The sequence below is a fragment of the Corvus hawaiiensis genome, chromosome 14, assembly GCF_020740725.1.
Source record: "Corvus hawaiiensis isolate bCorHaw1 chromosome 14, bCorHaw1.pri.cur, whole genome shotgun sequence".
Taxonomy (NCBI): Eukaryota; Metazoa; Chordata; class Aves; order Passeriformes; family Corvidae; genus Corvus; species Corvus hawaiiensis.
The window spans coordinates 317,745-450,642 of NC_063226.1; the positions used below are offsets into that span (position 1 = coordinate 317,745).

General features: G+C 45.6%; 1 protein-coding gene and 2 long non-coding RNA genes across 4 annotated transcripts; 2 read left to right on the plus strand and 1 right to left on the minus strand.

The window, feature by feature from the left end:
• Positions 1-35,102: 35,102 nt before the first annotated feature.
• On the minus strand, positions 35,103-42,679 carry LOC125333487. The gene is made up of 2 exons (XR_007206879.1): positions 42,571-42,679; positions 35,103-35,568 (listed from the first exon to the last, which is right to left on the minus strand). It is a non-coding gene; the product is annotated as an uncharacterized LOC125333487 (long non-coding RNA).
• Positions 42,680-44,462: 1,783 nt separating this feature from the next.
• Positions 44,463-47,921, plus strand: ZIC3 (Zic family member 3). Of its 2 annotated transcripts, none has more exons than XM_048319122.1 (3): positions 44,463-45,530; positions 46,174-46,337; positions 46,853-47,921. In XM_048319122.1, the coding sequence occupies exons 1-3, from the start codon at positions 44,489-44,491 to the stop codon at positions 47,033-47,035; spliced, it is 1,389 nt and encodes a 462-aa protein (XP_048175079.1). In that variant the 5' UTR covers positions 44,463-44,488; the 3' UTR covers positions 47,036-47,921. The 2 variants fall into 2 exon arrangements, with proteins under 2 accessions (XP_048175079.1, XP_048175080.1); XM_048319123.1 differs by having other exon boundaries at positions 46,174-46,286.
• Positions 47,922-48,218: 297 nt separating this feature from the next.
• On the plus strand, positions 48,219-120,208 carry LOC125333285. The gene is made up of 7 exons (XR_007206825.1): positions 48,219-49,311; positions 97,460-97,537; positions 106,177-108,039; positions 112,733-112,866; positions 116,664-116,797; positions 119,230-119,332; positions 120,027-120,208. It is a non-coding gene; the product is annotated as an uncharacterized LOC125333285 (long non-coding RNA).
• Positions 120,209-132,898: the final 12,690 nt, after the last annotated feature.

Here is a 132,898-nt window from a genome sequence, read left to right on the forward strand (position 1 = left end):
CCTTTCCCTGATCAATTGTTACATCCAAATGAACCGAGACTTCTCTCCTGTTTCAAAACACATCACGTATTACAACTCCCAGATTACCTCTTGGTAGTGTTCCCATCATGCTTAATGTTGGAAGTCAAAAAACAGGCATAAAGAAAATAAAATTCAAACTACAGAGCCTATTTGGAGAGTTAGAAGGGCTAATGGAAGGATTTCCCATCACCTGAAATATGTTGCCCCAACACACATACATGTGTGGTGGCAGGCAGGAGGCTTGGCTCTCTCCCTCTTTTCCTGTTGCTTGTTTCTGCCTGATGTTTTGCAGCTCATCCTTGGGTTAGACCTCATCATTCTATTGGAGAAGAAAACTGAAATTGTAAAAGGTCCTGGGCAACAGTTTTCTAAAATATTTTGTCTCCCACAGCTATCTCAACACATATGAACTGAATTATTCTCAATACTGGTGCTGATCAAAAATCTTTCTTTCAAGTCACTTTTGTGGGGAGGTTAACACTATGCACATTTGAAACCTAACAACTATATTAGGGGATTTTTTAAAAAAAACAAACACATTTTTTAAGATGTTGTGAATATTTTAATGCCTGCACCCACAAATTCGCTGCTCTAGCCCTATTGGGAAGCCAGAGATGATGTTGGCCCCAGCTTTATGAAAAAAATAATAATATCCAAGTTAATGTTTGAAAATGAAATCCTTATTCCAGTCAAGCTGTAGCTGAAGTCAAGGTTTTGACTCATCCATGATCCTTGTTTTAGGCTATGAGCATGCATGTAAGTAATTTCTGATCATTCCAAGAAATTTTCTTCCTTTTTTCTCTCTTTCCCCATTTTCTCTTGTTTTCCATCAGTCTTTTTCTCACAGGGATGGGGAGGCTCAAACAAGGAGAGCTGGAGATGTCAGCATTCACTTTCAGTTTCTTTCAGCCAGGTTTTGTTCATCTCAGATATTTTGTTTGCTCTGGAGAACTGTGGCCCAAGGAGGACCACTCCAGTTCTGGCTCATGTTTGAACCATGTGGGTTGAGGAGTCATGTGCTGCAGCAACCAGAGCACAGAGATTAGAAATGGGCCTTTCTTTGACATCAGCTCTCATGGTGGTTTTGGTAACCAGCAAAAATGTAGCCAAAAGTGTGGCAGTGGCTTTAGAGAGAAAAGTGGTAACATTTTTTGTTTTAGCAGGTGAATGCCACAGGGCTGGTACTCTGGAAAAAGAAAGATATAAAACTACAAAAATCCTAATAAAAATCACATCGTCTTGAAAATGAATATAAAAGAGGTAGTCTTGAAAATAATATTGAATTGGGGAGGGAGATGGGAGAAGTGCTGGCTGCTGTGCTGTGTGAGTTCAAAGGTGAAGCTGCCAGAACTGCCAGCCTGAGACACGTTAGCCACCAGTGTTAGTTTTCATTCCTGAAGATAAAGATACTTTTTCAATCAGAAAAATGCATTTTTATTGAATTCCCTGCAAGTTCATACTTTTAAAATGTGTTTTCCGTTTCTGACTTTCTTGTTTTATGAAACACTGGAAAAATGAGAGCTTTTCAAATATCCTTGAGAATGATGGGAGCTTTACATTTGTTCTGTCATTTACTCTGTCATTTATAGAGGCCTTATCAGGAAACAAAAGCTGATGTGTGTTTTAGCTCTGCAACATCTTGTGATGTGGACCTTTCCCCTCTTCGGAGTTTTGTGGTTATTCAGCCACCCTGTCCCTAAAATACTGGTGAGGCTGCTGGGGCTGCTTGGCTGCAGGAAGGAGGGAAGTGCCCCTGGGACTCCCAGGTTGGAGGGGTGCTTGTAAAGGAGAAACATGCCAAGCAGAGGAGTGAGGCTGGGTGAGCCATCAGCATCTTATGTTCCCTGAGTTCAAGAGTAGTCATTTTCACTTGTTTACCTCAGCTGATCCATGCCTGTCCCTAACCTGGCATTAACTAGGACAAGCTTTTGGTTTTGCAGGCAGGTGCTGGTGACTGTGGCATCATCCAAGGTGCATTTTTTGGAATAGGAATGAGGAATATGGCTGTTGGTGAGAAACTCACCCAGTTACTCCAGGTCCCCTTGCAGATCTCCTGATCGCAGCAACAATGCAAAACCTGGATGAAAATCCTCTTGGATATGGGCGTTCAACCCAAAGCTCTGATGCTCTGCATGTCCTTGCACAGGGCAAGCAGAGTGAGAGGAGCAGCGTGGAGGGAGAGCGGACCAGGTGAGGAACGCCCTCCCCCATGTGGTCTCTTCCCCCCTTGTTATCCCCTTGTCTTTCCCTTTCTCTGATTTGTGTGTGTGTGTGCGTGTCTCCCTCCCCTCCTTCTTGTCCGCGCAGCTCCTCTCCCATTCTTGTCTCGCTCCACCCTCCGTTTCTCTTGTCTGGCTGCCCCCCACCTCTTTTGTCCTGCTCGGCTTCTCGGCATCGCTTTTGTGTGTTAATAGCAGCGGCTGCCTCCGGCTCAAAGGATCCCAACGCGGCTGCCATCGCCCCCCGGCTTTTAATTCAGCTGTTCGGGACTAAGGAGGGTCCCGGCCCCCTGGCAGTCCGGTGTGGCTGATGCCCACGCCCGGGATGTGTTCGTGGGTCCCCTCTCGCTGGTTACAGCCATGACTGCCGTGGCCTGAGGGGACAGTCCTGGCGGCCAGTGCACCGATCCTCCCTCATTAGCATGGTCAGCACATGGACAGGGTGGTGCTGAGGCAAACTGGAGCTGCAGTAAGATCTTTCAGGTTGCTTTGGGCCATGCTGAGCTGCTTTCCCGAAGGTGCTGGCACCCACGTGGCCGGAGCCAGGGAAAGAGACTTGCACCTCCATGGGGACGTAGGGGCCCCTTGTGTTTCCATCCCCACCTGAAGTGTTTCTCGTTTTGTGTTGCGTTCAATTTAAAACAGTCAGGAAAGAAGTTTCTGTGGGAACTTTTCATTTGAACATATGGAATTTGCTGTTTATTGCAAGGCAGTAGGTGGTGGCTCAGAGCAGGCTCTGGGAATTAGCCTTTCCGGTCTCCGAGCACATCCTCATGAGGTGTGCAGGGCTCGTCTATGAGTTCCCTGCCGCAGGAGCGTTCCCGTCCATTCGGGAATTGGGTGGGGTGGGGCATCAGGTGACAGACAACGTACATCCGTGGCTCATTCCCACCGCACACTTCGCCCCCCCACATTTCCAGCACTCGCCTGGCAGCAGCTTTGCCGGGTGCTCCTCCCTGAATCCCACGAACTGTAATTCTCACAGGAGCCATAGTTGCCCCTTCTGCCCCACAGTGACAGCTTGCCACATGCTTTATTGCTCCTCTCCCTCCTGGGAAGCCTCTGATTGCTCTCGGGAGCCGCCACGCTCGGCCGAGCGCATCCCACAGCCATTCCGGTGCGCGGGCGGGCGGGTTCCCCCTCCTGGAGCAGGGACAGGGGCATGGGGCTCTGCTTTGCACGGCAGAATTTTCATGACTGGATAATGTTTGCTGCAGGTCCGTATCACATCTGTTTTTCTGAGAGCCACATCCCCTGCGCTGGTCCCGGGGAGCTCCAGGCTGTGGCCGTGTGTCTGTACTGAGGCTGGCAGGAACGTGCCCCGTCCTCCCAGCCCCGGCAATGCTAGGATGCCGTGTGGGGATGTTGCATGTCAGCCAGGGGATGCTGAGATCTTTACTACTGGCTGCGAGGAAGGCAGCAAGGGGTGATGGAACCTGCCGCTGGTATATGCAAAAGAGTGGCAGAAAATGCTAAGGAGGCTGAAAAAAAGCAGCCAGTTATCAGAAAAATTCTTTCTAAAGAACTAAACTATTTTCCTCTGAAACTGTGTAGGGTCATTTGTAAGTAGTCTGTGCACTGCAGCTACACTTATATTTAAAGGTGGAAACAATCAGAGTGAATGCGTTTTTCCTAAACTCATCCTTTCAAGACTTGTTTGAAATATGTTTTCCCTGACACTGTGCTTTCTTTCCACTGAAGAGAACAAGTAAAAAAAAAAAAAAAAAGGCAGAGATAGAAGGAATAAATGCTAATGGGCTGTTAAATGAAGTATTTATGTTACATGCTGAGAGGTCTCATTTGTACACCTGAGGTTACATTCCCATTGTAAGAATAAAAATATATATGTTTATAAATGTATGTATATATATATATAGATTGAGATGTAGGTTGCTTGAGAACTTGTGGATGTGCAGATAGGCGTTTGCGTGTGGTAAGTAGAGAGAAACAGAAATCCACTTGTGCTGCTGTAGTTTTGGTTTGCAGAGTGGTGGGCTGGAGTGAGCAAGTCTCTGATACACCCCACAAGTTGCTCTTTATTTAAAAAATAAATCTCCCTTAAAACCCATCATAGGTTGAGATGAAACAAGGCAGATTCTAATGAACATCAAGAGGTTTGAGCCCCCCGAGGAGGAGCTGTGTGCGGGTTTCCACAGCATGCTGACCTTTTGTATGAGTGCTTCAGTCTGCCACAGAGTCAGCCTGCGTGACCTTCCGGAGTGTGCAGGAGTTGCAATGTCCTGGAGACAAATCCTGTCCCTGCCGAATCCGCTGCAGCATCCCGATGCTAGCCAGAGCCAGCATCAGTAGCACTCAATTTTCTGGAGATCACACACCATCACTGCTGTCAGAAAGGAATATAAAAGGCTGTTTTTATTAATCTAGTACAGCCTTCTACATATTAAAAAATAGTTGTGCTATTAATAATGAATTTGTCACATTTCTCTGTCAGTTCCAATTTGTGTTATTTTCCAGCTGGCAGCAGCTTTGTCAGAAGTGCAGTGGGAGCTGGCAGAGCTCTTACCTGGCACCTTGGCTTCTCCTCTCTGCCCTGTGTGCAGCCCCTGGGTGTTGCTTGCCAGGGGCTCCATCCCTCCCACCTTCCAGAAAAGTGCCCTGGTTCTTAATGCCATAAGGAAGGGGAGGCTGGCTTAGCTGGCAAATGTGGTCTGAAAAGTGTTTTCTGTTCCTTGGAGTACTAAAAAGAATCAGAATGGTAAATAAACAGTTTTTAAATGAAATTACCTAGTCAGGTTTTTTCACTCTGAGAAGTTAAGTGGTTGAGCGTAGTTGTAACTGGGTAACTGGTAAGGCAGTAGCTTAAACATTCCCAAATAAATCTGCTTTTCCTCCACTGAGACCAGATTTGACTTTGAAGTAATGGAGCACAGGGGATTGCATCAAATACCTGTTCTGGCCATCAGCATCTCCTGGGAGCAGCCATTCTGGCTGTGGGAATGGTGAGCTGCAGCCTATGACTGAATCCTCCCATCATGTTGCCTTTCATGGAGCAGGATGGACTGATGTGTTGTGGGACACTGTCCAGAGTCCCAGGGAGCCCAGAGAGATGTGTGACTGCTGCTTGTCTCTCTCTGTTTCAGTATCACTGTAGGGAATGGCATTTACCTCTAACTTTGTCACTTCCAATGAACAGTCCATTAAGTCTGGAATTGTCTCTTTGGTTATTTCTTGCTGTGGGATTTTTCAGTCTGGTTTCAGAAGCAGATGAGGCTCTCAGTTCTCAGTTGCTGATCTGTCCCCGTTCTGCTCCTTTTCTAACTCTGAACCCATAAATTATAGGCATTGTGTTTCAGAAGCTGTGCTGAGCCCACAACTGATTGGTATTGCCCTTGAAATCACAAGTCAGGCTGTTCAGCATTGTGGGAATGGCTTAAAAGCTTGAAACAGAAATAAATTAATAGCAATACTACTACTACTACTACTACTACTACTACTACTACCACCACCACCAATAATAATAATAATAATAATAATGATGGACTGAGATTTGATTTTCTCTGGATCCTTTGAACCCAAGGGGATGCAGTGCAAGAGGATTATAATAAAGGGGTGATGAGATGGCATGTTCCCTGGTCACTGCTGTGATACATCCTGGAAAGCTGGGATGTGGAGCCAGTGGGAGCCTCGGTGGCCAGTGTGGCTGTGCTCTGCTCCCGGCATTCTGGCTGTGTCCATCACTGCACCCATCAATGCACTCCAGCGCCAGTCCCTTGGCACAGCGAGGGTGCAGCGGTGTACAAGGTACCATTAAGCACCCACTGTAGACCCCAGCTCAGCACAAGATGGGGAAAACACTTGAAAGTGACAGTGTAAATACACGCAGATGGCATTTAGCACGATGGAGCAGCAAGGGTTTTGAAGGAAACTTCTATTATTGGGAGTGTTTGTTTATTTTCTCAACTCTCATTGTGTGCTTGCTTGTCAAAGTCCCTAATCAAAATATTGGCTTATCCAGAGAACAGGCTCATGAACGCCTCAATGGGGAGCACAGTAGCGGGTGATGCTGGCACGGTCCTTTGCCCCTTGGTGCAGGGAGCTCAGGGGACACCAGTGGGTGTTGCTGGGACTGGCATCGCCACAATCATCCTGGAGCCCTGGCAAGAAATCCTGCAGTGAACCTGATGGGTTATTGTTTATCTAGACAGCTTCAGCCCTTCTCCACTGCTCTTTGCAGTTCAGCTTGGTGAGAGGCTGTGGCTCCTCCCGCAGCGAGGGGAGACATGGCCTGGGGGCTCCACGTGAAGCCATAAGTGGGGGGAATTGTTCCTTTCCCTGAGCCTCCCTAGGGCTGGCAGCACCTGGAAAGCTCACACTGTTGCTGTTCCCCACCCTGGTGGGGTGGGGATGGAGGACCTCCCCTCTGGCAGAAAGGAGAGGGGTGACATCTCAGACCTGCCATTACCATGTTTTTCAAGGCCCTGAATTCTTTTTGCAATGCTATTCTGCGTATGAGGTTTATTTCTCCTTCTTAGCCGTGAACTTTCTGAGATTTGCTGCTGTTGCCTGTGCCACATGCTTTTAAATTATTGCTCATGCCCCAGTGTTTATAGCCTTTGCTCTCACTCTGTGCTGTTATAAAATCTTCTTTTGTTTAAGACCCCAAATTCTACTTGACAGCAAGCACAGGTACCAAGGCATCACTGCACCACCAAACCTCTGCCCCACAAATTCAGCCCCCAGAGGGCACAACGAGCAGAGGCAATATTTTCCCTTGTTTTTAGAGAAAAGTTACTGAAAAAGAAAGGGGGGACAAATAAGCTCTAATTGTAAAGTGTTTGTTGGCGTACCTGTGCCTGGGTGCTGAACTGTGGGTGCAGCCAAAAACTGCTCTCACTAAGTTCAGCAAGAGACAGGTAAATTTGGAGCTACTTGAAACTGGCTTCATTAAAAAACTGTGGGACTGAGTTTAAGGATCTGGTAAGAAAATATTCAAACTGTTAGCCTGAGACCAAGATGGAAATGTGGTATAGTTGTCTCCAGGCTGTACCTTGCACCATGTGCTCTCAACATCTTTGTTTAACTCTTGTAATGGTACGAGAGTTATGGGATCCTGGCAGTGACACTGCTGCTGCACCTCTGGGCTCACAGGATATAAAGAAGAAAAAGTTAGAGAATTATTTTTATTAGATCAACTGTTAAGTGAGACCTAGGTGCTTTTAGCGAGATCTCTGTGACAAACATCTTTGCAAAGATCTACATGATTGACAAAAGATTCTCCTTGAATGTTGGTTTCAAAGTTACCTTTGTAGGAAAAAAATCTATAAAATACATGTGTGTCTGTGTACACATACCCATTCACAAAAAGCCCGAAGCTTGTCTATAATTTGCTGGAGAAATACAAATGTGGTGGTTGATCTTTGTTTTCAACTGAATTGAATATTAGCATTCTAGGCTTGACTTTTCCATCTATGTCCTGCAAAAAATTATACAGGAATTTTCTCTATGATATGAGCCTTATGAATGTGTGTGTTCAGCCTAATAAATTAATGACATTTTATTTTTATAAACAGATGTTTTTCAAGAGTTTGGACAGAAGCAATCAGAAATTCTTATTAATCTATCACAGTTAACTTTCTAATTGGTATATGATTGCTGTTCTATAGAAAATGCCAGATAAATATTTTGGATTTTTCCCCAAGAATGTCTCCTGAGTACCCACAGAAGCTTAAACAGAATGTATAGGATTAAACAGGGGAAGAATTTGTCCCCAAAACACCAATTTTCTGAAAGAAAAAACAAAGAAGCTTCTGAGAAGCAATGCAAGATACTACTTTAAAATTCAGTTATTGTCTCCATGATTGACTGCACTAACTGTATCCTGCCAGAAATGACTGGCTTTTAAAATATATATTTGTGATTAGTTTAATTCATGGAGCCTTTTTCCTCTGAATTGATTTGATGAAATGAACTAGGCAAATAATAAATTTTTCACTGGAATGAATCCGCTTAATCAATTTAGACAATCAGTTTGTTCTTTGCTTAATAACATTTGCAAAAAGGAAACAAAGTCTTTCATTAACAAGGAAGGCCAGCCATTTATAATCTAACATCAGGTTATGCCTTCGGTAGAAGCAGAAAACAGGATTAAACATCTGGTAAAAGTACGGGGCTCTGAAAAGCTTCTCCTGCTAGTCAATATGGGATTCAACAGTAAGTAGCAGGGAAGAAAACCCTGGCATGAGTCCCATTTTCATCCCTGGTCATTTTACCAGGGCAGGAGTTAATGACAGGTACATGGGTGCAGATCTGAACCTGCCTCAAAACCCGTGGAGGCTTCCAGTCTGCGTTCAATGGAAGCTCAGGGAGTAATGCAGAGACCAAATGCAGTGTCAAAATCCTGCATTCAATAAAGTTCTCTCATTTGCTATTTAGAGAAGGAGTTTATTATGGAGAGTCATTAAATATCTGCTTCTTACAATGGGCTGCAAAGTAACAGCTCGGCTGGGAAGCCTGGGAGTTCAAAGCATCCCTGTACAGGGAAAACAAACACTGCTAGCCAGAGAGTGATTATGCTTGTACTGCAGTGCAGAGGACTAGTAATTTTAAAGACATTATCTCCTAATGTTTTATTTTCACTGTGTTCTGAATTTTATGTTGATTTTAATTATACCTCTTAGGAGTAATATCTGGTAAACTAATTTTGGTGAATGGCGATGAAAAAGCATTATCCACCTACGGTAATTACACATATTTCTTAGTCCCTAGATTAAATAGTTTTACTTAAACTGCACTACAGAATTTATAAACACCTTTTTGCAAAGTCTGACAGTGGATTTTCAGATAATAGAAATCTAAAATACTAATCTCAGCATCCCAGATGGCTGCCTCTAGGAACAACATAAACTGTTACCCCTGACAAATTTCCTTTTGCAGCTTTCTCAGAAAAACACAGCAAGCCAAAGCAAAGACATTCTATATTTTCCCTCATGGTTGCTATTAATTTAATAACTTGGGTGTTAATCCTTCTGTCTTTGAAATCAGAAGGGTGGGATTTTTTGCCACTGAGTTTTGATGCTGAGTTTTGCCTGTCCAATTGCTCTCCCAGGGGGTGGTAGAAATGCTCAGATGCCCAATGATGAGCATTTTCTGGTGCTGCTCAGTATATAGGAGAATTTTAATTATTGCACCTTACATCCACTATAATGATAGACTGACACTTTGGGTTCTTTTGATTAAGCAAATATCCTATTTACTCAACCGAATGCTCAAACCCATTATTTCTAATACTTTATTGTGGAAAACATTAACAAATCCCTTCCCCATGTTTTCATCACTTTTGGAAACAAAAGCTGAGGATGAGCAGTTGATTTCACTTGTGGGTGATGTCTAATGACTGACAGTCTCCTCCTGGGACGCTCTCCAATACTCTCCACCATTGCCTTCTTCTTCAAGCCTCTCCTCAAAGCACATCTTTCCCCCAGCACTTTGCAGGTAAATGCGTATGGAAGTTCTAGACTAAAATGAATAATAAAATGGAAGTAAGTCCAGGTGCCTGCAGGATGAGACAACTTTTCCTGCTCCTGAATGACTGCTGTGTCTCTTTCAGCACTCACTTGCTCCCAAAAGCATTATGTGTGTCCCTGGGGTGAGAGGTAAGGGTTTTGAGACAATGACCCAACTGTGTGGTGTTTTCTGCAGAAGGGTTGCTTGGTGCCAGAGCTTCCTTTTGTTTGTTTGGGTTTGGTTTTTTTTTCTTTTCTTCCCCTGTAATCCTTAAGTAAGGCTGGGTCAGGAAGCTTGAGTAAAGAGTCTGGCAGACCAATGTAAGAATGTTAAAGAAATGACATAAAAGATACATAGCAAAAATTAGGGGGAACCAAAGTCAGCAGCACATAGAAAAAAAAAGAGGGGTTTTGTGCTAGCATGGATATTCCAATCAGTGTGGCTGTGTTAAGCCCAGCTTCGGGGAGATCCTGCTGGCTCTTTAGCTGGACCCAGATCTCCACAGCCTCTGCTGCAGATTAAGGTGCAGTTACATGTTGTCTATCCTGGCATCCTGTAGCTGATCACCTCTCTACTGGGGATTTTCCCTTATCAATGATTAATGCTAAAACCAAAATTCCATTAGTGTCCTTGAATTGTTCTGTACAAATGCACTTTACAGTTGGATTCTACCCCACTCTTGCAAGCTGTGGCAAATATCTGCAAGCCAATCTCCTACCCGGGCATGAGCTGTTGAAATCTGCTGTTTTATTTGGGATTTCTGTGCGTCAGAAAAGTGAAAAGCAGGGATACAATACATCAGAACCAGCTTCCCTATTTAGCGCTGTAGAGACATCATTTATATTTGAGGCTAAACTTGTGCTATTATGCAGTGGCAACACCTGCTCTTTCACAAGACTGGACTTTGTAGTCTAGGAGATCAAGCAATGAAAAAGCACCGCTCCTAATTCTTGCCTCTGAAAAGTCCCCATCAGCTCACATTGTACCTTTTCCAGAGAGGAGAATGCTGTGAAGTTCAACTTGAATCATTCCCCCTGGTTTTAAGCTCCTCTCTGCCCTAAAAGTAACAATGCTGGCAATGGAAGCTCCCCTTCTTTGCCTATTCTGATGGTGTTGGGGCTGGGCACGTGAGGGTTTTGGGAAAGGTGGAGAAGTCTGTTTGTACCTGTTTCTGGGACATCCAAAGAGTGTCTTTAAAGCCTGATTTTTACCTTACTGAACTTGGGAAAAAAGGCTGCGCTTTATTAAAATGGGGGAAAGACCGAGCCTGTGCTTTTAATGGGCATTTTGTATAATGATTTCTACTAGATAGGAAACTGAAAAGATGTAAGATTTACATACTTGTTACCAGTGAGCTGCAGTACTTGATAGTGTGAAATAAAATACTGGACTGAGTGCAGTGACTCCCTACAGGATGGATGCTTCACTGGTCAGCCAAGGATTTCCACTAAAGAAAAGTATGGTGGGATTTTAGGTTTGGGGGTTTTTTCTGTCCATTCCTGTTAGTCTCTTCTTGAACTGTTTCTACAGGCTCTGGGTTTGGTTTTTTGTTTTTTTTTTTTAATAATAGGAGAACTATCAGATGTAAAAATATATGTGAGATAAAGAAAGACTAAGAAATCTCTCAGACATTTAACAGATGTCTTACAAATGAATGAAATTATTTTTTTATCATTTCAGTGATTCATTTGGCAACATTTGATTAATAGGATTAATGTAGAAATAAAGGCAGCAAATAATTGTTAAACAGAAAATAACAGCAAATGTGTTCCATTTACTGAGTTAAGTGTTCTTAGAAGAGCAGAATGCAGGAAACTTACAGCCTGTAGATTCAAACTGGTTAAAAAGTGTAAGCCAAGAAATATTTTGTTCCAGTTGTTGACTGTGAAAGAAATAAATAAGGAATTTTAAGTGTGTTCTGTATTATAAAGAGATTGTATGAGATTTAATTTTGAAGTAAATCTGTGCTGTTGGAAAGATCTGCTGTTAGGTGTTACACTGCTTCGTTTTGGTTGGAAAACTAACTTGTTTGTAATAATCCATTCCTTGTATAGTATATTGAAAATTTTATTTAAACTCAAAACTAAATACAGGGCAGGATTCTCCACAGAGAGAAATTAATTTAATTTTGTGGCTGGTCTCTCATTAAGCTTGAGTAACCATTGTCTGTCCCAGTCCCAGGGACCTGTGACTTGTTCTGGTGCTCAGGCTTGGCTTTAGAGTAGCTTTACTCCGTGTGTGAGCAGAAGAAATGTGCAAATAAGAAACAAAAAAACCAGCAAACTCTGTTCTGCCTGATCTGCAGTAACTGTCCTCCCTGGAAACCTATGCCAGACTATTTTCCTTCCATCCTCCAGGAACGCTTTCTGATAAGTATTTAAGCAGCAATTTGGTGTTACATGGGGAAGGGGCTGTTTAACAGCAGCTAATTGAACACTTCTGACTTTCTCAGCCACTATAACATTTCCCAAAAGGTACTAGATACTAGAAAAAATACTGAGTCTTTTTATGTTGAACATGCGTCAAGCTACCTGTTCTTGGTGGCTTTGGGTCCACCAGTCGTGAAAAAACACCAGGGCTGTGGACTTGCCATTTTGTGGGGGAAATGTAAATTCTGACATCGATAGTTTGCATCTTGGTACTTTGTGGCTACAACCTTAAACATCTGTTATGGCCTTATACTCTTTTTCTGAGGCGTTAGGGTTTTTGTGGTGATTTATTTTTGATGTTTGTTTAAGCACCCAGAAATCAAATATTAACCTGATTAAGAATTCAGTGTTACATGTAAGGCAGTGAAGAGCTGCAGGTGGTGACAGCCAACTGGATTGTGTTTGATCTGGCAGTTTTCATCTATGCCACCATTTTGTTCCTGCTGTGGGACTGCAGCAAAATGGTGGTTCCCTTGTTCTGTACCTTGGTGATGAATAGGGTGTGTGAAATCCCAGCTCCTGCATGCCAGGGCTGGCGCTCGCTCTGGAAAAAGAGCTCACTGAGAGGGATACCCTTGCTAGTGTGTGATGCACAATAGGATCTCCTACTGGGAAGCTCCTGGGATTGGTGCAGGGAAAGAGCTACATTAAATCTTCTCATGGGATGAGAATTTAGGAATTTCATTGTCCAGTGAGTTTTTTCCTCTTGCTCTTGTGTTTTCTTAGGGCAGGGGAGGGAGATAATCTCCTTGAGCATACGTACAGGGATGCCTTATCACCATGTCCCTAAGAGAGCCAAGTGCCATGGTTGGCTCCACACTTTCAAGGAGCCCCAATCTTTCCTCCTATAGGCTCTGGGATGAGTTTTACTCGAGGATTGAGCTTGGAAGAGGCTAGGTGTGGAGGCAGATGGCAGGTTGTTCAGAGCTTGGCTCACCCAAGGGGTATCATTGGCCATGGTCCAGGCGGGAGAGCAGGGACACCCTGCAGCTAACTGGAACCCCAGTTTGGAAAATCTTTTCCAAGCAGAGACTTTTGCAGCTCTCTGCTGACCCAGGAGTGTGTCAGCCCTTTCTTGGCCATTCCTGACTTCCCCTGAGAAGGTGGCAGCAAAGTTTTTTGTTTCACAGAATGGGTCAGGTTGAAAGGGACCGCAGTGGCTCATCTCCCTGCTCTCATCCCAGAGCACATGGCACACGACTGCATCTGGATGGTTATTGAATCTCTCTGTTGAGGGAGACTTCACACCTCCCTGGGCAATCTATTCCAGTGCTCAGTCACTGCAGAAGAAAGAAGTTCTTCCTCGTGTTCAAGTGGAACTTCCTGTGCATCGGTTTCTGCCTGTTGTCTCCTGTCTTATTGCTTGGCACCACTGAGCAGAGCCTGGTCCATCCCCCCTACACCAAAGAGCTGTACTCAGTGCTGGTTTCTTTGGCTGACCACAGCCGTCTCCATCTGCCAGGGATCTCCAAGAGCTATCACCAAATCATCAACCAGTCATCTCTCCAATGAACTCCCAGACAGAAGTGGGGTGCTTTGGGCCCCTTCGGGGAGTTAGGATGGTCTGTGGGGTCACATAGCCTGAAGGTTCCTGCTATTCTTGAAGCCAAAAGCTCAAGCTGGAACTGGCATCTTCTCTGCTGTAAGAAACCTTTCTCCTGGGTGGTGACTGCTCATGGTAACCCCCATGTAGAGGGAGGACCACCTATGGCATCTCACGGCCATCACTGGCTAAAAAGGGACCTTCTGGTCCATCTGAGGTGTCTCCTGGGAAGAGATCATCCTGATCCTTGTTGTGCCCTGAGATAAGTACAACTGTGGGCCAACAGTGTTCACATCCCACTGTGCCCTGCCCAAGCACATCTGAAGGAGTTGCTGGGGACGTGTGTGTGTGTTCATTTACCCAGTGAGCCAAATGGATTGGGGCATGAATTTGCTGCCTTCCAGTCTTAGAAAGTAACTTGCACAACTCTGGGCTGACAGACATAATAGTAATCCATTGGGATTGCTTGTTCACTAGTAACTTAAAAAGGGAATTTTGTGCTGGGATGAACCACAGAAGAGAAGCTATTTCAGCAAGGATTTTTTTTTACTTCAAGTTTTCTGCATACTTCAGCCTCACAGTTGTGCTTAAAACTGTTGTGTATCGATAAGAGTTTCCTTCCACCCATAATCTCTTCTCTCCTTCTGTTCCCTGCTGTAAACAAGCCATTAAAAATGTGTTTATGACATCACAGTTGGTGACCATGGAAATGACTTTGATGTTAGAAAGACAAATATAGCATCATGATTTCACGGCAAGATCAAGGCAGGAGAAGACTCTTGTTCAAATGGTGGGTAATTAACAGAAGTGGTGGAGGGGAAGTTTGAAAATAAAAAAGGGAAGACCCAATTGATTGAATATGATACACTTTAAAGTTTTTTTTCACAGTGTAAAAAAATAAAATAAATTTCAAAAATCTCTTTCAAATGAAAAAATTGCAATGCTCTGACTGTACTCTTTTAAATAAAAGCCCATAAGGTAAACAGAGAAGTGGAGGGAGGAAGCTTTGGAATAAGAATTATACATATGCCAAAAACTCCAGAAGGCATCTTTCAAGCTGGAGTGATCTGTGCTTAAATCAGGCTTGGAGCATTGGGGCCAAATGAGACCATGGGGCCAGTCTTCCTCCAGTTTACACCAGTAACAGAGTCCTGCAGGTTTTGAGTACAAATGGATGCAGCTGGGATCTTCATCTTGGAAAATCATCATCCCTTGCTGTATTATCCTCATGGTCGTACCTGCCTGCAGCCAGATGCCTCAAAGGAGTCAGGGGAGCCAAGTCTGGCAGCCAAGCAAAAGTCTTTGGCTCCTGATTTTGCTGCAATTCCAACTCCTCCTCAGTCCATTAGGCCAGCGCTCCTGACATGGCTGCATCCATCATTTACACAAGCTGTTGAAAATAAGCCCTTGTTTTCACATACATTTTATTAAATCATTAGCATCACAGGCTTCAGAGGTAGCAGGACCAAGCCTGCTAGGAAAGTATTGTCAGAATCCTTCCTGGGCTCACTTTCTGAGCAGTTGTTCCAACATATGTAATTATGAATAAAACAGCCTCTGAAAAGACCTCCTTGGATTCAGAGAGAAATGAGAACAATAGTGTAGAGATTAAAAAAGATGGTTTTTCTCAGCTAATTGTTTTTAATAAAATGGTAAAAGTGAAGAAAATAGCAGGAAACTATAATTAGGATGAGAATGCTTTGTTCTGCAGAAATATGTGTCCTGTTGCCTCTCTTATTACAGAGCAACAAAGGGAATGAAATGTAAGGGAAGGGGAAAGTGGGGATGAATGGAGGTTGTTAAACACTGCACTGGAAAGGTCAATAATCTTGTCTGGAAGGTAAAGCTGATATAAAAAAGCCCTGCAGCAAGGCTGCCCTGAGTGCTGCCTAGCCTGTTTAAAGGGTTACTCAAGTGTTGGGGCTGGTGGGTCTCCTTGGCTGCCCCATTCCCTTTGGCCTAGCTGGGAGCACAGCTTGGAAACGTTGCCCAGGATTTTCAGGTCCTGCTGCTGAAGTCCATGCTCCCTCCTGTGCAAGGAAAGCCCTAAGGTTTGGGGGATTTTTATATTCTTCACATCCAGCTTCTCTCACAGCTGAAGGCTCAGCCCAACAGAGAGAAGGACGCAGCCCCTTCATCTCGGGTCTCAGTACTGCCACCTCTCTCAGCTCTGCCTGGCTCTATGTGCCCTCTCCACTCCCCAAAACATTCCTGATCCCATTGCCACAGAGCAAATAGCACATACACCCAAATTAGCCCCTATCTTGGCTTTGAGTGATGTGCAGGCAGACTCGGCTTGTCCAGTGACATCCTGTGACAGTCCTGAGCTGCCATCAGCCTCTCCCTGTATCTTTAGGGATTCAGTGTGTTATTGTGAGCAGGTTTGGTGTGTGATTCTCTCTCCAAGCCACTTGAAAATGGTTTTGCTTATGAAACAAGTTATGCTGCTTTGTTCTTCCTGATTGTGGAGATTTTATGGTGGCCAGCACAAGGCTGTTGGGGCGGATGCTTGTGCCTGTGCCCTTTTGGCTGAATTTGCTTGTGAATGAAAACTGACTCGTGTGCAGCTGTTAGACAGGTTTTTTCACACTAGTGTTTTGCTGGTTTAACTCTGTACCCCTATGAACTGCCACAAAGACCAGGGATTCCAATAGTCTGGGCGTGTGTCTGTAGTCCTCACCTGTGGGATGAAAGCTGGGTCTGTGGTCTTTAATTGAGCTTCCCAGGGGAGGCTGTTATGCCCCTAATTAACCCCTTGCATAATTACCCATGGAAATAAGCAGCCTGGTCCTGGGATGGGAGAAAGGCACTGATGGCCAGTAGCTGCCCTTCGCTTTAGATGGGTGGGTTGTGTCTCTTTTTGGGGACAGCCACTGTGATTGGGGTGGCAGGAGAGCTAGAACACCTCTGCTGTGGAGTGGCAAAGAGGGCACAAGGGCAGGGGATCCCCAGAGAGCTTTGTATGCAAATATAGAGAAATTCCGTTCTCCTTGGGCTAAGAACTCTGTGGTACCTGGGTGGCAGAAATTCATACAGGAGGAAAAACTGTGTTACTGAAGGGTAAAGGAAACCTTTGGACATGTTGGCATTTCTTTTTGTTATGCTCATGTCTGGTATCTACCACTTTGGAGAAGGAAAACATTTCTCATCCAACAATCTGCTTCATCCCTCTCTTCACCTCATCACTCTGCTTCACCTCCTCTAGTCAGACCAAATTTTACATCTATGAAATCAGCACAAGAAATCAGAAAACAGTGTCTTTCTCTAAAGAAGAAAGAGCAAATCCATTCAGCCTTATACCAAGCAGCAAGAAAGAACATAAAATTGAAACAATCTAAAATACTCCTGGTTCACATTTAGCAGCTGTCACAGAGCAGCAGGGAAGTGCAAAGTGTAGTTATTGCTTATTTTAGGTACTTTATTTTGTTGTTTTATTTCTTCCATACTCTGGATAGAAAATTATACAAGTTTACCTTGTGAGAAAGGAAGAAAATTTATTTCGATGGGTTGCTGAGGTGCACCTGAGAAGCCAAGCTGATGGAGGAGAGCTAAAGCCTTTTCCTGTGCTGGCAGACTTTCTTGACTGAGTCATGTAAGAGTATGAAACCCCCAGTCCTCTGCCAGCAAAGTGCTGGTGACAAAATGAAATTTTGTTTGAACACATCTGTCGGAAGATGGGCAGAGACCACCAATGCTCTTGCCCCAAACAGCCTTTTTCAAAGGGAAAAATGTTGGTGGATTCTCACCACGGTGATTATAGGGGATTATTCTAGGATTCTCAGAAGAATCTGAAAACCAATCTTTCTAAGTTATTTCTGAATGGCTATTGAATGGATAATTTCCATACCCATTATCAAAATGATGTGCTGGCAGTGAAATTTAGCTGTATTGTATCAGTAATTGGTGAAATGTTTTCCTAGGTTTAAAAGTAGCATTGGCAACACCTCTGTGTAGGGATTTACAAGGTGTTTAGATACATTTTTATGTATTCAATTGCTTTATGCTATCCAAATGCTTTGATGGTGCGGAGAAAGCTAACGGGATTTATCCAAGTATTTAAAGACAAATTGAAAAGACTTTTACCTCCTGAGACCCAAGTCCAGAGTTGCACTGCTTCTGCGAGCTGTTGGTGACACAACTAACATTTTAAACAACATGCAGTGTTAAAGTCTTGATCATTAGTGACTTGCAGATCTGGAGAATAGAGCAGCCTCAAAAGCAATCAATGCAAATGCACCAGAGTAAATAGTAAAAAAAAAATCAATGATAAAAGAGTGAAAACTTTCCTTAGCTTAGATTTTCTTTCAGTTCATGGTAGTAATAACTAAGATTATGCTATATCTTTGATTTTATCTTGGATTGTGTGAAATAGGAATTAGGTAAAATGTGCTCCAGTTTTTCAATTGAAACAAAGAGAATAGATTAAGACTAGGAGATAGAAAAGAAAATAAATACATAAGGAAAGAAAAGCAGCCTAGTTTCCAGTGAAAGGTGAACTGAAAAGCAGAGCTTTCACTTAAGTCTGGTTTTCCATTTCAGTAATGTGACAAGCACATGGTGGATACAAATACATTGAGGCAGGGACAGGCAGGAGACAGGCAGCGCTGCAGCCTGAGCTTTAAAAACGTCTCTGTACTGCCGTAGGTAGCTGGGGTCAAAAGCAATTTTCTGGAATTACATCTGCCCTGTGAGGTGCTGGCAAAAGGACAGAGCTGAGCTGCTTCAGGCCTGAGGAGGGCAACCAGAAAACGTCAACATATCCGTCACAGCACAGAGATCCCTGCACACACTCAGTGGAAGTGAAATATCTTTCCTGTAGTCTCTGCATGGCCAGTGTGTGTTGGGTCACTGCTCTTCTCCCCTGCATTTTGGATCCAACCCTGCTGGCTCATGGTGGTGTCTAAAGCCATAACACATCACTGTGGGGATGGAAGGTCAAGGTGCTGGCAATGTCAGAGCACCCCAAGTTCCTCTCCTCGGGCATGTCTATGGCTCTCCATCTGGAAAGAGCTGATTGTTAGATGAATATTTCAATATTCCAAATTGTCACTACCATCTGACACAAAAAAACCCCCAAACCCTCTTACTGTTAAATCTGATACACACTAGACAAATATTTAAGTGATGTTTGATTTTAGGGCAGTCTGTCTGTTCTGGGGTTCTGTGGGCTTCAGCAAGCTCTGGAAGGCTGAGTCTTTTTACAGCTAGGAGGGGATCATGCATGAGGAGACTACATGGCTTGCCTGAAGCCAGCCAATCAGTAGCTGAGGAAAGAATTGGAACCAGTTCTTGATCTGGCAAGCTGGATCTGGAATTGTCTCTCCTCTTTGAGCAATAAGACAATCCATTTTTAAATAACCAAATAAAAAGGAAGAAAAATATTATTTTAATATTTCTTGTTATAATATACGGTTCTTGGAGCCAGTGTAAGCAATGAAGTCAGATATGATAGATTAATGGAAGCTTACCTAATTTACCACCAGGTCAGGTAATGTAAAACAAAGCTTTGCAGTGACTACATAGTGTTTTTAAAAATGCTTCAGACTGATATCAGCACTTCACTATTGCATTTTTGAAGTGAACTCCCTTAAATTCAAAACACTGTATCCACAGATTATTAATTCTCTTATTTTAAGGTGTGTTTAGTGATTACATTTCCTGTGACAACCCTCCCTGGCTTCATCTTTGGTGGCTCTCTCTCATACTGCTCTGCTGGTGACCCCTGTAGGCATCCCCATGCCGGGGCTGCGAAGATCTGGCAGGAAACAGTCGGAAAGGAGAGAGGGAAAAAAAAATGCAGCCCATCTGTCTTGGATACCTTGAAACACATACAGCTGAGGGGACCTGCCGAGGGGAAGCATTTCCATACACTCTCCTTGTCAGAAGAGTAAGCAGGCTGAAAAAGTTGGATGTGCACAGTAAGTGGAAGCTGACCCGGGCAGCCTTGATTTACATAGTGCACACTTGGGATCTGCTCATTACCAGAACATCCCCCTAATCATCACCTCCGCATGATGGGCACATGGATGTGAATCTGCCCCCGGATCCCCAGTGCTTCATTTTCCAAGCAGCACCCAGCCCTTTGCAGTTATTGTGATATGACAGATGCACATATCATCGAAAGCAGGTCTTGCATGGCATTACACAATGTAAATCAATAATGTGAAAATACAGCCGTTAACACAATGTACAGTTTTGCCTATTACTACAATGGCCTGCTTGTTCCAAAGGAAAAGCAATTTTATGCTCCACTGAAGCATGGTTTGCTTAGCCTTCAACTAGCGGCAAATGCCAGATACTGCAAAATGTTATTGTTGCGCAAGCAGTGTCCTGGATTTATTTATAAGTATCCATGCAAAGACTAATTTCAACAAGGACTAGGACTGGACCCCCTCTGAAAATGGGGCTGAACTGCTCTGACCCTGCATTTCCAGCTCTGCTGCCTCTTCCCTGCACCCAGGTCCTGATCCAGCAAAACTGCACAGTCCCGTGCACCTCACTGTGGCTGTCCTGGTTTTGGGCTGGGATGAAATTCTCCCAGGTTTTAGGCAATCCTTGCACACAGTGGCACCCCACAATCCAAAAATCAGATGCACCCCAAATATTCGGGTCTAGGTGCCTGGTTGCTTGCCCCTTACCTCTGCCATCATACTTCTTTCCTTGGATACGGGGCTTGGTTGCCCCCCTGCATGGCACGAAAGTCAGCACTTCTTGGGCACTTTTCATCTTTGTTGGCAGAGATGTAGGGAAACAGTAGCGTGAAGCCTCTGAACCCTAATTATTGATGTGTGCCTCATCGGCTGCTCCCAGTAGAAGTTAATTCCTTTTAGTTGAGGACACAAAAGGAAAAGCTGCAACAACAAAAGGAAAGATCTGCTTGGATCACTGGGGTAGCAGGGAAGAGGAGCAATGCTGCTGTATGAAGGTAACCCCTCCTGACCCTCTCTCAAGGCAGAAGTTGCTCCACATTCTCTTCTGAGCAAGGAAGCCTTGATGTGTTTAACCTGCAGTAGAAACAAAGATCCCAGAAAAACGTGTTGTTGAGGTAGAAAAGCCATAATTCCTGAGCCTATCAGCTTGGCACAGTGGGTCATGAAAGGGCACTACCACTTACTCACTGTCTGTGCAGACATCCTTGGGTATGAAAGCTGCCCTGTGCTCAGCTGGGATAGGATTTGGATCGTCCCATCATGCTTGAGCGTGGCCTGCAGGAGTGGGGGAGCAGGGAGAGCATTGCTGTACCTCACAGCTCGCAGCTCACCTTCCACTTTTCCTGGCTGAATTGGTTTTCACTGGAAAAAGTCAGATTTGTCAGACAGGATGTTTAGTGGAGTCAGATTCAGTACCCTGAGAGTGTGAACAGGAAAATGTGGAAAATGAAAACAGGTGGGAATCCTCACAGGCTCCTGTTCTACCAGCTCTTTACACTCTAGGTCTCCTGTGTGGAAGCAGTTGGGCAGCTCTGAGAGAAATTTTCGTGTTCCTGTTTGGAGTAATTTCTGGGTCTTGACTTATCCCTGAGTTGGACGGGAAGCATGTTTCAAAATGTTTCATTATTTCGCAGAATAGAAATTCTGGCATTGCTCAGTTGTGTTTCCTGCCTATGGGGTGAAGCTGGGGAAGGATTAAAAGCTCCTGCCAGTTACACTGTGCTGGCATCCAGCCACGGCAGGTATGGTTCTTAATGAGAGCTTAATTAGGAATCGAGGGGTTTGCTGGTGACGGAAGGGTGCAAATGCCAGCTTCTTTCAATAAAGGGGAATTGTGCGCAGAGGAAGGGAAAACCACAGCCCCATTCCTCCTCTCAGCATCCTGGTGTGGGAATAACTTGAAAATTAGGGTTTTTTTCTCTGGGGTCTTGCATGGGGCATGGCCCACTGATGGGCAGCTTGTCCTGACCTGCTCAAAGGTTGTCTGGCAAACTCAAGCGGGTTTCACCCAGGACAAACCAAGCATTGGGGTTCATCTCTCAGTTCTTCTAAACCTTTTTCTTTTTCTCACTTGTGCTGATGTCAACTTGAAATGCAAATGCAGCCTTGAAGTGGGAAGTGGGAGCGTTTTGTCTTTGAAATGTCCATACAGAATATCTCTTTTATTAATATACACCCTCTTTTTTTTTTTTTTTTTTTTAATCTCCAGAAACATCTGCCATGTTTGGCCCAATTTCAGGAGTGTTTTGGTGCCTGTCCCACTCCCTTTGCCATTGCAAATTGTTTGCTAGGGGGGAAAAACCTTTCCTTTCTGTTGTGTCTCCTTAGCAATCCCCTTCCACCATGCCCCCACTTGCTCTTGCCCTCCCCTGCCTGCACCTCTGCCCGCTCCAGCACCTCCAGGTGGGCCTTGCCTGACCAAAACACAAGATACGGACCATTGTTACTGATCTTGGAATTTGGTCCAGGCCATGGTATGGCTTCTGGTGAGCCACAGCTTTGCATGCAGAGGGGAGAGGGCATCCTCCTTCCCCTGATGCTGAAGCTGCCCCTCCACGCCTGGGCGCTCTTGCTCATAGAGAAGAAGGAAACAGATCCCCTTGGCTTTAATATTTCTATTATACAGCCTAGATTAATTTTGATTTTATCTTTTGACTTCTTTGTTGTGTTTATTTCAAGGGATTTCTGTCACCTCCCTTCTGCACTTCAATGTGCCCGAAAAATTTCTGTCCGGAGTGATTGTGTGTGATTTGAAGAAAGTGCAATTTTTAAGACTTGAATTCACTTTAAAATCCCCACTGCTTTCTATTCTTTTTTTCCTCCAAATTAGCACATCTCTGCACTGAAGCTTCCCCACCTGACAACACTGTGTATGTTATTACTGCCACAAGACCTTTCCGCCACTGGATTTCTCTCTTTTCCATTTCTTGCTATGAATATGAGATTTGAAGGGAATAGCTGTGTGCTGAATATTTGCATCATGGCCTGGGATGCTTTGAGTAAGACTTCAGGGAGCTGAGAGAGCCTTGAGATCAAACCAAAAGACTCCAGAAAAAATTCCCCAAAGCCGTAGACAAATATTTCCAAACATGAATATTTCCATCCTGGCAATTTTGTTTAAATATATTATTGCTACAGACAGCTAAACAGACAGGCAGACACCTACGGATGGCTGACATTAGCATGTAGCTTCTGCTGTCACCCACAGATGGGCTGCGTGGCTGGAATGATGATTTTTCAGTCCTGACTTTGGGGAGTTTCACATATTAGACAGTACTAAAAGAATTTTTAATTGGACTCATTTTACTTTTTTTTTTTTTTATCAGAAATGAGACAATGTGTGTGAACCCCTGTGGTTCCTGTAGTCTCAATCAGCTGCCAAATAATATCATAGAAGTTGTGATTGGATTAATGAAAAGCTTGTAACAAAATTATGGTTATGAGGAAATTATCCTGTTGGGGGTTTTAATTTAAACTGGTGGGAAAAAATCAGTCTTAAATTAAAGAAAACTACTAATTGTCTAGATATCGCTTGGTTGATAAATGCACCAGTAGGATCCTGTTCCCAGGATGTCACTCTGCTGTTTATAGGGTTTTTGAGGGAAAATGCACTTGGCAGCCTTGTTCCACTCCTTTATCTGCTTCTTCCATGGGTATCCCGGGCTGCTGTGGGCTGTGAGCTCCTTCTCAGCCCCATTTCTGAGGTCACTGAGCCCTGGAGGTCCCAAAGAAGAGGGATGGTTTGGGCTAGCCCAGGAGTACCCTCTGCTTCCTTGGGGATCCCAATCCCTCACCTGGGATGAAAAAGCACCCACATGGGTGGGACATATAGACAGCACTGGGACATATGGATGAGGTGAGGACCGTTCGTTGTGTCTCCTCCTGTGCTTCTCTTTGGTGCCTGTGATGGAGTCATCTAAGCCATGTTCTCCATTAGCTGCTGATTCCTTCCCCACACCACGGGTTTGGGAAGTTGCCTACAGGGCGCTGGTCCCATTCCTTGGTGCTGCATTCTGCCAGCAGCCCCGACAAAGCGGGATCCCCAGCTCATGGCTATTCCTCATTTTAGGGCAGAAAAGAGTATTGAAACCCTGTTCCAGTGTCAAACCCTGTTGGGGAGACTGTTCTATAGAAAGAGCGTTTTTCTTCTGCTGGACTCAAAAACCGCCACAGATCTGTAAATGCAGAGCCACAGCTGCACCTTGTGCTGGGAAAGGGATATATTGGTGGGTAACTGTCTGTATTTCAATCAGGAGCAGAGCTCAGTTTTCCCCATAGCTAAGAAACTCCGGGTTTTCCTTTAAGTAACCACAGAGGTGCTGGAGGCAGTGAAGCCCATGTGACACCCCCACAGGAGAACCTGGGATGGCTTTCATTGCACTTTGTACTGCTGACTGAGACCTGGTAAAAAGATTTTGTGGGCCACAGCATTAACCTGTTGTGTGCAGCTCCCTTGCTGTAATATTACTAGGGAATGATATAGTGGGACGTGGTAGGGTTTTGGGGCACCAATTTCATCCTATTAGAAAAATCCCATAAGGGAGGAGACCCCCATCAGGGCTGAGAGCAGATCCCCCTCTTGATGCAGATGACCTGCAAAATCTGAATCACTTTGAGACAGGACTCCTGGTGCCAGTAAAGGGTGTTGTTAAGAAAATATTAACTTGGGGGCTGTTTAGACTAAGTTTTCCCTCTATTTCTGAGCCCTTGTTAGATCCCAGTGTTTTGCCTTGGGTCAGACTGCATTGCTGGATCAGTTGTCTAAGAAAAAAAAAATCTCCATTTCCTTTGGAAATTTTTTCTCTCCCTTAGGAAAATGTTTCTGCCACTTGCCTCTGTCATTGGCCTTCAAGTGGTAAATCCCAAGCAAATAAGTCTGTATTTAAAGCAATAAATTCAGTGCCTTTCCTCCAGAGGCTTTATTTTCTCATTTAGTGACCTCTTGTTCCCCATGTCTTTGACACTTCTCCGATGTGCATTAAGCAAATATGCAATCATCCTTTCATTCTCTATCTTTGCTTTCATTATGATTTTTTACACTTCATTACATTTCTCTCTATAATTGCAACTCTTTGTTGTCCCAAAGTTTTATGGCTCTTTCCTCTCTTCTCTCACTTCTTGTGTTTCTTTGTTATTCACGTTAGCTTTTCTTGACACTGTGTTCCTAGTACATTTTCTAGATGTCAAGCAAGCTCTTAGGCCTAAACTCATTTATCTTTGAACACTTTCCATTTCCACTTCAGTGCTCTACCCCAATGAATTCCATCCAGAACTTCCTTTTCTTCTAAAATTGGCTGTGCTGCTTTTATTCAGTGTTCTTCCCTTTTTAGGCCTAATTATAAATCCAATTGTTCGGTCCTGAATGCTTCCACAAGTTCCATTCATTTCTGAGCAGGGTTCTGCCATAACTGCCAGGGGATGTTGCGTGACTGCCCTTTCAAAATCCTAATATGATCTAGATGAGAAAGAGATGTTATTGCTAACTTAAATTAAACCCTAGCGCAAGATCAGGCTGTTAAGTCTCTCCTCTCCGCTCTCCCATCACTGCATTTGCCCACCCTGGAGAGTTTGGGGGACGCTCTGTGGTGGATTTATGGAGTCTTCCCAGCCCCTCGCAGTGCCCAGCAGAGCTGCCAGGAGAGCCGGTGCGCACGGCCGTGCTTCCCACTGGCATCGAGAGCAGAGGCCTTCTAAAATCCATCAAAAGCAGATCAAAGTGGCAAATGGCAGATTCCCACAAATATACACCACAGCTTTCCTTTGGAATTTTTACTGGCTGCTGGAATAATCGGATGTTAATTTCTAAGCAGAAGGTGCCAACATTACTGATGTAATTTTGAACATCTTTGATAAAAGTGGTCAATGGGAAACAGGGTTTTGCTGCAGGTCTCTACTTGAGGATCAATTAGCTGTTTGGGCTGAATTTTCCTCTGCAGCTGGGCAGGAGTTGGCACAGGGCATGTGGGGCCTGTGTGGGGACAAGCCACCCGTGGTTTGTGAAGCTCATGCTGCTGCCAGGCTCTACTTGAAGCTCAGCTGCTTAATCTCAAGGCAAACCATGCCCACTGCTCCACTGCCTGACTCCAGTCCAGTCTTACACAGGCAGATTTCAGGAGCAGCTAAATGACATGATGGGGTTGCTGTATCTCCAGATACCCTCTGGCAATATTTGTCTTCAGGTACATTCAGGTGTTCAGGCTGCTTAGGTAACTTCCTCTGGGTTAAATGTTCACAGGAGGGGAGCACACAGGACTGGGAGCACAGTCTAAAATAGAGGAAAAACGGGAACATGATGTTCTTTCAGTGGAATTGCTGGCAGGATTTGCTAAGATTTCATATGGGCAAGGCAGCACTCTTCTTCCTCCTACAAAATTGCCCTTGGAGGAAGGTGATACAAAGAGAATTTCTCTTGTCCACTTACTTACTGATTTAACCTGATTTCTTCCTGTTCTTTGAGCATCTGGAAAAAACATGAGTAACGTGATGACAAAGTTCATCCTTTGTTCTGAGGCGGGGAATGTCAGTGACTTTGCAGACCTGAGGCACTCTGTCATCCCCAGCCAGCATGTGGAGAAGGGGCTGCTCCGCTCTCTAGGCATTGTTTTCTCTCGAAAGCCTGAGAAAAAACAACCACTGCTGCCTGACCTGTCTTCTTGTGACCTTTCAGGTGGGTGCTGTGGCAGTGTCAGCAGACCCAGATGATGCATGGTGATGGTCCTACAGGAATGGGGGCGAGAGCAGTGCAAACTGCAGTGTGTATACTGGTATGGTTGTGCACATCCTTGAGTGTCAGGAATGTGGAGATCTGTCCATGCTGCAGGATCACTGGTGTGGCTGCAAGTCGGTAAACTGGGCTCTACATCCCACCTGTAAAGCAGGATGAGTTTTGCTGGCTGCAGAGGATGCATGGTGATACTGCCATATGATGCTTAATCTGCTGAAGGTTTTAAGATGCCTCACAAGCTGCTCTGTGTTGAGCTCAGTGGTTCCAGGAGGGCTTACCTGCGTCCAGCTTTGCTGGTGCAGAGCAGAACTGTCGTGGTTGGAGAGGAGACAGACATTATCAGGATGCACCAGCACCCACATCAGGGTTTGCCACACATCACCATGTCAGTGCCATGCACACAGTGAAGGAGGGCTTGGGAATAAAAGCATTTTTTTTCTCACCTTAAAATATCTGATAGAGGGAGATATAAAGACCTCTTGCAGCAACTTCTCTGTATCAGACCAGTCACAGCAGATGACCTGAAAAAACTAGCTATCATAGACCATATCATGCAAATAAATACATCTTGCAGTTTTTCTAAGCCTCTATAGTCAGCTGTGTGTGCGGGATAGATATGACTGGAGTATTATAGTCTGTCATTTCAGCATGAATTCAGACACTCTGTTAAGTGAGTATTATTTAATAGTCTGGAAGAAGCCTTTGGAGCTGTTATTATCTCTCATGTAAATGCACGTTAAAGCAATTTGAACAGGCGAATCCTCTTGCTGAGGGACTGTATCCCTCCAGTGGGAAGGCTGAGGGGTTTATACTCTGCCACATCAGAGCTACCTGTCCTCTGGAATGGCAAAAGGGAGGTGTGTGGACCCCCAGGATGTTAGGCTGCTGTGAGGACTGCCCAAGCTGCTGCTCGGGCTGTGGTCATGTGCTTAGGGATGCAGAGGAAACAGCCTTGCTTGGGAGGACCAAGGTAAATAAGTTTAGCTCAAACTTTAGAGCGGCTACCAGCAAATCTGCGTGGGCTGACTGCATCAATCGCCTCATTGCAGTGTGACACAGCTGTGCTGCCTGCAGGCTCCAAGTGTGTTGGGAACCGGGAGCCCACTGGGGAGGGAAAATTTTCAAGGTCCAAAGAGGAGCCTTTGGGAAACCACTGGGTTTGGAGGGTTGGGAGCTGTGGGGAGGGACTGCACAGCCTCACTGTTAACAGAGAGTAGCAAGACACAGAGAGAGAGTGGGGAGGAGTGATAAAATCCAACACAGCACAAAGCTGCTTGGTGGGGATGCTGCTCTAAGAGACCTCCATGGCAGGGCAAAACAGGTTTTCAAATTGCTGTAGGAGTAGGTTACATTTGTGCTTGTTTTCCATCCCTGCAACCTGCGCTGTGCCCACATCTGATCGCAGCCGACAGGCCGCCCTCCGAAGCAGGCAGCAGCCCCCAGCTGCCTCATGATATTATTATTTTTTTATTTGCCTCAATAAAAATCTGTGAGTCATTAAGTGCTTGTCATGTTTTGACACGTGGATCAGGAACTGATCAATAGCCAGCTAAATTTAATAAAAAGGAGCTCTATTCTTGGGGAATGAGCTTGTTACCATGCCAACTATCGATCTTTCCTGACAGGCTCTGTAAGTCGCAAAATGGGGTCCTGATGGTAGGTTGGTTTCCCTGCCTGACAGGAAGGGTGTTGGTTGCAACCTCTGTGTCTAAAAGACTTCAGAGAAAACCCTGTTTTTTGATACTCCCTCTATGTAATTCTTTGGCAAAGGTTCTAGACTGCCTGGAGCTAGTGGAAATCATCTAAAGGCTTTATTTTTCTTACTGGCTCTAAGGTGGTGGAAATTTATAAGACAGAAGGTAGCAGAGCTGTGGTTCTGTGCCAGAGCCTCACAGGACAAGGAGGGATGGAGGCCAGTGCCAGTCTACACCCCTGCCTTGCTGATGCATGATGTGCCAACCACCACCTGGTTCCTGCAACCAACATCCCAGAATTTCTCCTTGCAATGTTACTAACTTAACATGAGCCAAATGGTGTTAAATGTCACTGAAACAGTCCCCTGACAGGTGGATTTCTCTAGCTGAGCATGGTAAGCAAGACAGATTTACATCCTGAGGAAGAGGGATGTTCTGCAGAGTCCTTCAGGTCCCAGAATTGCTCCACTGAGCTTCCCACACTGATCCTAAGTCCTTACATTCGAAGCTTTGGCATTGCAGCTGTTCTCTGGCATGGAAGACACTGAGAGATTTGGGGGAAGAGCTGGATACAGACAAGGAGGAAGGGGTTTGTCAAATGGAATTAACTAATCCCCAGGGTTTTGATTTGCCTGATGTGTTTGCCATGTTCCTAGATTTTTATTTCCACTTTTTTCTCCTTTTATTTCTCAGAAGGAGGGTGGGCAGGGTCCCTAGCCATGTCCTTATGCCTGCCAGAGGCTGTGTGACAGCTTGGCACAAAGAGGTAGCATGCTTCAAGTACAAAACATACCATTGGTTTTGTCCCCTCCTTCAGGTCTTGGTCCAAAACACACTGGGATCAGTGGAGGTGGATTTTAGTACAATCTGGCCCATTCCCAGTCCAAACCATTTAAACACAGTGGCTCATGTCCTTCTCCAGGACAGCCACTTAGGTCAGTGTTTGAGGTTTTAAGAATGGATGGTGAATTTACTTGTAGCAGAAAAAGCTTTACTGGCTTAGAAAATCTAATTCTGTGCTCAGTACAGTCTCTGAGACTTTCCTAAAACAGTTTAGCCAGCCTAAAGTGAGACAAAGAGAGAATTTGATGTTGAAGATCTTGCCGAAGTGACCTGGGGAGAGGTAGATCAATGCAATTCCTTCATGGCTATTCCAGATTTTGAACTGTAAAAAGCTTATTATGATTTGACCTTGACATTAGCCCTGTCTTTGGTGGAGGCTGAACTCAAGACCTCAAGAGGTCCCTTCCAGCCAATGTTTTTCCTTTATTTCATCTCAGAGATGCAATGTAAGGTCTAACCCCAAAATGAATGTGCGGCTTTTTGGGTATTCAGACTTGGAGGGCAGTTAGAATGGACATCAAACCCTGAGTATTTATCTGAACTATTTGTGTATCTGAGGTGCCAGAACAGTCCTGGTCACTGGGCTATGTGAAACAGGTTATTGAGCAGAGCAATTATTGGAAAGGTCGCCAGCAGCAAGTGCCTGACCTTGTGTCTGCTCTTGGCATTCCTTTTCCTTGAGTTTAGCTCATCTCAAACTTCCTTTTTCAAGTTTCCTTCTTTCAAAGATTTTTCTCTAGTAAAAATCATCCGACTTCTCCATGGGGTTTGTTAACATGAGTTGTTTAACGGAAATGTCTTTTCAATATATGACAAAAGTGAAAGACTTCAGGTTTAACAGAACCATAGAATTATTTAGGTTGGAAAATCTCCCTAAAATCATCAAATTCAGCAGTTAACCCAGCGCTGCCAAGTCCACCACTAAACCATGTCTCCAAGTGCCACATCTAGGTCTTTTAAATACCTCCAGGAATGGTGACTCCACCACTGCTATAGGCAGCCTATGATAGGGGTTGAGGACTCTTGCAGTGAAGAAATTTTTTCTAATACCTAGTCTAAAACTCTTCTGGCACAACTTGAGGCATTTCCTCTCATCCTGTCACTTGATACCTGGGAGAAGAGATCGACCCCCATCCAGCTACAGCCTCCTGTCAGGTAGTTCTAGAGAATAAGGTCCCTGCTGAGCCTCTTTTTGCCCAGGTTGAACATCCCCAGCTCCCTCAGCTGCTTCTCACCGGACCTGTGCTCCAGACCCTTCACCAGCTCCGCTGCCCTCCTCTGGACCTTCTTCTGCAGTCAAGCCCCAGCCTCTCTCTGTCCCTGCAATGCCGTGGTACCACAGCGAGTGCAGAGCAGAGGGTGGAGCAGCCCTTTCAGTAAAACGTGTACATGCCAGATTGAGCCTGTAATAAAAGTCTTAATATTGAGTGAAAGTTGTTTTGGGGATTGCATTGTGAGATTCGACCCTGGCTGCCTGGGCAGAGCCTGGTATGGTTTTAACTCCGTACTGACTGAATGTTCTGTTCCTCTTGCAGTTTGCCACTGGAGCCTTGAAGACAGATGAGACACCAAGACAGAGAAGGGACAGAGACACTGAAGACAGATGGCACCAGTTGGGTGCCAAGAGCAGTGCAAGGCGGACAAGAGAAGGGGCCCTCGGAAGCCGCGGGAGGAGGAAGGCCGGCAGCGCTGTTCACGGGAGCACAGACGCGATTCCTGCAGCCCCTGCCCCGCTCCAGCAGACAGACACACCCCGGCAGGCTCAGAAGGAATGCAAACAACGGGATAACCAACTCGTAAAATACCTTTTACTTAGGAGAGAAAGCTGCCAAAGGCAAAGCCGGGCTGGCCAGGGTTAGCTCTGCAGCCAGCTGCCTTCGCTGCCTGCCGGGCTCCGCGTCGGCACGAACCCCAGCGAGCGGAGAGAGACCGAGCTCAGGGCTGCCACAGGGTTTGTGTTTCCCCATATTTGAGGAGTCTGCTCTGCAGTTTTTAAGATGTATCAACAGCCTCACATCACATCGTGATTTGGCTGCAAGTTGAGCTGAGTGTATATTACCTCGGCAGACTCATGGTGTGCATCTCCTCCCCATCTAATATATCCGAACGTACAGTGAGAGTTTTACCGACAAGATAATGTGTTTTGGCTGCATGAAATAGTTGTGTTATTCCTATAGGAGAAAAATTTAATTTTGCTCTGAATTCCTCTATAACCAGACAGCTCCCCATTTATATCCTGGGTAATAAATCAAAGCAACATGAAGTCTTTTGCACAGAACTGAAGTGGTTTCTCAAAGCAAATTCGGCAGGAAATAAGTCATCATCTTAAAAAGCCAGTTCACTCCTCATATACAATACACCACCAACTCTTTGCTAAAATCTCTAACCAGGCGCATCATTTTGTGAAAGATAGAGAGAAATCCACAAGCCCTAGCAATGCTGTATGAGAAAGGCCATATTATTCTCTTATCAAAATCACAAGTATCTTTGTCAGAGAAATCACCCTGTGAGCTCCCTGACTCAAGGGTTTGCAGTGCCCAGGTACTCAAATATCACAAGGGCCATTAGTTTGACTTCATATAAAAATAAGGTCATGCTGGTATCACATCTTCCCTCAGTGTTTTTCCTCTTTCTTCTTGCCTCCTCAACTGATGTTATTTTTCTCTCAATTTTTTTTACCGACTTTCCTTTCTAGTTTCTATTTCTATCGTGCAAACATGCCATGGCAAAGAGATGTTAGCAATGCATAATATATTTTCAGTAATGTATGATTCATTTACTAGCTTTCATAATTAATGTGGCTGTGTTTTACATACACAGTACTTCCTGCATGCATTTTATGATGTGAACGCTCTTCAAAAATCTAATAAAATATAATCCGTTAAGAACAATAGCGCTAGTCCTGTGGAGAGATTTGTGTGCTGTTTTGCAGCAGCTGCAGAAAGAGCTTGGTGCCAAGTTTCTATTCTAAACACCAATTTTATGCTGCTGTTTTATGCAGCTCCTAATTCTCAAGGTGGAAATTATTATAATTATATATATTATTATAGTGATACCACAGTTAGTCTGGGTATCATTTGCTTCCATACCCTGAAAACTTTCCAACCCAAATAATCTTTCTGTCTGCTCTCTGGAGTTCAGTAAAAAATACAAAATGACACGGAATTCATGAAGAAATGTATCAGAACTATACAACAGCATCTGTAAAATATCAGCTAAATAATGCCAACATCTGCACCTCCAAAAAATTCATTCTTGCCTGGGATTTAGTGAGGCTGAAAGCACACACAGCTTCATCCTCAGGGGCCCAGAACCCTGTTTCCAGAGGGTCCATCTAATTGCTGTCAATACCAGCAAAAGTTGGGAACTGCTGGAGAGCTCAGGCCATCCACTTTATTTAAACATTATTATCTTCCTGGTGAGGATTTGAGGACCCCAAATTAATTTTCACCCCATGAAGAAGAAAGCCAACATAGCCATTCGTGTGCTGTTCCTTGACACACTGTCACAGGCAGATGGATTTGGAAGATTTTGATTTCCTATCTTCACTCTAAAAGTGTGTGTAAAATGATGTCCACCAACAAAATCTACACTTCTGAAGGAGGCAATCTAACAGTAATACATTGTAAATTCAAAATGGATATAATTTCCAGTGTAAAGCTAGAAATCCTGTTTACGTCTCTCCAGATACCAATCCAATGTTTAGCCTGCTTTCCTCCAACTGAATCCTCATTAAGGTCAACGGGCACAAATCTGCCAACTCGGTGGCAGTGTGGGGTTGGGGGATTTACTTTTGTTTAGGCTGGGACCCCCAGATTGGGTGAGAGCAGCCTAATCAGGCCCATGCTGCCCCTATGTTAGCGCTTCACACCTGCAGAGCACCTCAGCGCTGCCTTAGCTGCCAGCAGGGGAGGGGCATCACTGGTTTGAGTAAGTTAAACCTCAGCTTGGGACTTATGGGATGAGTTTTGCAGGGGATGGTTGTGTATAGTAGGAAAATGCAGTATTTTCTGAATGCTGCTGGTTGGAACAGCAAAGGGACAGCTGCACTTCCAGCATGACTCCAGGCCACTGGTTTTGCTGGACTTGCATCTTTAGGCTTCCTCTGAAGAATTTGTCATAGAGATTTTTTCAAAATTTTTAAGCTTTGCTTTGCTTTTTGGGCTTTTCTGCGTCCCTCCTGGTGAATGTTTCCCTGCTGGAGCAGCTGCCTGTGCTGTATGGGGAACTTCGGGATTTGTGCAAACCTGCAGGTAACTCATCCAGCGGCTGATGCTGCTTCAAGATGGGGAGTGTGCATTCCCGGCAGCAGCGCTTGGCAGGGAAACCTGCCATGATGTGAGCTGCTTCTCTTCCCAAATCTGGCACTAGGGGAAAGGTGGAAAACTTTTCATGTGGAAAAATGAGCTAAAGACCTTAAGGCCCAAATCCTACCTTTTAGAGGGATCAATACTTCTGCTACTGTTGGGAAGTGAAATCCTGCGCTGCAGCGGCACAGATGTGGTGTGCTGTGTCCCTGTCTAGGGTGAGCATCCTGCACTTTGCACAGCCTCTCGGGCTGGGGGGACACACAGGGGACACCCACCCCCGTGCACTCTGCCTCCCACCTGGCCACCTCTCACCTTGAATGCTGCAGGAAGGGGGTCATAGCAGTGGTGAGCGACACTCGTACAGTGCCTTCCTGGCAACTTGGGAGGAAGCTGATAAAACTGGTCATTTCTAAGGTTCTCTAGTTCTTACTGTGGAGCTGGATTTTTTACCCCCTGCATTTGAGGAGGTTCATTTTAGTGTTGTGTGTACTGTCTGGATCTTTGGGCTGGAGGATATCTTGTATTTTTTTTTTTTTTTACCTTTGGGTTTTACGTGGTTTTTTGGGTAGTTGGTTTTTTTTTTTTTTTTTTTTTTTTAACATTTGCTAAACTAATTATTTAGAGAAGAAAAGCCATGTAAAGCCAAGTAAATGTATCTCTGCCCTGTGAAGGTTCAGGAAATGCAAAGCTATGGAGGTGGAAAGGATCAAGCATTTTGAAACAGCAATATTTGAAAACTGTTTTAAAGAGAATCTTTTCAGTGTTGGAGACCTGATAACAACTTCTTCGGCAGGCTTGTGCAGGTGATGTTAAAGCTTTCCTGGCACCTGCATCTGTATCTGTTTTATTGCAATTCCATCAGGTGCTTCTGCCACAGGGTGCCTTCTTCTGCCAACAAAGCTGTGGGAGGGCTCCTCCCCTGAGCAGGCAAAGCACCCATGTCCCATGTTCTATGTGCAGAGTCCCTGGGAGTGGCAGTAGTTGCAGTATTTCTGATCCAAGGCATGAGACAACAGGGTCTGTGCTGTGACTTATGCTGGCACACGAGTGCTGGTCCTCAGTGTGGGAAGCTGCCCCTCAGCCCCAGCCTGCCAAGTGTCACATCAGCACACTGCTCCTCAGTTTCAGGGCCTTTGGTGTCCTAAACGGGTGAGAATGCCCTGAGACCAGTGACTATGCAGGTGGCCTCCTGTCCCCAGAAAATGGCCTCCAGCTGGGAAGTCTCTGCCCCTACAGCCCCCTCCTCTCAGCATGGTTCCTACCAAGCCCCCAGAGAGCACCGGCTCCAATTCTGCCCTCTGAAAGTTGGATAAAGGGGCAGAAAGTCCTCTTTGGGGTAGATTTAGGGCGGGAGGAACAGTGCGAATCTCCCAGAAATGCAACAGCAGCTCTGGCACGTGTGGAGCTCTGCATGGTCCCATTGCATGACCCGACAAGGTGGCCAGAAGGGCTGAGACCTGCTCAAAGCATCGATTTGGAGGAGGGTCAAAGAGACAAGTTTTTGGGGGAAGGGGGGAAATGCAGGACAAAAGGAGGACCTTTCCTCTGCCTGATGCAGAGGAAATTCAAAGAAAAAGGCTCATTACTGTTCGTATGGAGGGGGGAACACGACACAACAGGTGAGGCTGGAAGCCACACACCCCTTTGCGGGGTGAGGAGGGGCTGTGGCATTGCGGCAGCATTCCCTGCTCGCCCCCCGCTTTCACCAAGCGCCGTTCCGAGGGTCCTGGGATGGTGTGACTCTGGGGCTGTGGGGTTCTCCAGTCCTGCGGGGGAGCGAGATGGGCGCAGGTGTTTTCCACGGATGCGGAGCAACAGCGCGGATGCCCGAGAGCTTCTTCCTGCAGGGCAAATGGGGAGGGCATGGGGCGGGTCCCGGCATCCGAAGTGCCAGGTATTGAAAGAATATATTTTTTTTTTTTTAATTTTTCCCCCCTCCACCACTAAGCCACGGGTCCATTTGCAATTCTCGTTTCAGGGTGGATGGGATGCAGCAGCCACTGCTGCCTCTGAGTTAAACGAGAAATAAAATAGAAATAAATGCCCGCATCTGCCCCGTTTTTAAGGCAAACGACAAAATAATTTCGTGTCTCCCGGTACAACCGAATCCGCACAAGGACCGTGGGGAGACCCCAAATTCTGGGGAAAATGTGCAGCCTTTTCCCGCAAACGAGCGGTGCGAAATCTTGTGAGATAAAATGATGGAGCAACGTGGAGGATCTCTGTAAATAGGTTGAGCATCGGCAGTCTTTATGCTCAGGTCGTCTTGGAAGGCGGAGGGGAGTCGGGGGTGCCCGTCTCTCCCGACTCCCTTTTCTGTGGTCTCTGACAGAGTCATATCAAAGGACCCGCCGGGGGATCTGTGCACAACCGAGTCCCTGAAATTTGCGCCTGGAAAGAGATACAAAACCAGATGATATCGATATATTATTGAACAGAGAAATATTGGATGTGTCTGTACGTGAACGATGCCAGAGGTTTGCACAGTTTGTCTGGAAACGCCCGGAATTGGAGGCGGGTTTTAATAAAAACCATTTGCCACTTGTCTTCAATTAGGGTCTAGAAATTCAGCAAAAAGAATAAATGTCTATTTTTTTTCTCACTTGCTGTCGGGATCAAGAGGTAAACGCGGCGTCCCTGCAACGATTTCGGGGCTCCGCGTTAAAGGGGAAAGGAAATACTGGCGGTATTGTCGCGCCCCGTATCGGTGTGGCTCATGTCCCGGCACACACCTCGTCGTGCTCTGCCGTTTCTCCGCCCGGAGCCGGACCCCGGCGGGCCGCGGAACCCCCGTGGGGGCTCAGGAGCGGCGGGACGGGGAAATCCGGCTGCAGGGGCCCAGGGACTTCGCACCGGGGCTCTCCTCAGCCGGGAGTGGAATGGGCGAGCACGTTACAAGGTGGGTGTCCTCATTTTTTTTCGCGGTGCTATCGGGAGAGCTCCGAGCCGCGGGGCTTCTCCCTCCCCGTGTCTGGGCAGCCACGAAACATCCTGTCACCCCTTCCCGGGCAGGTGATGGGCACCTCGGAAGCCAACCCCCCCTCCCCCCCCCCCGCCCAGGCCCAATATTCCCTGCATCTTCGTGTCCATGACAAATAGAGGCAACGTGAGACAGGAAAAAGGGAGGAGGGAGAGAAAGACACGCACACAATAGCCAGGCAAATTGTTAATAACTCCGGCGTTTGGGGAAGCCGGTACTGTAACTGCGCTCTCATCAGTCACCGCTCCTGAAGTGATAGTAAAAACGCATCTAAACATGCTGCGGTGTGATATATAAAAGCACAGCGGGATGAGCTGCTTTCCAAAAAGGGACTTGGTGATTGGTTATGCCTTGGCATGATTGACAACAGCTTAGTTTGGTAAAGAGAAGACACGCAAGCTTTCACAGCGGGATTTCTTTTCTAAAATATATCACACTAGCCTTTGAAAAGCGCCGCACACTATAAGGGAAATAAGGTTGCTTTATAGTGCACTGACATTTCTTTAAAACACAACTAAGATCAAAAAAAGAAATAAAATGTGTTCCAAACACAATGTTTTAATTAGTTTATTCTGTGCATTTGCTTTTATCTGGTGTATATATCACGGATCCCCACCCTTTAATTAAAACAACTAGCTGCCTATACAACAGCAGAGACAAATGGTTAACTTTCTCCTTTGTAGCTACAAGCAAACTCAATTTACTACGGCTCTCAGAAGAGTTTTTAAAATAAACGTGGACGCCTTGAAAGCTATTGGGGAACGGGGTAAGGTAGCGGGAAATGGCTGTTTCCTGGCTTTGAAAACTTGAGAGGATGTGGAGTCTCGCGGGCAGCCCTGCCCGCAGCCTGCCCGCAGCGCTCACCCGCCGGCTCCGCGAGCTCGCAGCCCCGCCGAGAGAATTGAAACGCAACGAGGGCACAGAACTGCCTTAATCTGGGAGCCGCAGCTGAAGGGCTGTGATGGGGCTTTCCGTTTGCTTGGTTGCTTTTTGGATTTATCTTTGTTTCTCTCTCTTGATCTCTATCACTTTCTTTTTTTAAAATTTTTTTTCTTTTATAAAAATTTATTTTATTTTAATTTTGGTGCGGACCTCATCGAAGCCCAGATTGTCGCAAGCCCTCCCTCCCCCCGGCACTGCCCGCTCCGGGCTTGATCACTTGACGCACCTTTTCTACCGCCGTCTCCCCCGCCTCTGCCCAAGGTTCTCGTTATGGAACTGATTCTCCGGGTAGGGGAATAAAAGTCCTTTAAAAGGCATAGACTCCCTCACCTCGTGGCAAACACATCGTTTACAGGCGGGTTAATCGTACCGCGGGGGCCCGTCTCTGCCCCCAGGGGCCCGGGTGCGATCCCTGCACGCCCACGTCCCTCAGAGCGGGTCCTGGGGGTATTCCATAGCAAAAATACAGAAGAGATGGGGTCAGACCCGCGACGGGACGTCTGTGTGGGGATATCGGCAGCAGGAATGGAGCTGGCTCTCCCCGAAGCCCCGCGGACACAGGCAGGGGATGAACCACCGCGGTGCAACCCGAACCCAGGCAGAGGGGGACGTTCGGACAGAAACCCCCGCCCCACTCCGCACCGCTGTGATTCACTCGCCTTGGCCCCAAAGCTTCGAGCGGGTTTTACCGGTGAAAGCGTCTCCTATTTGCAGGACTATTTAACCCAGGGAAGCGTGCGAGGGTTGAGCCCGGTTCCCCCCGGGCTCCGCGGCCGCCCAGCCCCCGCCGACCCATGGTGCCCGGGACTGCTGGAGCCCGTCGGGGCTGCGGGCTGGATGCGCCACCGGAGCGCTGCCCTCGTTGGCGAAAGGAGTGGGGCGGGGGCGAAAGGAGAGGGAGCGGGTCAGACCCCGCAGCTGTGCGGCGGCACCGCCTGTCCCGGGGAGGAAAAGAACACAGGAGAAAAAGGGGTGGGCAGATCACCCAGGGGGACCGTCGGGGATGTGTCCCGGGCCGGAGAGAGAAGGGGAGCTTGGTTCTCTCCCCGACACCTTGGGGAAAAGCCCCGGGCGTTGAGGGGAGAGTCGCTGGGCGATGCGGCCGGAGAGAGGATGGAGAAAGGCGAGCAGTGCAAAGTCGTCGTTTAATTGTTTAAAATACTTTAAATCGTTCAACGCCTTGTTCCAACACATCCTCGGGGCTGGCGAAGTCGTGTCCCCGTCTTCATGGAATGCTGGCTGCGGGAAACACCCTCGGTGCCCGCTATCGGTGTGCCCGCCGATGCGCAGGAGCCGACACTTGAGCCTGTGACCCGACCGCCGGACTCGGGCCCACCTGCAGCCCCCCTCAGATCTCTGCTCCGCCTGGGCACTAAACGGCTTCGCTCCGGGGAGTCCCGGTCGGTCTCAGGTCCCAGCCCGGGGCCACGGGGAGCGGTGACTCCCTTGCTGGCCCTCCAGCTTCGGGCCGCCGCTGTGCCCCGCGCTGGGGGAGAAGAGCTGGAAGCGAGAGGAACCCCCACGTTCTCTCCTGGGGCTCCCGGCAACGGGAAGAGCGCTCGAGCCCCGGCACACCCCGGGGTGTCTCCGCAGCCGCCTCGGGGACGTGCTGCAGGCTGCGGAGGGTCCCCAGGATGGGCCTGAGTCTGCCCTCCCGGAGCTCGGCAGCTTCCCGGGGCTGACCCTCGGCGGCTAGAGACCGCTGTTTAGAGCCAGTAGAGGTGCCGGTTCAAGCGGGGCGATTTGCCCCCGGGGAGCGGGTTTGTTGCCCGGGTTTACACTTGCTGTGAGGCTGCGAGGACAGACGGGCGGGCCCGGGAACGAGCGGGAGCCGGGTTGATACGGGGACAGAGCCCCATGGGTGCCTGTCCCATATCCTCCGCCTAACGGGCCGGGTTCGGGGGACCCGTCCGTGCGCGGGCAGGGGCGCGGGGCAGTGCCCAGAGCCGGGAGAGTCTCGGCGGCCGTCGGGGCCGGACCGGGCCGCTCCGCAGCGCCGCCTCGTGCCTGGCCCGGCCGCCGCCGCCGGGCGGGCAGGGGCGGCTCCCGCAGCTCCGCTCACGGGGCCGACAGGCTGAAGAATTGGGGCGAGGGCTCCTCCCGGGACAACCCTTCCTTGTTCTTCCTCTCGTTTTATCCCCATCGTCTCCTCGGAGAATCTCTGCAGGTCAAACCCCAACTCAGCACGACTAGGGTCACCCGTTGGGGCCTCTCCGTCCACCGGTGCTCGCCACTGGGTGGGGAGGGTCTGCTCAACCCCGCCTGGCTCCCGGAGAAAGACTCAGGGCACGAGGGGGCCGCGTATTCCGTGTGCGAGTTCGGAAAGAAGCCGGGGCGAGAAGGCAGCGGCCTGGGCACGCTGGGGAAGGGCGCGGCTCTGCCCCGGCTGCTGATGCCGTCCTGGCGACTCCCGAGGCCGGGATGCCTCCCCGGAGCCCTGGGCTTGCGGTTGCCCCTCAGGGCTCAGTCACGCAGAAAGGCTGACTAAAGTCTGTGTCCCCCGCAACAGCGGGACAATAGAGCCACCCTCCGGGTCACAGGTCACCTCCTCGCTGATTGAGATATTCGCCACTTCCCCCCACTCTCTCTGCTCCTCAAAGGCGTGGGGGGGTTTTCAAGGGGGCGGCCGGAGAGTGCGAATGCTCTCGGCCGGTCCGGGGTGCCTAGGCCCCGGCTTCCCCGACTGCCCGCTCCCGGGCGTGCACCGTTCCTCCTTCTAATGGCTTAGCGAGGGGTAGAGGGTGGGGGAGATGACGAGTGAGTGTTTCCCCCTTCCAGAGGGTGGCCTTCCCTGGGGTCACTCCGGTGCGCGGGCACCTCAAGGTGCAGGGAGCGGCCTCAGCTCCCCGCAGGGCTGCGACACCCGTTGTCCCCTGTCCCTAGGTTTGCCTCGGCCCCGTTACAGTGGTAGGACACAATTTATTCTGCAGCACTTGAACTGGTCCTCGTGGTTTCCCCACTCGCTCCCGAGCCCGATGCATATTTCCCGCGTAGCTGATCTTCATTTTGGGAGGGAAACTTCTCCCCACCACCACAGAACGAGCAACAAACCCTGGTCCGCGGGGGAGGTTGCCGGTGCCGGTCCGGCCCTGCTCCCCGGGCTGCAGGATGGAGCTCGCTGGCACCTACGCTTCCTCCCCACTCAAGTCTTTCTGCCTGCCTCCGTCTGGCCTTTGATATTCCTCGCTCCCTCCCCTTGCCGAAGTTCAGACCTGTTTACTCCAGTCCGGATCTCTGAAGTTCAAATGTACATGCGCTTCCCCCTCCGCTGAGTGACAGCTACAATGGAAACGTCTCGTTCGCTCCTGGTTTGCATATAATTACACCGGAGATGCAATATGTTTATGGCAGGAGAAAAACTACTTGTCTTTACGCTTGTTAAGGATATTCATTTAACCGCGATACAGCGCGGTTTAAAAGCTCTTTAGGGTGGATGGATATTCCCCTCGCCGCCGGCTCGCAGCTCAGTGTGAGGGGACTTTTGTTGCTGTTATCCCGGGTTTGTTTTGCCTTTTCCTCGCACCCTCGGTGTAAGGGACGAGGGAAATCCACGGAGCCACCGACCTGCCACACCTGGAGCCGTTGTTGAAACTTCACCTGCCCCTGCCCTGCTGCGAAATCTGCCATAACGAGTGGGCATCCAGTGGGGACAGTGTTTCCCTCCTGCGCCGGAGGGCCCAGACCTTGCGGTCTTCTCCCTGGCAAGGCTCTCCGGACCGTGCCGGGGTGGGACCCGGCAGCGTTAAGCCCCGGGAGTCCTCCGGCCAGGGCAGCACCGAGGGGAGCCCGGCAGGGAGGTCCCGGTCCGCCGTGCTGGGCACGCACGGGAGCCGGGCACCGGCTGGCTCTGGGCACGGAGGGATCCGCATCGCTTTCCAGGGGTCTTAACATTTTTGTAGCTCTTAAGTTCCAAAATCACTCAAAGGAAAAAAAAAAAAAAAAAAAAGAAAAAAAGGGAAAAAAAAAAAGGTGGTGGAGAATTGCACAATATTTGTTCTTGACGTAAAGCACGGGATCTTTCTCTGCCTTCCCCCCGCATTGGGAACACAGGGGGAGAAGGGAGCCTGCGAGACTACTTTTCCGGTAGCTGTTGTTTGCACGTTTGCAATTGAGATAGATTTTAAAACGGAAGAGATGCGAGGTTCCCTGACTTCTGGAAAATAAATTGGATTTGGCCAGAAATACGGCTGAATAAAAATGGAATTTACTAAAGTGATAAAGTACAAAATATGTTATATATACATATATATTCCGAAAGCTCAGCAAGGGAAAAAATCAGACAATGCCTTAAGAAAAAAACCCCTCGTTTTATACAATTTTTGTCCCGGAATTGGCAAATTCCAGTCAGGAAGGGATGGGGTGTAAATAGTGCCAGTATGCCAGTGTGAATGCTGCCGGGTGCACACACCCAGGCAAAGTTGGTAGAGCAGAAGTGGGAAACGTATAAAAAGATATTTATAGGTTAATTGATGTAGCCCGGTCCGCAAGCTGCAAGGCAGGGCTGTGGCCACCAAATCCTCCCGAAACGAGGAGTCCTCGTCTGAAGCTACGATCTCTTCGTTTTACTTCCCAGTCTCAAATCCTCGGGATATTTTTCCCGAAGCCCCGTGGTCCCGCCGTTGCCGACGCGGCGAGATTTTCTTTAGGAGAAACTTAATTTTTATTTATTTATTTTTTAAGCTTCTGCCGCCGTGGAGCCACACTCGCTCTTTCTCTCCGAGCCGGAGGGTTTCCCAGCCTACACCCGTGCCTCCCTTCCCACGCCGCCCGGTCGGAGCAGCCGCAGCCCCGCGAGGCGTGGGCACCTGGGCGGGCAGGGCAGCTCCGCCACCGGTCTGGCCCGGCCCGGCCCCGGCGCGTCCCACCCATTGGAGACACAATGCCACACGTGAGGCCTCTGCACAAGCAGGGGTCAGTCGCCCTCCGTCGCCCCAGGTCGGCGACTTCAGAGGCGCTGCCCTCCCCGGCGCTCAGCTGACGGGAACAATTGAATCCCCCCCCACCCCCTTTTTTTTTTTTTTTTTTTTTTTTTCTTTCTTTCTTTCTTTCTTATTATTTTTTTTTTATTGGGGGTCGGTTGCTGTCGAGAAAACCCGACACGTGCGGGAGGTAATTAATGACCCCGCCGCAGCCCTCCGGAGATAGGGAGGTAGAGCCTCAGCGGAGCAGCAAGGTGGGTGCGCGATCTCGCCCCGCCACCCCCGGGGGCCGTAGGTTTGTGACCGGGTATCCCTGGCCCTGTCCCGGCTTCCCCGCGCCCGGGCTCCCGGACGAGCCGCGGGAAGGAAGGGCTACGATCCTGCCAGGTCTCACGCCTCCCGCGGAACAGCCGCGGGGTGTAGCGGGAGAGCAAGAAGGCGGCCCCGACCCCCCCGGTAGGTCCCCCCCGGTGGGTCCCCCCCAGGGCGGGTCCCCGCGCTCCCGCCTCCTGCTCTGCTGCGATCGTGCACTAACGGCAGTGAGGGACTCACCTTCCAACTTTAGAACTGTTCTTGGCGACTGTGGCCTGGGAAATTTGAGTGTTTGACGGGCACCGGTGTTATCTCTTGGGGAGATTTTATATCGGTGGCTTTTTTCCTTTCTTTTTCTTTTCTTTTCTTTTCTTTTTTCTTTTCTTTTCTTTTCTTTTCTTTTCTTTTCTTTTCTTTTCTTTTCTTTTCTTTTCTTTTCTTTTCTTTTCTTTTCTTTTCTTTTCTTTTCTTTTCTTTTCCTTTCTTTTGCTCTCTCTAATTTTTTTTTTCCCCTCACTCCCTGCAAACCTTAAAAAAAAGAAGATGAAGCCTTTCCCGGGGCTGACTGGGGGGAAGAATGTGAAAGGGCCGCGGTTATAAAGCGCTGCTTGAAGCGGGCTCTCAATGCGTCTCTGAACTTGATCAGATTTTACGTTTCCTGCAGAGAGCCGGCGGCGAGCCTGAGACCTGCCCAATAGCCAGACTTGGGGGCTCAGCAAACCTCAGGATATTACAATTACAGCCATCTTTCTTTCTGCCTTTTATTTCCACTGTTGCTCCCCATAGTTCTTTGCAAATGCTTTCCAGAACAGAAAATGAGTGGATTTATAGCGCTGTCTGCCACTGATAATTATTCCAAGGCAGAACATTGCCCTTGCAAAATAAAATTAAAAAAAAAAAAAAAAAAAAGACAGGAGAAAGAAAGAGAGAAAGAGCGAAAGAAAGAATAAACAAGAGTAGGAAAAAACCAGCTCAGGAGCCGCCGTGCCGGGCGCTGCTCGGCCGCGCTCCGCGGGTGAGCAGGGGGTGAGGGACGGAGCGAGGGGGGGGAAAAGGGGGCTGGACTCGGCCGGCGGGGTGAACCCCGGGTCGGTCGCGCTGAGCCCCGAGGCTGAGGGGCAGGATCGGGCTCTCCACGCACGGTGCGGGCCTTTCTGCTCTCATGTTTAGTCAGTAAGGATAAAAAATGAACAGAAAAATAAAATAAATATATAAAGTATATACATATATATGTGTATGTATGTATGTATATATAAATAAACTGTAAATACGCACGGCTTTAGCCATTTTTTTAAAATTAAATTTTATTTTTGAATCAACGCGGCGGCTTTGCAGCGGCTTTACGCCTCCCCGCCGCGCCGCCTAGGGCGAGCATCCCGCGCGACGTGGGGCGGCGCTGGGAGGGCACGGGCTGCGGGACACAGCGGGACGCGGGGAGGGGGCGGCGGCGGCGGCAGCGCGCACAGAGCCGGGGGGACACGCACGGCCGGGGTCGGGGCCGGGGCCGGGGCCGGGGCCGCTCCGCGGGGCTTCGGGGGGCTCCCGCCGCCCCCGGGCCGGTCCCGGGCCCCCCCCCCGCTGCCCCCGCTCTACCTGCGAGGCGCGCGCGCCCAATCAGCGACCGCGGCGGCGCGGGGCGCGTGCCAATCAAGCGCGGCGCCGCCAATGGGGCGGCGGGCGGTGGGTCAGGTGATCGGCGGCGCGCGGCTCCCCATTGGCGCGGCGCGGCCTGGCCCCGGAGTTGGTTTTATGTGCGAGGCGCGGACGGGCGCCCCGTCAGTGCCCCGACGGCGCCGAGCGGGAGCGGGGCCGTGCTGCGCCTCCTCGCCCTGCTGCGCCGCCCGGCCCGGCGCGGGGGGCGGGCGCCTCGGGGGGCGGGTGGCTGTTTTGGGGCTGGTTGTTTTGAGTTTTTTGGTTTGGTTTTTTTTGGTTTTTGTTTTTTTTTTTTTTTTTTTTTTTTGTGGGTTGTTGTTTTGGGGTTTTTTTTTGTGTCGGCCGGGGAGTGCTCGCCTCGCTGCCCGCCTGCGGCCGGGGCCGCGCCTGCCCGCAGCGGGAGGCGGGGTAGGGGTGCGTTTTGAGGTGGTTTTGTACTCTTTTGGGGGCGGGCGGGAGGAGGGGGGAGCGGGCAGGTTGCTGCCGCGCCGACGGCCCCGCGCCCATGACGATGCTGCTGGACGGAGGGCCGCAGTTCCCAGCGCTGGGGGTGGGCGGCTTCGCGGCGCCCCGCCACCACGAGATGCCGGGTCGCGATGCCGCCGGCGGCGGTATGGGGCTGGGCCCCTTCGGGGACTCCTCGCACGCCGCCGCCTTCAAGCTGAACGCGGCCCCGCACGACCTCGCCGCCGGGCAGAGCTCGGCGTTCACGCCGCAGGCGCCGGGCTACGCCAGCGCCCTGGGCCACCACCACCATCACCACCACCACGCCGGCCAGGTGCCCTCCTACGGCGGGGCCGCCGCCTTCAACTCCACCCGCGACTTTCTGTTCCGCAACCGCGGCTCCGGCATCGCGGACGCCGCCTCCGGCACAGCGCAGCACGGGCTCTTCGGCGGCTCCCCCGGCGGCTTGCACGGCCCCGGCGGCATCCCGGACACCCCGGGGTACCTGCTCTTCCCGGGGCTGCACGAGCAGAGCCCGAGCCACACATCCCCCAACGGGCATGTGGACAACGGGCAGATGCATCTGGGGCTGCGCGGGGACCTCTTCGGGCGGCCGGATCCCTACCGGGCCGTCTCCAGCCCCCGCACGGACCCTTACGCCGGCGCCCAGTTCCACAACTACAACCACATGAATATGAATATGGGCATGAATGTGGCTGCCCACCACCACCACCATCACCACCATGGCCCCGGCGCTTTCTTTCGGTATATGCGCCAACCCATCAAGCAAGAATTGTCCTGCAAGTGGCTCGACGAGAGCCAGCTCAGCCGGCCCAAGAAGAGCTGCGACAGGACTTTCAGCACCATGCACGAGCTGGTGACCCACGTCACCATGGAGCACGTCGGGGGGCCCGAGCAGAACAACCACATCTGCTACTGGGACGAGTGTCCGCGGGAAGGCAAGTCCTTCAAGGCGAAATACAAACTGGTGAACCACATTCGGGTGCACACGGGGGAGAAGCCCTTTCCCTGCCCCTTCCCGGGCTGTGGCAAGATCTTTGCCCGCTCCGAGAACCTCAAGATTCACAAGCGGACGCACACAGGTAAGGCCCGTGTCCGTGTGTTCCCCCACCCGGGACGCGGGGCTGCGGGGACGGGCCGGCAGCCGCCGGCGCGTGAGGTGCGCGGCGCTGCCTCCGCTCTCGGCCTCCTGAGCGCTTGTGCGGAGAGAACCGTAGAAATGCGGATGAATCTCATTTTCGGTGACTTCCGCTCCTTTTTTATTTTTAGGCCTGATTGGCGTCTCTCCTAATTAAATCGGCGATACTTTTGTCAAAGTATTTTTATTTGCAGCCCCGACTTTTCTTCAGCCCTCCTGCATTGGTGGAGGGAAGAGAGGGGGAAGGTTGGAAGCAAACGTACTTTGGCTTGTATCCTCGAGTAGGTCCTGTAAAGCTGTCCGAGCCGCTGAATTTATCTTTGGTTTTCTCCCTCCCCAAGCTCACCCAGCCGCCTTCCCTGCTGGAGCCCAGCGTGGGCCTGGCGGGAGGTGAGTTAGAAGTAATAAAGGCTGATCCAAATTTATCCGACACGTAACAAACCTTGCTGTCCATCTTCCCCTTCTTCATTTGTTGTGGTGCTTGTGCATCCCTAAGGTGGGGCGAGCACGGCAGATGTTGTCCTGGGAGGAGGCGGGTGGGGATGGAGAGGGGAATGGCCCTCCTTCACCCTCTCTAAATTTCACAGGTGAGAAGCCTTTCAAGTGCGAGTTTGAGGGCTGCGACAGGCGCTTCGCCAACAGCAGTGACAGGAAGAAACACATGCACGTCCACACCTCGGACAAGCCCTACATCTGCAAGGTGTGCGACAAATCCTACACCCACCCCAGCTCACTTAGGAAACACATGAAGGTAAATCACCCCAGTGCTCCAGCCCTTTCTTCCCTGAGCAGTGATGCTCAGTCGCTGGTGTGCTCAGGGCTCATTCCCCCAGAGCAGGGCAGAGCTGAGCTCCATGTTCCCAGCACGGCCTGAGCAGTCCCCGGTGTCTAGGCTGTGGCTGGAGCACAGCCCGGGGAAATGGCGTAGTTTCTTTTTGTGCTCCCACTGGTGCAAGTGCTGCCCGGTTTGCAGAATGTGGCTCAGCGCTGGAAGGCTGTGCAGGTGCAACCTGGCCTGTGGCTGCAGCCCCTCATGCTGGGATGCTGCAGCCCCCCTGACCAGGACGCTGCAGCGGAGTGGCCAGGGGCCGAGACAGGCGTTTGTCACCGGTGTTCAGTGGCCGGCCAGGCATGAACGGCCTGATGGCCGGGCAAGGCTGAGCCGGGGCTCCACAGTGACCCTCCTGCACGGAGGAATGGCCCAGCCTGGTGCAGTGGGGTGGTGGAGGCCCCGAGCTCGCTCCCATCTCTGCCTCTTGGTTTTAGGTACACGAATCCCAGGGGTCGGACTCTTCCCCTGCAGCCAGTTCGGGGTACGAGTCTTCCACCCCCCCTGCGGTGGGCTCCACCGGCAGTAAGGACTCCACTAAAACGCCGCCGGCTGCCCTTCAGAGTAACCCCGGCCACAACCCTGGACTGCCCCCCAATTTTAATGAGTGGTATGTGTGAAGGCAGCTGCTGCCCGGCCACAGACTGGACCAAATGCATTGGGAACGAGGAAAAAAAAAAAAAAGGACAAACCAAGCCAACTGCAGCTCGCTCCCACGGAAATGGAGTTTCCACACCGATGACCACATAGGGCTACACCTAGTTAACTGCCAGGATCTGGAGGGGGGTCTTTTATTACTATATTATAATTATTACTATTTTTTTTTTTTTTTGCAAGCCCAGACGCTGGACTACCCATGTCCTTTTCTCAGGATTAGATTTCTTTTTTTTGTTTTCATTTTTTTCAGTCACAGTCGTTTCTTTGATTTTTCCCCCCCTCTCCTTGCCTGAGTCTCTCTTCCTCCAATTCCCCACTATTTTATTATTCTTAATTTGTTTTGTTTTTCTTTCTTTTGGTGGGATGTTGACATGAGGATGAAAATTCTCCTTCGCCTTAGTGGTGATTGTTTAAACTTACAGTCTTAAACCGTGCCAAAGTCCTGTTATGTCTTGAACTTTCTTTTCTAGCTCTCCTGCTGCTTCTTTCTCTGCTCTCCTCTTTCTCCTTCTCTCTCTCCAAGCATTACACTTGTGAATGTATTCTCGTCTGATGGGGTCGGTCAGTATTTTTCAGGATGAGGATGTGGTGTTTATTATGCCCAGATTGTGACGTTTAGTATAACAGTTGCCTTTTTGTAATAACTTTTTTTGTAAATACATACCCATGATGCCATATTTATCATTCGTAATTTAATTATTGATACAAAGTGCCGGGAACTGAACAATATTTATGGGGGAGAAAAAATTGTTTTCTAACAAAAAATACAAACAAACAAACAAAAAAATCCAACTCTGTACAGCTTTTGGTTATAACTGCTTTAGCATTAAAAGTTTATTGTTTTGGAAAGAGCCGTTTTTGACCTTCTCCGGGGCACGGGGCAGCCGCGGGTCCTGTCGCGGGCCCGGTTGGCGCTGCCACCGGGGCCAGGCCGTTGTTTTCGAGCTGGCGATGCCGGGTGAAGCCTCCTCCTCGCAGCCGCTCTTTCTCCTGTCCCTTTGTCCCCGCCCTCCACCGCCCAGCGGCTTCGCTCCCTCGCCACCTTCCCGAGCGGGCCGAGCTCGGGGCACGGCGCTGGCGAGGTAGAGGAGCGCCGGGGGCAGCGGGGCCGCCTCGACGGGGAGGTCCTCGACGGTGAGTACCGGGCGGGGGCAGCGCCGCGCCCGCCGCCCCTTGGGTGCAGCGCCGGGGTGTGGGGGCCGGGCAGCCGTGCCGGACCGGCCCGTCGACACCGGGCTGGGGGGCCCGGGGCGACCTCGCGGCGGGCAGGACTGTCTCCGTTATCGTCTGGTTTGTTTTGTTTTGTTTTTATTTCTGACTAGAATGCGGAAAAGCCTTCCCGTCCTCAGGAGAGAAAAGGGATCGAGATGTTTCATCTCACCCGAGAAACTTCTCCAGCGTCACACAGGAGCCCAAACCAACCAGAGCGGTAGTGGAAACGGCCCATCCCCGGCAAATCTTGGTGCACCCGGCGGCCGGAAGGCACCGGTTGCTCGGCGGGCCGGCCGGAGCTGCGGCGGGGATGCTGACGGCCTGCTGCCCCGGCGGAGCGCGGCCAGTCCGGGCGCACGGCTCCGCATCCTCCTCCGGCAGCAGGGACTTGCCGCGGGCTAACTCCAGCGCCGGGGGCAGGCAGGGACCTGCACTACGGGCGCCGCACCTTCGCTGACCGGGGGAGACCCCAGACAGGCCCCTCTTGAACTTGACTGGGGGCGCAGTGGAAGGACGGGGGTGGCCCATCCCCTCCTGTTGCCGCAGGGGCCGCTCGGGCGAGCAACCCGCGGAACCTTGCATGCTTTAAAATTTACATTTGAACAAATTTACCCTCTCCTTCCTCCAAAGGTAGGGGGGGAAAAAAAAAGGAAAAAAGGTTTCTCGGGCAGAAAAGGACGGGAGAAAGGTGGATTGCAGCCTCTGCGGCTGCACATCTAAAACAAACAAAACCCCCCGAGCTCCCCACTGGCCCGTTAAAATAGTTCCCTTCGAGGTGCCCCGGCTAGGCATGGATCTCTGCTTCTCTTTTGCTGTGAAGTCTTTCTCTCGCTGTGCGCAGAGCCGAGCCCGGGGCTGGACGCGGAGCGCTGCTGGCCCGGGTCCTTCCGGGGGGCGAGCGGGACCGCGCTGCACCGCGGCGGGCGAGGAGCAGCGGAGCCACCGAGGGCCGTCGGGTTTTCCTCCGACACGCACCTGGGTCGTGTCTGCGTTGCTCCGGACCGCGCCAGGCTTGGAAAACGTGCCGGTAGGCTCGGTTTCGTTACTGCTTTGCTCGGACCTGGGGAGAGGCGCGGGGTGTGCAGGGCTCTGGGGAGCACAGGGCTGGCGGTGGAGCATCTCGGGACGGGTCCTGCTGCTGTCGGGCCCCGAAACGCTGTCGCAGCGTGGGGGGCTCTGCTGTGGCTGGGGTTGTCCTGTTTGGGGAGCTGTGGCCGGGAGGATGTAGCATCTTCAACCCTGGAGTAGTGGCCCCACTGGAGGTTCAGTGCAGGGGCCCTTTTTGGCCCCACAGTGGCTCTGGCTGGTCCCCGGGGCCTTTGGGCCATGCTGGCAAAGTTGCCCTCCTACCTGCCCCCCTAGGTGTTTCCTTCAACTGGCAGCAGTGCCCCTGCCGTTTTTATAGCCAGGACTTAAAACCAGCATCCTGGCTCATTTGGTGTCCCTGGGGTCAGTCCCCCACCCTGGGACCTCCCCATCCAGACAGAGCTTGCAGCCAGTTTGGGGAAGAGCGGAGCAAACTGTTGACTGCACCCCACTGAGGTCCCGGGTCCCCCTTGGTCATTCTGCAGCCCTCCAAAAATGGGGCATGAATTGGGCAGGTGCAGCTCTGTGTCTCTGTGTGTATGGTATGGGATGGAGCAATGGATTCGGGATGGGTTTGAAAAGGGCTGGGGACCTGCTTGGCTTTGAAATACTTGCAAAGCATTGGGTTCAGCACCATGAGGTGGGGCAGGAGGGCCATGCCCTGCCCTGAGCATGGTATGGTGTGCTGGTGGGTGCTGCTGTCAGTACCTCTGCCTCACCAGAGGCTGCTGACAGTACCTCTGCCAGCTGCTGCTGGCTCTGAGATTTAGGAGTGAAGGCCAGAGAAGAGCTGTCTCACCCTGCACCAAGTCCTTGGCTTTAATGGACAAATAAGAAGGGTTTTTCTGTAAAAAGAGGTAAAAAGTCTCTATTCCTCACCCTTGCCAGTTGCAGGGAGATATGGAGAGTTCTGGAATGGGAAAGATCCTCTCTCCTGGATTTCTTAGGCTGGTTTGTAAGTTGGGGAGAGACAGCTCATGATTTTCAAAGCCAGGGCCTGGCAGTGGGGACCTGTGCTCGCAGCTTGGACAAAAGCATTACAGAGCTGACCAGGGCAGGACAGTACTGTTAGGGCAGGTGTCATGTTAGCTCAGCTCCTAGTGTGTCATGATAAATGGGACTTGTGTCACACCCCAGAAGAAGAAGTCCCTAACAGGACTGTTCACAAACAGGGGACATATTCTGCTGTCCTCTCCCAGACTGGCAGCTCTCTTGAAGTTGCTGTGCTTGCTTGTATGAGCGGGATTAGGTGGATTTGTCCCCAGATAAACACAACTCGGGATAGTTTTCTTAAAGGGGTAATGTTGATTCATTGTGCTATAACGAATCTAAGCAGAGGCAGGGGATGGACTGGAGTCATTCCATCTCTACCATGCTTTATGAGCCATGAATATTTTGATTCCTTTGGTGTTATTGTTTTTGCGTATCTGTCGCTGTGTCTGGTGTAATCCTCTGAAAAAAAATTTTTTTTCAAGCTTTGTGTGTGCCATTAGCATACAGTGGTTGCACACTGAGTGAAGGCAGAGTCCTGAAGGCATTTTGATCAGGTTGTGTTCAAGTGTCTCGGCCTTACAGCACCAGGAATTAAGTTTCTATAATAAATCTATTAGCTGTAAAGCTCCAAAGCAGTGGATAGGGTGTAGTAGTGTAGTGTATTGTGTGTTTGCATTTTATTTTTTTAATATAATGTTCCCAGATTAAAAGCATTACGTACTAACACCAGCTTTTTCAGCTGAGTATAACTTTCACGACTGTTTGCTAAACTCTCCCTGTTATTTATGCTGTTACTATGATCAGCTATAAGGACAATATTTCTGCAGAGATGCACTCCTGATTTGGAGAGGTAAAACTCCAGAGAAAGCCTGTATTCTTTGAGAAATCTAATTTTATAATGGAACATGCAGAAGGAAATAGTTTGTATTGTAGTGACTAATCTGTACATCCCCTGAACTAAGACATTTAGTTAACCTTTCTATGCTATTTGTATGGGATAAAAATATAATCTGTCTTGCTAGGGCCTGTTCACCTGAACATAACTGCAGGGAGTAAAAATGCTTTTGTAAGAGCTTGCAGTGGTGAGTGAGAATGGCAAAGCAAGGATCTGCCCTGCAGACCTGATAGGAGACAGTTTAGGATGGCTTTACAGGCATCTGCTCTGTTCTAGTCGTGGAAAAGCCCCCTGCAGAATCCGGGGGAGGCAGTTGTCAAAAGAGGCACAGATATATTTTAATATTAAGATGCTAATTTTATTCTCAATAAAGAAGGTTGTGTGCTGCGTAGGTTTTCTTTTAGCTGATACTTTGGTAATGTTTCTCCATTTCAAATGTTTGTGTGAAAAGAAACTTTAATAAAAAGAGCTGGGAAAAAACCAAAGTGTTTAGCTGAATGATTTTGTTTTGGCAACTTGTTCAATAGTGGCAGCTTTGAAATTGTCAAGGCTCGACTTTGAAATGGGTGATATGTGGAGTTTCTTTTGAGGGCGATCCAGCCTGCGTGTTGGGGATTCATTCCTGTGCATGCTGGGCAAGGTATCCCGACCTGCGATGGCTGGGAGACTCAGAGAGGGACCAGTCACTGGTGGTCCTGCTGGCTGGGAAGAGGCTGGGGAAGCTGGAGAGCTTAATAGCCAAGGATCATAAAGGATATGCGCAGACTAGGGCTATTTTCTTGTTTTCATTGATTTTCAGAGCATTGTATAATCCCAGTCTAGGCCTGTGGTGGTTCTACAGCTACAAAATGGCTCCGAGCAGGTTTTTGGGCACTGGGCATGGCAGAGCAAGGGGCTGAGCAGAGGTCCCGAAGCCTTCCTGGGGCTGTGCCTCACCTGGCTTCCAGCACCTCTGTCTCTGTTCTGCCAGAAACTGGTCTGTGGGCAGGAAAAACGTGGAACCTCGGTAGGGTTTGGTAAGGGGGGAAAGAGTGTTTTTCTCTGCAGCCTGCGTGGAGGCTGTGCCTGGCAGGTGCGGGATGTCACCGCTCCCTGTGCTCCAGAGGGAGCAGAGTGGGGCTTTGGAGCAGAAAAGGGTGATGTGCTTTATTCACAGCCTGACATGCAGCCTTTAGCTGGCAGGGTCACAGCAGGGTAGAAAATGGCAGGATTTTGGTTTCTGCTGGCCATGGGCTTGCTGCATTTGTGTGCCACAGAGAACAACCACTTCAGAAAATATAGTTGCATCCGGACAGGCTCGAGAGGTTAGCATACAGTCTTTTCCTGACATAAAATTACTTACTAATCTCTGCCTTCTTTAAATTTGTCCCAGCTTCAGTAAGACATTATTGCAGTGCAAAATCTGGTGTTGGTTATTTTTTTAAGTATTTTTGCTGCTTTCTGTAGTTTATGTAGCATAGTTCTTGTTCTGAGAAAGAAGATGTTATTTTTGATCGCTTTTGTCCTTATTTTAATTTTTTTTCTGTTTGTTTTTTTTACCTGTGTTAGTAGAATGCTGTTGGATTTAGGGTTTCCATTACTTCAGTGTGCTCTTATGGAAAATAAACTTTTTTTTGGTTTACATTTATTAAATCCATGGATTTGAGCTTTTCAGGGATTATTAGTAAACTCAAGAAAAAAAGTAAAGCTTATGTTGAGATTGGTGAAACTCAGTCTTAAGTATAGGAAAAATCTTAATTTAGACTCAAATATTATCTTTAATTAAGAGAAAAAGCTTCATGCAGCAGGTGATGTGACTAAAGTTTCTCTGACTCATGCAGAGGGCAGAGTTTGCAAGGACTCCTGGTGAGGAAGGCAGATGTTCCCCCAGAATACTCATTTACCTACAGTATTTTTATTTTCACTAGAAAGAAGATGCTGCAAGAACTTTCTGAAACTGTGAATCATAAATATTTAAAAATCATATTTCAGGGCCACTTGAAATGGACTTGCTCAATTTTACAAGATTATAAAAGAAAAAAAAAAAGGACAATTTTTTTTCCGTTTTCTCCTATTTTTAAGAGCCTCACTGGCCAGATTTTATTTTGCTGCCTTTTTATTTTTCCTTTTTTTTTTTTTTTTTTTTCTTTCCAGTGACAACTGCAAATGGGCACTTAACTTGCTTTAAAAAATATGTTTTAAGTGTTTTAAAGTGGGCTTGAGTTTTTGTGTAATTTCATGATCCTAGAGCTTATCTTTTTTAAAATGAGGCTATTGCCAACATTGTAAAAATTGGCAAAACTGCAGCAGTAAAGTACATATTTAATTTTTAATCTTGACCCACAGGAGTATTTTAAAATAATACAGTAAGTGGAGTGTTTTACTTTAATGGCTTTACAGAACTCATTTTGTTTTTAAAATGAGATACCAATGTGTCATTGCAATCTGCTACTTTTTTTCTGTTTCCTTTCTGTTCTTTGCTGATGCAGAAGAACGCAGGCAAAGGACCAAAGGAGTTGAAAATATGCCTTGAAGACACTCCCTGTACCTTCAGGAGGATGCTGGGCTGAGATTAAAAAAAAACCCCTTTCCCTTGGTGCTCACTGTGTGTTGCTGAGAACTTGATTTCAGAGGAGTTCCCCAACCCTTTAAAAAATCTCCAGTTGGAAATATTTTTTTAAAAAAGGAGAAGAAAATTTAGTAAAAATTTTAAACATTAGCTCCTTTTTTAAACTATGAGATTACATGGAGCATTTTAAGATTTATGATTTGATAAAGAACTCACTGGGTCCTGCACTGGGCCGTGCTGTGGGGCTGAGCTCTGCCGCCTCGTCTCACAGCCGTAGTCTCTGTATGTTTGACGTGAAACCAGAATGGACCTTGTAAGCTACATCATGATGTCTGCAGTCAGAGGACAGAGAAGAAGAGTACAGTGGGCTCTTCTAATACTCCCGGTTTCAGACTATGTCCACTTGATCAGCTTTATAAAAATTTATAACTGAAAACTCCAGAAATCTGTAACACAAACTTGAGCCAACTGTAGTATTAAAGCAAAGTTCTTTGTTGTTATTTAATTTTCATCCAAGCCAGGGAAAAAAAATTATAGAACAATAGTTTATATCAGCACCTTAGTTTTATCGCACTTATATTTCAAGATTTTGTAATTTTGCTGTAGATTAAGAAGTAGTTCCCTCCAGATTGACAATAAATTGAGAATTAAACTGGCATAAATGCCCCCTACAAAGTATAAAATCATATATGTATTAGTGAAACATTAATGCCCTGAAAATATGTTTTCTTCTTTTTGTTAGTTTTCTGTTCTTAATCTTGGCCCATCTTTTACAAAAAAGCTGTCAGTACAGAACGGGACTAAATCACGCTTTGTGGAGAGGCTGACGCAAGGAAGGGGCATTGGAGAAATACTGCATTTCATAAACAAAATCACTAGAGCATTAGGAGAGCAAACATGTGGTTTTATGAACATAGTTATAAATATTTAAACATGCAAAATGAAAATGTTACTAAATATCTGGTTTTCATTATCTTCCGATGAACATTTTCATTCTTGGAAGCGTTGCTGGCTGGCTGCACAGAGCCATCACCACCCCCTCCCCAGGATGAATGATGTGTAATGTGAAAACGTGTTAAAATGCACAGTTGTTTGTAATATCTTCTACCAAAGTGGAAGACATTCTACCAAATTTGGTATTCTACTGAATCTCAAAGTATTCTTGCCCGACAAACAGGCAGCCATCCTGATCTGTCAGCAACTTGCTTGCTGGATGTTATGAAAAATCTGAGGATGGTTTAGAAAATATAAGATGTCACTCCGTGAGCTTGGAGTCATGCCCTGCCATCCTTTCTCTGGCAAAATTCCTACAGAAGTCAGCAAAAGAGGCGGCTGCTGATTTTATCACTAGCAACGTATTATTTTGAAGTGTCAACAAGCGTGGAAGTTGTGTGTGCCTCTGTGGAAGGGGTAGAAGGCTGCAGCAGGAAGTTTGGGGTGGGAAGGCTGGGTTTTGCCCCTTGGCAGAGCTCTGACTGCAGAGGTGAGGCTGCACCTTTCAATAGGATGGAGGCAGGCAGTGGTGGACACAGGTTGTGCAGTTTAGCTTGCACGAGTGCAGGCCTGTGAGCAAGTAGAGGCCACGCTGTGCATCACTGTTCATAATAATGAAGGTGTCTGATTCCTCAGATCCAGCGTAGGCAGCCGTCTCTTGGCTTCGGTTCTCCTCCATCCCTGCCTCCCCACCAAGCTCTGACTGGGCTGTGGATGTCATGAAATCAGGTGCCAAATGAGATATTTTTTATTTTTTTTAATGTGCCAGAAAACTCATTTTATATTAATCCCATACTTAATGTTGGCTGTGGTGAGTTTCTGGTAGAGGCATGGCCGTGGTGTGCTGGCACATCCACACGCACGCGCACGCTGTTTACTATTCCTCCTGCAGTTGCTCCCACCAATAAATCTGTACTTGCTGTAGCCAGGATGGAAATCTTTAAGACAAAGGACTTGAATGGGCAGTTTTTTATTGCTGTTATAGAGTAGAAGGCCCCAAGCTGGGGGCTACTGCATGCATGAATGCTGCCCCCCTTGGCTTGGTACTGTCTCCTGTGAGCTCTATACCAGTACCAGAGACTGTAAAGGGGAGAGGGCCCCAAGGCTGGTATTTCCCCATTTCAATTCCTGCTCCTCTGACTGCAGCAAATCCCAAAGAAATGATGGCTGAGAAGTAAACTTGGAGAAGAGTGTAGAAGGGCAGGCTGTTGGGTAGCACAGGGGATGTCTGGGAGGGCAGCACAAAAACGTGGGAATGAGGAAAGGAGGAACAAAAGAGATGTGGGTTGGCGAAGGAGGAATAGTGGAGTGAAAGGCGGCCAGGCTGGTGCAGCAGTGAGGAGCTGCTCCTTGTCCCTGTGTGTGAATACTTCCAGCTGAGCCTTTTGCATTTGCAGGCTGTTCAGGCAGAGCCCCCACAAAAGTGTGTGTCTCTGGAGACGTGCGCAGGATTTGCCCTGCGGGAAGCAGCGTGTGGTGCTTGGGGTGAGGTACCCTCCACGCTACACAATCTTGGCTCCCACGGTGCAGCCGTGCGGGGCTGTTGGCGGGGGCAGTGCGTGCGCACCAGCGGCGCCGTTCCCATGCCGGGGCTTTGGGATGGGGATGGCGACGGAGCCTGTTGGTGAGCAGGGCCTGAGCTACAAGGAGGAAAGAATGGGTTGCCTTCCTGCAGGCAGCTTCATCCCCACCAGGCTCGGGACCAGAGGGATCCTCGGGGAGCTGTTGTTATCCTTCTGCTCCCCCAGGGCTCCCACTGCCCTCCATTCTTGCAGGCCACAAGTGAGTCCTTCCCTGGCAGAGGGACTGGGTTGGTTTGTCAGCAGCAGGAGCTGTGCTCCATCCGCTTACGTCAATGCAGACCTTTACATGGACTCCAGTCTGGGTTGGATCAAGCCTTGCATGATTGTGGCCCTTGTGCATTTCAAAACTGTGTTAATCTATATCTGGATCCCAATGGGGGCACTCGGGATGAGCTGAGCTCAAACAATCCTTGGCAGGAGGGACAGACTGGAGTTGGCAAGGATTTTTGTCCCATTATTGGTTACTCAGAGGAAGGAATTTATGCACCATTTTAATATATGACAACTTGAGGTCTGTCATCTTTAGCATATTAGAAAAGCCTCATTTTTAACAAATCCCAGGGCTCTTACCAGGCATGGTGCTGCAGCTGGATTGAGACTGCATGCTGGTCCTGGGCAGAGGCACAGGGACTGCTCTCTGTTTAGACACAGAGCAACTTCTGCTGTCAGGTCAGCCCTGTGGGTGCCAGCCCCAGCCCCCCAGGCTGCTAACCTCTCTTTCCCATTTGACTCTGCCAGCAGAGGAGGTAGAATATTGAGGCAGAAAAAAGCAGTCACAGTGCAGCCTGTAGAGCAAACCATGCTGAAAGCTCTTCCCGACAAGTTAAATCTGCCTCCATGTGCTCAGCAAGTTTAGCCAGGGCTTGTTTACCAAGCTCAGAGGAGACTTGCCTGACTGCACTAAAATCTTCAAAACATGTCCCAAAGACCTGGAGAGAAATTTTACGCTCTCTCAGTCAGTTTGCTCTTTTCTCTAGTGAAAAATCCAGATGGTGCAAACCAGTTTTGTATGAAGTCACACTTTCTGCTTTGTTGTTCTGCATTTCTAAAGTAGAAGAATTCAACTCGTAAATATTTTCCAAGATTATTTAGGCTTGTTGTATCAAGACCAAGAAATTAGTCCAGATAACCAGGAAATGGCTAGGAAGGATGGAGGAAATATGTTTGGGGTCTTGTGTTGTTTGAATGTTTTTTTGTTGGGGGAGGGGGTTGTGGGGTTTTTTTGTTGTTGTTTTGTTTTGGGATTTGTTTGTTTGTTTGTTTTGGGGTTTTTTTGCTTTGTTATGTGGGGTTTTTTTGTTGTTGTTTTGAAGGAGAAAAGAATTTTTAAATAGTTTTCTCTATTTTACAAGCATTAGTTGTATTTTTATCAACCAGCAAAGTACCCGAGTACTTAGCAAACTGTTTCCTTCAAAATCATCCCCATAAAGAGAGTGCTGAAATAATCAACCAAAAGAATTGGTGTCAGCCTTAGACAAACAACTGTGTTTCTGGGTAATCTAATGCCATTTTAATGTCTTGCTTTTAATGCAGCTGAGAGAATGGTTTGATGGACAAGGCGCTGATGCTCATGAGCCTGAGTTCAGTCGTTAGGGTTATGTCAGAAATTATTTTTCACAGACAAGTGTAGTTGGAGTGTCAGCTCCCATTAAGTATATTAGGGCCTCTGAGGTTCAGTGCTAGCACACCGTGTTTTGTAGCCTTTGCTTTGCTTCTGTGGCAACAAAACCAGAAGGTCTTTGGTTAACTTCTGACCACTGACATATTAAATGAAGATGAGCATTTGAGCAACATCAGTGATTTCAATTGACTCATCAATTGCCATTGCATAGCAGTCCTTGTGTTTCACTTTGGTAACAAGCTCATCTGCCACATCTGATGCCAGCAATTCAGTCCTTCAAACAAATGACATGTTTGATAAAGAAATCTTTTAAAATTCATTATGCACTTTGGCTTTTGTCTTTCCTTTTAATACAGCATCTGTTGCAGCCGGCATACATTCCTTGATCGTTTCTGAGTCTGCAATTATTTTTATGCCTGCCCAGTGTCCCGGAGATGTGAAACGAAGCTGCCATGCTATGCTGCTGAGCCCTGAAACTCTACACAGACATTCAATTTAATCTCTTGGAACAGACTGCATTAAAGTAGTGTCATCAGTGCACACTTGTGATAAAAAGATGACATGAAGAAAGACAGTGAACTAAAAGGCCCTGCTTTTTTTTTCTGGGAAGAAAATAGGATATCTGTCCCTTCATTTGTTTCATGGATTCCTTGCACAGCCATTTAAATTCAGCAGAAGGCTCCAAGTGTCTAAACTTTATCCTGAGCATTTTTTTCAGTGCCGGAAAGGAATACAGTTAAGTGTCCCAGGGGGAATTTTATAGAAAATGCTATGTGCAATGTTAACGACTTGGGATGGGGTTGTACGTTTTTCCATAGAGAGCCAGTAGCGAAATAAATACAGGACTGGATGAGAGGTGTTCTGCAGGGATCTGCTGCTCTGTAGCCCCAAAGAGTGGCAGAAGGATAATGAGGGCTTTAACCCAAAGTGCCCCCTTGTGCCTCTGTCCTGCTCCATGCCGGAGCTCTGTGAATATCTGGAGCTGGAAGAAATGACAAACTTCTTGGGTGCTACAAGAGATTGCATCAGCATTACTGATCCTTACTCGGCTCGTTACTGAAAATGCATCAAGCAGCTATTTGGGTCAGACTGCTAAATTTGTAGACACGGAGTGTCAAGAAGCCTTTTTGTCAACTTGGTACCATTTAGTGTTATTTGTCTTCAAGTTCAAAGCAATCCTGGCCTCAGACTTGTGATATTTTCTGCCCTTTCCCCTTTCTGTTGGCTGAGACCTCTTCCCTTTGAGGTCAACATCAAAATAAAGATGTATGTTTCCTCAGCCTGACCATGGCTCTGACTCTTTAGATCAGCAATCCTATAGTCCATATGTCTTCCCATCTGTCAACTGGCATTTGAAGCCAGCTTGCTCGTCTATTCTTTCAGACAACTGTGAGAATCAGGAGTTTCTTTAATGACGGTTTCAGGCCTTAAAGCGTTTGCTAAGATACTACCTATTAAGATCCCTTGATGGCACCTTGAATAGAGATCAAAAGCAACTGAGTTCACTCCACAAATCTAATTCCGTCAGTCAGTTTAGGGCATTGAGAGAGGGGTGGGGAGGGCTCAGGAGGGCACTGCGCTCCCGCAGTTAGGAGACAGGCTTGGGAAGTCCGAGCCCTGGCTTCTGCGAGTGATGGAACGCAGCAAACAAGAGCACTGCTAAATCCCTCCAGTGGTGGCTGTGCTCGAACTGCCAGGGCTCCTCGGGTTTGAAAAGCAGATCTGTGCAGCAGGGGTTGGTGGCTTTGCTCAGTGCCCTGGTGGCAGCCTTTAGAGTCTGAGCTGTGCCTGGTTCGAACAAGAGCTTTTTGGTGCTGCATTAGTACCTGTGTCTATGCCTTTGGCTGAGAGGTTATTCAAAACCTGTTAGTCATGTAAAAATCTGAAAGTACAAAATATTCTTCTCATTAATAATTACTACCAGGCTGCAATTTGTCTCTTATACTTTGGAGAGCTGCTAGTAATGGGAATCTGTGCACTGCTTCACCACTGGGACTGCATGAAAGACAATGTGGAGAGATGCTGCCTGCACAGCATGATCACAGCAAAGTGGCCACTCTTTCTGAGGGCACAAATTTCCCCTATTCTTAATGCCTGTCAGGAGATGATGAAAAGCCTTTGGAATATTTGGGAAAGTGTTTGCTCTGGTGGTGCATTTCTCCAAGTGACTATTATAGAGGAATTAATGGGAAGCTGTGGACATTATTTCAGGCCCAAAGCCTAAAACTCAAGGCCTGTTGGCTGTGGGGGCTGGAAAATGCAGGGTGCTTACTGTGGGAAGGGTGGTGGAAGGCATTCCCCAGGGACCCTCCGCAGCCAGTGCTAACAAAAGTTGCTGTTTGTTTATGAGACCCAAATGTCGGAGAAGAGCTGAAAAGCCCCAGGATGTAGCTGAGTGCTGGGAGGATGGTGTCGCACTATTGACTGTCAAGTAAAACTTGACTTGCTGGAGTCAAGGACACCATATGTCCTTAGGTTTGTGTTGAAGCCTGTTGAAGTGTGAGCATGAACCTGAAGTCCAGACACAGACTTTTTTGGCCTCAGTGTCTTTAACTGCAGTCATAATGTCATTTCTGCTCCCTGAGTAAAAACAGCTGCTCTGGCTGCCTGCTCTGGAGCCTCACGGCTTTCAAACCAGGTGGTTAGTCAAAACTTGGGGCAGGTAGATTGTTTCTTTTTAGGATGGAAAACAGAAATTACTTTGATGCAGTTATATGTCTTCACCCAGAAGATGCACCAGCTCTGGGACACTGCAGTCAGCAAAACATCAAAAGTCATTTTGTGTTCCCACTCCAAGCCTCTTTCAGCCAGCTCTAAAGTGATCTCTGTCTGAGACTGTCATTGGGCTTATTTAAATGCATTTGGCTTTCTGCTCTTATTCTCTGCCTGTACTCTTGGTCACCCACTGTTTTTCTTTTACAACCCCCACTCAGTCTATTTTGTCTCTATTTACATGATGATACTCAGCCAAATTTGTCTTCATCACAGTCATTTTTAGTGTGAATCCATATCTGCCTTTTTAGGGGGTAGTAGTGATGGTGACATATACTTGTGGTTGCAGCAGAAGCTGCTGTTGAGTTGGACGAAATAGGATGAATGCTGTATAAAAGCCTTCAGAGAGCTGTGAAATCTCCATCCTCTCTTCCTTGTTCTCCTGGGAACACTTGCACAAAGAGTATTTTTAATGTGAAGCAGAAAGGATTCTGACGAATACTCATTAACATTTTGTTTCTGCAAAGATACATGATTATCACAAGGCTGCAAGGGACATGTATTCAGTAAAGCTCTTAGATGTATGCTTAGTTTTATGTGTATGCTTAAATCTTCCTGATGGCCCCTGCTTTGCTGAATAGACTTATTAACCTAGACAAAACCAGGTATTTGATGGAGCTGATTTGTACTGCTCAGGTATGAAGCAGGTCTCCAAACTCACTGCATAATAATGCTCTGTGAGCAGTGAATCCTCTCATACAAGTGTAGTGCAGTGGATTGGTTGAGTTATACACCCACAAATCATTTGTATCATAATTGTGAACAACAAACCATAAGAGCAGGATTCAACCAGAGAGATTGGAAGGGGAAAAAACATCAGAGCCCTCATATGCTGTAGCTTGTTTGCATCATGTGCCTTTGTAGTGGGAGCCCAGATGGAAAACATCCAGCCAAGGTATTGCTTCTCCCTTGCCACTTTGGAATCTCCAGTTCCATGAATAAAGATCTGATATGGGCTGCAGTCTTTGTCAGACACTGGCTGTATCCCTCAGGGCATATGCAGGCAGCCCCATTTCCCGCTGCCTGTTCTGAGATGGTTAAACCCGGAACAGCCTTTGTCTGGAAGAGTTAATGTAGTAGCATGGTGGTGAGTCTCAGCTACTTATCTTGTCTGAAGGCAGGAGAGAGCGTGTCTGTCTGTGCCTCTTCCTGCAGACATGCCACGGGTATGTTCGTCTGCTGCTCTGAACGCCCTGTGGAAGGTGGAGTGCTGGGCTTGCTTGGCTGTGTCATTAGATACTGCCCTAGATTCACTTAAGAGATTTCCCATTTGTGCGAAAGAGGAACACGTTTTGGTGGGCACAATACGCAGCGGAAGTAAGCAGACATGACAGAAGGGTTTCCAGGCTTTGCTGGAGTTCTCATATCTTGTCACAGGGGGAACCTTACACTCATTTTTCATGAGGTACCCATTCTTCCAGTGGTTGTAATCCACTTTCTGTGCCTCTTTCCATATAAAACATTTGGTTCCTTTTAGCAGTTGTTTGGGTGGAATAATGAAGTCTAAGAGTTGGAAACAAAGAAAAAAGTCCCCCCAAAAAATATTGCACGGTCCTAGCTATTTCCTTTGGGAAAATGAAATGTTCTGAAGATGTTTTGTGTAGCCGAGTGTCATTTTGAGTCACTTGAAGCATACTGAAGCTTTGACACGATGTCACTGGGAACTGCAGTTTCTGTCACTGTGCAATGGATGGTTTGCTAAGAAGTTCATTAATGTAATACCTCTAAATGCTGCTGGAGCCTCAGGGTGTGATCCAGTGTGGACCCAAAAGCCCAGGTGTCTCTCCTGGGAATGAGAAGCTCCAGGTTCTGGTTCTTAATTACAGGATTTTCTGTTTTACGTACAAAGAACACTGAGGAGGAGAGGTCTGGCTCAAGGATGTCCATGACTGCAGTGTTCAGGTGCTATAGCCAAATAAGCTCATCAGGGTGATGATTCGGTACTGGTTCTGTACCCTGGGGCAGGAGGGCAACGGTCAGGCTCCCACGGCTTGGACACAAATACTAATTCAAGCGGGCCTCTTGTCCCTGGAGGGCAGGGTGAGCAACTTCAGAATATGACAAGTACTTAGTAATTGTCACTAAAAATCAGTCACCCAAGAAGAACACTGTCTTCTTTAGACTAACGGGCCAAAAGCATCCTGGTTTAATTTCAGGGTGTCCAGGAGTGTTACACTGCTGTTTTTTACATCACCATTCATTTTGACTGTGCTGCAACAACAGGTTACTTATTATATGTATGTAATTGGGGGTATTTTTATTAGTTGATGGAAAGATAGCTGTGTAATTAATGGTCTGGGTAATTTGTTCTAACAATAGCCCATATCGTGACATGATTGTTAAACAGAACTCCACCTTAGCAGGAAAAGAAACACTTGCATTTAAGTCTGTTAGCAGAATAGAGCTCCGGGTTTCTGAGAAAGCTGTGCTTGACCTTTGGTGAAGACTGGAGACAGTAGCACCTGTTAGCATGAAGCAAATGAAGATGGTGTATCACTGCTATTTATATAACAGAGGTCGAGCATTATAAACGTGTCACTTCTTGCATTAACACATCCTTGAAGTGCACAGAGCTGGTGTAAAAAATATGGAACTACAAATGGTTAAATCCCACCCAGCATTTGACATAAGTACTCTTTCTCAGCACGTAAGTAATGTGAATGTTATGTTGCACAAATACTTAGAGCTTCATTTACCCTCATCTTCTTTTCATTATTTGCAGGAGGTCTTGTTCTCTGATGGTGTCCTGAAAAATACAAAGTGGATATTATTCTTATCTCTGCTGCTGATATTTACTGCTGATAAATAGACTCAGTAAAACGAGAACAAATATTTGTTTCATAATCCTCCTGCAACTGCTGCCTTCATTATATATGAAGAACACAGAGATTAAGTCTACCATTTGCCAACAGTATGTTTCCAGTTTCCGTTTATATAGTACTCACAAGCAACTGTATATTAATGTTAACCTGTACCTGGGCTGAAATTTTTTTTTCCTTCTTGGGTAAGATATGAGGATTAATTATTGATGTACTCACTCTAGCCTTTCAGCCTGGCTGGGATTGCTATTTTTTCCCCCCCATGCTGTAGTATCTGAAGTATGTTTTCTCCTCGGTGGAGGTGAAGTTTGTACTGCAGTGAATTGATGTTCACCTTCTTAGGAGTTTTATATTTTTAAAATATTTTTTGTGCACGTGGCTAAAGTTCATTTTCTGAGAATGGATTTCTTTTTATCACAATATGTTATTACAGCACATCTTAAAAGTTTTATCATAGTCAGATTCTATTTGCAGATAGCATCGTGTGGAGACTGTTTCCAAAAGCATTAACTCAAACCACACGGATGCACAACTATTTTAGAAGATGAGAATTCACACATGGTTTTTATTGTAATGCACATGAAACTGAAGTATAATACAGTAGGCTTGGCAATAAAACAGAGTAGTTGATATATAAATTTTATGCATGGTTCTTTAGATAATGAACTGCTTTTCTTGATGAATTGAGGATGAATGAGTAAAACCACAATGATCTGATTAGATAATGTATCAATTGTTTTCTGGCAATTCAAAAATTGTGTCTCTAGTTCAGTTTTTGGATTTTTTTTTTTGTTCCTGGGACAAGCTGATAACCTTCTTGTACTAGCCAAACCACTAAAGAGGCATTGTCAGTCTCTTCAAGTTCCCTATTGTTCTCAGAAAATCACTTCCTTAAGATATATCCATATGTTAAGGGTCTCAGTAGTACTTTGTGGGAAACAAAGTCATGGATTAAATTCATTTAGTCTGTAACACCACTGAAGCTGGATTCAGCTGGCACAAATACCTCTTGATGCTGGTATAGCACGGGGGAGTCTGGCTTTGCCTTCTCTTTTCTGGCACAAGAAATGGGGAGAGGTCAATAGTCAGTAAGGACAGCTGTCGGTGAGGGAGATTCCTCAGGGCTGAGATTTCAAGTTGATCCACTTCATATGTTTGGAAGCTCGGATTTGAATTTCGGAATATAAGTGAGGTCAGTGATTTTCCAAATGAGGTGAACAGCCAGACAACCTCCGTGTGTAGACCGGGCCCCGTATGTATTTGTGGCAGGGAGAGACCTTTTCAATCTTAGAGGCACTGGGGAGAAAAAGTGCAGATGAGAAGCTGCCCCAAGCCAGACAAACCTCCGGTGGCAGGGAAGGAGTTAATCAGCCCCTTGGCAGCAACTAGAGCAAGGCTTGTGCAGCAGGTAGTGATTTGTAGGAGATTTGGGATGGGCCAGATGGAAGAAATGAGCTGATTGTTTTCGGGTGGGGTCCGTATGAAAGGTTTTCTCAGCAGAGGGGGCTGTTGAGAGGGAGCTTTGCTTGTAAGGAGTTGCGTCTCAGTCTGTTGTTACAGATTTAGGTGACAGAAACACTGTTTCACACTTTTCTTCAGAGTCCTGCTAGTGCTTCCAAAAGAGGTGCTGCTTTTGCAATGAAGATCTCCCCTCTCTAAGGTGAGAGCAAAACGGTGGTGGTTCTCAAGCTCTGTGGCACCTCCTTTTGAGGCTGCAATTCCCAGCTGAGAGGGCAGATTGGCCACCTTGGGTGATGGACCATGGGAATAGAGCCACGCCAGAAGCTGTCTGAGATAAACTCTCCCATGGGAAAAGATGCTTGTCCTGATTCTCCATTCTCTTATGGTCTTCTGTAGTTGCTGGTCTAGTGCAAAAGTGATGTGGATTGCTCTAGGAACAGATGGTTCCTGGAGGGGTGGAGGGCTAGCGGCACCCTGTGTCCACAGGGAAGCTCTGGTGGGGGGTAGAGCCCCTCCATACAAAGGCTGAGTGCTGTGAAGAATGGGAGTACCTGCATTTAAGGCTGTAAGGGTTAAATCTGACAGAGATGGTGAACCTTCCAAGGTGGAAGGAGCAGCTGCTGTAGAGGTGGTTGGAAGATGCAGAGTGCTGAGAGACTTTTGCTAGGGCTCTGGGACAGTCATGTTCTTGTGGCAGGAAGAACAGGGTAACTAGGGCAGCCCAGGGTGCTTCAGTGTGTGCAGCTGTGTTGTGGCTCACATCGGAGAGGGCTGAAATGGAGAGAGAAAGAAAACAAGTGGTGGAATCGAAGAAGGTGGCAGCACTGACACAGTGGTGAGCTGGTGAGTGCAAGCTGCAGGCTTGTCTCAGATGGACTGGAAGAAAGGGAAGGAGACATGCGGCGTGCAGAAGAAAAATAATGAATAAATAAAAAAAAATTAAAAGCTCAGTCAGAGAGGTCAGAGCGTGAAATGAACCTTCCAGGAGTGGGGGTCCTGTCCCGGGAATCCTTTGCATCTAGAATCTGCCATGGCATGCACAGACCTCTGTCTGGTCCCTTTTCTTCCTTGGTAGCGTCTTCCCCCTCCCCCTCCTTCTTTGTCAGGCAACTCGTTAACACTTATTAGCAAGCATCTTCAAAAGGCCAGGAAGGGGGAAAGGATGGGAGAGGAGCTGAGATGGCTAAAGGAAATGATTAGGAGATTCCTTTTCCTTTCTGCCTATTCAAGCTTTAATGACCAGCCCTTGCTCTGTCTGTGCCCTGCATTGTTATCCAGCCCTAGCCCGGGATTGCAGCACCCCTGCTACCCCCGGCACTGATCTGCTCTGACATCTGGGGCACTGCAAGTGCCCAGAGCCGCTAACCTTTCTCATGCTGGGGATGCTCGCTGGGGTTTACTCTTCCTGCCGCCCTTGGCATTGATGCCAGTGCTGTGCCAGAACTGGTTTAATCTCCTGCTGGTTCACCCCTCCGAGTGTACCTTCTTAATCGGTGTCATCAGTGCCGGACTGCCTCGCTGGATGTGCCCTAGTGTGATCCTGCCTGGAGACTGATCTCTGTTTGTGTCTAAACATGGCTTGTAAATCCCGGGTATCCAGCGCCAAGGACCAAGAATCTGCTGGGCAGCAAACAGGCTGGTTTAGTGGACTGGATTGTGCTTGCCTGAGGTGGAGGAAAGAGGGTTGACTAAAGGTGACCAAATTTGGCCCATAGCTTTCTATTTCTGCATTATAGTTCTAGTTGTAATGCATGTTCAGTGGCTTCCCCTTGAGCTAGTTATCTAGAGCGGAGACCTAATCCCATCCAAGAGGATGGCAGAGCCCCTGTTGGCATTTGGAGGAGTACACTGGATCAGCAGAGGCTGTTTTGTGCTGTTCTGTTGTGGAGTGTGGGTTATATTTGTTTTGCTCTGTCCATCAGAGTCTTCCCCTTTTCCAAGTTACAGCACAGGAACAGATCCTGGGATAGTTTTTATGCATTAGTGAACTCCACAGTGAAGGACTGGTCTATCAAAAGACTCCTCTAACTTGGTAATGACAACCATCCCTCTTCCCCTCCCACCCAGCAGACAAAAATTGAGAAATTTCCAGAAGTTGCTGAAGTTCTGCATCTACCAAGAACTCTGTAGGCATAAAATACCAGTGTGTGTTGTCTTTTCACAGAGCTTGGCAGCACCTTGGCAGCTAGAGAGCTGGGTGCCAGCAGCACATGCCTGAGCAGGCAGGTGACCTTCCTGCACTGAAGGTTTCATAGATTTCCTGCCCCTACTTGGTGATCTTTAAGTGGGGGTGTATATGTGTAACTGCATGTACAGGGCAAAGCCTTTATCCCAGGAATGGGTACTTAGGGACAAAGACTTAAACTGTAACTTTATTAGAATATCTGTGTGTGGGTCATGGGCTTGAGTTAAAGGTCCAGGATGCTTCCTGAAGTCAGATCTGACTCTGAAAGGCAGTGCTACATCTGCTCTGGGCCTTGCTGCAGACCTGGTATCTCTGCTGGGCTTCTTCAGTATCTTCTACTGGCCTGCTGATGCAGGTAAGTGTTTAAAATGACTCTGTGGTCACCTACCAGTACCTGGAAAGAGGTTTTGACAGGGCATGATTATACAGAGGATAGGTGTGATTCATATTAATATAAAGTCATTTGCCCCAGAAGATGTCCCCAGGTCTCTGGCTCACTCCTTGGGGGATGTGAAGTCTTTGGAGCTGTGGCTCTGTGTGGAGACAAATAGAGGCTTGCTGAATCAGGGGGATGTTTTACTATTGAACCCAAGCTACCTACAAAATTTACTCAGTTTGTTGACATTTGTATCAGCATCAAAGACGAGTACAAATTTGAAATTAAGGGGGCGGGGGGAAGGGAGTAAGTGATTTAGTTTGTTCTGTTTTTTAGCTTGTAGAACATACCATGGGTAATGTGGAAAAAAAACAGACCAAGGAGCTGCTGGTGGCTGGCTGAAGTATTCCTGCTCGTGTTCCTGCTCCGAGTGCCGGGAGCCTGAGTTCACACCAGCTTCTGCAAGGCTCCTTCTTTCAACAACTTATTATTACTGTCTGCTGAGAGTGTGAGAGAGTCTCTTCTGTGTCAATAGCTGAGGGTTTAATTTTAAACAAGGGGGAAAAGTGGATTTTCAGATGAATACTGGAAAATTGGAAATATGCATTGGAAAAAAGCACAAAGAATTGGTGAGCTGGAAAAAATAGACAATTATTATTATTTTTTAGTGTTTTTCAGAGTAAGTTCTTATCTTGTACTTATTCCATGCAGCATTTTGGAAAGTATTTGGCAAATTCATAAAAGTAATCTGTAGGATACTTTGTAGTCAGATGCCATAACCTAGATTAATTTACTGCCTTCAGAAATAGCTGCAAACAAATACACTGATTTATGTGTCAGTTTCAAATTTGTGTGGGGAAACAGTTATGACTGTAGAGTACAAAAAATATTTAGGACAGACAGTGCAAAAATTTTATAGCCTCTTAGTAAGAGAAGAGGGGTAAATTTCAATTATGCATTTTATTAACATCTCCTTTTTAGCGCTTATAAAATGGTAACTGTTAAAATCCCCTCCTGGGAAATAATGTCACATGGCTTGCCACAGGCAGAACTTGAGGATGTTAGGAAATGCTGGTGGAGTTAACCAGTTGTTAATCAGTTGCTCATTTGCAGCCGAGTCTTGCTCTAGCTGGACTGGAGATAATCGGATGATAATTTTGACTTGGAGGCAGGTTTGTTGTGAACTTGAAGTCTTAACAAGATCTGTAAGGAATGATTTTATTCCTGTGATAAAATCAGGTCAACTTATATTGAACTTTCATCTGGTGGCAGGTCAGCAGGTGGTGGATGCTGAGGTGTTTGTGTGGGGCTGGAGCGAGCAGGACCAGTCAGTGCTGGGCACTGATGGCTCCCAGTTGGCTTCCTCACAGCCCTGCTGCGGCTGGCTCTGCTGGAGGGCACTTCCCTGCAGCATCTGTAACAGACCTGGAGCACCTGGTGCCCCAGTACAAACCTCTGTGGGGCTGGTGGGAGCAAGATGTTTCTGTAGCTTGTGGGGTCTGGACTTGGTCTTGCCCTGCTGGGCTGGGAGAGTGGCCCTGTTGTGACACACCTGATGATGGGGTCTGGGACAAATCCCCTCCGTGAGATGTGGGGAATATGGGAGGACTGTGGGACTCTCAGCCACTGAGGTCCCAAAGGCTCTGAGGTTTAGCATGTCTGTGACAGGCTGCTGGTAGGGCACCTGGGAAATATCAGGAGCACCAGGGCTGGGTATAAAGATGCTGTGGGCCTGCTCCTGACAGGATATTCCTTCAGAAGTGAGTGAGTCCCACTGGATTTGCTGTGAAGCCTCTTCACTGCAGGTCATAGAACTGCGAGTTGGTTCATTATACTCCTGTGTCCTGCTGCTTATGGTGGAGGTACCTGGTGTTGGTTCCCTGTGCCTCCTTATCCTTGAAGAATGAGCTCCATGTAGCAACTGGCAGTTGTAGTGACTAGCTCAGCTCCTTGTCTTCCTGTAAATACTAGTTTTCCCCCTGTGGAAAAGGAGTTTTGGTGATATAATCCCAATGAATGAAGGGGTTTTCTTAATTAAAGTAATAATCTTAAAGTTGTCATTGATAAGTGTGTAAACAAGCTGATTGCAGTGGGCGCATGAATAGCTCTAATGAACACGTGTGGGTATTGAATTAACCATGGTTCACAAGCCATGCATGGCTATATGGTTATTTACAAATAATGACTTTCCCCTTTTGCTTGGCTTTGCCTGCCACCCCAAAAATCTTGTCTTTTCAGTGTTACACAGCAGACAGGAACCTGCATATTTCACAGGAGGAGAGCTTTGAAGGCAATCGCTGCTCTTAAGGTGGCTGGGAAGGAACCGCCTGCTCTTGGTATTTTTTTTCCCCAAGTGAAGTGCAACCTGATGGGTACAGCCTGGGTGTTCAGCATTGGTCTCTCTTGCTGGTGGGTTGTTCCAGGACCCTTGGAGGAGGCACTCCACTGCTGGATGTGATGGAGTACCCTGTCTGTGAAATGGGACAACAATGGCTCTGAAAGGCCTTGTGTTGTTAACGAGCTCCTCAGAGGAAGGGCCCTACAGAAGTGCAAATCATCTTAACTTGCTGTTAATTATTGATATATTTATTCATTGCAATAAGCAGGATGAAAGTAGTAGGGTGATGATAGGCTCAGCTGATCTGTAAGTGGGTGGAAATGCACTGACTTCTTGTGACTGTCCCAAGGAGGTGCTCACTGGACTTGCTGCTCTGCTTTGCTGGTGGGACTCTGGAGGAGTCTTCCCTTTCCAGGCCTAGGAACATCTCCATGATTTGATTAATAAGAACTTGTGTGTGTACCTTCCATCTATTGGAAGAGAAATGAAGTTTGATGCTAAATGTCATCTGGTTGATTCTGTCTGCAGCCTAAAATAGCAAAGGAAGACACAGGATGGTGTTTAACTTCCAGGGAGTTAAGTACAGCTTCTTTCCTGATCCAGAAGAGATCAGGCTTTGTTTCGTGTACTGATGGCACTTGGACTTGATCTCCTGTTCTAGTAGCAACTCATTCTTCTTTGCTGTCATTTCAGGATATCATATTGTGAAGTGGAAATTCAGCCTCCTGTTAACCACTGTGCTGCTGCAAATAGCCTCCTTCTTTTTGAGTGCCCAGATCTAGCAGAGAATTAAGGTGGAGGGGAGATGCTGAATCAGTGACACCAAAGACAACTGTATTTTGTTTAAACAAACTGTGATTTGCATCATGAACTAAACAATCAAAAAATAGGATATTTATTGGGTGTCTGCTTCCACCCTGAAATTGTGACTTAATGTTTCCCTGTTGGGATAACAATAAATGGTCAAAGAGGCTGTTTTTGAGATGGCTTTTGGGGGAACTACTACAGTTTATGTTTCTATCCTGTAAATTCATACATGTCATGCTACTGCCATGGGCTTTATGCTCTTCTGTGTCTGCATGATCATTAAACAGACAAATGAACCTTGGCTCTGAAGATATTTGTGTTTAGAAATGTCTGCTTTTATGTGCAAAAGATCAGGGAGGAGGTTTCTGAGGGGCTAAACGTGTTCCCTTCCACAGCTAGCACTTTCTGATGTGGTGTGTGTGCATGTCCCATGTGCACACCCTTCCTCGCGTCCCTTGGGATCATATATCCATTCACTGTCGAGTGCTTAAAGGAGCACTCTGGTGCTGCTGGAGATCTTGTTACAGGATGGGTTCTGCTCTTCTTCCTACTAAATTCTCTTGAAAGAAAAAGACCAAGACAGCAGTACAAATTCAAGCTCCAGTAGGGTTGTTACAGCAGAGCAGTGTCCTGTGCACACACAGTCACTTCCATACACATTTGAGTTAAAATGGAAACTCCCAGGTGGAATTTCTACACTGGTGTGTGATCTGTCTGGATCACTTCCCCTTCCCGGCAAAGGGAAGGTAATGCTGCCCTGCTCTCTGGGAAGCTCTCTGGTACCTGTTCAATTTACACAAGTCCAAGCCGGCTTTAGGGAGAAAGATGTGTCCTAAGCTTGTTGTCCACTGCCCTGCAGGAATTGGACTACAGGAACCATGGGGAATTACAACCTTCAGGTATATTTCACCTGTCAAGCAGACTGAGATTTGCTGGAAATTTCTGGTTTTGGTTTCCAGGTTTGGCAGGAATTGTCATTTCACATTGCTAGCAAAGAGTCTGAATATATGCCATATAATTAACACCAGGAAATTCTGACTCCTGAGGCTATAGGGTTAAACAAATATATGTCCCCATTAAACTTGAATAATAAGAGGTTAACTCATTAGGAAAAGAACACTCTTGATGTGCTTAATGGAGGGAGAGAGTATTAACTCTTACAGTTCTTTGTGAACCCTTATGTTAGTTACACTTTCCTTTTTGAGTGTTAATTTTTCTGCTGTAGAATGCTTCACACCTCCAAATTTGTCTCCTCTTTATTCTGTATGAGTTGTCTTCTGTTTTCTGGATTATTGATATGCCTGGATTCTTTGGAGTCTTAAAAATTACGCTTTGTTGATAGTTGGTGCATCTTTTAAAATAAAGTGCAGCACAGAACAAAGGCAAATCTTTAAAACCCCTTGTTTGAAAATAGCGAAGGAAAATGGGTGAAGTACACATAAATTAATATAGCCAAGGCAAAAGCCTGCAAGCCTAGTGGTTCTTTAATTGTGCTATGAGCAAGCCTTATCCCAGTGGCTGTGGCTCTGGAATGCCTTGGTGTTCCTCAAACACTGTTGTTGTACTTTGAAGAGAGCAGGTATTGCCTGAAATCATAGTTCTGGCAGACCTGATTGCTCCCTTCATGCTGGACACTGGTGGAAATAAGTCAGCTCCAGCTCCTCCAGCCATTTCTTCCATGTCCTCTTCCTTGCTGAGCACTGACTATGCACTCCAGATTGCAGCTGCTGGTAGAAATGGGAGATCCATCACTTTCATGTTTGAGATTCTCTTGGAGAATTCTTCCTCACTCCAGGCATCCTTAAAGTGTTGTTCTTTTGAATGGCTTGAGTCTGGTTCCTTGGGAACTTCTGGCGCTATGAAGTTAATAATCCTATTGCTGATCATGCTTTTGTCAAAATAATTAATCCAAGTGTTGGCTCCATATGATGCAATGAAACTATTGATTAGTACAGTTTGGTCCAACCAAGGATAGAAATGTGATCCTTTGCACAGATTTTCTAGAACGGAAAGAGTGATTTTCTTTGAGATTGCCCTATTAAACAACAGGAACAGATTTAATTCAATAATTGATTTTGGTAAATGGAGCACAGAGATAATTTGATTCTGTTGTAAGCAAATAGGAAATTTTTCTCCATTGTTACTTGCATTCTGGATCCTTTATAACAAACATCTGGATGTTTCTGGCTATGCATTCCTTCAACTTGGCAGTTAAAAAATTCTAGAGAGGATTTGAAATTAGAGGCCCATGAGGTGAGAAGGGGAACCCAAAGTATTGATGACCCACTTAAGAAATGAGATTTGCTTATGGAACAGCAACATGTGAGAAGCAGCTCTAGCTGGGAACAGTTCTAGGCATGGAAAAGACTAAGAGTAGTCTCAGACTATGTAATAATACTTTTCAAGGCAGAAATAAAAATTTGTCATTCATGCAGCTGTATAAGCTCTTAGCAGAGTCAATTATGGAATGTTTTATTTTGTGGATCACCTGAGAATAGTTTATCTTCCCAAATTTTGCAGAGAAGAGACGCGAGAAGTCTGGGAAATGCTTCTAAGCAAGGAGGTTTCCAATAGTGAATAGTACACCAATGATGTCAGCCCAAGACAGGAAATCAGCATTTTGGCTCCTGTGTCCTCCACAGCTCAGCCTCTTTCCTGTATGTGGGAGTGTGCATATGTGTGGAACTGTATGAATAATCACATGCCAATATGTTTCATGTGGTGAGGGACTGCCTTGGAGCAACTGGCTTCTGGGATGAGTAGGTGCTTAGCATAAACACGTTTTGTGTGCTCTTAAAAAAGCTGAGGAACCTATTTTTCACCTGTGTCCTGTGGAATGATCCTAAGATCCAAGATATTCCATATGCTGCAGCAGTGTAGAAGTCTTTTTCCTCTTTTTTTTTTTTCAAAGCAACATGTTTTTGTTGAACTTACTGCCTGTTATGTGGGCAAATTAATCTCTATGTTTTTGTCAGGTGTTTCATACAAGACTTCTGTTGCAGCAGCCCAAGCATTTAGATTTCTGTCTTTATTTTTATTGGCCTGGTTTCCACTTTAGCAAATTCACAGCTTGTGAGCTATTGCTGGAAAATTCAAATGTGCAAAACATTAAGAAAGCACTAAGCACAGCCATCCTCTTAATTTGTGCCCTGTCTTCGCTCCTAATAGTGTGTATCATCTGACTGCAGTAATGCCTAGAGCACCAGCTCCATTGAGTCCCACTGTGCCGGGTGCCACGTGGGCGGGAGGGGGAATTCCTGCCTTTGAGTGGGAGCTAAATGAGATGGGGGCCAGGGAAATCACCACAGTGGGGGAAGAGAGGAAGTGACTTGGTCGCACAGCAGATCAGTGGCAGAACAAGGAACAGAATTAAGTTTCTGCTAGGATATTTGGTCACATCTAAACTCATTTTTCATGGTGCCTCGAGGCAGACTAGGTGACTTCTTACAGTACTTTTTTTGTCCCATTTTGTTATGAGCCTGTGGATGAATTAACTGGTACCTGCTAATTAGTGGAAGCAGACAAGGACAAATCCTGCTCAGGCTCACCTCAGCTTGCCTCGGGTAAACTTAATGCTGACCATGACTTTTCCTTGTTTCCACTGGCCAGTTAACTGTTGTGCCAATCTTGATTAACTTGGTGGTTTAAAAACTGAATTCAATTAATTTCATCATGGAGACAAACCCTCTGGCCATGAGAGTTTGCGGGGAGAGGCACAGAAATTAGGTTTGGATCACTACCTGCATTTCTCTGGAGTCATTGAAATCCTACCATTAGTTCATAACCGGAAAGTACAAAAATAAAGCTGATAGTTGTGGCAAAAGAAATCTCACTACTGTGTTTCATAGAATGCCATAGCAGGCAAACCATGCTTTGAAGGGAAATACTGAATTCTTGATATGAAAGAGCCTCTTCTACAGATCCAGCACATTAGTAATGACAAACAAATTTTCCAATGGATATTGATTTAGGAAAAATGAGATGGATTAATACAGGCATTCATCTTCACTGTCAGTTTAATATCAAGATAATTTTATTTGATAATTCAATGTAGTAAACTCCCCTTTTCCTTAATACATATTTGCAAAAAGTAGGCAGTATTGTAATACAGTAATTAGCCATATTTGCCTTTACTATGTGTGAATAAGATTAATATACTAGAGTGTTCAACCTAATTGATCTATTATGTGATAGGGACTCACAACCAGGCTGCAAATTACAGTTTAACCCCCCAAAGGGCTAGACTTGTTTAGAAAATGTGTGAGTCTTTAAGAGATAAAATTAATAGAACTGACGTTGACCTAAATATTCAGTGTTATTAATTGTATCAGTGGATTGTGCTGCTTTTATGTGCAACTAGGAAGGCAGAGTGTTTGGAAAGGAGCAGGTTTATGACAGCAGTGGGAAGGGTGGCTAACAAAAAATGACAATTATTGCAAGCCAGGTTTTCTGGTTAAAAAAGTGATTGTCACAGGCCCTTAAAATTGCTATTCCATGTGGTTGTGATTAAACAAATCATCCGTGCAGTGCGTTTGGAACATAATGGCTCTGTGGGAAAAAAAAATGTAAATCAGGTTTTTGTATTAATGAAAACAGTTTAATATGGTTTTAATGACCCATTTTTCAGTCTTCACCAGAAAGTAATTACCAGTTAGATAGTTAGTGCTCTGGGCTTTGTTCTGGCTCTCAGAACTCCTTCAGCCGGTCACCCAGGGGAGTCCTGCCACGCTCCGTGGGCAGCCCTGGGCCACTGACCCAGCAGTGCCGGGGCCCTGCTCCGCTGCAGCTCCTGCCTTCTGCTTCTGGGCCATGGGGAACAACTGGGGCTGTGCCTCTGAGGTCCCCATTCATTGCTGATAAGGCCGAGGGTAAACCCATAATGAGAGGCAGCAGCTGCCCCTGCAAATCAAAGTGGGGAGAGCTGGTGGTGCCTGATTAATAACTTATCTCTGGAGTGGGATGGGAACTGGCAGCTGCAAGAGAACATTTGGGCATGGTGGTGTGGGATGGGAAGCAGTGCCCAGACCTGGATGTGGGCAGCTTGGTCCCTGAGGGAGGATGCTGCCCAAAGGTGCACTGACAATATGGACAGGCAGCAGGTTCAAATGGCCATGACTCCATCCCCAGGAGGAGCGAGAGGGGAAGAGATACCAGTGACTGAGGAAACAGGTCAGGAACCAGGACTTGTATATTGCTGCCAAATGCCACTGCCTCTCTGCTCATATATAAAAATAAAGGTCTGACTAAAGACTGAGGTCTTTGTGTGTTTTTAGTACTTGGAAAGGTCTAGCAGCCAGTGGCTATGTATTAGGAATGGGATTACTGGATTAACTTCTGCTGCAATACTGCCTGGCCCTGGTGTTTGCCCTCTAAGAAGGGCACTGCAGTGGATTCAGACCAGGTGAGGCACCTCTGAATTGAGCAAATTAAGACCCTGTTAGATGCTCAGGGTTTGCACCTTTTTATGTGGGAGCAGGTGTTTTATAATAAAGGGCTCTTTGATCTTCCAAAGAAAGGCACAATACAGACCAGTTCCTCCAGACAGGAATACACAGGGTCAAAAAGATCCCTCTTCACATTAGTGAAGTGCATAACGTTGGAACAGCTTGCTGAGAAACATGGTGATTTAATAGTCATAGGAAATTCTAATATCAAAGCAGGATGTTTTCCTCTAGAAACCTGCTGCAGAAGCTCAGAATGTGCTCATCGTGTTGATACTGGATTTGGATAGGATGGGGTTTGGACAGGTTCTGTGTGCTGCACTGGAGCAAAACGCAGGCTGTTGTGATGGTCTCGGGTGTGATCTGTGCATTCAGAGCTCCTCTTTCTGAGCCTTCTGGTGGAGAGAAGGCCACTGTTACCGCATACTCATATGGATGCAAAAATAATTAAGGTCCAGGTGAAATCTAGAAGTTGCAAAGTTTCTGATTTTTGGATGTTTCTAGGTTAGTGGATTTGAGTGTGCTTGCTGAAGCTTAAACACATCTGGAATGTCTCTTGCTTGGAAGCAAAGGCAGGAATCTTCTAGCTACTGGCTCTACCACTCCCAATGAAAACCAAGAGGTTTGTTGTGCTGTGTCTAGTACTGTACGTGGGGTAGATCAGGCTGTTGGAAAGTTGAATTTGTGGGTTGATACAAAGCTCTGTGACAGCAGCTACTTGCATCAGGCAGTGGGGCAGCACCTGTATGAGCTGTGCACCTTGTTACTGCAGGTGGCTGGGCAGGAGATGTCAGAGCTGATGGTCTTTTACCTCGTATGTTGAGTGGGAAACTGGGGGAAATGCTGGGGGGAAGATACATTTGGGCTAGATGTTCCTAACACTTATTTCAACTTGTAAAATTCACAAAATGAGCGTGATACCAGTCAACATAGAGGGATGAGCCTGTGTTCAGAGTTCCTGATGCTATTGAGAAATAAAGTAGTTTGAGGGCAGTGAGTGAGAACAGAAGGAGATTTTGAGGGAGGTGAGGGTCCTTCAGACTTTATTTATCCATTGTAAAGAAACATATGAAAGTAAACAGAAATCAATTTTCTGAAAACCCCTCCCAGGTCACCTGCAAGGGAAATAATGTGACACTGCTCAATGCCAGGCACTGCAGATTTTGTCAAGACCATAAAGAAACCTGGTGCTTTATTTTTATTTTTGAAGTGAAAGTGGTTCACAAGGTACACCAAGGAGATAATTCAGTGCTTACAGTTGTGACATGTCAGGGGCTTGTAAGCTCAAAGACAACTGTCTTTATTGTTTGGCTTTTCATCTTCCAAACTTTGAGCCCCTGTGTTCCCGTCATTTTCCCTTTCCGTTGTGAAATAAGGAGCATATTCTAAACAATGACGCTCTTTTGATACATGCCATAGTAAAGAAACACTGACTCAGAGAACAGCAGATCATAGCTGTCCACAAAGAAGTACAGAGAGGTGCAAATCCTTTTGGCATGGCACCACAGCAGTTGTTCCTGCTGGCTGATGGAAAGCCAACAATTATTTTTCTCTTCTAACGTAACAGGGACAAAGGAGCTTCCCTTAGCAGCCCATCTCTGCCCTAATTTATGTTGCAGCTTTTTAGGGAAAGGAGCAAAAGTCATTTTAGGAGCTATTGAAAGATATCTTCCTCTTTTGTAGCTCCTGTATGTTTTTGGCAAGTGAAGTGGAATACATTTGTGGGGCACATCAATGGCAGCAGCCTGAAAAGGGTTCGGGAAGGGCCTGATCACCTCCTCGGTGGCACAGCTGCTCCAAGGTCCTGCCAAAGGGGGAAGGTAGGAGGCACCTCAGGGATGCAAGGGAGGGCTGCTCCATGGAGGGGTCCCCAGGGATGGTGGGTTGTCCTGTGCAGAAAGAGAGGTGATGGGGCCGGGTGAGGAAGCCAGAGCCCAGGGCTTGTGGGGCTGTTATGGATCATGCTTTGCATTAGGCTGTTCCTGAGGCATCTGTGCTCTCTGCCACTGCAGAGACCATGGGCAGCTGGTTACGGTGCTGCTGAGGAAAGGCTCTGGGGACTGTCACCCTTGCTCCTGCAGGCTGAGTTGTGATTCCAAAGGGGCTCTGCTGTTCCATGTCAATGCCGGGAGCTGCTGTATGTTCTGTCTTTGGAAGTGCTTTGTAATTCAGGCCTTTTTTTGCCTCAAACAGAATGACTTTTGCTGTCCTACTGTGTGTGATAGCAACTCCCTACTGAATGTTGTACTGTGATGGGGGCCTTAAGATGTGTAACACATGTGAAACAGAAACTGTTTAAAGAAGTTGTGGTGGGGGGATCTTTCACATGGTTAGTAACAGTACATGATGTGATCCAAGCTGACTGACCCTTACCAGGCATCAATATTGCCAGATGAGATTCCTTGTGAAATCCCTCAAGGGACAGAAAATTCACCAAGGGTAGAAAATTTGCTTCCTTTTTCTTCTGTGTATGGCTCAGGATGAGCAAGGACATGCCAGCAAATGGCCCTTGATGTAACATAGGAGCAATGAGGGGGTAGAGCCCAGGGTGGCACAGTATTGTTACAGGGTGAAGAATTCCTGCCAGTGCCCAGGGCAACTATGCTGCTTAACACTGGATTGATCTGGGAGCCCTATCCTGATCAGGACAAAATAGTTAAGAGTTGGTTCTGTGTATCACAACTTGTGCTGCCTCTGCATTTTAACTATAGAATAATTTCATCTTCTTGTTGTCCCTAAGGAATCTCTGGGCTTCAAGAAAGATTTTTGTGACACTCTCTGTGACTGTCTTATATTAGGGACACATGTGCTTGGGTCAAGGGCTGTCTTTTTCCTGTGGCAGTGTAAGATTATGCAGTGGGTAATTGCTCCAGCTTCTGACTGAAACCTCTCTAGGCTTGACTGCACCGAGAGTAAAAAGTAATGAGATTGGCCAGAAATAAAAAAGTCCCAGAAATTCTGATTTTTCTACCAGACTGAGCTGCACAGAGTCCCCCATCCCTCGAAGGCTGGCTGAGAGGGAGTGTTGCCATAGCCAGTGGGGTGTCTGTGCATGAAAAACATGGCAAGTCTTTGCAAAATGAGGGTTTAGCTCCTCCATGACCTGCCTGCTAACAGTGTGTTTGGTGCTTGAAGAAGCTGATCTCTGCTATAACCAGTGCAATGTCTGTCATGTTACACCAGATGTAGCACCACTTTCTCAGGCTCGGCTGCTGCTGGTGCTGTGCCCATGACCCCTGATATGCCAATCATTCACACTGCTGGGACTACACGATTTTGTCAAAGGACCCTCAAATGAATGTGCCAAATCCTGTGCATGGCTGGTGGATATTGGTATTTGGAAGCTCTTAGTTTGAAAACCTCCCTCAGCTTTTAAATTGCTTTCTCCATCCAATCACAGTGACATTTCCTTCTCAGGAGGCTGCATTCATCCTTTTATGTGCCCTGTTAAAGGCTGCTTTGTGACTCTCTGACATCCATCCTTCTGTTAGGCTGTTCCTGTCTTGTCTCCATGTTTGATGGCCAGATGGCTGGGATAAGCTCTGTATGTGGAAGACACCTGGGGACACCAAAAGGCAGGGTTCTTAATTTTTTGGCTAAAGAGTGCTTGATGTATCTTGTTTCTGTCACTGCAGTTTTGTTTTATCTGTTTCTAATGTCTGCTTTCTGTAAAAAGAAACACTGAGGGAGAATCAGGCTCTAAGTTAGACCTCAGTGCTGTGGCTTCATGGGACTACTGCAGATTCCCGAGTCCAGTGCTGTGTCCTTTGCTCTTCCCCAGACTCTGGGCCATGCTTCCAGATCTTGTTAGTCCTGCTTGTGCCAGGACTGTGCTCCCTTGACTGAGTTGCAGGAAAAGCCAGGAGTGAGTGCTGTGGGCAGTGATACACAGAGCTTGAGGGGAAGGGCTAAGCTCAGGGGGTGTCTGTTCTTAATCAATTTGAAGATTTTTACAGACTGGCCTTTCTGGAGCTAAAAGACTGTCGGAGGAGGTGGGGATCTCCTGCAAGCAAAGCCCTGTGTCTTCCCAAGGAGGTTTGCTCTGCTGCTGCCATAGAGGAGCTTGGGGAGTGTCAGTGCAGCTGCGTGGGAGGAGAAGAGGGATTTGTGGTTGAGCTTCTGGGAATTAAAAAGGGTTGAAGTCTTGCCAGCCAAAATGAGAACCCTTGCAAAACTAGTGTGAAATCCAGGCGCCACTGAAGTCAGTGGCACGCAGTTTTGTTCCTGACTTGAGCAGCATCAATATTTTATCCCAGCTGTGTGTGGGAAGTTGGAGTTTTGTCCATTGCAGTTTTTGCTACTGAAGCTCTATAGCATATAAAGGTGTTCCTTTATAGAAAATGTGTCACAGCTGCAGTGCCAGAGCTCTCAAACTCACATGTCTATGTCCAGACAGCAGAGGGAAAACCTGTGGGGTATTTGTAGGGTTAAACTCTCTACACTCCTTTTTATAGTCAGGAGAGAGTGTGCTCCAATATGGACCATTCATTAACTTTAAATGTGTCCTTTCCTCTGGAGGGAAGAATCTGTTTCATGTCTCCAGGATTGTGCAACCTGCCTGATATGTTGGTGAAGTGAAGGGTATTATAAATACTTCTCACCCATACAGAGAAATCAAATAATTAAAAGGAACCAACTAAAAAGGCATTTATTAATTCTGTTAGACTAATAAGAACTTGCAGAAATGGAGTATGTATGGGGTTAATATGTGAGTACACACATACACACACATCACACATGGTAATTTAATTGTAATTTTTTTTTCCTGTAATCTGTGATTTTTTTAATTGGGTGCTTCGGTCAGAAGATGGTGCTGTAAATATGTCCAGTTGTCTTTTACACTTTTCTAAGCATCCCTAGTGCAATGTGGTGTTGAACTCTGAAAGCAGATTGCCCTGAAGATCTGTTCTGCTGTGAGATCTGCCTTGTGTAGCTCTGAGAAGAGGAATGAATTACGTGGTTGAGGAGCTGTCAAGCAGCTTCTGCACCTCAGATGTGGTCTCCTGGCAATTTGTTATCACCTGATCTTCCCCAGCAATGAAGATTTGTCTTATCCTTTGCCCTTAAATGCCCCTACTCCCCCTCAAAGGGTGTATTATTTGGGCAAAACCGAGACAACTGGTCTCAAACCTCAAGCACTAAGTTCTTGTACCACCTGAAACAGAGTTTAGTGAAGCTCCTTTTAATAATGTGAATTCCTGCTGACCTTAGCAGTAAAATGTGTCTTGCATGCTTGGGGTGACTTGGATGTGTATCCAGCAGGGAAAGCTGTCTGTAGACATGTCTTCACAAAGCTTTTTGTCTCCAGCCTGAGACTCAAACACAGAATCTGATAGGATTTCATGAGTCTGCTTGTGATTCCTGGAGGATTGCTAGAGAGTTAACAAACCACTAATGGCCTGCTCTTAGTTGTCTCTAACTTGTATAGTCTTCAGTTACTAGGTGTTTTCTTGTATCTGCTTAACAGTAAAAAAATATTATGCAGTTTAAATGTCTGGAGAGAAAAATAAGCTCCAAAAAAACCCTGCAGCTAAATGGTGTTGTATTGGTGACAGTAGATAAAATACATATGCTAATAGACCACTGCCAGGCCATGTAATATTGCTGCTTTGCAATGCCAAGAAGTGGATAATGGCTTTGAGGTAAAGCTGCTGTCTGTGTTTTCAGGTTGCTGATTCCAGGCATGGCCGGGCTCTGGCTTGCTCTCAGCACACGATGTGAACTGCACTGGCTGGATTGGCACAGTGTCACCTCTGGCAGCTCAAGGAATGGGAAACCTGTCCTAGCTCAGCTGCCCAGCCTGCTCACAGCGTCAGGGCATCTTGTGTGCGGCACGGGCTGACAGGGCATCTCGTGGGGTAGGGACTGCATGGGGGCTGTGGAGTGTGATCACTCTGAATGTGAAAACTTGCTACTTCTTGTCTTGGGGCAGCGAGCTGGGAGTGGCCGGTCCTCTGAGAGCAGTGCTGGGGCTCACAGATCCCTGGCGTGTTTAAAAGCACTGCTGTCTGGGCTTGTGCCTTCTGCAGAAAGGATCATTTTGCTTAACAGTTCTGGTAGTGCCTTTTTGCAAATAAAACGTTAATGACTAGAGTGGAAAATACTTTAAATTCTTTTTGATAACTTCAAAAATGTTTTCGCTAGCAGTCTAGTTGTCAGAAAATATTTACATAAGCGCATCTGCGAACCTCACTACAATATCTTAAGATCTGCAGCAGCTTTGTCACTTCCTTACAAATAGCTGTGAGCGATCTATTATGTAAAAAGGTTCAGTTTAATTTACAGGAAGCCTTACATTTTTCTCCCAAGTACTGTGTTTCGTTTATCTTGTTGGGTTTTTTTAAAACCTCTGTGGCTCTTTTTAATGCTTTCCTACAGAAGTCTGAATGATTTGTCGGGAAATGTAATACCTTTTTATTAGGCTGGCTGACTGGGGAGGAGAGAATTGAGCAGTCCTTGTGTAGGTGAGCTGTTCTCAAGGCATCCCTTGGCACTCCTGGCCCAACACCGAGGTGATGCTGGCAGCTGGTTATCTCCAGGTTAAAATTTCCCCTGTTGGTGGCTGATGAGGTGATACCATCAGCAATCCAGAGGGTGCATCTTTCACCTCACTGCAGAGCTCAGGGAAGCCTTTGGGATTGAGGATGACTTCACACCTGGAATGGGCAGTTCTGGCTTCTCTGTTGGAAAGAGCACCAACCTGGCAAATTCCTGCTAACTTCAGTGCAGTTATTTTTCAGGTGGTTTATCTGATCCAAAAATATTTAGGTTTGTGTGGTGACTTTTGAAAAAGGTAGATAGGTAGTATTTTTGTTTCAAGGCCTGATGTTCATGCTGGTTTGATGCAGTTTTCATAAACCGCTGTAACTAGTTGAAGTCTGTGTGGTTTGATTCCAAAACAAGTGGATGATGTTAATGTAAATTAGCTTTTTACATTAGTTTACTGACTTTTAATCCCTCCCCTGCTTATTTAACTTGAAAGATAAAGCTGCCCCTTGGTTGAACTGGTCTGAAAAAACAAAATTGTCTTAAACTTGTACCTAACATTGTTCTGAATGTGAGTTTTATATGCACCCAAGCAACTCGATATCTTTAATTGTGTTATGTAAGTTTGACCACCCCAAGTTGCAAAGCTTCCCTCAACAACTGGAGGCTTGTTGGCATATGTCCCTAATCAGCCGAAAACAATCAGGGGCACTTCCTGAGGTTGCTTTGTTCTTCTCCACTGTCATGTGTATTGTCTGTGGTCACGTTCTCTAAGTGTGTGAAGACTTGCTCACACTGTGGGAATTTCTCCTCTATCTGCATTGCTGATGGAACCAGCTATTCAGGCATATTTCTCCCTTAAGTGTAAAGCTAGACACAATGATAATAACGGGACCAATTATTTTTTCCTAACAGTGTCCCAGATCTGACTTTCCCTGGGAGAATACAATGTTTCTCTCCTATTTTATTTTTTTTCCTCCTAAAAACCGGATGATATATTTCCAAGGAGAAGATTGAGAGAAATGAGCTATCTTTCTCTCAGACTTGGTAATGAAAGAATTACATGTTTCTATCCAGGTAATAACTGAAACATTGCAGCAATGAAGGCAGATTTTGAGCTGGTGCAGCATTCCCTGGAGAAAGGGAACATGTTGGCGGAAATTTCTGTTAATTTCCATGTGTACTTTCATTCAGTGGAGGATAAAGCTAAGGGGTTGCTGATACTGGAGAGAAATTTGCATGGGAAGGGTGATTTTCCTAGTACTACTCTCTAGAGTTAATTGAAATTTCTCTAGTTTGCTAGTCCTTGAAGCCATTTAACAAGAAAATGTTGTATTTTTTGAGGAGGAGAAAACAAACTTTGTGGGTTTGGTTGTTGAGGATTTTGATGTTGTTGTTGGGGTTTTTTTGTTGGTTTTTAAATTTGTTTGTCTTTGTTTTTGTTGTTGTTGTTGTTGTTGTTTTTGTTTTAAAATTATTTTTAAAGAAGGCCTCTCCAAAGAAAAACTGAAACCTTCCTTTTCTTGAGGTAGTGTTTGAATATATTTGGTTTAGGGTTTCTTGCTGAAAAGCCAGAAACCTGTCAGAACAGACCAAATTGCAATGTCGGACATTAACAGGGAAATTTTTCTGTACAGATTCAGTAATCCAACATAGTTTTACTATTCCCAGTTTAAATACAGCATCTGGCAGCATTAGGTAGCCTATGTACCTTTTTCTTTGTAAAGATGAGGAAATAAACGCACTGTCTAGACAAAGCAAAGAATAGGAACAGAGTTCGGTGACTTAAAACGTGGGTTAGGGGAATGGCTTGGTGCCACCAGTGAGAAGAGCAGTCCACTTACATGCACTTTCAAAATGTTCAGTGTAATCTCAGTTTCTGGTACTGATTTATTTAACTCTTATTCTGTTAAGTCCCAGGAGTTGCAGTGGGAAGCAATTCCCAGTCTCTCTTCCAGAAGGATGAATAAAAATCAGTTCTCTAAAGAGTTGAATTTAATGTTTTCTCAAACATGGTTAGAGTTTTGCTCTGGTCACTGTGGTGACCTCCACGTTAATGCAGTAGCAGTCTGCTCTGCTGGGAGAACTCTGCTCCCTCCTCCAGTACTTCTGACCTTTTTTGACAAACTCTCTTAAAACATGGCCAAAGCCCAGTCTCTCTTTGCATACTGAGAACAAATCCAATTGGATTGCTGTCTCATGAAGGTATGCAGAGCCCACTGGATGAGAATAGAATTCACTCTGCCAGTATTTTCTTTAAAATAATTGGAAGAACTTACTGCAATTCACGCAACCCTTGGAGTATGAGACAGAACATTTTCCAGCCTACTAGACCCATCCAGTTTGGCGAGACTATCGCTCTTCCCCCATCTCAAAGTGCTGGAACTTCATTATGAGTTTTCATTTTCTTTGCCCTGCACAAACTTCATGGTTCCCCAGGGTGCAGCTTCCTGTCTAGCCTTGTTGCCTTATAAATGTTGTCTTGTACCTCAGCTCTTCCCAGGGTTAACTCTTCTAAAGGTCACAGTTCCACAGTGTGCGTCTCTGCAGCTTCTCTACATTAGTGAGTTTGTTCTCACATTATTTTTAAATTTGGAATTTCTAATATTGTTTTGTGCATCTCTAAAAAACTTACATCCCTCCTCACTCTGTTTTAAGACCTAGAGTACTTTTTTCTCGTATTTCCCAAGAGAAGAAACATTTTCAGGATTTTTGAAATATTGATTTAGGTTCAGATGTTAAACGGACAGATGTTTAGGTAACTTATTCAGTGTGTGATTTCACCACTTATTTCATACTATGAAATTAAGCAGTAATTTGAAGCCACTGGCTGGGATAGCCACTAGGTTGGGTATTTTAGGTACACAACTCCCGGTTTGTATTACCTTGATTTTTTAGAAAGTTTTGAACAACTCAGTTCTTAATGTTGCACTCATGGGCAGCATAATAATTGCTCTTCTTCAGTTCCCAAGGGTTGTAATAATTTTTTTCAAAGTTGTGATCACCTGTGAAGCAAAGTACTGCTACTGTGTGTACTTCCATGTAATCAGGTGTTTTTGGTTTTTTTTGAAGTGCCTGTTTAAAGATAGATGTCAGTATTCTCTGAATTTGAATATGTAAGTAATCTTCTCATAGAAGGGTTTTCTCTCGTGGCTGTGTTGTATCTTTTGGACGTATACTTAAAGGAGCGTTTTACAGGAATCTAAAATGGGGGAATGAACAATAGGTCAAATTTTTTGTAGAAGTAGAAATAATCATGGGTGCCAATTTGCAGCTTAGATGCTGCTTAACTAAAATTGATTTTGAACAGTGTGAGGATTAAATCATGGGATGGAGACTTGGATCTGGGTTGAGTTCTCAGATCTGCTGTTTCATTGAGTAACTTGTTCAAGTCTGAATCTTCTGGTGTCCCACTTCCCCTTCATAAAAAGGAGGCAACAATACTGCTTTTATCTTGGGTTATGAGGCCTCTGGGACAGGAGCAGCCTGTTAGTTTGAGCATGTGTAGTATTTAGCACAATGGGGTCCTCCTCTTAGAGATAATAACAACAGCATGTGTGACATTCACAGAACACAATTTATCTTTCATCTTCTAATGCACTGGAGCTCCCAGATTGCCATAATGTTTTCTTTTTTGGATGTGAGAGATCTTTTTTTTTGTCCTGTGAGAATGCAGACTACTTTTTGTCTTTCTATCCTCTTGCCATCTGAGAGGAGGGAGGTGTGTGGGATAAATATGGTGGTAGAGCGCTCAGTTTTCTGAAGGGTCTCCTTGCATAGGTTGTCGAGATGACTTCCCAGTTTCAAAAAAAATCCACCCCAGCCAGGGAAAGTACTTGTGATATACAGGGCGAAATGCTTCTATATTCGTGGCTTATGATGCACCACATGCCAAAGAGCAAGTCAGACCATCTTGAGTATTGCTGTACTCCAAGGTAAATTACTTGGGTTACATATAATATTTTGCAGTGGTAGGGACAGCCTCAGAAAATAGAAGGCTTTACAATGTGGGGAAAGAAATTATTGCCAAATTTCAGTCAAATCAGTGAGACTAGTATCTAGAGAGTAATAAGGCTGTGCATAGACGGAATGGGGGAAATGCCTATTTATTGAAAATGGCATCGGGTGGACTTTCTGAAGAAAAAGACTTTTTTTGAAAAGGTATTTAATGGTAAAAAATACCTGTTATGCTCACAAGAAGTGGAAAGCTTCTTGTGGCATAGCTGACTTTAAAAAAATAAGTATTTGGGATCCTAATTATCTCAAAGTAGGAAGTAGAATTGAGCTGGAGGGATCATCTCATTAAAGAGTGGGAAATTCATCTGGTCTGTAGATGTACAACTCCTTTCCACATCCAAGTCATGGACCAGCATGTCTTAAAGGTGATGGGCAAACCTCCCATTCAGCAGATCTATTCCTTGTACTATAAGGACTTGTGCTTTGAAACTAAACTCAGCAGACTGTGGAAACATCAGTGACTTCGTTCTGCATCTCTACAGGTCAATGTAAAATCACTGGCTTCTCTTTAAAGCTAAAAAGCTAGTCTGAGTAAACACAAGTGAAGTTTTTGTACGTTCCGTGTTTTGAACTCATATAGCAAATTATTCCAAATAGTATTAACACAGGACACTTCTGTTCTTCTGAATCAAGAGTTGTAGGATGGCTTCAAAATAGACAAACGCCTATTGGGTTAAGGAGAGATTCTTCTTAAAAATTTTTCACAGAGAATCAAGTGGGAAATGTTTAATTGGTGATACAGTGCACAAATAAGCAAATTTACTTTCTGTAACTTCTCTCACTGTTCTCAGAAATTTCTTTGAGTAACCTGGCTGCTCACAAACAAAGGTGCTGGACTCCAGAAGCTCAGAGTAGTGTGTACAAATGGAGATGCTCTTTGTGCCTACTCTTGTAGCTGGCAGCTGTGTGATTTCAGCCTGTGATAAGCCATTATGTGCCACTGTTGGGGTGCAGCTGCCCTAAGGGTTGTGCCTTCATGCAGTATTGCTGGCAAAGGCTGAGCAGACACAGCAGTGGTAAAGCACCATGGCAGAGCAGTGTGTTCATGAAGACAGACAGATTCCATCAGTCCCAGACTGCAGTGAGGAAGCGCTAAGGCACTGTGTTGGGATGGGTAGAGTTGTTCCAGCCAAGATGCAAGATTTAGCAGATGTTTAGCAAAAGGTTCCATTCTTCTCGCCACAGACACATGTGGGGAGCTGGCTTGAGTCTAGTAAGGATTTTACAAGTTTTATAAGTCATAGTTTATTGAGCTTGGGAAAGAATTTAATATGGCATCGTGATCTTGGAAGCTGTTTTTCTCTGAAATAACACATATTTTTTTTTTAAGTAAGCTCTGGTTTTGTGATAACTAGTGAAATAGAAGCTAAGTAGGGTTTTGTGTGTGTGTGTGTTTTGTTTTGTTTTTTTGTTTTTTTAATACTTCTTCTAGTCTTTGGAGCGGCCTCCTGTACCATTCTCTTCAGTTGTACTGTGGTGTTTTCCTCCGAGTGATAAACAACCAGAAAGCTGAATCAGCACTTTGGAGCAGCATGAATCTGGCTTAACTTTGCTCTGGAGAAAGTTCTTTACCAGGTTTCATAATGACTATGGAATGGTACAAATAAAGGGAACACCATTTATCAACCATGTTGGCCATGGAAAGTGATATATTTAGATGAGCAGTTTATGTAAGTGAAGGACTTCTTAGGACATGAGGCAGTGCACACCACAGCAGGCATTTGTAGGGAGGGATTTGGTTTGGGAAGGGAGATGCAGCCCTGGAAGTCAGTGTTATTTCTATCTACTGAGCACTGAGGCTACTGATAAAAATGAAAAATTAAGCGTGATAATTTTATAACAGTTTGTGAGGTTCAGGCTGTAACTTATGCTACTATTTAAAGTGTCCTATTGAAATTCTGTTGATTTGGTTAAGCTTGATGAATTTTACTCCTGGATTTGATTGCTGAGGGGGGAGTGCTCTTCATCAGCCCTGCTGGTGTGAGCTGAAGTCACAAGCATTTGGGTGTGAAACGAAAGTAAGGGACTGGAGAGACATTGTAAGGAATATGACAAAAGGCCTAGTGTAGGCACACAAGACTAACAAGCATTTCTGCTTTCAAAATGCCCTTCAGAAAGACTGGCTGCCTTCTCAGCATTCCTCCAGAGGGTTGAGAAGTAGTGCAGTCACTGTTTTGGAGGCTGAAACATCCGTGAAAAAGGTTTCATTCCCAACAGGAAAACTGGGTGTAGAGCTAAAAGCCCTCGATGACCAGTCCTCTGCTTCAACAGTGACACCTCCATCTTCTTCTGTTAGGCCTTCTGCTGAATTATAAGCAGGAATGAAGCTTGTACAGTGCATGGAAATGCGCTTTCCTCATGGGCATAGCTGTGAAGAGCAGTTTGATCAGTACTCTATTGACATGACAGGGCTGAGGAGATGGAGGAAAAGAAGGGCTTAAAGTACCTGCTGGTGCTGTCTCAGTGTGACATGGTTGCCACGCTTGTGTGGGGAAGCATCCACACTCCCGCTGTCCTTTGCATGTGTCAGTTCAAGGCACCAACACCGCAGAGGAACGATGACGATGACTGACACAGCCCTAACAGCAAAACCAGCTGGCTGCTGTGCTGTATTCGTTAGTGGGCACAACATTTGGAAAAGTCCAAAGTAAGAAACGGCCATCTGAAAATCTGGATCTGAGCCACTAAGTTGAATTTGAGAAACAGGATTCCCAGAAAGTGATTCTCATTCATTCCTAATGCGGGTTTGCCTGGGGTGTAGTCTGGAGCAAGAGCAGCTCTGGGGAGAGTTTGAGACAGGTGTGATGTTCTGGAGCACAATGAGTAACATCCCAGTAATATTTCCTGAGGAGCTGGGGGAGCAATAACTGATGAGAAATGCTGAGAATCAGTCATGGCAGGTCAGTGTCTGAATCCTCCTTGACTTAGGATCTGCCTTTGTTACATTCCTATTGTTTCCCCAGACAAGGTATGAAGAATGCAGAGATTCCCAAGAGAGGTACTGTCCATCCTGAATATGCGAGTAGCTCTCATTCTTGTTAATGGGAGTTGCATGTGCTCAAAAAGCTAAGACTCCCTTGTGATGCCTTGAGGTAGAAGACTAATATCTAAATGATGTGCAATTATTTGAGCAAATGGTGTAACGTGATGTCTTTGTTAGGTCATTGTTGTTCAGAGAATTGTCCCAATATAATTTTTCCCTAGAAAAATGATCACACACAAAAAGTAACAGACTTTTAATTTCTACTTGGTTTTATTTAAACTCTCTGTACTCCTTTCTTGTTTTCTAAACAAGAAATAGTGTTCCTGTAGTTCACCTCCCCCAGCAAAGCATCTTTACAAATTAGTGTTTGTTAGAGAAGAGTGAAGTGTCTGTGTCCTGAACTGCTGCTCTCAGGGGGTGATTGAGAAGACTGGGAGCTGTGGTGCATGTCTGAGCATGGACTTTAAAGGACAAGATTAATACTTTTTCGGACCTGAGCACAGCAACAACCATGTGAAGTCAGTGGAAGTTGGGGAGGCCCAGGATCATGATCTTTCCTCTTCCACCCGATGTCTGATGGAAGGACCACATTTTTTTCTAACTCACCATGTTACTGGGAAAAGGAGCCAGAGGAAGAGGGAAGGGTCACTTCTCTACCTTTGCTCAGCATGGTGGTGCTCTGCACATACCCTATGGCACGTGATAAGCAATTGCAGTTAATGTCTGTATAAACTGGGAACAAAAACCTTTGTAAGTTGCATTGTGTGGAAGTACCAATAAACTCATGGAGAACTTTCCGTGGAAAAGACAGTTTGGTTTTTGAGTACATGAAATCTTAAAAATGTCTGAAGCAAAGGCACGAACTGAAGTTGCTCTGCATGTTTGCTTTGGACCAAAGGACACTATTTTACAAAGTGCATCCTCTTAAATATGGTCTTGGAGTGGGGCATCTTGCCGAAGTTTGGGTAGTAGCTGGTATTGATGGCAGCAACCTTGGTTCCAGTTAAGACTTTATTTCTAGCTTCTAAAACTTGTAAAAGAAGGGAGTCTGGCCCTTCAGAAATAACATGGTAACACACTGGTGATCATGCTCTGTACTTGAATGGAGTTGGATTAGTGAAGAATCTCTCCATGGCAAACAACCCTGGAAAACTCTCCCTCATGCAATCAGGTTAAACAGCAATGTTAAAGTATCACAGGTGAAATATGCCTAACGAGAAACAAAGTTTTTCAAAGAATAAAATTTTCCCTCTTTGTCTATGGCAATGAAGCTGATTTTTGGTGATCTTTAACTCCATATGAGCTCTGACTGTGCTCAGGGTGCTGTTAGGCACGTGCCAGTTGGTTGAAACACAAGACCAATGGGACCAGAAGATACAACACACTTTGCAAAGAAGAAACTTTGTGGTTGCAGTGCAGCTGTTTGAGGACAGGACAGCAGAGAGCAGAGTGGAAGGGCTACTCACCCTCATCCTTGAGGACAGAAGCAAAAATATCATTAAGGCTTGTAGGGTGGAAGCTTGTTTGGCAGTGGGGTTCCTGGCACCTGCACATTCAATTCTGATTCGTTTGGGAATCAGAGATGGGATGCTAAGTAAACCTAATATGAAGGATGGCAAATCCTATACCCTGTGCCAAAACAGGCAAGACAAATGAAGCTGTTATGCTTTGCCATTCCTTCCTTCTCCTCCGTGAGGCAGAGAGGTCCTTAGAGAGCAGCCTTTCCTTCCCGCAGTGGTTTCGCCTGGTGTTGTCACTTACAGCTGATGCCCCTTGGCCAATCATGCATTGCTGATCACCATTCAGGTGAGGGACAAAGGAGGGAGCTTAGCAGTCAAGAGGATACTGATGAGAGGGGAAATTGCTTATTTCAAAGGCTTTTTAAGCGCTCTTCTCCTTCTTGACAACAACAGAGTTTATCGCTCTCCTTTTATCCCCCTGTATAGAGTCAGACACTGTCCTTTATGAACAGCTCTTAAGAAACCTTCCTCTCCTCCTTGTTAATCTCTCTTGGCTTGTGCGTGCCAACGAGAGGGGACTGGGGCATCTGCATGGCCGAGGAGCGAGTGCTGGCCAGCACTAGTCCCTTAAAATGTCGTCAACGGTGTGGGTTTGAAACTTTTTAATAAGATGGGCACGAGGGCGAAAGAAGAAGATGAAATTCCACAGAAAGCTCACCAATGTGTTTTGAAATATGTTGACTGCCTACAATATTGGCTTTCTCTTATTGCATAATCCAGCCTGGACTCTTCAGTTTTACTGCTGCACGGTTAGCTGGAAAATCACAGAATTTCTTGGAAAGTAGCTCAGTTGTTCTCTCCCTCCACTCCTGGCTGCCTGTTGACAAAGTTTACTACTGGCAGCTAACATTGCTTGCATGCCATTTGTCTGATACCAATGGCACAGCTTAGACTTAAGGTGATACAGCTGCTTTCAAACTTTGCTCCTTTCCAAGGGTTACTCACAGACTCACTACTTCCTGCATACAGTTTTTGTTTGTATTTGTCACTCCTAAAGGGCCACCACCCCATTGTGAGGCCTTACCTGCACTTCTTTTACCCCGAAGAACTTGCTATTGCATAGAAAAGTGGGCAAGGTATAGGAGAGGGATGAAGCTGCTTTTGCCTTACAAGTGGGTATTCTAGGCACAGGGAAAATAGATCTTTAAGGAACTGGGAAGGGGCATGGGGCCCAGCTCTTTAGAAATAGGGCTTTGTGGAAGACGTGCAGCTGAACATAATCAGTAGTGTAATCTTCTGGCTTCTTCCTTGCAGGGATGAAGCGGCTTTTTTCCAGGTTTCAAATGCTGTCATTTCCACCTGACTGCATGGTGATCAATCTGTCTTGCTGTGTAGCTGTGCCAACTTGCAGCCTTTTATAGTCACCCATCAGTTACCTATAAAATGTTTGGCTGTCTTAGAATCAGATCCCAAAAGGTTTAAGTGAGGTTAACTGTAAATTCTTGGATTGGGATACTTTTGTGTTCACTCTCAGCAGTGCCAGCAACTGTTATTCTGGAAAGATGTGACTCAATGGAGTCACAATACTAAATTTTGAAGTCTGAGATGTTTCATTACACTTTTCTAAGTCAACATAAACGTTTTGTGTCTGAGCAGCTCAGCTATTAAGTGCAGCTTCTCGTGGTGTGGTGTGGTGTGTTGTTTCACAGGGACATGAGCTGGGAGACAACTGTCCTTGTTCTTTGTTTGGTGGAGCCCTGGGTAGATTGCCTCATATGAGGCATCACAGATTAACCACAATCTGGTCCTGGGCAAGAACAGGGCCTGCATTTGACTCTATTTCTTGAATGACAGTAGTAAGAGTGGTAGCAGACATGCACTTGAACACATGCACAGTGCCTGGGCAAAGTATCTCGCATTTTACAAATGATCTCCTACAGAAATAGTATTTTAAATTGGAAAATATTCTCTGTACTTCTGCATAGTCAGTATAGGCTTATGAGGGTTTGTTTCTGGTAAAGGTTCTTTATATTTTGAAAGGTGGAGAATACCAACTGTTGTAATTGAAATTCTGGTGTTGATGTGTTAAGCATAAAAATGTGTTAGGTCAGTAAATGTGGTTCACAACTGTAACACTCTCAAACTATTCCTTGCTGTACACAGAAAGGATATGAAATAGCATTTTTATCAGTCAGTGAAAGCTTAGTTTAATTGGCTCCAGTCAAGTTTCTGTATTGTTCTGCGTAATCTGAATTAAACATTGGTTTGACTACATATGTGGCTTTATCTTCCTTGAAGACATAGGGTGCTCAGTCAAACAGTAGCATCAGCTTTGAAGTTAAGTTATTCATAGCTCAAGGATTGATTCTGACATTAACACTATTTCCCTACACTCCTTGAAAATGCATCCCACCACCCCATTCTTTCAGTTCCTGCCTTAGTATTAATTTTAAATATCTGCAATTTCATAGTGAAAAGAGAAGCTCCTCTCCTACTCTACACAAAACTAGAGATATTAACAGGGAATGCTGCTTTTTAAAGAGTATCTTCTTGCTCATGTTTATAAGTTACCAGCTATCATTTGCCTTCATGTAGAGTTGTTTTGCCACCTCTTCTGTGAAGAGGTTCTTTCACTTCACCCCAGGGCTGGAGCAGAAATTCGTGCAGTCGAAATACTGAAGGCATAACCATACAAATGTTTAGCCTCGATCTTCCAAACCCATGTTTATTGCTGACATATATGCCTAATAGCTTAGAGTCACCCACTTAAGTAGCCTTTGCTTTTAGCTGGCAGGTACAATTGGGTTAAGTGACATTTCCTTCTCTTTCTCTTTTCTCTTTTTTCTTTCTTTGCTTTTTTTTTTTTTCCCAGGGACATGTGGGGGAGGAAGCATGACTTTATTCTGAACTTTCTTCTTGTTTCTTTAAGGAACTTTTTGTGTGAGAAAGACTTCATGTCAGTGCACAAAAAAATGACTTAAGATTTGCATTCTTTTGCCACAGGAATAAATGAACAAAGTTTGCAACTGAAAAGGCATTTTTACACCTTTTGTTGTTTAGTAACATAGAAATCCCATTATGCTTCATGCATAGCCCTAAGGAATGTGCAAACAAGTATTAGATCAATGGCATGTCTCTGCAGCTTCTTTTATCATGAGTATTTAAAACTGAATATTCAAACATTCATTCATATTTCAAACATGTGTCTCAAATAGTGAATTTGTGTTGGAGTATGTTTTATTGCCAATAGATAGGTTAAATGTAAAGCTTTTAAATGTTTTATAAGTTGCAGATGCTTAGCTATGGTCTTGTAACAGTGTGTGTGGTTTTTTTTGATGCAACAAAGTGGAAAATTATCAATAAGCTCTAAAAGGTAGCCGGGGAAAAAAAGTTAAAAAAAAAAAAATAGGTACCCAGCTGAAAGAAGGTATGTGAAAAGTTGGTGTGTAATTCGGAGAAGCCATCTCGGCTTCAGTCAGTAGTAGTGGGGTCTGCATCATTTATGGACAGCGTCAGACATCTTCCTCGGCGGGTTATCCATGCGGGGATCGCGCTCCCGCTTGCGGGTGCTCACAACGGGACCATCGCCTTTCCGGCGCTGCGGCTGCCGGTTCTCCCGGGCGGACAGGCGGCTCTCCCGGGCGGACAGGCGGCTCTCCCGGGCGGACAGGCGGCTCTGGCACCGCACGGGCTCAGCCCTCCTGCCGTATCCTTTCTCGCGGTTGTGCGGGAGGATTTGGGAGAGGCTTGGTGGCCCCGCGGCCCAGGGATGCGCAGCTTGTGCCCTCGTGCCGTGTCCCTCATCGCTGCTCTGCTCCCTCCGTAGCCGTGCTTGTGGACCTTGTCAATCCCACTTCAGCTTATTCCTCTCCTTTGGCTCTGTCCTTAAAAAGTCCTTCAGAAGGACACAGAAACCAGACAGGCTCGCTCACTCACTCCTGTGCAGAACGTGATTAAATGTCATGGTAAGGGGAAGGCAGGGCAAAGCGGTTGCTTCCCTGTCCAAATGAATAAAATTCAGCCTTTGAGCTCTGCTACCTTTTTTACCTGGACTGGTCCCATCGCAGCCGTGGGAGCTCCTGGTACAGATGTGCTGCAGTGCCTGAAGATGAAGATGAAGCTGGTTTTGGTGGTTTCCCCAGTGCTTGAGCAGATGTGTCGCTGTGTGCATCTGTGCTAAGGGTTCTCTCAGAGGAAAATGTCCCTATGTTGAAGAGATGTTCAACATTATAACTAAAAATACATTGCTTTTTGTGGTGAAAAGATTTTTCAATGACAAGAAAGCTTTTATTTATTATTAAAGCATTTCTGGTTTTGGTGAGATTTTTGCTGTCTCTCTGGTGTATAGGCTGCAGGCTGTAGCAAGGAAATACAGCAAGACTCCAGTCCTTTAAAGAGTTTTTCATATGTTCATGTTGTGAATTCTGACCTTCCGCCATAAAAAACTTTTGTAGAACTACGAATTTAAAAACAAATTAATATTCAAACAAAACAAAAAGCAAAGAGAATGCATTCCTTTAAAAAAAGGGCACCTCTCCTTTTTGTTGAGCACATTATATCTGGCATTATTATACCGAATACTTCATAGCTCATTTTGCAAAAAGAACAAATTAGAAATGTCTTAATAAGGCCTTTTTTTCTGGCAGTAATCTCCTGGGAGCTAGAGTTCTTTTTTCTTTTCTTTCATTTTTTAATTTTTTTTTTTCTGTCAGGACACTAATAACACCACTTTGTTGTTCTCATCTTACTTGCAGTTAAACTTTAGGAGTTGACTTCAGTTTTTATGGGTGCAAATACTTTAGCATGTGAACATCTGGCCTGTACCAAAAGATGCTGACAAAATCTGTCTTGCTTGTGGATTTTCTGCCTGTGTATTTCCACTTTCAAACTGTAAGACAGTATGGAGTGGTTCAGCAAAACTTATATTTAATCTGTTCCTAATCTGTTTAAAATAGGCTGGAATAAGATTTACTTTAAACAAAAGTGTTGTTTGTTTAGCATTTAGCTTTTTGTAGGCTGAACCAATTAAGATGGCACATTGCGTTAAGCCAGTAAAAGTGTGTGTATAAACAAGATCTCTACACAGAGCACTGCATCAGTTTTTAGGTGATCAAGCTTTTTTTCTCAGAGTTCTACTTTTTGATCTGAGTATTTGCATCCAAATATTACAACTTTGTAGTAATCAAGACTTCAGCTCCTTTGATTTGATATGTGTTTCCTGTAATTGAAATAGGACAAATGGAAAGAAAGGTAAATGTCTTCACGTGTGATCTGCCTTGTGGAGGACTGAGACCTTATATGAACATGATATATTTTGTTGACAGAGGAACCTCTGTTTCCATTTCAGTCCCTGCCGTAGAGTGGTCTCATTTCACTCGCTGGCTCTTTGAGCATGGCATCTTTTTCCTGGGTTTCTTCAGTTTTTTCTTTGTGACAGTCCTGTCCTGTGCTTTCTCCTCTGCTCAGTGTATCAGTACCATGCCCTGCACTTGCTGCTTCTATTGCTGTCCTCAGTACACCATCCCCAGAAGTGCCCAAGGCCAGGCTGCATGGGGCTCTGAGCAACCTGCTTCCACTAGTGGAAGGTGTCCCTGCCCATGGCAGGAGGGTGGAATGAGATCATCTTCAAGATCCCTTCCAGCTCAACCCATTGTGTGACCTTTGGGGACTTCACCACATCACGGTGGCTCTTCCAACCACTGCCTGCGTTTCTCTCACAAGGGCCATGCCTCAGTCCTCTTCAGGTGATGTCCCAGCCCTGGCAGCAGCTCCTCATCTGCAGTTAGCAGCTTCCAGCTTTTCCAGCTCAGTGCTCCTTACTGATTTGTTCTCTTCCAGATACAGTTCTCACTGTCCATATTTTCTGCAGCCTGTTCCCGTTGTGCTGGTACCAGAAGCAGCAGGATCTTGGGAGTGGTGACATCCCAAGCCTTGACTCTTCTGCCTGCTGCTTTAGGGGGCAGGGGGAGAGAACACCCAGCTCAGCCCCTGTTGAGCCAGGCTGGAGTCTGCTCTGTGAACATAATGTTTTAAGAGAACTGTGCTGACTCTCTCTTCCCCAAAGGTTTACAACCTGGCCAAATGTGGTTTGTTTTTTTTTTTTCTTTTTTTCCCCCCCTTTCTTTTAAATTAGTAAAAGGCACAGCGAAATCCTTGTCACCAGCAAAATCCCTCTGCTGAAGCGTAAGGGACTGTTCTGTTGGGAAGCTATCTGTGCCTTGAGGCAGTCAGAAAGAGTTTGTTATAATGTCTATGGAATGATGTATATTCCTCAAGTCGTTTTCTTAAAAGTACATTAATATTTCTTGCAGAAACTTATCAAAGGAGAATGCAAAAATTGAATCCAAAAAGTACCTGGCGTGAAACATTGTCCAAACTTTTGCAAAGCTGTAAGTAACTGAAAACAGAGCTTGTAAAAGCTGTCATTGCTAGCTTTGTCTTTAATAACAGCTAATGCAAACAGAAACTGCTGCAATGTTTTTGGAAAGATACTCAGCTTCTGCTTCAGGTTTTAAGGGATTAGGAAAACACCCATGGTGGGAGGCAGATTATCTCACATCTGTCTACTTCAAGGCTTCTTGTGTCTTTCTCTGAAACATCTGGTACAGGCTGTTGTCAGAAGAACATAAACTAATTTATATGTGCATGTGTTTTTTATAGCTCATTAGCAGGGGCTGGTACTTTTTTTCAGTGAATTTTTGGTGAATCAGTAATTTATTTTAGGTGAATCAAAACTAATGGCTTGTTGCAGCCCAGAACACTTGAAATATGTTCTTAGCTGTAAAGATCTGCCAAAGTAATTGTTTTTATTTTTTCATTTGGCAATTATTTGGCATCTGAAACAGTGATATTTTTTTTTGAGATGACCTAAACCAAGAAAAATTTGTCACAGCAAGGAGTTGCAAGCCATTTTGTTTTGAAAGAAATAGGTTTATTTTTTCACTAGGACAAAAAGGCTTCATTTGGCTCTCGAATATATTTTAACTTTGAAAATTTTACTAGAAGGAAACTTTCAGATATGTAATGTATTGATGTGTGACTAAGGTCCTGAACTTTTTTTCTGCTGGAAAAGTTAATAGTGGGATAAAGTTGGTTGTGCCAACATTTTGATTTTTCTGAAAACCACCTCTCAGGTCTAAATTTTGAATGTTACCTGGCCTTAAGCAGCGACCATTACAGATGGACTTTTGCTGGATGGCCACAAGCCTTTTGTTATGCTGAATTTGATCTGCTAAAAAAAGGGTCTGATCACATGGGACACAAGGGGCAGCTTCAAAAGGCAGCTCTGCAAGTCAGGGTCCAGTTGTGTGGTTCAGTGCTATAAACATCTGGAATTAAAAATGCCGTTAATAGATAGGACTCTGTGCAGCCTGTGATTGAGATGCCCATCGAGATGGAGTCTGCTGCTGCTGAGCCCAGTGGAACCAAACGGCAGCTCTGCATAAGCAGAGGAAAACAACCCAGTGTCTTAGGTGAAGGAAGTTTTTTCACCTGGAGAATTTTGTTCCAAAAAAGTGCAATAAAGGGTGGTTTTGCAAACCCAGGCCTTGATGCAGGTTTCACCTTAATGCTGGACCCTGTTGGCCTTTGGCACTGTTGCTCTTTTTCCCAAGCAGGGTAAAAACCTCCAAAACCTTAAACTTTTGAACACCTTTAAATATCTTTACTCTTAAGCATTCCTGTCATGACTAAATGTACAAATCAAATGTGACAAATAGTGAAGTTAATTAGTCAGCTACTTTTCCACTCTTGTGCAGAGAAGTAATAAAAATGAAAGTACAATCTAAGGTCCATGAATTTAAGAGTAAGAGGTAATTTTTAAAAATAAAGTGATGGTGATTTTCTTTCTTCAAGCTTTAGTCTTCTATCTGAAAGGTCAACCTCTATTTGGTTGAAGAAATCAAACTCTTTGGTTAATATAAAGGGATGAGCTGAATATGAAAGCGATTGAGGGAAGGGATGGAACATCTAAAGGCTACATTGTCATTAGTTTTATTTTAGTGAAAATAATTGTACATGTTTAGTTTAAAATGTAGGGGGAAATGTACTTTGAAATATAATTACATTTAGCAGTCTTGTAGCTTTGTACTTTGTGCTATAAATTGCGTTCCCAGCTGTTTTTCATCTCCTGTAATTTAAATAAGTAAACCTTTTGTTCTTAAACTCTCTTAGTTCCTTCTAATTCTGTTGATGGACATCCATTTCTACTGCTTTATTTTATGTTAATATTTAACAATGGCATGTAGTTACCCCCCTGCTGGCACTGCTCCACCTCCTTTGTTTCTGGAAGGCCTCTTTTTGCCTTGGTCTTTAGTTTTATAGAAGAATCCAAACTTCCTGTCCCTGCACCTAGCAGGAGCAAGGTTTCTGCATAAACTGACACAAAATCCCTCAGGAAGGGCGCTAGCCCCCAAGCAGGGAAGGTGGTGCTGGGCTGTCAGTCTCTTTTGTTCCTTGCTCAGATGGAAGTATGGAGTGGATGATGCTTTGTGGGCCACAGCAAAGCTGTGCCAAGGGAATGCAAATCCACTAGGTGTGCCCAGGTAATTTAAAATGCTCACGCTGGCAGCTTTTCTGCATGAGTAAAGCTGTTTAATTAATGCGTTTTCCCCACTTTCTTTTCTTTACAAGTTGATTCGAATTGAAATGGTCTGTAATAAGCTTGTCACTGGTCTCGGGGACAAATAAACCCTCTCCCACAAATAAACCCTCTCCCGCAGGTGGAAAATAAAGAGCCTGTGTGTTTTGTATTTCTCTGTGATCGGAAGGGTTGGTGGCAGGTATGCAGACTGGTCAGACTGCAGCACCCACTTACAGCCCAGCCTGTGGCTTGGCTTCACAGTGGTGCCTCGAAAGGCAGGTGCAGGGCTTCAGGCAGGAGAGCTGGCACTGTTGTGGCTTTTCTGCTTCCCCTAGTTTTACACGAGGAACTTGAGAGTAGAGTGAACATAATGGGCACATAGGCTGAGGCATTGCTTGTCCTTGTCTCCCCCTCCTCCACTCCTCCATAGAAAGCTTAAGTTTAATTTGCTCAGCCTTGCGGTTTGACAGAAGTGAACATGGAGACCTGAGCCCAGGATCAACAAAGGCAGCACTGGGCATTTCAGCCACTGCCTTTGAAATAGGCCTTGACAATAATGGAGTTGGGAAGCCCCACTGTTCAGCCTTCTTTATAGTGTTAATAACTGTCCAGAAAGAAGAGAAGCAAGAAATTGCTCAGATTTCATCTCTCAGATTTCATCTTGCATCTAGAGTGCCGCAACAAATCAAACTGAAATGGGCCCCATCGTGGCTTCTGCACTGCCATGCTGAGCTGCCCTGGGCCCCTTCTCCCCCTGCTTTGCTAAGGGTTATAATGCTGAGCAAGTGCTCAAAGCAGGCTGGCTGGGGCAAACACATGTGCTTCCCAACTGGGCAGGTATCTCAATTAGGATGGACTCAGAAATGAGTTAGTTTGTAGAGTGTGAAGTTGGAGACCGAGGCAGTGCCCAGTGACAGACACAGAGTGAGGCCAGAAGAGAGGTCTTCTCTCCCTGTTTACCCACCCTGGCTGTCCCCAGGACACATCTTCCTTCCCTTGAATGTGCAGGGGAAATTCTTCCTTGAGGGATCAAGATGAAAATGAGAGATGGGCTTGGGTGAGGCAGAGGTCATGCCTGGCCATCTCCTCTGGCCAAGGCTTTGGGGGGAAGATGGCCATGCCAGGGATGGCACTGTTTGGTCAGTGATTCTAACAAGAAAATGTTGTTTACTGTTTATTGTTTAAGAAATGCAAACTCTCTGATGTCATTAACAGGTAATGCTATTTCTTACGCATTATAGCATTCATGGAGTTTGGAGTTGTATGCCTTGTCCTCAGGGATGCCTTTGGAAGAGTGTTAGAAGTCCAGGAGGACAAACACGTGTATCATGTAATGACTTACACTTTACTAACTGGTAAGAGTTGCAAAAATATTTAAATTCAGGAAAAAAGAAAAACACCCATACAGTAAAATGTGCAAAAGAGTTCCTAGTTTTAAAGCAGAACAATGATAATCAAAAGAAGTTGCATCTTTTCATGTTCATCCATCTCAGGTCCATGTAGTAGAAAAAATGCTGGCACCTTCATTAATTTAAAAGCTTTTTGAATCAATAATCCCCACCTTCTCCATACATGGAAGCAGCTGGAATGCATTCTCACGTTGCAATCGTGCATGGTCTTCAGCAGTTTCCTTATCTTTCGTAATTAGCAAATCAAATTTTTGTCTTTAATCCTCTTGCATCCAGGGATATTTTGTGCTCAGAAGGCTGGGAAGTATGTGTGAGCAGATTTTTGTGCCAGCTGGAATTCCCCAGGGCACTGGGGGAAGTGCTGAAGAAGAGGGGCAAGAGTTTTGTTGATTGTGTGACTATTTGGTGCTGCAGCTTTACAGCATCCTTTCCCAAGAAGTGCAGCAGGCAGAGAGGGAACACATGCTATTGTGTTCACGTCTGGCATTAACATATAAAATTTGAGGCATATAAAGTTTCTTCCCGTACAACTAAATTAAAAACCTGTGGCATAAGGTAAATTGACAAGTGCAAAACTTCTTGGGTGGGAAATTTAAATGGTTGCAAATGTTTCCTGAAAGCTGCTTCTGGAAGCGTGTTCCTGAGCACGGCTGTCTCCAGGCTCACTGCCTAGCAGTGTCGGGGAGAGCTGTCCTGTTCTCGTGATTGATTTCATTTTATGGGGGGGAAGAGTTCTGTTCTGGTCACGAAGACAGCACTGCCACATGGGACAGAGCCCAGGCTGCAGAGCTGAGTCGTGCCATGCAAAATAAGCACATCTTGGCCCTCTTTGGAGGGGACTGGGAAGGCACAGTTCACTGTGGCTTGGCTGGGTAAAGTGGCACATACTGATAGCTACTGACTTGCAGACACCTTATCTCTTTGTTGGGCAACATGTTTCTTGTTTAAATTTGTAGCTTATAGAATGTCTCAGCTGGGGTAATGCATTAGAGTGTCCTCTCTGGAGACCTTTTTCCTGACTGAACTTGATGTACTTATTGATATTTCTACTGAAACAGAACCTGATCTAAACAATACGGTCTCCTCCTGCATGACACTGAGGCAGGTCCACTGTAAAGCTGCTGTGCTGTCTGGCTTCAGATCAGTTGGGACTCATGTTTTTGGTAATACAGACTGTTGTGGTGGGTGGAAAAAAATGCAGTTGACAACATCCCTTCAAGGCAATAGGAGCTGGAGTACTCAGCACTTCTGCAGCAGCACTCTCCCATGAGGTGTCCACACCTTCCTTGCTCCTGATCCTGTGTCCTGGGGCGTACCAACCCTGATTGCTATTGCAGAAAAGCAGAAGTTATGCAGGATGTTGGAACTACAGATAAACTGAAGTCAAGTAGAACTGCTGCAGCAGAATGAGACCATCTTGGTGTCTCCAGCACTGATACTCCACTGCTCGGGTAGGGAGTAGTTTGACCAGTCCGTGTCCAGGCTTGGATTCCTGTTTAGACTAAAATTTGGTTGTGGCACATCTGGTGTTCAAAGAGAAATGCAACTTCTCTCATAATGACCATACTTGTTTCCTCTAGATACTGGCCTCCACTGGCCTTTGTCCATGCTCTGTTACAACACAAGTGTTAAATCTCTATTAATATCTTTGCTGATTTCATTAGCAGCCCTGCCATTTATAGTACTTGTGTTGCAAATAGTCCTCCATGAAGGCACTTAAAAAGATATGTTATGACTGTAGAGACCCAAGTGATCAATAGCTTTTAGATTACTGTGTCACTAAACAGCAGGCTGAGACATGGAAAGGCACTGTTGCTTTAGGGATGAGAGATTTTTAGAAAATAAATCAATAGCGAATACAGGCTGATTGGTTTCCAGTTCAAATAATTCCAAGAAACATGGAGCCCAGGGGAAACCATGCCATTCATACTTGGAAATAAACAACACACGCTTGCTTTCATTTATGTATTTGGGTCAGTACTCTTGAAAATGGAGAGGGAGCTGTTGGGCAGGGTATTAGTCTGGATATGGGGAGCCTGGGTTCTCCTTTGAGTGCTCCCAGAGAGCTCTTCTCCCTATGTTTCCCAAGTTCCCTTTGGTACTAACAGCCTTCACTCTGGGGCATGGCGACTGGCTGGTGTAAAACCCAGTTGGAGCCCTTTTGGGGCTAACAGAAATGTAAATAATAACAAACATTCAGGGAGGTGATTTTTCTTTCACAGTGCTTTCCTTTTTAGTGCTTAAGCAGCCATGGGCTAAATGATGGTAAGTGGCTGTCAGGTGCAGCGAAGGGCTGGGTGGTTTGTAGACAGATATGACATGAAGCTGCCAGGGAAGTAGATGCTGCTGCCTCTCCAGGAGGCTACTGTGACATCTCCCACATGCAGGTGTGTTTACATGGCATGGGCTGGCTCTGCTGGTGTGCAAGAGTCCCTGGAGCTAACAACTTCCTGCAGTACTACTGCTCATCCCTGCTGCCCTGGAACACATCCCTGGAGATGTGGGGTGAGACTGACAGCGGGTGGTGGCTGGAGGAGCACACCTGTTGCTTGGGAATGGGGAAGGGATCTTTCTGAAAGTTGTGCGGCGCTTCAGGGATTTTGCAGCATTCACTGCCAGGGAACATTGCTGGGTGAGCTTGAGGTGTCTTCAGTTACTTCTTGTTCTAGTCCAAGACCTGCCCTCTACTCTGCACTGAATCCTCCCAAGAGCTCTTTTGTGGATGTGCTTCAAGGACAGTTTGGTGACAATGCAGTTAGCTGCTACCTCTGGGACACAGTGGACAGTGGCTGAAGGTCACAGAAATTTTGCTAGAGTGCTGGTTTTATATCTACTGGTTTATTGGAGCACTGCTTTTATCTTGGGGTGGGCTGCTACATCCTAGAAAGCAGCCAGTGGAGATGTACAAGTTGTGAAGGATGTTTTCTAGAAGTGCAGCATAGTTCAGCAGCCAAGGGCTGACTCCTGTTCATCCAGTAGTGGCTGAGGAAGACCAGTGGCAGAAGACAAGTTGGAAAAACTTATTTGAAGAAAGAAGTGAGAGATACTTGAATATTGTTTTCTCACATGGCTTTGATCCTCCTTTTCCAAACAAGAGAAGGAAGCTGGCTGCTCTAATCTGACTTCTGTGTCTCTACTTGAGAAAGGAGTTTCATGGTGGTGACAAGGTGTGGAGTAGTACTTTGGTCTAAGGTTTGGGATACTTGGAGTTAAGGCCCTTTCCTGACCTGGACATGCATATGACACATGACTATGTCGCCTGGTCTGGCTGTGCTCTGTATGCAAAGTGGAGCAAATAGTATTCCCCAGACTCAAAAGAATGAAGGGTAATTATTTTGAGGCACTGAGGTAAGGGAAGCTGCATAAGCATCTAAAACAAGTAGATCTGCTCCCACTGAATTCAGTGGCAGAACTTTTAATGGGAGCAAGATCCGGGCCCCATCTGATAAAGAATTTCATCTGGATTGCATATGGGGGTAGGCATTAAAGGACCCATCTAAGGATCTCCCCTCTGGAGTACATCTATAAAAGACCCTCTGTAGTTGTGTTCAAAGCTCACAGTAATGCCAGTCTCCTCAGGACCATTCACTTAGATCATTCAGAAACTCTTTCTTGTCTAAGCCCTGATGCTCTCCCCCAGTGGAAGAATGTGGTTGAAACTCCCATGCAGGGAAGACATGAGATTTGTTTTTTATTTGAACCCAAAACATTAACAAATTGGACACACGTGCTCTAAGACTAGAGCCCGCTCTTATTTAAGCCAATGCAAAACTCGCCTTGATCCCAGCAGGATCAAGGTCTTGGATATTGCTTGCACCTTTTTAGAGTGTCTGCCTCTAAATGAAACAGATGATGACAAACTCATTCTGGATTTATCCTCCTTGACTGATTTGCAGCCAGAGAGGTTTGCAGACCCTCCCTCTTGGAACAGAGGAGTTCACAGTCTAATTGCTGAATGAAAGACCAAGGGCAGGTATCACTGTGCCTTCTCTTGTGGCACATTCTTTAGCATGTGAAAGTCAATGCTGTGATTTAGTCTTTTTTTTTAGTATTTAAACATCTTTAATGCTCTTATCAGACTGTTGCTCCAGCTAGCATAATGTTTCTGTTCACTGTCTGTGATTTTCTTCCTCTTCACACCACAGTACTGACAGGTAAGTATTATATGTGTAGGAAGCTATTCAGCAGAAACATATGCCCTGAATATGTTTAAATTCCTTGTAAGTCACTTGATCAATGTGCAGTGTTTGTGTCCCCTCTATTTTTGCTCTAAATTCATATTCATCAACAGAGGTTGCTTGGTACTTAATGGGACACTGGGGCACTGAGTGAAGGGAAGGGACAATACACAAACAGGGTGAAGAATGAGGACAAATGTAGATGAACTTCCTCCAACAGGCACAAAATGCTCATTCCTGAATAAAAAATGTGAAAAGGTCAAGTGCCCCCAGAGGCTTCTATTGTGACAGGCACTTAACCCCTTCACTCCTGGTTATCTGCTTCAGCTGCTGGGCCACTTGGTGCACAAGTGCCATTAGCATCAGTGGAATGTGGGGCTGGGAGCATCGGGAGACCCACCTCCCTTCCAGGCAGCAGGCACTGGGTGAGCAGGAAATAATCCTTGTGGACACTGACCTTGTCAGTAGCTGTGTCTAGAGATAATTATTTCCTAACATGTAACCTTTTCATGGTCAATTGCTCCAGTGTATTAGACAGAATTGTGATTTCCTTCTATCTTCAGACACACACAAGGTCTTGTCCTTCCTGCTTTGAGGGCATAACTTAGCAAGTGCACAGACAGCCCAGTGCTCACTGAAAAGTGTTGTTCCTATTTTGCTTAAAAGAAAAAGAGTTTTGCTGCTCTTCCTTGCCATTGAGCAGAAGGGATCTAGGGTATATGCCCACTCCCATGTTTTTTTGACAGACACACATTTCCCTTTAAGAATCTAATACTAACCAGGCAACTGTCAGTGTTTAGTAATCTTCTGCTCCACCAGATTTCTTGCTTGTTGACTGACTTTGGTTTACCTTTTCCTAGCCTGTGATGCTTCAGTGTGTGCCCCTTGACACATCACCAAGGCATCTGAAGAGGCAAGATCAGCAGAGTATGTCAGTGCAGCCGCTCCGAAGGCATCAGGTCTGATACAGTCAGGACCAACGTCAGGATGAGCAGCCAGGGGTGAAGACAGTTCTCTTGCACACCCCCGTGAGCCCAGTCTGCTCCTGCCTGAAGTGCACCCCACAAGGGCTTCTTTGGTGGTTGGGGCTGAAGAGCATGAGGCAGGACACTGTTCTTCCTCCCCCACCCCACATACTCCTCCTCGCTTACTCGAGTTGCAGCTTGTTCAGCAGAGACTTGGGCATACCAGCCAGAACCCTTTTTTGGGGCAGTCCCTTTTGGGAACATACTCAGCTGACCCCTTGGAGAAACCTTGTGAGGACTGCACTGATCCGAACAATAACACAAACCCAGCTCCTGCAGCTAAGTGTGATTCGTAGGTGATATTTTTACAACCTGCTCCTTGTTTTGTAGCAGTATTTAATTGGTTCTAAAAAAAAATTGCAAAACTAGGTCAGTTTGCCATTGGGCCTTGTAAGACTCTTTAGCTAAATCTCCAGACTTTACCTAGAAGTTAATTTGAGCCAGACTTAGGAAAAATATATATTAATATACCCAAAGTCTCACGTGAGAAACTTGTAGGCAACGATTTGGGATTCAGAGCCATATTCATATTCCTAAGACTAAATTCAAAGCCATCGTTTAAAAGCAGGCTTGCACATGTGTATGTCCTGATCTTTAATTAGGCAAAACTCCCACTGACATCAATAGGAGTTTGACTTGAATAAGAACTGCAGGATCAGGTCCATAATTTGGTACCTGGGATTTGATTAAGCAGCTAAATTACTAGAACAGTTTCCCCATGTGTATAATTGCCTAATTAATTTTTAAAATAGCTAAGTTCAGCACTGAATATGGTGTACCTCTTGCCACATGAAATTTATGCTATTTAATCCAAGTTGATGGAGCTATTTGGAAGAGCCTGTAGAGTTTATTTTACAGTTAAGTAGTACTGTTTATTTTAAGCTCAGAAACAGCACCATTGTGTTAAAATGCCATGTTCCAGAGCAGTGCTGTGCTACATCCTAATTCTTGAGTTCTGGCTGCTGTGATTGATATTGCAGGTGCGAAAACACTCTGGAGGCCGGGGAAGAACTTATTCTCTGAGATGATTTTTAAATTCAGTGCTTTGAAAAGTTTTTTTTTGTCTTATCAATGATTTGGGGGTTTTTTTGTTTTTTTTTGTTTAGTGCCCCAGCATAGTGCCTGTGGTAGACTATATATCAGAATAAGTGTATATTGTTTGCTTTTTGCTGAAATTTCAGTCTAATACTGTGGGCTGGAGTTGATACATTTGCTTTCACAACTGAGAGACTTTGTTTGTTTGTTCTTTGTTTAAAACAGAGAACTTGTTCTGTAAGAGGAATAGAGAGATCATATATGAGTTTCCTAAGTGGAAAAATATTGTGGAAGGAATTGCAATGCCAAAAAGTAAAATCTGTTCTCCCTAAATGTATATATGCCTCTGTGTGTGTTTGGATGTGTGTGTGTCTTGTGTGCAGACATAAATAATGAGACTTGGAATTGGCATAATGGATAGTGCCTGCTCATGCTGTTGACAGTTACTTAATAATGCATGTTCTCCCATTCTCTCCAGCTGAATTCTTAAGGCATTACCATGGGAATTTTCCCTTTTTGGGGATTGCAGCAGAGCTCCAGGACTAGCTGTGTTTGTGATGTGCATCTTGCAGTAGTCCTTATTCAGGAACTCCATCCAAGCATCTCCTGCAGAGAATGAGACCATCAGTTGTCCTCGCAGGAGAGCTCCACGCTGCAGCAATGGTGAGCCTTGTGCCTTTGAGTCGTTCAGGATGATGGGAGCTTGGATTCTGCCATGCTCAAAGCATGGCTAGGAGCTGGAATTCCAGAATATCACCATACGAAGTGGGATACAGTCAAATGTACTGCTCAGAGAGGTAGGCTTGAAGCCTTTAGAAACCATTCTGCTCCTTTAAGGATCTAAGAATGCTCGATAGGTAAACAAGTCATGGCTCTGAAACTGCAGCCACAGCCTGAAATTGGCTGAGGTCTGCAGTCTTGCTATCTTTTCAAATGATAGCTTTTTGTCTGTTCTGCCAAAGCCAGAAACTTGCCCACAAAATAAGCAGTCCCATACCCTTGAAAATTAGCAATTGGGTCCACCCAAAATGATGAGATGGTCTTAAAAATGGGAAGATTATATTTTATATTTAAATTGGAGTCCTTTTGAAGGCTGTCCTGCTGTCTTGGTTTGTCAACTTTTATTTTCTATTCAGCTCATGTTTTGAAGTCTTTCTGTGGAGATTATAAAAAGGAATAGACGGGATGGAAACTTCCAGCTTCTGTTTAAAAACAAAAATAGGTAACTCTGTCTTGCAGCCGCTTGATTTCTGCAGCTGAAATTCTCTGAATCATCACGATTTAGCATCGTTAGTGATGGCTAGAAGTGATGTCTATGGGTTTGGGATCCCTTGGGTTTTAAATAAAATTTGGAGACACCTTGGGTGTGTGTGTGTCATGTCATTTCCCCCAGCTCCTACTGAATCTCATTAAAATTGAGGAGACTTCTCAGTTACAAAAATATAAATGGGAAGAAGGGAGTGCGAAGTCTATTTGTGATAGTTTAGTCTGTAATTTCTCTCCCAAAGCTTTGAGAAGCGTCGTCCCTTCTCTCTGTGGCACTCTGACCTCCTCTAGCGGTGGCTGGGCCACAGAAAGCCTCTCCCTGCTCTGGCTGTGGGGACACTCCGGCGCAGGGATCTGGTCACCTGGAGTGGGATCTCTGCTGTCAGACATCTACTGCTGTGATAAGTTTCCAGTTCTCTCAGATTCAGCTGTGTTTTCAACTTCTGCCTTGATATTTCCTTTGGACAATACCAGAAGTTTCTTGTCAGAGTGTCATTCGGAGGAGCCAGAGACACAGGATGGTGGAAGTCTGACAACTCCTATTAGTCCTCTTATTTTTAGTTTAGGTTTCTAAAGTATGAAACCGGCAAAAAACAAATAGCAAAAGGTGAGGTTTTTGTTCCTCTCTCTTTCTTCCCCCTCTCTTTTTAAAATGCAAACATAGGGAAAAGAGTCAAGTTTCAATTTCTCCTCAAATTTATAGTAATTTTCCTGTAACTGTGGATGCTTGAAAAATCAAGAGTAATGCCACAAAGGGGAAATCTCTGTTTGTCTCATTCTCCTTATTGTCTTGGCTCACTTGACCCTGTTGGGGATGTGCCCTTTCATTGTGTGCTGCTGTTGGGCCTGGGAGGACAAACAAAGGGAAATGAGCTCTGTGTGAGCCCACGTCTCGATCGGGGACCAGCTGAATTAGCTGGACCAGCCCTTGACTCAGTGTGGCTGCCTCAAGGATGCAGCTGCAGTGTGCCAGAATGCCCTGTGTGTCTTTAGCACTGCTTGCCTTCAGTCTGGGTGTTGTGTGGAGAGTGCAGACAGTGCTGGGGGTGATTTCCAATGGTCATGGCCTTCCTGGACTTGAGGGGAGAGAAAAGCTGAACCAATTAAGAGCTACTGAATCACATCCCACTATAACAAGAGGGCAAGAGATGTTTTCTTCAGTGGTCCCTTCCATGGGACAGAAAGCAAAAAGGTTTAGTCCAGTGATGGCAGCCTCTGGTTTGCTGTGTCACTACATTCAAGGAGGTGCAGATGTAGTTAAGCAAAATCCTGCAGAGCAGAAATGTCAGCATTAGATCTGGGGTGGGGCTCTCCCAGCACACTGGATTCTCACTTTTAACATAAGTAATGAAAGACCAGCTCCAAAAGGGTCGAGTGTCCTTCTCTCTTAAACTGCTAAAGCCTTTCCAGTTGGTGCCCTGGACTGGTTTGTTTGTCAAAGGGCTCCTCTCTAGCTGGCAGTCCTTTCTCTTTGCAAAAGCTTAGTGCTTAGTGGATTTAAGCTGGAAGGGTATATTTAGATTAGATATTAGGAAGAAATTCTTCCCTGTGAGGGTGGGGAGGCCCTGGCACAGGTTGCCCAGAGCAGCTGTGGCTGCCCCATCCCTGGAAGTGTCCAGGGCCAGGTTGGGCGGGGCTTGGAGCAGCCTGGGACAGTGGGAAGTGTCCCTGCCCTGGCAGGGACTTGGCACTAGATGATCTTTAAGGTCCTTTCCAACCCAAACCATTCTATGATTCTCTAGGCAGTGAAGGCATTGTTTTAACAGCATAAATGTCTCCTGAGGCTTAAGCAACTGTGTGGTGGTTTTTTTTTCTTTTGGCTAAATCTTTTTTGGCTAAGTCTGGGTGAAATATTTATTATGTTTTAAAAAGTAATGTTAGCTGCTGATTTTGCTACAGTGTTTTTTCTTTTACCTCAGGTGATTTTTGCATTGCAGAAATGCTGGCAATAACAGGAGTGCAACAGATTTTAGCTGTATTTATGACTGCGGGAGAAACAGTTAAGTATGATGCATGAAAATAGGGCCCTCACTCTGGTTTTGTTTCTTTAGCATTGCAGCCCAGTAAAAGATTTAATATGGGAATAGAAGTGAGGTAAAGACCGTGAAAGACCCATGGTGTGTTTAAAACCTTCTCTAAAAATGATCAGTCATGATTTGGTCAGTGTGGTGGAAGTACTTGGATAAAGTCCTGTGCCACCACCTGAAATCATAAATCATCCCTGGCAGTTCAGTATCTCCAGGTGGATGTTGGGGTTATAATTTTTGTAATGCACGGACTTTTTTTTTTTCCCTTCCCCACAAGTCAGTTTTTTAGAGACTTTTATGTGCTTTAGTGTTCTTCCAAAAGTTAAAAACAAAACAAAGAACAAACACCAACAACCAAAAAACCCCCCCAAAAAAAAACCAACCAAAAAAATACCCAGCGTGAAAGTTTGGAGCCAGATTACAGCTGGATGTAGTTTTCAGGAAACTCATGGTGATTTTTGAGTATGTGAGATTTGGTCATACTGTCAAATGGTTTAAAACTTCTGTTGCCCTGGACTTGCATGTTAATGGTAGTTTTGATAGATTTTGGATAGAACTGAGAGCTGATACCCTTGAGTCCCTGCAAGCAGCATCTGCAGGCAAAAATTCTGGCTTATCTGGTTCCTAAACTACTCCATCATCCTGTATGGATGTATGGGGATTTTGGCTTTGCTGCATCAGTCTCTTGGAGACGAGCAAAAGGGAAGATTAATTCCCCTAGAAAAAGCTTTCTCTGCTTTGCATCCATATCAATTTCAGTGACTTCAGATCTCTTTCCTTTTCTTTTTTTTTTTTGAGAGTGGAGGGAGTGGTTAAATTGAAGACTTACGGAGAATGGCAGAGCTGGGAACTTTTCTAAGCCCCAGGCAAAAACTAAACATCAGTATATTGCAGTCTGTTTGTATGGAATATTTGAAGAACTTCGTTTTTATCTTAGAGCAGTTTAAGACTCTGGAGAGATATACAAATCTCTTCCTTCTCCCTATGAAATAAACAGGAGCAAATATGTATTCTTGCTGCATTCTACTACTTTTTTTTGTGATCCTTTACTCCACTGTTAAATACTTTTCAATTTGATTAATCCTTGTAATGCAGGGAAAGCTGTGTTTAATTCTATTGTGATCACCTTTCCCAAACAGGCAACAGGATTTTCCTGAAATGAGTGAATTTGTTTGAGTAAGGGTGCTTTTCCAAACAATCTGCTTTGTCTTCATTAAAAAACTGTAGTGATGGATCTGCATCGTTGTCACCTGTGGTGAACGACTTGTAGCCCAGTCAGCCCATGTTTAACTTTAGTTTCTGTTAGGCCTTTGCTAGACTGGGAAACTGTTATCACAGTTTGGTTCCCACAGAGGTGTGCATGAACCTAGGCTTTGATGAGCTAATTAGAGAGAGTTCTCTCACTAAAATGCATCTCCATGTCCTTTAATCAGCTCTGTGACTCTGCTCTTGGCTGCTCCAAATTTAAAGAGGTATTTTCTGTTCCTACCCCTCTGTCTGTTTCCTCTCCCTTGCTATGCTCTGTGGTTTGCCTTTAAATATCTTTGGGGGTGGAACTATCTGTGTGTTTTGTAAATTATTGAGGATCTGGGAGGGCCTCTGGGTACTGCCTTAATAAATGCTAAATAATAAAGCCAAGAGGAGGTGTTGCTTTAGCAGTGTATGGGTGTACCAGTGGAGAGCAGATCCTGTCAATCTCTCCTCTTGCTTAACCAGCTGGAGGCATGGGAGATGCTTTGCAGACCCACTGTGGCAAAATCACCATCAGATTTCCTTTATAACTATATTGATGATTAGGATCTGTGTCCCTTCGATGTTATGGGTTTTTTTCCCCTGAAAAATGCTGCTGCCGTCTTCTTGAAAGCTGAGAGAGATCCCCAAAGCTTACCAGGCAGAAAAGCTCAGGGAGCTCTCAAAGGATATTGCTGCTTTTCCCTCTAACCTCTTACAGTCTCTACCTTTCCTCTGTTCTTTTTTCTTTCTTTGCCAGTAAGGCGCTGTGTGCAGTCTTTTGTGAACCTTTGTGGGCCAGATTTCTCCCAGCTGCCTTTTTTCCTCCGCAGTAGCTGCAGAAGAGGCAGTGGATCTGAGGAGGAGATGCGTTTTATGATTTATGACACTTTATAAAGTGCATTTCGCAGCAGGATTGACAGAGCTGGAGACTGAAGTCCACCCAGTTTTGGGGATGCAGAGGCAGGTAGGGGATGGATCCGCTCCTGGTGACTGTCCTTGTGTCACGGACTGAGTGGGGACACATCTGCTTGCTTCCTTGCTTGAACTGTCTGCATCAAGAGCTGGGGGTAGTGCCAGGAGAGCCCAGGACCTGTCTGTGGTGGGAGCCAAGTCCATTTTACACCACTGGTACCTCTCCAGAAGCCACGGCAGGGCCTCCTGCATGTGACCAGGCTCCCTTATCAGCTGTTGATCTAAAGCTGGGCTTATTTTGACAGCCCTTCCTCTTCCTCCGTGGGATGCCTCCTGATGGCAGGGGTGTCAGCACAGCTCACGGTGTGAGGAGCAGGGGTTTGTTCCGTGTTCCCTTGGCACTCGGGGGCTCTGTCAGAGACTTCAAACAGGGCTCTTTCCCACGGTTTGTTTCTGCCTCTGCCCCTTTCCTGTCTGTAGCCTCAGGGGTGCAGCTCCCCAGCCATCTATTTATATGGCCCTCATCTGTCTTAGTCTCTTTGGCACTTATATAGCTCCCATTGGCCCAGGGCCTGAATGCCTCCCAATCTTTAATATATTTATCTTCACACATGCAGACACACACGCATACCTGTGAGGTCAGGAAGTACCAGTGCTCCTGTTGTACAGATGGAGGACATTAAATGGTAATTGGCTAAACTGGGAGCAGGTGGTGGCAGGGATGGAGGAAGGCTGCTCTCACATGGTACAGAAAATGGCATCACAAGAAATGGTTCATAAGCCACAGTGCAGCACTGAGAAGATGGGTCTCCCCACTCATATGTGAGCCTTGCAGTCAGTGCAATATGAGGTCATAGTCATGCCCTATCCTTGTTTTGGCCTCTTCATTCTTCAATCTTGTTTTAAATATTTTTGTCCCAGTGATACAACTTCAGATGCAAAGCTTCTGTCAAGTTGCCCAGCCAGGATGGGGGAGGGAGGTTGGAGTCCTCTTAGTCTGACAGTGAAAGCAAAGGCTCTTTTAGTGGCAGGTCCTTTGCTCTTGCTCACTGGGTTTACTGTTCTTGGAGGGGGGGTTGGTCCCCTCTTTTCAGTGGCTTCAAGGTGGGGATGGGCCCAGCAGTCTAAAGCGCAGCCATCAGCTCAGGATTTGCTTTGTTTAGCTGGAGCACTCTGGGCAGACTGTCTGCTGGGGTAGGAATTTTTGGCAGCTGATACACGGCCACACTGTTCCGTGGCAGTGGCTTTCCCTTAGCCTTTCCCAAAGATGGCAGTGCTGCCAAGCATATCTCCAAATGCTTTGCAAACATGACCCATTAGCAGTGTCTTCAGCACAGAGACAATGCTTGTTGCATTTAGGGAGCTCAACGAAAACCCGCTGGAGGTCAGTGGTAACCCCATTCTTTTCAGTCAGTGGTGTCTTCTCCCGTGCCTAAAGCTGAGGGAGTGCAAAGCTGAGCTGGAGCCACATGCCCAGAGCCAGTGTGTGGGAATTGTGAGGGGAGAAGTCAGGTGGCTGTTCCTGGGCCTGTGCCTGGCTGATAGACCCCGGTGCCTAATTAGTGTGGCAGCTGTTCTCGGTTAGCGAGGCTTTCCTTAGGCGCCTGCACTAATGTTCTTGATAGCAGCTAAGGAGAGAAAGGAGGAGGAAATTGCATCTATATTTAATTAATACTGCATCCATATTTTATTACGGAGAGCCCTTAGGTGCAGGAAGATTCTCAGTGAGAACAATTGCTTTGGAGTGCTGAAGCTATTGTATGGTGCTGAGGAGGTGAACTTCGGTTTTAAAGACAAACCCAAATTCCTTCCAGGGTAACTTGGGAAGGCCCAGAAACCCTTTGCCACTCACCTCTCAGCATCAGGCTGAAAAGCAAGTGGCAAATTTGCTGATAACTCATATTTGATTAGCTTTAATATCCTCTAATATTTTAAGCAAGAAAGGTTCAGTGGGCTGCAGACAAACACCACACTGATTATTTTTTCCTTTTGATAAGCTGCCAGGCTTGGAGAGGTTTCCTTTTCCATTCTCTGAGCTGACTCCCATCCTCCAGCTGCATGCTGTGCTCCTTCTCTTCTGGCTCTGAATCCTAGCGAGGAGACACAACGCGTTGTTGAAATGGCTGTCCCCTTGCTGTGGTTGAGGTGGCCTGTGGGTCTCGCAGGGTTAGGCTAGGTGGAGCCAAGAGCAGGTGAAAGATGCTGGTGGCTGCAGTGGCCTTGGCAGCTTTTGAGGCCACCTTGAGTCCTTGCTCGCTGGGCAGCTGGGTGGGACACGCTGCAGAACACGGAGGAAGCTGGGGATGTTTTGGGGTCAGCCTAAGCGTGGCCGAGCAGGGCTTTGGCAGCAAAGCCAGCACGTGGCCCTGTGGCTGAGCCGCCAGCCCTGCGCACGGGTGGGTCACTGCGGCTGCCCGGCTGCGGCGGCGAGGCACAGGCTGACCTGCTGCCAGCACTCAGCCCTCTGTCCTCATTAGGGGCAGGCTTGGGCCAACAAGGAGACATTTTATAGTCCAGTCAGAGAAGCAAAAAATAAGACTGTGTGTTGGAATAGCCTGAGCCTCTTAAAATATTTTGTACACACCCTTCATGCCCCATTAGTACCATTGTTTTGTTCAGTCAGCATGTGGTACAGCCCTTCTTGTACTCTGTAAAACACATCAGTTTCCAAAATGTTGTTATACTCCGTGGTTTCCATTGTAATAAAAATATGCAAACAATTGCTATCCAAAGAAAACTAACTACAATTTAATTTTTAAATCCTTCTCCTTTCACTGATTCCACAGTTTTTCCTTGGTAGCATTCAAATTTCAGGGAGAAAGGAAAGCTGAAGACAGAAGTGTTTACAGAAAGGAGCATTTTTGCCTTTCCACAACTACAAAAGAAACATTTGTTGCCTCAGATAACTCCTAAACAAACTGCCGCTAAAACAATTAGTGTTATTTTTCTATTATCCTCCTATTCGAGAGTAAACAGCCATTTCATGAATATGTTAATTATCTTGTAGGTGCAGAAGATAAGTGGATGTTGTATCTTCACAAATGATGATAATGCTTCTATTGTATACAAAAATTTCCAACAATGATTTTTCTCAAGTATTTGGGGTCGGGTGGTTGCAGTTAAACTGCTCACAACTGGACCCTTTGCTTTGATAACGTAAAGATTTAGTAAAGATTGAACAGTTGAGTAAATGAAGATTTTTTTTTCCCATTTTTTTTAAAGAAAAAGTGGGCAGATGAGCAATAAGAACCAAGTCCCTACAACAGCTGAGCTTTTAAATCGTGTTGTATTTCTGTATTAAGTTTTAAAGGCTAACAGAGAGGTTCTGGAGAGAAATCACTTGTGTAAGTACTGCAGGGTCGTATGTCTGTGTACTATTAAATACATGGTATTTTTAGAGGTAAAGTAATACAGTGTTATTCTATTTAAATTGGGCTGTCTGCAGGATAGAAATTATTTGTGAATTTTTCTGTCAGTAAAAAACTGCAGGTTACTAGATAGATATGTTTGTTTATGTTTTAAATCATCCAAATATTTATTTTAGTGAGAGTATGCTTATTTAGACTCCAGAGAAGCAGCAAAGTGCTGATTTTCCTTTTGGAGATGTGTACATGTGTACATTTAGGAAGAAAAATTCAATATTCTGCAAAGTTGAATGCACCATTGTGCAAGATAATTAAAATGTAAATTTAAGTATCTATGCCTGCTTTGTGATTTTTTTAATACTTTTAAGTTAGTTGTCTTTTAAAACATGTGGTCAGCTGTTGTATTCACATATGGTCAAATGATCAAAGTCTGAACTCCTCTCTAATTGTCCCCTGCTGCTTGTCTGCTCTGTCCATGATCAAGGCCTCAGCAGGTGATAAGAAAGGCATGAGAACAGGCTGGAAGGAGAATGAACTACTGAGGGGCCCAAGCTGAAAGAAATAAAGACTTCCAGTACATCACCCTGACAGTAAAGAACCAAGAAAAAGTGAAGTCTGGTTAGTTCTTATTTTTTCTTTCTTTCTTGCCCTTTTTTCCCCCTTGCTCACAAATCTGCATATATTTTTTTTAAAGGCAAAATGCAAATAGAGTAGTCTCTGTGTATTCTCAGCTCATATAAAAGACAGAACCAAACAGCCTTCTGCAGACATGTTTATTTACTTGTGAGGAGGAGGAAGCTGCTAAGTCACACAGTTTATAGTATTTCACATGTTTGTGGAAATCATTGCAATTCTTTTCACTTGTGCTTGTCATTGTTTGCCTGGAGTTCACTTTGCCAGATGGTGCTTTATTGTCACTGGTGTCCACACCTCGCTCTTGCATCACTTCAAGACCAAATGGTGTGAAGAGCTTTAATACTTAGAGGATTTAGTAAAAGTAAATCCACACTTTGTGGAAGGTTCATTCTCAGCTATTCAAGCAGGTCTAGCACTGATTCAGAGAGGGAGTAGCTGACCCCAGGAGTGAAGAAAGGATGAAATAAATGGATTGTCTTTGCCACTCCTGTTTGTCCCCTGCTCTCTTGCAGTCAAAACGCTGATGGAAAATTAAGGACCAATATTAGATTTAGAATAAAGAGTTAACAGTTAAATAAAGGAAGGTGCATTGTGAGATTCTCCCCTACTCCCCCCAGTCAGTGTAGAAAACAGTTGGCTGCATTTCTAAAGCTAAATTTCTTAGGCTTGCAGTAATGTATTTGTATGCATCATGTTTTTGGAATCACGTGAGGATTAATTTTTTACATGAATTTGCATGCAAATAGAGTACTCCCTTTTGGCTTCTGCAGAGTCGTTTCTTAATGTTTGCAAACACTGTCGCTCAGATGCAAGAAGTGCCATTGCCCCATTTTACAGATGAGGAGGCAGTGGCTGGCTGAGAAAGAAGTGAGTGCTGTTCAAACTGTCATTCAAACGTGGGGGTTTTGGGCAGTCTATATTTCATTATTTAAAACAGGACGGAGTGCCTATTTCTCTAATTTTGCAGGTAGCTGAAGTCTGTTTGTCCAAATGGCTACAGCAATAAGACTGGACAGAGGGAGTGTATGTCTCTGCATGGATAGGGAGTATTTTAGCAGGAGGCAGGTGTAAGAGGATTTAGAGGATATTACAGAAAAACCCTTGTGGTGATCAGGCTATTACATGACTGCTGTAAAACAGGCAAACAGGTTAGTGGGTATAACCACAAGGAAAGAGCACACATCACAACTGCAGTCCCTGCACGGAGGCAGAGCTGTGTTCAGTGCAGTAAGTTTTTTTCTGGGGTCAGCTCCAGGAAGTTCTCCTTGTGGGCCATGTGGGTTTCAGGAAGGATGTTTCTTGGAGTGGGTTTGTGGTAGAAGGGGAGATCTCATAACACTGATGCACAAGGGTGGTGGAGAAAGAGGATTATGATCATGTCTCTGCACGGGGCCAAGGGCGAGAGAGACTTGAAACAAAGGGTTTGGAACATTTTGACCGTGCAGATTTGTGGGCGGGAGGACCCCAGTCCTGCTGGGGGCTCTGCTGAATAGTGTCTGCCTCAGCAGTGACCCACAGAAGGGAAGTGCCCCATGGAAATCGTGGCACTTTCCTTCCCTCCCTCCTGTGTTCCCTTCTGGGTATGAGCTGGTTCCACTTGGTCATGCTCAAGTGACTTCCTGAGCTGGGGTCGGTGGAAGTGCATGGCTGGGGAGGCCAAGTGCCCCCCACAAGCTGTGTCTAACATAAGAATGGCAGAGCTGCTTGCTCTGAGTGCAGTCAGCAGAGAGGCTGCCAAGCGAGGGCACAGCAGCAGGGTGTATAAATGAGCTCGAGAGACAGCCAGAGGTGTTAGGAGTGGTTGGGTGGCGAGGTAGAAGGATGTGGTGACAGATGAGAGACAGGGAGAAACAGAGCAGGGAGGGTTGTTAGGCACAGTGGTCGTTTTCTATTGCTAATTCTCTCTAGGAAAGCTGGGGCACAACAAATGCAGGGAGCTGTAGTCCTTACGCTTCGTTTGCACATTCAGGCTCTGCTTTTTATAAAATGAGTGGTGCCAGGCTATCAGCCTACCCAGGTTCCTCTCACTCACCCAACCCATGACCAGTGTAAATGGAATCTGGAAGCATAATGCTGCATTTCTTGCTGTTTGCTTCACAGCTCACAGTGACTGGAGCCCAGACGTGGCTGCTGCATTTCTTCTGTTCCACCTTTATTACTGCTGAGTAACTGCAGCTTCTTATCTGGGGTATGAATGATGGAAGATTTTGTTTTTATGGGGAATTGTTAAATTCACTCTATTTCTCTGCAGCATTTCTACCATATACATTCAGCTCACTGTTAAATATCCCTGCCCAGTGAAGGCTGTGTGATACTGTTTGGTCTGTGAGCTGTATGTAGGGATCTGAGGAGGGGTTTGTAGCTGGAACAGTTAGTTCCTACTTGGTGAGTTTGGGCTTTTCTCTTGACTCCAGGTGCTTCTGTCTCATGCCCTTTTGAGCATGATTTCAGAGAAGGAGGGATGTGCACACAGCTGCCTTGCCATTGTGCTGGTGTCCAAGACAATTTGTACAGCAGGTATGACTTAACAGACCTGAGTATTGGGAATTCACCCTTGCCTGCTTAGGGTATCTCACACATCCTGTGTACTGCTAAATCTATCCCCCTGTGGGGTGCTGCTGGCTGAGGGGTGATATACAACCCTTCTGTCAGGATTTGCCATGCCCTAATGGCCTTCCTGTAAATATTTATTGTCCAGAACATCTAGAAGTAGGAAATATCTACTGTGATGGTGGACACACAATGGAAACAGAGGCGGCCAAATTTAACCAGCTTACACATTTTATCTTCTGCCATTTGGTCCTCTGTTTCCTTCAGAATAAAACTGGAAGTGTCCAAGGAGAGCTGTTGAGAGTCACCTTTGCACCTGGAACATTCTAAGCTGGTGTGGCCTGTCTACCTTCAACACTCTTGAGATGTTTATTTTTCATAGAGAATTCCCAGCCTTGTCTGTTGACATTAATGGGAAGGTAGAAGTGAATTCTGTTTCTTGAATGGTAGTTTTTGTTGAACAAGTCGATTTTTATGTATACAACAATAGCATTCAGCAATAAATTGAATTCCAAGATTGGGAATGTTGAGAAGCAATGAATAGAAATGCTTTTTTATGTAACACTGCATTAACTTTGCAGATATTAATGGTTCAGTGAGGAGTTACTGGTCATAGTAACTGTGAATAAACTCACATATTCTTGTTTTCATATTGGTTCAGGTTCCTTTCCTGGCAGAAGCTGGTCATTCTGCGAGCCCATGGAAAGTTCTTGAGCAGAGAGCTCTCCATATCTGCTGCTGATTGTAGGTAGTGTCATGCTGTTTTCTTGGAAAATGCATTTGGATGCTATTTTCTAGAATAAACAAGTTAAAGTGGTCAACAAATAAAATAGATTCCTCCCACTTCTCTCCTTCCCCCATGTGCTCGTAATAAGTGGCTGAGGTGAAAAAAAAAAAAGCTAAGTGGTTGATTCTCCCTCCTGCAAATGGTCAAGAAAATTACAGAGCCGACAAAATAAATGTTCAGGTTTAATAGTCCACAAGCCCAAGGAATTCTGCACAGTACTCCCTGGGCTCTGGGTAGGTGTTTAATCTCTGAAGCTCTATACAGAGGAGGCATGTTGAAAACAAGAAGTTTTTGGTGGGGTCACGTGCTTCAGGAGGTTTGGGATCAACAGGAGGTCTGTGGTTTGCTTGCTCTCACAGCGGTTTTGGGCAGTAGCTCTGACCAGTGGCTTTGGTGGGAGGGGGTGAGATGCTCCTGAGGCTGGTTTTATACTGCTTTATGGGGAGCTGAAGGGGGCAGGTCCCAGCTCTCCTTCCTTGGCATCCTTGTGTAGGAAGGAGAATTTGGTTTATTACTTTGCCAGCCTGTTGTGAGAACTCTCTGCAACGACAGATTTTTGAGGAAGCACGCTTGGGCTAAGCAGGGCAGGCCCTGTGTGCCGTGGGATTTATTTCATGTGGGATGTGATCCTGTAAGAGGCTCCTCCTGGCTGGACTTGGATGACAGTGTGAGCCCACCCTGTCCCTGCATGGTGCCTCCAATTGACCACAAAGAAAGGGTAGTCTCTGCTTTGGATGGGATTGTAAGGCAGAGGAAAGCAGGAGGCTTTAGCAGAGACTGCCTGTGAGGATTTTGGCTGGTGGAGGGAGAAAGGACCTTTCTCTGCACTGTGGGTCAGGTGGCGGGGTAATGAGGAGAACAGCCGTGATGTGCAGAAATGCTGCCTGTCAGAATGATTCCTCTGCAAATCTACTTAAAAATAATTTCCTGTGTGCCACCCTGAAATTCATCTGGCAATTAAATGATAAGGTTAATATGTTACATGCATGGAGGCCAGAAAATTTGGAGGTAGTGTTGCCATAGCAACTGTATCTCTGCCCTCCTGGGCATAGGCATCCCAGTGGGGTCAGCCAGGGCACAGTGCTGGGGGTGGGAAATGCCACCAGCATGGTAGCAAAGGGGTGGGAAAAGTCATAAAAATGTAAAAATAAACCCAACTCTTTCATCTTGTTCTGTGCTGTCGGTGGAAGAGCAGTAAAAGGTGAAGCTCCTCTCCATTATGTGTGTCAGAGGGAGCACTGCAGTGCTCGCCTCGGGATGTGCCAGGGAGCCTGTGCCTCCAGGAGGGCAGGGCTCACTGCTGGGTTCAGCCTCGACAGCCTTCAGCTGCTCTCTGTTCTCTGGGGATGCTGTATTAAGCAGGAAAAGATGTCTTCAGTACAATTCCAGGATCCTCCTTTGGCTCTTACAGCTAAAATCCTAGTGCATAAAGAAGACACCTGCTCAAAAGAATATATACTCAGTCAAATATACTCAAATAATACCATACCTTGAAGGGAACCCAGAAGGGTTCTCTTGCTCTTCCACAAATTTTGAAGCCATTTAATTTAAGAACTACAGAGTGTTTGCTTTTGTGCACATGTGTGTTTGTAAGCACTTCCATTGGTGCCAAGTGGCTGTGCATCCCTTCGGGAGGTGGCAGCTGAAGCTCTGCTCTGTCCCTTGGGCCTGTGACCAGGAGCAGTAGGGTGCCATCACCCCTGGGGACCATGAGTCCTCCTTCCTCATATCTGCAGTGTCACTGCCTGTGACTCTACCATATGTTAGTGCAGATGATTTTAGGCTATCAGAAACCCCTGTGGTGAATGATGTAGCTTCTCTTAACTAGAAAATACAAAAGGAATTTGGTGGGGAAATCAGAATTGATGGCTTGGCTTTCACTGCTTTAATGAACGAAGTGTTCAAACCTCAGTAGTTTTGCAGAGATTAAGATTCTTGTCTCAGTCTCCAAGCCTCACTCCTTAGTAATCTCTGAGTCTGTTGTTTTGCCTTTGTGAAATGGTTTGGTTTTCTGTTGCTATCTTCTCAGAATAGATCTGTGTTTAGGTATTACCACAAAGAACCAGGTAATTTTTTAAACTGAAAAAAATTTCAGCTGGTTGCTGGCAGATACCTCTCATCTGGGAAAGGCTCTTGGCTTGTATGCTGGTTATCCCCGCTGAGATAAAGCAAGCAACTGGAGCAAATGAAGCACTTATGAAGTGTGTTAGAGCTTCTTCCTGTTGTATGCAAATGAACTGCAAATAATCTGTGTACTTGCTGGAAGTTCTTTGTGAAAAGCAATGGGATGGAAAAGGAAATGGAGGGCCTTGGCACTGGCAAGATTATTTACGTGGAGGGCACTGTGCACTTGCTGTAGGGTTGGGGTGCAATAATAGAAGTCTGCTTTCCGTGGAATGTTGTGGCTCTTGGAGGCAGGAGATGAAAGACATAGAATGATAAAGTGGTACATCTCAGGGCATTTTATTTTATATTAAAGCTTTTTTTTTTTTGCAGCAAGTGCATACCAAATGTCAGAGGGAAAGCCTATTGTGTTACCAGACTGACGTTAAAACATGCACAGAGATCATGCAGTTGTGTTACTGTACTGAGATGTCATCCTAATGTCACTTTGGTTTATTTGAATAAATTACATGTATTTGGCAATGGTGTCATAAGAATTTGACATAAGAAATCTAGCAAAGGTACGTGATGACCATGCCCTGAAAGGCAATGTTTATGGAGAAAGTGTTTTCTACACACCATTGTTCAGTGTTGAAACATGTTTCTTCAATTTACATTCCTTTTTTTTAAGGGTGCATAATAACTTGGTGTGGCATTGGGAACTTGGGGCAGATATAACTTAAGCAGATTTATCTAACTACACACAATACTTTGTTGTTGGATGCAGCAGTAGTTGCCATAGCAACTGCAGGATCCCAAACTATTATGATACCTCCAAGAAACAAGCTGTCTTTTAAAAGAACTGCAAGCGTGCGAATTTGCATGTCAACTTTATTCTACAATAGCCGTAACTTTAGGGGATAAATGATATCTCGAAATGTGTGCATCTCTCCATGCGGGATCTTCATAGTTCATTTTGATGATGATATTTTTTCACTTTGCTGTAATTTTTTTCATCATAATGTATTTTTTTCCAAGCTGATGGAATAGAATCTATTTTAAACTGCTCATCATTATTAGTTCTATATACCGTAATAGTGTCTAATGACTCTTACAAACTTTGAGGTCTTCCTGCCACCACTTGAAAAGAGTGGCATTTTTTTCCCTCCAGTTGTTTTGTCACCAAATAATATATCCCAAATGGAGACAAACTTACCTTCCTAACAGCCATGACCAAGGTATGGTCCCTGCTTCACAGGTGGATGAGTTACTCTGCTGAGGAGTTAACAGAGTCCTGTAAGACTGGAGATGAATCTGCTGAGAGGTGCAAGTGGATCTCACGAGTGGTTAGGAAAATAATGAACTAAGTCCCTGCAAGCAAAAGTTTTCATGGTAGGTGACAAAATAAAACATGGATTTTTGTGCAGCCATGTCCTGCAGACAAATCAATATGAATAACCAGCTGTAGCAGTGGTGGTTCACTTGTGTATAGTATTTGGCTCAGATGGTTCATTTTTGTGATTCCAGATTTATTTTCTTCCATTTCTTTTAGAGAGGTCATGGTAATGTGTCCCAGCTCCTGAGAGAGTTGGGATTGTTTAGCCTGGAGAAGAGAATGCTCCAGGGAGCCCTTAGTGCCTCAGTGTCTGCAAAAGAGCTGGAGAGGGACTTTTCGGAAGGCAAGTGACAGGGCAAGGGGGAAATGGCTTCCCACTGCCAGAGGGCTGGGTAAGATGGGATATTGGGAAGAAATCCTTCCTGGTGAGGGTGGGGAGCCCCTGGCACAGGGTGCCCACAGAAGCTGTGGCTGCCCCGTCCCTGTGAGTGTACAAGGCCAGGTTGGATGCAGCTCTGAGCAACCTGGGGCGGTGGAAGGTGTCCTTGCCCATGGCAGGAGGTTGGAACGAGATGATCTTTAAAGTTCCTTCCAACCAAACCATTCTATAATTCTGTGAAGTCATGTTATATATCAGTTGGGGAACTACAACGTGTCTGTGAAAATAAAAGAAATCAAGAAAGTTTCTCAGTTCCTATTAATAACACATGCAGACAATCTACACACATTCAGGTTGACTCTTAATGGGTTCATTTTCTTAGAATTATTACTTGCTTTCTGAGGCCAAAGAGTCTTAGTTGTGGTCCAGGATGTCAGGGAATGCATTGAAACAAAACAAAATGGTTTTGTCCTTAGACCACTTCCAAAGTGAGCCCAAGACAAGGGGTTACAGATAGGGGTGTGTAAGGGGCTGATAAGAAGGTTGGTCTATGGATCTCTCAGGAAAACAGCGATTTAAGTGATGACAAGCTGTTTGTTTGCATGATGGTTCAGGAGGCTTTGAAGGCCGGCTTGAAGACAAACAACGAAGGCACTTTGTAGATGGCTGCTGGGAGCTCTTCCTTGCAGGAGGGGCAGCAGGGGGAAAGCAGAAAAGGGATTTTGTTTGAAAACACAGAATATAGGCTAGGGACATGTTGGGGAGCAGAAACTCTGTGTAAAACAGACCTTTATCAACTCTTCCTCTTACTCATCAAACTTGCTGTGAGGAGGAGTCTGTGGGTCTCCCCTGAAGGTGGCTGCATTTTGAAAAATTCAGAACCCATGGTAATTACTGACTTCAGCTGGGCTTTCCCAGTCTTGCTCCCTGGTAAATCCCTGTCTTCTTATGTGCATAGCTGGCTCTTTTCCTTCCCCAGGGAAAGGGCTGGGATGCATGACATGGAGAGCTGCCATACCTGCTGGGAATACCTCACCCAGAGACCTGTACCAGGGCCTACACTGCCAACAACCAGCACTTAACAGAAGTGGGAATGAGTTGTGGAAAGGCAGATGCTGAAAAGCAGCCATTTTCTGGTTATTTGAGTTCAAGGGCTATCTGTGACTTGGGAATTCTGAGACCTACTTGCTGTGCATCTTTACGAGGAGTTTGTATATCTTTGCCAGCCTTAAGTACGCAAAATTCATGAGTTATACCTCAGAAAGTTAATGAGGATGGGGATTTTTTTTTTTTTAAGAAAAACTGTTGGGTGTGTTGTCATGCTTATGAGCTTTTAGGTCCATCTGTGTTGCCTATTTCAAGGTTTTGTTTGCAACTGAGAATTGGAAACTTATTTTTATGGTACATGTTCTTTTTTTGTACAGAGCCTAGATTTGGGTGAGTCACATGCCTGCAGGTTCTGGGGCTTCCTGGAAGCACCAGCTGCTGCAAGATTTGGGATGGACTGCAGGAGTGTGCAGTGCTGCTGGTACAAGGAGGCCTTTTCATACAGCGTCCTTTGGGTCACTTGAGTATAAAATGTAGCTGAATTAGTCTTTTCTTTCCCCCAACATTTGGGCTGGGTGGGAGGCTGATTTCTGATTGGTTTTAATATGGTGTTTGAGAACATGATTTTCTGTGAGTTCTATGTGTAATCTGCCCATATTATTACTAGGTTTTTATTCCTCTTGTGGCTGCAGAAGTCTTCAGGATACCATTAATACATATGGTGGGAAACGGGCTGTTTGCTAATTAGTAACAAACTATAATAATTGCTTTGCTTTCCCCTTGAAATGCTAATCTGAAGCTTTGACGACAACAAAATTCCCATGTAAAGCCACATAGCTCTTCAGCTGCATTTGTTGGATCTATTTAGATCCCTGCTTGGTTTCTAAAAGAGGCAATAATGTCTGCGAACATCTCTGGCCACTTCCTCCCACACATTGCTTGGTGTGGGCTCCTGTTTGCTTGGATATCTATATACAGCACAACTGTAGGTGTGAGTTTTTGTGGTTTGACCAATTTCCTTAAGTTAAAGTTGCTAAGGATGACCACAGTGATAATTTAATAGGAAATGCTGAGCTAGTGGTGAATTTTCTGGAAATATCTGCAAAGAAAATATTGAACATTTGAAAATTCTTGAGAAAAAATACACATTTTGAGGACTTGAAGCCATGAGAGGAAAAACAGTTTGTAAACTAGTACTAATCTTGATCAGTGTTGTAGAAATTCTTGTTTAATAATGATAAAAAAGTTTGTGGTGATATAAAAACTCTTGATGTACAAATCTTGAAGTGATTCCATCCTGTCCACTCTAAGTCCAAGCCTCCGTTTGACTCTTCTTCCTCATGGACTATCCTAGTGTCATCTCTAGGAGGCAACTGGAAGACCTCAGGTCCAGCTCTGTCTCACAGCATCTCCAAAGATTTTTTCCTCCTCTGATCTGAAAGCACAATCCTAATGCAGACAGGCTGAGTCTAAGGCATACTTCTCAATAGTCATCAGCCCTTTTCTATGTGGCGGAGGAAATGAATCCGAAATGCAATGTGTTGTCTTCTCCCGGAGCATGTAAGGCATGCTGGTCATGTGAGTCTCCTCTCCTGTCCCTAGCTTTTACAGCTGGTGGCTGGATTATCTTCGCTTTCTCCTAATCCCTTTGGAAAATTTGAGTAGATTTTCTTTTGACAGCCACTGCTGCTGCTGTTTCTCTAGTAGAAAGCCATTTCAATATCGCTATTACTGTTTTTTGGGCTCTGCCAGCTGGATGGAACTAGTGGAAAAGGCATAACTGGGAGGACGGAGGTGCCAGCAAGGGAGCAAAAGGACAATGCTCATGAGGAAAGCCATGTCATCCTGCACCCTCATTCATTCCTTTGGCTGAGGTTAAGCAAGTTGCAAGAACGATATGGGAGAGGGCAGTTGCTCACACAAACACCACTGGGCCAGGGGTTTTCACCCCTTCCTCTGTATTTAACATCTGCTAGCAGGAGAAACAGTTGTGAGGATGGAGATGCTGATCTGTGAGCCGGTACAAAGGAGCTGTGGGGGTGGGCATGGCTCGGATCGGTTACAGCTGCAGTCACCCTCGGAGGAAAGCAAACAGTGGGAATAAAGGTCACAGAAGAAAGTGAGGATATCATCTTAAAGAGAACCTCTGCTGCACAGGATTGTCTCATGCAGTGCTGCTGAGCATCTTGAAAAGCAAACCAATAGCATTAGGGTGGAGGAATTCCCACTGCATCCCCCTCCTCTAGCCCCCTCACCTCTGCCTGGAGATCAAAAAGGCTGCAGCAGTGCAGCCTTCTGTCTGCATGAGAACAGAGCCTGTGGAGGCAAGCTGTCACATAGGAAAGCTGCTCTCTGAAGATGCTTGGAAAATAAACAATGGCACATCAGCACAGTGTGAGGTGGTTACCTGGGTCTCAAAGAGAAGGAGGAAAGGAGAAACCATGTGTGCTTGGGATAGGCAAGAGCCTGTCTTCCCTTCCTCTCGAATGGCAAAGTCTTCATTTCCATGTACTTATCAGACCTGGGGTAGCATTTCCAGGAAGAGCAGTTTGGCAGAGGGAGATGCTGCATGCAGTGTAGTGCCTCAGGGATTACATTTTGTCAGACTGTGCTTTCTGTTTTCTGAAGGCTAAAATGCCCCAGCACAAGCCATCTTGCAGTTTGCCCTGGGGAGCAGGATGTTAATGGGATGTGCCAGCAGTGTTTTCTTGTCTTGAACACATGATGGAAAAGATTGGGAGAACTCGAGGTTTTTCTGTCCCCAGATTCTTGGCATTAGCCTGACCTCTTTCTGCACCTGACAAAATCTCTCTCAGTGGGTTGGTTTTAGTGTAACAAGGTGATAGGTAAGGAGACCAAAGTGGTGAACAGTTCTTGAAAGACACACTGGTGCCAGGTGCCTGAAAGGATGTGTGCAGGGCTGTTTTTTCCTCTTTCTCTGTCTAGGTTTCCCAGGAAGCTGTTTTGCTGCATGTCTGGTGTTCCTGACCCACCGCATGGGAAGCCTTGAGTAATCCCACACTGCTCTGAGCATGTTTGAGAAGTTTTGTATGACAAGATCGCTAAGTGTCCTGCCCTTTGCTCTGCCCCCTCTCGTGTTTGTCACATCTAATAATGGACAGAAATGTGGTGTGTGCCACTGAACACAGGGAATTTGTTTGTATTCCATGTTTGCCACAGCCTTTTAATTTGAGGAGGGAGCGTGGGAGCAGGGAATGGCTAAAAACACTTCTCTTTGGTAGCTCTCTGCTGTAGGCTAGATACAGGTCTTAGGGAATGATGTGAACTTGAGCTGGAGTGCTGGGCTTTAGAGTGGCAGTCATGTCTCAAGGAGCAGTGTTAAGTGCTTTAAAGCGCTGGATCTGTTTCAGTGGTTGGTGAAGGGTGCCTGGGACAGGCTGCTGTCTGTGCTCTGGTAGTAGGGGGTATCTGGGGTGGGGGTATCAGGCAGCGCAGTTTCCAATGAGGATGTTGGCACATTTTATTTTGCAAGGGAAGTGCTGTAGAAAGATCACTCAGGCTGTCTCCAGCCTTTAGTCTAGGTAGGGTGCTCATACACTTTTTGTGAGCTATGCTTGTGGTACTGCCAGGTACTGGACTGCACTGCTGCAAGCAAAGTAGGCTTTTGTCCCTAATCTCAATGTTGGTACATTCTGGGCTTGTTCCTTGGAGAGATCCCATCTAGTTAGGTAACAATAATAAGGTGTAAAAGTGCAGGAGAATCCTAACCTGTGAAATCCTGATGATTTTTCCATGCTTACATATTTGGTTGTTGAATGTGTGTATCTGATCCTAATTTCTGTGGACATGCTCTCCATTCCTAGATGTAGCAGATGTTGTTCCAACGACCACCTCCCATCTTTTGTCCCTTCTTTTTATTCCTTTCTTGCATGTTCAAAACATGGTGAGTGAATAAATGCAGCACAGCAGGTCTTTGGGGAATTTGACTATTTGAAGGCTCTTTCCTCAAGACATATGAAATGAAACCAAAAAATAAAGAGGCCTTTAAACTAGTTCTGAAGTCATAGATGTTGCTAAAAAATATTGGTGGTTTTTTATGAGGAGGAGGGGAGAAATTAATACTTACTTGGGAAGAGTGGAAAAGATATGGGGGGAGATAATTTGTGGCCAATTTCAATATTAGGCATTTTGGCAGGCTGAGATCAAAATTAAGTTGAAAACTTCAATTGCCTTTATTGCCTAGTCCAAGGGAAAATGGGCTGGTATAGCTGGGATGTTGGCAGGAGAGGAAGGCATGCATAAGAAATTATTTCTCATGTGAAGCCTCTTTTCCCTCCTTAGCCTGTATAAAAGGGGACAAGGTCTGCTTTCGGATACATGAGAGTATTCAGCAGTCAGTGGGGAAGCTTCCACAAGGCAAATAAAGTCCCTGACATATCAGAAAGGCATCTGCTTTGTTCTGTTGACTTTGTAAGAAGTGTGAGATCTTAAATGAGACATGGAAATTAGGTGAATTGTGTCATTAGGATAACATTTTGGGGAAGCATCTGGTTCAGGATTGTACAATGTCTAGCACGGGTGCTTTCTGGGACAATTCCCCATCCAAGGCTTGGCTCCATTTGCTTTATGTCAAGCCCCTTCCAGGAGCATATTGCAGAGATTTCTGAAATGATGGCAGTCAGACAAGAGTGGGATTGTGGAGCATGAGAGCTTTGTCAGCGTGGTATTGCACCCAAGTGAAGGAGCCCGGCAGACAGGGTAATTTCACTGCTGCTGGGACCTGGCTAGCATTTCCAGAGGAAGTTTTGTGGATGTACTGGCTCTGTGCACAGGAGGAATGTCCTCTGGGATGGTTGAGGGCAGGATATGTGCCAGGGTTAGTGCTGCTCAGGGGTAAAACCTGATGGTTACCTATTATCCAGAATATTTTAATATCTTTAGGGTATTTTTTCTGAGACACACATTTTTGGATAACTGTTCTTATCTTTATTTATGTTTTCCTAAGCATTCCCAATATCCTTCTCACTTCCAGCTGGGAAATTGAAATAAAACAAGCTTTTATTTATGTATTTGTTTTTTATTTTGCCTCGTGTGGTTGTTGTGGGCTACCTTTGTCATCTCTGCTGCAGTTTGTGTGCAAATGACATCTGAAATCAAGCAGTTTAATTGCAAAAATGAAGAAACAGAAAAACACCACACAAAAGCACCAAAAATATATGGAAAAAGCCACTCATTTTACAGTGTCCATGACATGACATCCACTAATGCAACATTTGCCAAATGGGTGGGAAAATTGGTAGGGAAAGGAATGTCATTTCATGGTCCAAGCTGGGTATTACAAGTAGCTTCCCTTTCAGATTTGTACCTTTCATCATCAGAGCTGTCAGGCTCCAGGCACAAGCTTCTGCAGTAGTGGGCCAGCCTTAGTCAGGGATAATCTGGCTTCACATCGAACTGAGACTCTTTTTTTTCCCTGGATGATGTACATTTTTTTTTTCTCTTCAAGAACTGGAGCATTATTTTTGAATTTAAAGCCTTTCAATAAAGGGCAAGGGGAGGGAAAGTTTAAAACTGTGAGGGTGATGAGGCACTGGAACATGCTGGCCTGAGAAGCTGTGGATGACCCATCCCTGGAAGTGTTCAAGGCCAGGTGACTGAAAGGTGAATATTTGTCCTAGTTTGTACGGAGCAGAGCCCTGTGTAACTCAGGTCAGTTTGGAGGGGAGGAGAAAGCTGGTGCCAAATCTGCCTCTGGTTTGAGTTGCATGTTGTCCAGTTCTTATACTAATATGTGATAACACCCACTTTGTTGGTTTTGGTATTATCAGCAAAATGTGTCAGGCGTTTTGTGGTAAAATGATCTTGGTTTGACAAAATCTGTTGGGGTTTTTTCAAACTGTGCTCTTTCTGCTCAATGTTTCTATGCCCTGTGGATGCACATGGACTATACTCTGTAAAATTATTCTAATGGTAAGTAGAGCGTGGATGGGATAAGGAAAGGAAGACTTTGAAGCAATGTGTTATAAGCTCATCAAAAGCTTGGAGCCTGATAAAGTTTCCATTTTAAAAAATAGGGTAAATTCTAGACATTTTATTCCAATTTGGGATGAAACTCAATCAACATTTTAACATCTTCTATGGTGGCTGGAAAATCTTGTTGACCAAAGAAAATGGCCTAAGTATGATGGCATTGTTACTTTGGTAGGAAGGGAAAGAAAATTAAATCAAAATTATTGATATTGCAATCAGTATTGCTTCAAAGACCTCAGGACCCAGTGCCTCCACAAAAGAAACTTGGAGAAAGACCTCTTGCTTACAATTGACTCTCTGAATCTGTCTCTTACCAGGAGCCTGGGGAAGTAAAGCCAGTAAGTGAGGGTGGTTTTTAGGTTGGCAGTTCCAATGTCCTGGTTTGATTGCATTGGTAATTGGGGTGCAAGAATGGGGCAGGCTTTCCCAGGGAGTTGTGTGAGACCCTTGTGCACCTTTTTTTTTTTTTTTTATAATACACTTCACCCTTTTGAAAAGTAGATTTTTTTTTTTTTTTTTGAGAGGAAATACAGGATTTTGGTTTGCATTTTGAAACTTGTCTTCTCTTCCAAAGGAAAACTTGGCACTGTGAACCTGCTAACTCCAGCAGGCATCCAACACGTGCTTTGGAGAAGGTGATTATTCTCTGTCACTGGGGCAGGTGTCTTTTCCTGTGAAGATTTTTGCTGCCGTTAAGGAGTGATGTCCTAAAGGGGTTTGTATTTTTAGCAGCTGTGATTTATGTCCTGTGGGCTGTCTTTAAATCATGCCTCAAAGAGGGATAGGTTATTTTACAGAGAAACCCATAAAGTAATATATGCTTCTGGTGTGACTTTCTTTAAAGCTGTGCATTAATTCCTGAGAACTGAGGTCAGCCTGCCTGTGCTGAGATAGCAGAACAACATTTTCATGCTGGGGCTTATTTCATGCTGATGTGAGAAGCAGGGAGTAATATTTACCATATGAAGATACATAGTACTATTAATAATAACAACCAATTAATACTAATGCAGTGCATTTTAAAAATTATTCATTTTTTCTTAGTCTCAGAGTACTTAAGAAGACCTCCAATGTACAGGGAAAGGAAGGGGAGTGCTAATGACAGTTCAGGTTTTGTAGGGATCAGTATCCGCCTCTGGTACATGTACAAACCTCTGGTTGCAACGTGGTGGAAAGCTGCTGGCTTTGGAGTTCTTGCTTTTGACCTGGAAATGTAGTTGCTCTGCTGGTCTAGAGACACCTCTGCAGGATGGGGAACCCTCTGAATTTTCCTCTCTCTCCTCAGCTTCTGTAAGTAGCGATGCAGATCAAACTGAGAGTGGAGAGGAGTGGCCTATCTGTGACTTCACTGTGATATTTCCTCCACTCCCAGCACTCCATGCAATGTCATAATTTACAGCTCTCCACAGTCTGACCAGGACATAAACCTTCTTCCATGGTGACGATCTGTAGGTAAGCTGTAGACACTAAAGCTTAGCGATGTGTACTTCTCAATGGTGTTATCCTGGCCGTCCTGATTCAGCAAATAGAACTTAGGTCGTGATGGGTTTAAGAAAATGGTGATGTTAAGACACATACGGAGGAGTATAAGATGGCTGTAATTTTTCTGTGTGTAACTATGGAGGCATGCTTTGGTATAAGAGAATTGCTTTATAAATGAAGTTGTAAGAAACATTTAAATGTCAAGTATCCTTCATCTCATTCATTCAAATGCAGAATATTTATGAGGATACTGTTAATAAAGCCTCTTTGGCTCTCTGACCAGAGAATGGACTTAGGCAGGGAATTTGACAGTGGAAAGGACTAAGAAAGTGAGAAAAGGATGTTTTCAATGAGTTACTTTGAATTTCTCTTGCATGCACTTTTCTTTTAAAGGTTTTGTGAAATGCT

What these genes read in the sequence shown, in the direction of transcription:
- ZIC3 (XM_048319122.1), top strand. Translation starts at nt 44,489, where the DNA reads ATGACGATGCTGCTGGACGGAGGGCCGCAGTTCCCAGCGCTGGGGGTG. An exon ending in TCACAAGCGGACGCACACAG is followed by an intron (nt 45,531 to 46,173) that starts GTAAGGCCCGTG and finishes TAAATTTCACAG; the next exon opens with GTGAGAAGCCTTTCAAGTGC. An exon ending in CACTTAGGAAACACATGAAG is followed by an intron (nt 46,338 to 46,852) that starts GTAAATCACCCC and finishes TCTTGGTTTTAG; the next exon opens with GTACACGAATCCCAGGGGTC.